Raw genomic sequence first — 144179 nt, forward strand, 5'->3', positions numbered from 1 at the left:
CATAATGGGCTTCACATTGCAGTGTTGTGTGTATAACCTACAGATAGAATGCATGTTTAGCAAATGTGCATGAGCACGGGAGGGTAGTGTGAGCCGTCTACATTGCTATACAGTGTGAAGTACAGACACTGTGCCATTGCATGGCAACATGAGGCATGTATGTTGCTGTAGAATGCATAATATGTACATATTGCATAGCCATAACTGCAACACAGTCGTAATGTTCGACAGATCGTATATGGTAGACTTCAGTGACACCTCCAGTAGCTGTGCACAGGCTTTTAGGTTGTCAACTGTACCACATCAACTGTATAATCGGTCAACTAAGGCTATAATTGGACCATGTGTGGACAATGTGCAACAGGGTGTATACACATCCCATGTACTGTGTGGCTACATGTCTCTGGCCATCCCCCATGGCCATGTGTGCACATGTGGTGGCCAATTGTGTGTGATGGGCATCTTCTCCACATGTCTGTGTGGTCCCATATGACATACACCCATACATGTCAGATATGTCACATTCCACAGGTCTATGCAGACAACGGGTTGTATGTTTGGTATGTGGGGTATAGGTCATGTGATAGTGTGAAAATATTGCAGACAGAACACTACATGTCTGGGACATGTCAGGTGGCACATCACAATGTGTGCACCCGATGCAGGGGCATATGACACAATGGTGACACTTGTGGGCTGCCCATATCACAGCTCACTGTGTGGTACTGTGTGCATACCACACATGTTGTTCCAATGCATACTACATATGCCTCCATTGTAGAACACCTCCATTGTTGTATGCACAGCTGACCACACATGTTGCAATGACAAGCACTGTGGTCTCAAGTCTGTGTATCATTACATTTGCATATATTGCACATGGGTGGTGTGTGTGAATGCATGGTGGTGCCACCTGCATATTGTGACTGGAACAAACAGCAGGTGTGCAAGTGTTAACTGGCCACATGGCAAATAGATCTACACTGTAACATGCCTGATACTGATGACAGTCTCACCTGCAATGGACCCATGTCTGTGCGGCACACCAGAGGTACCTGTATAGGGGTGACACACCAGTATGAACATTATCCATGACTGTATGACAGCCACAGGTTGCACTGTGCATGTGCATACATTCACCTGTGTAATAGCATATAGTATGCACATGTGTGCATACACAATGTAGCATACTGTACTATGCAGCATGTGTGTCCACATACCTGGCATATGTTGTTAGTTTGCATTATGTACAGTGACACATGCAACTACATGGGATATAATAGCCATATGTGCATTACTGACTTACTAGGCAACTCCAGGCTCATTGGTTGGGAGACACCCACCTCCACGATGGCAGCTAGTGTTTCTGGATGCTCTTCCCTGGGTGTCCCCAGACTGGCCAGTAGCTCCTCGATGTGTGTGAGTGGGGGCTGGGTTGGTGGCCCACCACCTGTTCCACCTTGTTCCCTGGCGATTGCAGTTGCACACTGTTTTGCATGTCATATCACGTCCATGCAGTGTCTGCGCACCTGCTGGTAGGTGCGGTTATGGCCACCCACATAGTTCACCCACCTGCGTAGATCCTGCCACAGGTCATCCCGCTGCTGGGCATGCTGTGGCACATGGCTGAACAACAAGTCGTAGTTGTCATGGAGCTGTGGGATGAGGACATCATCCTCCAGGCGGGTGTATGCTGGGAGGCGTGTAAGGGGCATTATCTGTAAAACATAATGATGGTGACAGGTCACAGTTTCAGAGATGTACAGAGATACTGCTGCACATACATTTCTATGACATCTACTGCATCTGCACAGTTATCTTTGCAAAGCACCATGACACTGACATGATTGACGTGTTTGTGTCACACATGTCACACCCATTATGCATTGGATATCATCACCATATATGTGTGTCACCTCATTACAGTGTTCATACTCCATGTAAATGCTGTCTTGCTGTGGGCATGTCTATTTGCCTGCACTTGTGTTCTTACCTATCTGCACATGCCTCGATGTGTCCACGGTACTACTGTTGACCTGGATGCTGTGTATATGTCACATATCAACACAGACACAGCTGGAATGGACTTGAGCAATGACAATGCACACATATGCATGGACACCTGTACATGCATGTGTTTTGCCATATACATCTACACAGCACTGTACAACTGTTCAACATCCTGACATGGCTCACCTGTATTACACATGTGATAGACATGGGACAATGGATAGTCAGACGACATTCGCAGGGATGGTCATCAACCATAGCATGTGCGTGCAAGGTTTCCACGCTGTTACAGATGGCCATTGTGCCACTGCAAGCTGCATCAGTGCCACATTACTGATCCAGTCAGTTGATAGTACATCTACCATGCGGCCATCACACCATGATGACTGGGATGACATCTGCAGCTTTGATGGACAGGATTGCATGGTATGGTGGGAGTATGTCACATATATGGCACAGGGATCTGTCCAGCCTGTGGCGATCCTAGTATTAGGACGGTGGCTACCCATGACATATGTCATATAGATCAGGATATGGACATGTAGCATGTCCATCATCATGGTGTAGCAACTGTCCTTCTGCAAGGTAGATGGCATGCTGCATAGTGGAGGTGTGGATTGTGAAGGCTGTTATCGCACATCCATGCATAGCCATTACCCCTTACAGGTGGTATGTGATCCAATATTGGTAACCACAGTGCTGTATATGCCTGGCCAGTGATCTCCTTGCTCATGGATGGCACCCTGACATGACATGGGTACCTCAGATGACTACCTAAGGGGCCTGGAGACTTCACCATGTTGGGGGAGCACTGCACAGCACCATCCCTTACACAGTGTCCATAATGTTGACCACAGCCTAGGTAGCAGTTTATGGGTACAGGGATGTTCACCTAGCGGTGACACTGCTGGTATCATCCATCAGACTGTGCACATATGTGACACACCTCACACACAGCCCATTCTGTATGTTGTTCACAACACTGACACAGCTAAACTGATAGGTCATGGCCATTCACAGCCTTACATACACAGATACCTAACATTTGTCTGTGTGGTATGGGCTACAATGAGGGTGGGGTACAACACATTAACCCTGTTCTACTGTATCTGGCACAGATGTGCTGTGCACATGTCACTCTTGCACCTTTTGTAGTTGTGGGTCTGTCAACAGGCCACTGGTGGAACACACCTGTGACATGCAAAGGTATTTGTAATCAAATATCCGTGCTATCTTGTACATCTGTACTGCTAACATTGCTAATGGTTCATGGACATGCACACCATACTCAGCAGGGTTATAGTGCGGTGCCACCCTAAATGACTGTCATCACCTCTTGTGGGTTGATATTATCCCAACACCCTATCTGTATTGTATGGTCATGCTAGGCACTTGTTCAGAACATGTGAGCATGTCATGAGCTACTGATTACTATAGCGCCCATTCCACATCATTTCCCACAGGTACACTGGCTGTCCTACACTTCCAAGCTTGCTTAAGGTACGACAGCTGTTGTACACACGTAACACACATATCCTGTGGGACATGGTTGTATATGCAGGCATGTCCAACTGTCACATACCAGTGCTACTGCCTGTCTATATGAGGGATATGTCGTACATGTGGCAATAGAACAATTGTCTCATGTACACATTCAATGCTCACTTCCCAACATACGGCACTACAGCCTGTGGGGGATGCACGTCTGCAGCCGTGCTGGGCCAATAGCTCTCAGGTGTACCTCATTATGGGGAACGTACCTCATTTGGGGTTCTAAAAGGTGCATGGTCCCCAAGGTTCCACGTTGGAAGGGTCTGTCGCACATTCATTGTTGTACATAGTTTACCTGCTAGCCATGGCTAGATAGATGAGAATCATATTCATTCATTGGAATATCTGTTTTATACGTAAGACCAGCCTATTTTAGCCATCATATGCCCTTGCTAGTTGACGCTGTTAGTAAGCCAGTTGTAAGTGTTCCATGTTTCGCCCATTTCTCACACTGTATGAGGGCTAATGTTCCTCATTTTGGGGACAGGAGGCTGACAGTTATGGCTGGGGGTAATGCTGTCGCCAACCCTGACTGTACCCGACAGTCATTTGGGGATGTGTAACATTCGCAACACACCCCAACCATCACATAGTCTCACATAATCTACACCACTGGCCACACCTACGAGGGCAACCTGTGCAGTACGTCTCCAAACTCACTGTAGGCACCAGAGGTAGCCCCCATCATGGAAGACAACATCACCAGCTTATAGCCCACAGACTCATGAGTGCCTACCACATACAGCCAATAGTGTGTTATAACATTCACAACACACCAGTCATAGCTGACTCTGTAGGGTGTCACACTGCAGTTACACACAGCAGGCTACACAAGGCGTTAGTCGCTTACATCTTGCTGTCGGGTAACTGCTTCTGCAACATAACCTATGCACCCATGCCACACCTCACCAGGTATGATATGTCTGTCATTTGCCATGTTAGTGTGACTGCCCTGTGATGCCACTTCACAGACTACGTGTGCAGGGACATGCAATAGCTCACCAGTCTTATAGCCCTGAGGGTGTGGGCCTAGCCCTGAGGAGCATTTTGCATTCGTCCAGACACGATACCACTGTACAGTGACCGACTGTGTCACTGCAACAGTTGCCTATGCTTCTATTGTCATTCCACAGGCATGTGGTATCTGTCCGCTATGACTGTCCTGGTCAAACACAATGCTGTGGCACAGATGACTTGCACCTGTCGGCCCTGGGAGTACAGCTCACATGCTAGGCTCTTGCTGCTTCTATACTGCCTGTCCTGCACAGTTTCCAATAACTGTCATCGGCAGGGCGGTAACTGGCATGCGCAACATGGGGTCATGTGACACATTGCTTGCATCTTCCCCTGTGACGCACACAGGCAAGGCACACCTTATAATGCACCACTCCAACATCTCTGCAGTGACTGGGACCTGCCTGTAGGCTCTGCAGAGCACACCTGCAATGACAGGTTATAGACGGACCATACCTTCCAGGCACATACCTGGACCGGCACACCCACAGCTGAGGGGTTTCCATATCCCACTATGTTTTGCACACATCCTGGCAAGTTGCTTAGCACAATGCATCAGAGGTGCTCCACGTGCAACTAACTGTGTCCGGGACCGCTATACACATTGTAACAAGCGACAGAGTCAACATGATACCCCACGGACTACTGGACAGTGTGCCTCAGCTACTACTGATGTGTGACTGACACTACCCCACACTTCACTGGGATAGCCACTCATGTACCGACACATCCATGAGTCATACCCTCCACTCTGCTGGATCAACACATACACACCACCTCCAAGACCTACATTACCCTTGGCATGAACACTACCACCATGTGACTGGTGTTACACACCTGAGGTTATCCCCTCATTGGTGGATTCCGAATATATGCTAATTTACCGTGTTAGCCACATCCCGGAAACACACCCATCACAGCATACGCAGTACATGTGTACTACTACACCTACTACAGATGTCTGCTGACAGCGGTTGTTAACATTATGACACCCGTGCAGATGGACAATGCACATACAAATGCTGACACATACCCCAGTGCAATTAATTAGCATGTACACAACTGCATGGATCATGCTATTCCACACAGAGCCATGATGGTACACACCAGATAACAGACGCCACTCATATGATGTACAACAACAGGTGTAGGCTGTTGCACAGTGGTGTACATTCCCATGTGTGGGGTGGCTCACTGGTCAGCCGTGGTGGGGCCACAGGGTCCCTCATCACATACTCCAAGACTAGCTACGTAAACATGACTGCCACACATTCCGGGGTGTACCACCAGGCATAATGGTGGTATGTTAGTATTCGATGGCAACACCCACATCTGCTGTCACATACAACAGTCACTCAGGAACATTGCAGACCCAGGTATTGTTGGCAACATGCTGGAGGATGGATTCAATGCTGACAGTACACCCTCTCACTCACTACAGGGCCGCAATCAATACATGAACATTGGGGTGTCCCTGTGGTCACACCTACACAGTACTGACCTACACTCTATGTGTCCTGGGACACTGGCCCCATGTCACCTTCCAATGTCCCAGGCTGTGATGTCCACCAAACTCCAAATTACATGACTCACCACTAGGCAACCATATTCAGTAATAGCCTTGTTTCAGACATTGTAGACCCTGAATGGCACACAGCAGCATTTATCACACTACACACAGGTGGCACCGCATTGCACGAGTGGGACTATAGTCCTACATACCTGACTGGACTGTTCTGTGTGGCTATGGGGCACATCATCAAGGACGTCATTCTCAGAGACATTGTTGGTCTCCCATCCTCTGCTGCCACCTGGGTTGGGCTTGTTAAGGCCAGAGCATGGCCCCTACACATGGTGGACTCCTTTCATACAGTTACCAGGGCAGTTGCTGATGGCACGGGAGTCCACACATCCTACATTGTCCTCTCATTGCCTTTCAGCACCATTCCCCATTCTGGTATTGACAACATACACATCCACCTGCACATCGTACCCTGTGTCTCAGGATGTTATGCTATGCGGCTCATGGACAGGACACACAGTGAGGCCAGCATACCATAGTACCTACTACATGTCAGGTACTTTGGCATACCACGGTCCTCAGTCATAGGGCCCCTCATGTTAAGTATATGCTTCCCTGCGGAACAAGCTGGCACAGGGGACTTTCCCTGCCTAGCTTTAGAACCCCTACATACCAAGCACCATGATTGCTCCACCAGCTGATACTGACTCCAACCATACGGATGTCGCTGTGACAGATACATAATATGACTATCATGGCATCAAGCTGCATGACACAAGGTGCATGCACATCATCTTTGCATTACACCATTCACCCACTGACTATCACATGGATGGTGGTCCCCTACATACATATCACATTGTACAAGTTTGCAGTACACACATGTCACATCCACTCCTGCGGTTACCGTATTGCCACTGTGGCGTGGATATCCTCCTATGTGGTCACACCTATCTGTACTGGGTGTGTAACTGGTATATAGGCACCCATTGTACCTCTGAACTCAAGACATCTACACACATTCAAGGGTACACCACCCCATTTAGGGTGTACCTTACACAACAGCTACAGCTTTACATGCCACAACATTAACACGCCATGACGTTTACCGAGCTCCGACAGTTTCAATATGTGGCTGCACTACAGACACCACATCTGTACACATTTGCATACTACATACTCAGGGGTGACCTCTGCTGATCAGACAGGGCCCATGTCCACAACATTATTGATGGATATACTCCTCATATGCAATATAAGCAGAGGCCACTGTGAGCAACATGCTCATGGATATGTGCACACACGCCACAATGAGTGGGATGTGCTTCTGGGTTACATTCCCAAACCGGACACTCACCATGCTGTGGAACATAAGTCCTCTGTACATCACGCAGGGACACTCAGCAGCACTGTTCATGTGATACCTCCCTTGGTGGTTGGGAGACACATGTAGGCCTGGGATCACTGCAGTGGCTGTACTGTGCAGTGGTGCAGGTGACAGCTGGCTCTGCTCTTCACAGGGCACTACCCTGGAGAGGTGCCACTAGTGTGAACACTGTAGTTGTGCTTACACATGGACTTGACAGACTGCATAGTACCCCACTATGCACCTGTGCAGCTATTACTTGTCCTTTGTGCATGGTTACTTGGTAGCCCTTCCATTTAGATTAGCTATCATGCTATTACTATGTCCCATACCTACAGGCCATATGTATCCTGTTATTGTACATACCAATAGACGATACCTGTGGTATGCATGATATGCCTGTTATGTTGTGTTGAATATCTGTCATATCTACCTATAATACTATACATTACACATATTTCACATAGTATCCCATAATGCAAAGCATACTTGCTCAGCGGGACCACTTTACATATGTCATTAACGTTATTTGCCCATACACATGCGAGCTGTGACAGTAGATCAACATATACTATCCTCTGCTATGGCACGTCCTTGTTGGACATACCCTACCACTGATGGTGGGTTGTATGGCATTGTTCTGTTTAATGGCCTCATGTAGCATCCCTTCTGGTGTCTGTGCTATGTACCTTGTGTCCCACTGCTGGGCGCACAGATTCTACAAGCGTTAGTATGCTCAGCAAGACATCACTTCATAAATACCTTTCCCCACTTTATGCATTGTGGACACGTTTAATTAATGCAAACCAGACTATACATACAGTAAAACTAATTAATACATATCATGCTATACATAACCTTACATATCGGGCGTTCTACATACCTTGTCGTCGTTACGGCATTTCGTTTCTATCTCTCTCACAGTGTTTCAACTGTTTTTCGGTATGAGCATACGGTTTGAATGTCTGGCAAGTCATCCTTATATACGTCGATACCTGAAACATGTGGATTCTTCCCACCAATTGGTGTTCCTGAGTGACTAATTACTTGCATATCAGTTGTGCAGCTACTCCATTCACCAATTACGCGGCGACAGTGGGGTATAATTGGATTCTCCACTTGGGCGTTGCCTATTTGCCCTACCTTCGGGGAGACGGTCTGTATTGTGTTTTGTTATGAGTAACTGCAACTGCTATGCACGGAGACAAGTATAGTTTGGATTCATGTCCCTCGTGGGTTGTGTGTGACAGGTAGAGTATTTGGTTCAACATGTGGGTGTACCTGTCATCCCGACGTCTGATAACGGAGTATTGCAATCAATACCTGTAACATGGCTGTTCCATTATACAACGCCTGCAATTTTGCATGTCGCCTATAATTGTGTCTCTCACACAGTCTGTTGAGGGTTCTGCAGATGTAATTGACTGACTGGATGTTTGTGCTGCTATTACAGTTTGTATTGCTTTAGTTTCTAGTGTGGGGGATGTCGGTGGTTGTACATAACATATACGGTTTGTGGGCCTTGCATAATCTGTATATATGTGTGTGGGCTCCGTCCCTGATTAGAGAGCTAACAGTTAGTAGACTTATGTTACGGGATTGTACGTTGGGCCATTGTTAATTGGTTTCTATATCGTCTGCAGGTGAGCTTGCTACTTGTATACCTCCGTAATTGCAGTGATATATCAGGGGATATGTGTAGGTGACAGCTATCCCTTGTATTTCTGTCCCAGATATTTGCAGTCATTGTGGTTGTGTTGCTAAAAGAGCCTGCTTGCCATGGGTTGCCACCTTATCATATGGTCATTGTTGGACACTTGCGGGACACAAAGCAGTGTTTACAGGCCAACACATAGCCACGGTCAGTACACAGGTAGCATACCTCTTGTTGTGTGACTTTGGATACTTATCATATTGCATGTAACATTTAAGTTTCTTACATACAGGCATAACTATTAAATACGACTGTTACATTATATATGGGACATATTTATGTCCTACCATCTCGGACATTTGCCCTTTGTACTGTTTTATGTCAGGACACACCTGCCCAGGGTGGGGATGCCCCTCCTACTGTGGTACAAGTAGTAACCTTATGCCTACGGCTAGCTATACCCACACCTACCATACTGGTCTGCCACTGACTTGGCACCAACATACACATGTTGCGGACACACACACACATTACAGTCACACAGAAACACACACGGCACCCTCGACGCACACTTACACAGACTACGGCACTTACAGACACAGTTGAACACAGTAACTATGTGGACCGTCCCTTCATATCATCATACTATTACTCGTGGATGTACTGTTCCGGTACTGTGTTCTATCGGTCTTTCAGCCTCGTGATTACGCATGTCGGTATGTTACACATTCCATGGTTGGCGGTATCCTATTTATTTGTACCTCCATGATGTTATGAATGTCGTTGGACTATCTATCATATTTGCAGATATCGCTGAATCCATCTATATCACCATATATCCCTCTATTGCCCTTTCTATCTGTATTATATATATGCATATGTGTACATATATATATATATATATATCTATATATGGTTTACTACTGAATTGTCGAACATCACTCGGTCGACTGTTGTATTGTCGAATGTATTAGGTCGGAAACTGAATTGTCGAAGACATTATAATCAATCGAGGAACGGCTTTACCATGGGCCGAGGTAGGTGTACAGTATTTTTCCTACTACAACCAACTTCCTACCTCGACCCATGGTAAAACCGCCTCGAATGATTATAATGTCTTCGACAATTCCGTTCGACCTATGCATCAATACAACAGCCTATCGACAGTGAGGTTCGATTCAATGAATAAGACAAAATCGGTACCAACTGCAGGCAAGATGTAGAACTTTTATTAAAATTGTTGGCGGGTAATCCTCGCACTTCTTCAGACCATTTGACAAACCAAGCACATCCAGCTTATATACCTGAGAGTGTCAATTATTCAATTAAATAATTAATTTAATTAATAAATCAATTATTCAACTTAACATGAAAACCTCATATTTAAAAAGGAACAAATATTCCAAAAACACGAACAACACCTTTTTAAATATGAGGTTTTCATGTTAAGTTGAATAATTGATTTATTAATTAAATTAATTATTTAATTGAATAGTTGACACTCTCAGGTATATAAGCTGGATGTGCTTGGTTTGTCAAATGGTCTGAAGAAGTGCGAGGATTACCCGCATGAAAGCGCTAACAATTTTAATAAAAGTTCTACATCTCGCCCTTGCCTGCAGTTGGTACCGGTTATTTTTGTCTTATTCGTTGGTTTTTCATTTTCGTGGTTTTATGGCGGAGGATTCCGGGAGCCAACCTTTGCAGTCACAGGAGATGTTTTCTACTAACACCGATTCAGTAAGGGCTAGCAACAATGATTTGAATTCTATGGGTAATTTGACAGCCCTTATCCAACGTTTAACGCAGCGTGTGGACGATTTAGCTACACAATTCAACAGCCGGTTTTCCGGCTCTACGCCTGCTGTTCGCCAAAGGACGGGGGTCACTTTCCAGCCTGTTTTATGCACCCCTAGGGCAGGCGTTGGTGATATCAATACCGAACAATTGGATTTTATTTCTAATTCTGGGGACAGTATTCCCCCAGCACAACCAGTCAGGTTAATTGCGGATACTGGCAATGGAAACTTACCATCAACAAGCACCATTTCCAATAATGATCACATTACACGCCAGGGGACTATTCATGAAGGGCATGCACATTCACGTTTATCAAGTGGTCCCCCTTTGTTACAAGATTTTATTAATACACCGGATAACATGTTTTCCTATGCAGGGTCTGCTACATCAAATCAACAGGTTTCGGCCAACAATATTAATATTGTTTCTAGGTTGAAACAATTCGATGCAGCCCTGCTGAAGTATAAGAAACTGCAAACGGAGGTTTCCTACTTCCATGAATGCATTAAACATGACATCGTGCCCAAAGGTTTAAGGCAATGGAAATATCCTTCGGGGGTAATTAAGAATTCTACATTTCATAAAGAATTAGTAATTTTTTTTAACCAACAAGGTTTGAAGTTTCTTGAACTTTTAATTAACGCCTATAACATCCAGATGGTGGATCTAAAATCGGAGCTTGAAATTTTGGATAAGGAGATCAAAGATGATATAGATTTCCATAGATATGAATATGATTACGGGCGTATTTTTCATAGCATAAATTCGTTATTAAATAAGATACATGAGACCAAGAAACGTAAATTTAATAGAGATAAAACTGCCTATGAAGAACATTCAGCGTATCCTGATCCACCTTTTTCTAACAACAGGTTGGTTCAGTCTCATGACAATGCACGTCCAATCATTAGTGGTAACCATGACAGTAGTCAAACGTCTGACGTAGATTTGGCATTAGAGGACTTTCCACCATTATCGGGCACACCATTGCCAATTAATGGAAATATACAGTCTGACGCTAGACGTAGCGAAAGGATTAAACAGAAAAATACAGCGAATAATCCAGCTTCGACATCGGCGGTGGGTTTTCAACAGCAAACTCGCAATTACTCCAGGACATATACGAACAGGAACAACAGGAGGAACCAGAACAAGAAGGGGTACAACCGTCGCAAGAAATAACAGATGATGGTTTGCATGTTATACCCACTGTGATTTCTAATTCCAAGAAAGACTTTAAAGTTTATAATTATACCTCGGTTGTACCTGCTGATGATTTTATAGATTTATTGTCTAAAGGTTTCAATTATGCATTACCTTATAAACCTAATATTGGTCGGGTACTTTGTGATTTTAAGTTATATATACGCAAACTTAACCTGAATATATTATTTAAGGGTTGCAATCACATCTTGAATGATGAACATGTTCCCAGTGTATATAACCCCCCCTTAATACTAATTTAGCAGTATTCGAAAAGATATCTGAGATACATCTTAGGAGCCTATTTAAAGAATTTGTTCATGGTTCCAACAGGTGTTCATATGTTATGGACTTGATTCAGTTTGTTAAAAACATGCAAATACGGGTTATGAAACCCGATAAAGGTGGGGGGGGCAGTACTTATGTACGAAGCAGATTATGAAAACAGGATGGTATCATTGTTGACTTCTGATAGTTATTTAAGAGTTTCTAGAAATGAACTTAATCAGGCATATTCTAGAATCAAAAACAGTTTAAGTGATTTGTTTATTGAGGGAAGTCTTACTTTGGACCTGTATCATTATTTAATTATGCCAGCTCCTCTAATTCCAGTAATATTTGGGGTCCCTAAGTTACACAAGGGGATCTATAATCTACAATTTCGTCCCATCATTGATGGTCGGCAGTCAATCACCTATGCTTGTGCCAAATGGATTGATAGAAAATTGAAAGAAATACTTAAAACTGAGTCACAAATTTGTGTAGATTCTTGGCACGTGTTAAAACATCTTAACACTATTCCATTTGATAAAAATTATATGTTTGTTACTGCTGATGTGAGTAATTTGTATACTGTTATCCCCCAAGATACTGGACTTTCATGGGTAAGGGAATTTCTTTTGCTCAAACATCATCCAGGTCAGGACATAGATTTACTTATTAGTCTTTTGGACTTAGTCTTGAATAACAATTACTTTATGTTCAAAGACAAAATATATTTGCAAAAATTGGAGTCGCGATGGGTTCCCCATGCGGGGGTTCCTTCGCAAACATAGTCATGGCATTTTGGGAACGTACTTATTTGTTTATGGATGCCTTATTTCAACAAATAGTAATATGGTACACGAGGTACCAAGATGACATTTTTATGATCATCAATGGTAGCGAGGCACAGATTTATGACCTAATGAAAACTATGAACGAGTTGACTTCTTTTCTTAAATTTACATTTACGTTGAATAATACATCTATCAATTTTTTGGACATCTTAATTAGTAAAGATGTTTCCAAGAATCGTTTTGTCACTAGCATCTTTAGAAAGCCTTTGTATAGCAATTCGTTCCTACATTTTACTAGTCATCACCCCTATTTTCAAAAACGTGGCATCGTAAAAGGACAATTGGTCCGTGCATCACGCATGTGTTCTGAAGACTTTCTTTTTGAGAAAGAATGTCAGTTCCTTAAACAAATGTTTTTGAATAGGGATTACCCTTACAGTATGGTCCTTAACCTTATAAAATAAATTGAATATAAGAGAAGAAATGGCATGTTAGCTCCATTGTTTAATCCACAGGTTCCTGAATTTGATGGTCCAAGTGTTGCCAGTAATAATAGGATCGATCCATCTGGTATTATTAATTATCGATCCAGTCTAATAACACCATATAATGAACTTATATTGGAGTTTAGGAACATTCTCAATATCAATTGGGAATTGATCTTACAGGATTCTCAATGTGGGGATATTTTAGGAACAAAACCCTTAATGGTGTTTAAGAGAGTACCTTCCTTGAAGACAATTTTTGAATGCCCATTGCAACAATACAAACCTAATAGTGGGATGTTCAAATGTGGTCACTGTAATTATTGTAAATATGTACAAACTGGGGCCACATTTTACATAAGAGGTGTTAAATATTATATTAACCATAGATATAATTGTTTGACTGAAGGAGTAGTGTACTTAGCAGCATGTCAAACATGTCATGCTTTTTACTTTGGCAAGACTGAACGTCATTTTAACCAACGTATTTATGAACATTTATATGCTATTTCTAAGAAAAATACTGCTAATGCTCTTGCCAAACATATAATTGATAACAGTAATCATAAATTTTTATTTATAATAGTTCAAAAAATTACCAAAGATCCCAGAGGAGGACCTTGGAATTTACTATTAGAGGAACAAGAGCTGCTTTGGCAGCTAAAAACTAATGCTTTTGCTCCCCCAGGTCTTAATGAGTCCTGTTCCATAAAATGTCTTTTGAAACTTAAAGCTCTCTCAAGGTAATTTTAGAGCTGTTCATTATTGTACAATATATATTACATATATACATATATATATATTTTTAGCTATTTTATGAATTGTGTAGCATTTATATGTTTGAGTATTTATTAATAATGTTAGAGTAAATATACATTCCATATAGGATGTAGGAATTATTTGTAGGTGTTGTTCGTGTTTTTGGAATATTTGTTCCTTTTTAAATATGAGGTTTTCATGTTAAGTTGAATAATTGATTTATTAATTAAATTAATTATTTAATTGAATAATTGACACTCTCAGGTATATAAGCTGGATGTGCTTGGTTTGTCAAATGGTCTGAAGAAGTGCGAGGGTTACCCGCATGAAAGCGCTAACAATTTTAATAAAAGTTCTACATCTCTACCTTGCCTGCAGTTGGTACCAGTTATTTTTGTCTTATTCTTTGGTTTTTCATTTTCGAGGTTCGACAATTCAATAGTAAACCATCTATATATATATATATATATATATATATATATATACATATATATATATATATATATATCTATATATATATATATATATATATATATATATATATATATATATATGTATATATGTATATATATATATATATATATATATGTATATATATATATATATATATATATATATATATATATATATATATATCTGGCAGGGAACATGACAGGCACACAGCACCACCATATGCTGTAAGACACATGTACTGTTCAGGTGTTGGCATTCCGTGTTGCACTGGCTGTTGTGTTTACAATGTTTGAGGGCTGCCAATGTAGGAGTCACACATTGGGCCACCTATACATTACAATTTACAGGTGGTCATGTTTCTGTGCCATCCATTTTACTGTGTGTGCAGGTGGAGAGGTGTCAGTCCATAGGGGCCTACACAGTCAGAGTATGTGCTATACATTCCCTCTTTGCCAAGGCGTAGGTATATTGGGCACGACTCTGTCTGCCTACTGGGGCTGGCACAGTGTGTTCATGGTCTGAATCCGTCTGTGCCTGTACTGGCCTTGGCAATTGCGGTGGGCTATGAGGGCCTTCACCATTTTGTCCCTGCTGCAGCTGCTTCCGCAGGATCATATTATGTAGCATGGCACATATGACGATGTGGGCACACGTGCCTGGAGAGTACTTCAAGGCTCCACCAGATGTATCCAAGCACCGGAACCGTGATTTCAGCATCCTGAACACACGCTCTATGATGATTCTGGTTTGTGCGTGTGCCTCATTATGGCGTTCTTGCATGGGTGTGTGTGCATTTCTGATGGGAGTCATCATCCACGGCTCCAGTGCATAGCCAGCATCTCCCCACGAGATGGCCATGTGGGATGTCCCCCCTGACAAATACCTGATACAGCTGTGAGGCATGCCAGATATGGGAGTCATGGTAGCTTCCAGGGCTGCCAGCACACACATCCATGATAATGCCCTGGGCATTGCACATGACCTGGTAGTTGATGGAGTGGAATCCCTTGCGGTTTATTTTTCGCATACCCTGCTCACTGGTTGGTGACTTGATTTGTATGTGCATGTAGTCTATCACACCCAGTACCTCCGGGTATTGCGCCACATGGTGGAAGTGACGCATATTGCTGGCCAACTCCTCCTAAGTTCTGGGGAAGTGTATCTGCTCATTAGCATGTGGTAACATGGCATCCAGGAGCTGGTGTAGTACCCTGGATGCTGATGCCTGTGAGATACCCATTATATCTCCAGTTGGCCTTTGAAAGGTACCTGTGGCCAGTATTCGCAGGCTTACACATACCTTCGTGTCCACTGGTATGGGTTCCCCTCTGTTGTTTCTGGTTCTCAGGCATGGCCGGCACAGCTCCACTATTTGCTGTAAGATGTCAGTGTCCACCCTGTAACGCTCTACTATCTCCAGGTCATGAAGCCCCTGGTAAGTTACCCTTGGTCTGAACACTCTCCTTCTCCTCTGAGGCCTGCGGTGGTTGTTGGCATCATCCTCCACAACACCGTCAGTCTCTAACACATGCTGATGAACCACAGCTATGGCAGCTCCCAACATGTACATTTTAAAAGTTCCCCGTATGTTTACACCTATGGTGCGGTGTTTGGGAATACACAGGTGTATGTTGGGTGCTTACACACTTTATACTATTGTGCTGTGAACACCGATGATGTCATAGGGTGTGTATGTACGTTCTTAGCTACAGGTTAAGTTATGTGTTTTACTGCCGGAACTACTATTGTGGTTCCTTTGGTGTTGAATTACATTTGCCCAACGTGAATTACCTCTTGACTTTACCTTTACATTTCTGTGTGTTGCACCTACCATTTTCTGGCGTGCATCCTGCAGCCTACTTTCATTTGTGCTTTCCTGGACCTGGCGTATCTTGCGTTATGTGTGCTACTGCCGGTCTGCTGTCGGTTTGCTTTGCTCTGCTGTGTCAGGTCTCCTATCTTTGCAATCCAATACCTCCCCTCCTTTCTTTGCATTCACATGCCTCCCCTATCCTGTTTTGCATGTTTCTGCAAGCGGACTTGTCAGCTGCCGTCGATTGGCCTTCGTGGGTTGATTGGTGTTGATTGCTCATTAGTACTCCATTTACCCTACTTCCGCATTTCCTTTTCTTCCCCTAACCTTCCTGTTTCTGCTATTGTTTGCGGCACGTTCATCCGATTACTGGGTTTCGGGCACCTTTTCATCCTCGTACACATGCGCTTTTGGCCACCATGTGTGCTCTCAGCTAAACGATTCCTCCCCACCCCTATCCTGCAGCTTTGCTTAGCAATGGACAGGTCAGATTAGCAATGCTCCAATGTGCTTAGTGCTACAGTGGCACACCCCTCTGCTGATGTCATGTATCTCCTCTGAGCCACTCCTCGGTGTTATAGGGCTGCGCCGTATGGTACAACCTTCCTCCGGTGGGACATTTGCGATTCAGTATTATCTGCCTCATTTGCATGGCATTGACTACTAATTCATAGTTACCGCGCCGAACACTATCGCAAGCCCTTAGCAACCCTTGCACCTTGGTTGTGGTGTTCCATGCCTACCATTGTGTGTTATGCTGTAAACCTGCTTTCTATTACATTGCGATTTTATGACATTTTTATATTATTTCTTTATGTTACAGCTTCCGCACACATGCCCTACGGTTCTGCTATGCATTACTGTGGACATGACATTAAATGTTATTTACGTGTTATGCATCTTTTCTAATGCCATTGGCTGTGTATTTCGCCATTGGCATATGTTCACATTGTGATACCTGGGTCTGGCCCTCTTCCATAGCTCCGATGTTATGTTTGGGAAAATGTAAACCGTGTTTTTTGGTTTACATTTCCGTGGGCTTACGCTACGCCTGCACCACTTCATGAATCGCTATATGCCTTCATTTGCATGGTGCAAAACTGCACATGGGGTGATTTGCATACCTACACCGGGGGCTGTGCAGATCTGGCATATGCCAGTAGTGCACGTGGAATTGGATCGTACCTGAATCGCTCGGCGGCCATATTTGGCATTATAACACCTACGCTATGCGTGCGCCTGGCGCAAGCTTCATGAATCCCGGGGAATGTTTTATCATATAGTTGTACAGAATAGTAACTACATGTGAAAGGCATTGTGAATGGGAATGAGGAATGCTTCTGCTACTGCTACTGATGATGGTGAAAATTAATCGAAGGATTGCATATTAGTACTGAGAGTGCAGTGCTTAGCACATTATCCATGATGGATATATAAACTATATTGACAGACAAATGCAGTAAATAATGTATAAACTCAAAAGTAGACCTGGTGGAAGAGCAAAGATGAGAAGAAAAATTCTTCTGATAGAAATTATTCTTCCAACACTGATCTGTTAATTAATAATAGTGTACTTTACCATGCAGCTTGTGTGACCAAATTTCTCTTTGAACTGTGAGTTACAAAAAGTTTTCCATATTGTATGTGCAAATGGAAATAATTTAGCCATGCAATATTCTCTGCATACTATAAAAAACTCCTCCACCAAACATGATACATGTAATAAATGTTCCATAATGTCTACTCTCATTTAAAATTGGGCACTTGTCAATATTCTGAGTACATGGTTATCAAAAGTAAAGCAAATGTCCTGTTTACTGCAATATGGGCCTGTAGAATAAATTCATACTCCAAACTACATGGTATTGAAATAGAGACATGACTCACAGTGTGTTTTGAATTGCCTTTGAACTGTTTGGTGAATAGAGTCTACCTTGTAATATAAGACAGAAAGCCCAGCCTGCACTAAGAAAATTGGGCTGGATAGACCTAGGCAACAGACTCACATGGCTTGCCTGCCTTAATAGTATAGCCCACTCAATAATCTCTATTGTGTCTTGTTGGACCTAAGAGACAGTCAGAATTCGTATTTATTTATCCTTTGTTGAACAGGGTAGTCCCACTAGGCTAGTGGCCTCTTTTCTGGGGAGACCCAAGGTGGCACTTATACTACTAGGGGAATTTTTCCAGGATATTGGGAAATGTCCACTAACTTGAGAGGCTTGTACAACCAGAGAGTGCATGCACACATCCTGTTCCTAGCACAGTGGCAGTTGAAAGGATGAAATGTGTGTGAACGTGGTGAAGGAGAAAGAGAAGTCACATTTTGTGAATGGAGATGAAAGCAGTGGAGTTAAGGATTTGTAAGAGTGTGTTTCAGCAAGAGTTATTTGTGGATACAGGATCAAAAAAAGAAGCAAAAGAAAATTGTCATGTTATAACCCTCTAGTTGGGAGGGTTACAAAACTATTTACTGAAAGAAATGATTGACCAAAGTGAGCTGGAGAAGGGTGGAGAGTGCCCTGTGATAATAATGGAAAATCTTCAAAACAATTTGCAGCAGAGCAAAAGAACAGTGAAAAAGGTATGTAAAAAAGGAAATATATAATCTGAAGCCAAGGGGAAGTGAGTAAGAATTAAATAGGTATGCTATTTGGGACAACATTATTGCACCATTAATAATTATAGCCCATGAGTTAAGTGCTTTCAATCTGATAAATAAAGAGGCATTTTGTGACATTATCTTTTTTAGAATAGACATGGTATGGAGAAATTTTTATATGAATATGAAAAATGTAAGGATGATAGCCCATGGAATTTGTATGTAATTTACAAATTCAGTTGAGAAACTAAAAAAGAAAATGTATGTGCAATTTTGCAGAGAAATTAAAAAATATGTTAAAAATACATTTAGAAGAAATGTGTAGTAAGATAATAGATATTGTGAAAGTTTATGATAACAGGGGATTATGGACAGGTGGTTGGGAATGTGTGGTGATACTAAAATTGATAAATGAAAATAATGAACATGTGCCAAGTATTATAAATGTTGAAGTGAGTATTTTTTTTTTTTTTTTTTTAATAATGGGGTTCAACGCCAAACATATTTTGTGGAAAAGAAGAACATTCGACTGACAAATGTGATAGAAGAAAATATTTTTGTGTGGAGAAATGGGGGATGATGCAAACCAATTTAAAGTAACATGTTATAGATGTAATCAATTGAGGCAGTTATGGATGGACTGTGAAAAAGCAAAATACTTTAATATGCAAGAAGGTAGAGAACAATAATGGAAGTGGGTATAGCATATCTGAAGAATTAAAGCTTGAGCAATTTTAAAAGAAAGAGAAAGGATGTAGAAATAGAAGAAAAAATGGAAGTAAGGTATTTAATGAAGGTTCCAAAGTAAGTGATGAAGAAGACTGGTTGGAAGGTAATAAAATTAAAAAGCTTCTATTAAAAACAGAGTGAAAGATAGGCAAATAAAATGTAAAGGAATAAGTATGAAAATAAAGAAAGTAAATGGGTGACTGCAGAGTGGTTAGCTTAAATGTAAACAGCATTATGAGTGATGTGAGAAGGTTAATGGTTTATCATTGGTGTGAACAAATGAAAACAGATACAATTGAACTGATTGATATAAGATTCATAGATAACTAAAAGAGGAGGCAGTTAGAAGTGTTTTGGAGTGGAAAAATAGAATAGAATTTTGATACAGAGATATGTGTGGGAATTGTGATTGTATTCAATAATGAAAATATTTTAATTTTAAGTAATATAATTAACAATGCAGCAAGAATATATGTTACTGATTTTTGATTAGAGGTGGAGTTTATTGGGTTGATTGTTATATAAGCAAATACAGACAGCAAAGAAAGCGAAGAATCATTTGATTTGTTAATATCAAATGTGATAGTTAAAATGAATATTATTTTGATTGGGAGGGTTAATTGTAATGTAACAAAAGATGTAGATAAAATTGGTAAGTATGTTAAAAATGAAGGAAATTATATGTTTGGATGGTTTAAATATAGGGAAAAAGTGAATTTATGTATAAGAGAGATAAATTAACAACCGAGATACAATGTTTTTAGAAGGGTTATTGGAAAGGGAAGATGAAATGCTAGAATTAGTTTTTTTTAGATCATATGTCAGCATGGGTGAGGATCAGTAAAGAAAGAGAAGATGCTAGGTATGGTAAAGCTGTAAACAACTAGAATAATGAAGAAGTCAAAAAGAGTGTAAAGAAATAATGAAAGAATTGTGGACATGTTGTTGTACTACTAGATTTATGTATGAGAATTGGTCAGCATGGTGGGTGACATATAGAAGGAAAGTTAAAATGGAGTATGAAAGAGTACAAAAAGAGATGTTGAGTAAAAAGAAGATGGAAAACTAAATAAAAATATGGAGGTTAATAGAAAATAGTGAGGATTTTTAGATAGAAAGAGAATTATATCAAGAAAATAAACAATGAATAAAAAAATTGTTGAGAGGACAGATACTTACTGTACAAGGTAAAATAGCAGACGTAAATCTTTTTCTTGTTAAAATGATTAAAGGGCAAATACAATAATAAAAATTATAAATGAAATAGACAAAATAATTTTGGAACAAAAGAAAATATCAGAAAAGGTTATTACATTTATTAAAAAAAATTATCAAAATAAGGATAAGAAATTTGATATAAAAGCATAGGGTTGTGAAATGCTTAAAGAAACAACAAATGGATTTTTAATAAGGGTTGTTAATATAGCAGAAATAAAATATTTATAAGGGTTATAAATAAATGGAAAAAAATGGTTTTGGGGTGATATGATTAATTTAGAAGAATGAAAAGAAAGAAAGAAAGAAAGAATGTTTAAAAATTGGAGACCAATAACACAGATGAATGTAAATTTTAAAGAAAATAATGCAAGTTAGGTTGGAAAATGTAACATAAAAAATGGAGAAATGGAATTTATGGGATAAATGAAAAGAAAGTAAGTGAAATGTTAATGCTGGTTAAAGAAGTAATGTAGTGTATAAAAAAAGAAGGAACGGAAGTCAGGTTGTTGGCTATGGATGTGGAAAAGGCTTATGACAACTTAAATAAAAGGCAGGTATGAAGAATTTTGGACAGTTATGGTATAAATAAAGAAATATTAAGATTAGTGAGATAGATGTATGGTGTAGAATGGGTTCCTATTACGTAGTTAAACTTTTACAAGTTTGAACGCTATATGGTCGAAACCATATGTTCGAACTTGTAAAAGTTCGAATATCTAAAAAAAATAACAGAAGAAAAAACAAAACTGTTGTAAGCAGGAGGCAAGACCCCCTGCACTCCCCACACCCTCAACTCTTTAAATATATCAACGCTGAGATAACACTACAGTGCAGAAAGGGAAGATTTCCCTTTACTGCACTGTAGTGCGATCTCGGAGTTTGTATATTTAAACAGTGGGGGGTGTGGAGGAATTCGGGGTGGCTTGCCCCCTACTTACAACAGTTAGTTTTGTTTTTTCTTTTTTTTTTTTATGTGTTCAAAGTTCTGAAATTTCGAACATAAGGGTGCGACTTTATTATAGTCGAAGTTTCAAAACTTCAAACACATAATACGGTGAGTTGTTGTTCTTGTGTCTTTCGGCTTTTCCCAGTTAGGGGTCGCCACAGCAGAACTCTGCTCCGCTAATGATTGGCAGTAGATAAGTCTTATTTCCAAGATCCATGTGTGCATATAAATACTAAGCACATTTTAGCTTCAGTGCCATTTTGAAGGTGCAGACAAAATGCTAACATCCATGTGCATAATAGCTCATTGTTTATAAGTTAAACACAGAAAAAATGGCACTCCAAGGCAAGTCCACACCAGTAATACAAAAAAATCCCATAACAGGTGATTCCAAAACAATTCAAATTTAAACTGATAGTTTTTCAGCTCGTCTCCCTATGGGGGCCAGGTCCGCTCTGCTCACTTTAATCCGGGAGTAGAGTGAGCATAGTGGGTCTGGCCCCCATAGGGAGAAAAGCTAAAAAACTATCAGTTTAAGTTTGAATTGTTTCAGAATCACCTGTCCTGGGTCTTTTTTGGTATATAAGTTAAAGTTACTTAACCTCATTTATGTTGTGTTTGCATACAATAAAGCTGCTTGAACAAGAACCCACAATGTTCACCTGTTTAATCCTGACCTGGCAAGCAAACAATTTACAGAACCTGGATGGCAAAGTCTATTCTTCAGAGCCACATGGTGCAGAGGTAATGGCGAAGGCAAACTAAAAGATTTGAGAGCTTAAAAGGCCCAGAAACAAGTTAAAGATAAAGAGAACACACACAAATGATTTATTTATTGAAAGAGGTTAAGCAGAGCCTTACAAGGACAAAAAAATGTAATGTTAAGCAAATGAATAGTACAGAAAAGTTTATTAAACAAATGAGAAGTAGAAAAGAGCTCATTAATCAGATGAAATGTTTGAAACCAAATTATTTGATAATCCGAGCATTAGAAAAGTACATAAAGGGTTCGGAATTGCCTCAGAATTGTGAAACTAGCATGTTTAAAGTAAAACAAGTATGTTTAGAGTTCAAACAAGTACAAGAAAGCATAATAGGCATGAAAAGAGATTAAATGAGTGAAACGAATGTAAACAAAAGGGAATAAAAGGTACATTAAGAGATTTAATGAACAAAATAACTATAATAGAAGGTGCAGAAAAGGGCACATTGAATATAAATAAAGCAAAGGAGACTGCATGTGTTTTGGGTGAAGTACTGTGTTTGGTACAGATTACCACTTCACATTGATTGAAGCCTTGAATAGCATAACTAGAGTTTTTCAAAATATCTCAAAGTGTGTGAAAATTCTTACAGTGAGTACTTCATTAATTCTGAAGAGTTTGTTGTGTGCAAAGTGCAACTATTTCATGAAGTGCAGTCAAGTGAAACCATTTCGATAAGTTTTTTGTGCCTGGGTGTGTCTGTTCACAGAGTGCCTCTCGCACTATACAGAGTTGTTTGGCAAAGTGCAGCCATATTGGGGAAATTTCAGTGTGCTGTGTATTGTTTATTCACAAAGTGCAGTTATTTTGAGGTGTTTCTCACTCTGAGCTTCTCCTGCCTAATGCATTTGCAAATTGCCATTACTTCAAAACTGTTTATTCACAAAGTGTCTTTACTTTGAAACTGTTTATTCATAAAGTGCCATTATTTGGAAACAGTTTATTCGCAAAGTGCCATTACTTCAAGATAGTTATTCACAAAGTACAGTTACCGCAAAGTGTTTCTTGCCCTCAGCTTCTATTGTTCAGTGTATTCACACTGTGCAGTTGTTCAAAATGTTTCTTAAAAGTGGTGAAAAATGACTTTGACAGTAAAATGCTGATAAATAGCTTTGGCATTAAAGCGATTACAAGACAAATGCTCGTACAGTGAAATAATGATGATAAATGACATCAGCATTATTGCCATTACAAGATAAATGGTGCATGTAGTAAAATAATCTCAATGCTAGTGGCTTTACAGTAAAGAGATTTCAAAGTATTGCAGTGCCCAGGAAACTTATTTAATGAAATTCAGTTATACAAAGGCTCATTGTGTTGTTATAAGTACTGGCATATATTTCAAGTACATGTATATTGCATATATACAAGTGTGTATGTTTGTGCAGATTTGCAAGAGTTTTCACTAAGATATGTCAGTATGGCAGATGGATTTTGCAAGCCACAACCACTTGTGTTTGATCAGAACATTGCAAAGAAATGGAGGATATTTGAACAAGAATACTATATATTTATACAAGCAGCTTATTCTGATAAAGATGCATGTACCAGGGCATTCATTTTGCTGAACCTATCAGAGTCAAAAGCCATTTAAAGGGAGCATTCATTTGTCTATGCACCAGCAGTGTATGAAGGTGAAGGAGAAACTCATTGTGTTGTTGTGCAGGCTGAATCAAGACCCTGAGTGTTTAAATCAAAATTCAGAGAAATGTGTAGCCCCCAGACTAATGCTGTACTAGAGAGGCATTTGTTTTACATGACAGATCAAAAGCAAGGGGAAACTTTCACAGCTTATATTACTGAGCTGAGAAACAAAGCTAAAATGTGTAGGTTTTGTGATTTAAAGGATGAGTTAATAAAGGACAGACTCATGTGCGGTATTAATAACGCTGCTATGAGAAAGATTTTGTTTTGTGACAGTGATTTAACACTGAGTAAAGCCATTGAGATTTGCCAGATTCATGAAGTTATAGAAAGGCACACAAATATGCTTGCTAGTGATAAGAGCACAGTTTCAATTGGCTGCAGAGCTCATGTAGACAGCATGCACCATGTGAAAGGCAAAAGCAGGTCAAAGCATGTGCAACAGCAGCCCCTGTAGGACTGCCAGATAAAACCCATAGTCTTTTAACACATTCCAAGAACAGTTCAGTTAAAGGAGCATGCACAGTGCAGAATGAAGGGTATCTAGTACAAAACAGACGTTGCTCAGTACAGCATAAGAGTGAATCAGCAAAACCCAAATCAAGCTTTATTGTTAAATGTCACAATTGTGGTGTCAACCATGAGTCAAGAAGAGGTATGTGCATGGCATTTGGTTATCAATGTCATAAGTGTAAGAAATGGAACAATTTCCATTTCTTACACTTATGACATTGATAACCAAATGCCATGCTGGATTTTTTTAATTATTTTCCTTTTGATTGTTAGTGCTGTACCTTTGATCAATACATGAGGGTGATATATATGTGAAATTAACCAATGGAAGCATTTTGTATATATTGTATATAATGTGTGAATTTGTAATTTGGTTGTGAAAAATAATAAAAAATGATTATTGAAAAAAAAAAAAAAAAAGAAATGGAACAATTTCCAAAGATTTTGTAACTCAAGTAAGTCTCACACAGTTGCAAAGAAGAGTCACTACAAAAAGCAAGTTAATCAAATAAACCTGCAACAGCTGGCTTTCTGTGTAGATGGTGTATCAGTAATTGGTGAAAAGATTGATGCAGTAGATTTATTGACAAGAAATGAAGTGTCTTGTACTGTCCAGATCAATGCCGAGCTTAAAGTAGACACTGGTTGAAAGTGTAATGTCATGTCTGCAGATACATTTGTAAGGGTCATATCTAATGAACAACTAAATGTGACTAGCTGTGTGAAACTTGTTGCTTATGGAAGTGAAGAAATTCAAACTGAAGGCTCAATAGTGCTTTCCTGTTATGTGACTATGAACTGTTATAGCCTATTATTCGATGTGGTTCGAAGTCCTATACTGTCATTATTGGGTCTCATAGACAGTTTGAAAATGAATCTGCTTTCTATTACCAAAAAAGTTCATCAGATAAGCACATGTCTTAGTTCCAGCTTCACAAATACTATTTTTTCAGAGTATGCTGATGTTTTTGATGACAGATTGGGCAAACTTCCAGTTGTGTATTCCATGAAATTAGAGCCAGAAATGAATCCAATGGTCAGATGAGCTAGAGGAGTTCTGATAGCTATGCAGCATAAGGTCAAAGCTCGGTTGAATAAAATGGTGCAACAAGGTGTAATTTGTCCAGCTACAGAACCTACCGAATGGGTGTCATCCATGGTAGCAGCTCATAAAAAAGGCTCAGATGAAATTAAAATATGCATTGACCCAAGAGATTAAAACAAAGCATTAAAGAAATTGCATCATCCCATGCATACAGTCAAAGAGGTTGCATCCCTGATACGGAATGCCACTGTTTTTTCTGTTTTAGATGCAAAGAGTTCATTTTGGCAAGTGATGCTTGATCGCAAATCTTCATTACTGACTACATTCAGTACTCCATTTGGAAGATATAGATTCCTTAGAATGCCATTTGGAATAAATTCTGCAAGTGAAATTTTTCAGCATGTGATAGAGCAAATTTTTTCAGGTTATCCAAGTGCCATAATAGTAGATGATATATGGATCAGAGGCAATGGTGAGGTAGAGCATGACAGAAATCTTAAGAAAGTTCTAGACAGAGCACATGAAGTGAATTTAAAGCTTAATTCTCTGAAGTGCAAATTCAGACTACAAAAATGTACATATGTAGGTCATTTGTTTACAAGTATGGGCTTGAGACCAGACCCATCCAAGCAAGCAGCCATTCTTGAAATGCCAACACCACATAATGTACAAGCTCTACAACATTTTTTGGTATGGTCAATTACTTAGGCAGGTTTATACCAAACATTAGTGAGCTGACAGCACCTTTGAGAGAGCTCACATGTAAAAAATGTTACTTGGTCATGGCTAGACCAACACCAGAGAGCATTTGAAGTTCTTAAGTAGAAAATTGCTACCCCTCCATCATTAAGACACTATTATGTCAACAAACCAGTAACTCTTTCCTGCGAGTCTTCAAAAATTGGTTTAGGTGCAGTTATTCTCCAAGAAGGCAAGCCAGTAGCCTACACATCTAGAACACTTACCCAGACTGAGATGCAATATGCCCAAATTTTGGCAATAACATTTGCATGTTCCAAGGTTCATGATTATATCTATGGCTGAGAAATCCAGATTGAAACTGATCATCAACATTTAGTTACTGTTTTAAAGAAGCCTATGCATTCAGCTCCATTGAGATTACAAAGAATGATGCTCACATTGCAAAAGTACAACTTCAAAATAGTCTATATGAAAGGCAAACTTCTTTATCTGGCTGATACTGTATCCAGAGTGCCTAGAAATACAACAGGACAGCTTCATGCAGAGGATTTTGACTTTGATGTCATGGAAGTGCATAATGTTTCTACCACAAGACTTGAGCTAAATGATCATACAATGACTGATCCAGTTTTGCAGAAACTCAATTACTATATCAGTGCTGGATGGCCATCAAATCAATCAAGTGTACCACCAGAAGTGCAGTCTTAGTTTCCTTACACAGAAGAGTTGTTGATGGAAGATGGCATTATTTTTAAAGGTCCTAAAATTATTGTTCTTACTTCCTTGCAACAAGAATATATTCAGATTTTGCATCGTGGTCACCTAGGTTCCAAATCTACTAAGAGAAGAGCAAGAGGGCTAGTATTTTGGACTTCTCTAGCGAAAGACTTTGATAGAGTACTTTCTTCTTGTTCAGTATGTAGTAATACTAAAATACAATTCCAAAGAGAGCCACTTAAGCTAATTCAAATTACTGATCTACCTTGGTCAATTGTAGCTAATGACATATTTGAGTGGAACAATCAACATTACTTAGTACTGGTAAACTCTGATTCAAATTGGTTTGAGATAGATCTACTACCTAATCAACTTCTACTACAGTCATTACAAAGTTGAAACACCATTTCTTCATCCATGGCAGTCCACAGAAATTAATCTCTGGCAATGGTACGCAATTCACCAGTCAATTGTTTCAGTATTTGGCAGAAAATGGGACTTTGTACATGTTACGAGTACTCCAGAGTATCCTCAATCGAATGGACTTGCTGAACGTGCAGTACAGAGTGCAAAGCAATTACTAGAAAAGTCAAAGTGTGATAATACCAATTTTTTTAATTTACTCAGTCTTCAAAATGTACCCCATGACAATATACATGGCTCACCTGCTCACAGACTTCTGTCTAGGCAAGCCAGAACAACATTGCCTATCAGTTCTAGTTTATTGAGGCTTAAAGCTAAGAACAACAAAGCAATCAAAGCCCAGTTATCTAGAAAGTATTCTTTCCAAAAGTCCAGCTGTAACAAGTTGAGCAGATTTTTTCATCCATTAAACAAAGGAGAGACAGTGAAGATACAAACAGTGAAAGGTTTCGACCAGATTGCTTACGTAACGTGTATTTGTGCAGAGCCGAGATCCTATTTTGTTAAATCTGAGGGTTAGGAGTACAGGAGAAATCGCAGACATCTTCTTCCTGTAGCAGAATCAATATTACAGTATTGTACGTGATAAAGACTAAGCAATCCAGATGATATTCCTGTTCCAGAATGTGTCTTAACTCCTGATATCGTTCCGGCAGAGGATTCCAGTGTTTCCAAGATTGAACAGTCAGCAGAGACAATCCCATTTACTAAACCAGATCCCAAATTTTATGTCACACGATATGGCCGCATTGCAAGGCCTAGTGTGAAATACACAGCAACTTGGACATAGTTGCATTTATGTAGAAACAAAAAGCCTCTAGGGGTAAGGTACCTGCTGAAAGCCAAAAACCAAAAATAAGTAGAAAAAAAAAAAGTAGAAAAAAGCTGCAGGTACTCCAACCAGTCAAGAAAAACACTGCTTTAATCAAACAAGTAAGCACTTTCACATCTATACAAGATGCTTCATCAGACTTCAAAAAGCAGAACAAACAACCAGTTTAAATCCATTACAGGTTGCCCATTGGACCAATAATACATCACGTACAATAATCCAATCTGTCACCATAGAAACAATTAAACAAGTTTAAATTGTTAAAATATTAGAATATTTGAATACTTTAATATATTCAAGGAACTCATTCGAAAAACAACATTACTAAAACACTGCTATAAAAAACTCATATAAAAACACATAGAAAACATGCAAATGCATTCTTATGCATGTTATCATATGAAATCAAATAAAATAAAATGAATGCATGAATAAAATATATATGAAAAAAGTTCTTTAGTGTGGTAATGGACGATCAGCAAGGAAAGGTTTCAGGCTGACCCTATCATTGAGACCATGTCCCAAGTCAGCTCGCAGCCTGATGATCCACTTCCCTTCTTCCCTCTCTGAGATATTCCGCCTGAGATATTCAATCTCTATTTATGAGCATACCGAATGATATAGGTGTTGAATTTTTGAGATTGTTTCTGTTAAATGAAGGGATGGCTACCAATAAGGTGATGAGAATCACCATGTTAATGGAAGTAGTCCTAGAGAACAATGTGTTTCTCTTTGACAACAAATATTATTTACAAACTATGGGAGTGACCATGGGCACACCATGCGCAAATTCCTATGCCAATTTAGTGCTGGCATACTGGGAATCAATGTACATATTGCAACATGATTTTTATTCCAGTTCTATTTTTTATTTGGAGTGGTGATTTGTCAACTCTAGAGGAGTTTATTGGTTACATGAATAACACAACCACATTTTTGAAACTAACAGGTGAGACTTCAGTTGAACATATAAATTTTCTGGATGTTACCCTCACTAAGAACAATGGTAGACTTGGCACAAACATATATAGGAAACCCTGCAGGCGGAATGCATATTTACACCGAGACAGCATGCATCCACCACACATACACAGAAATATTATTAAGAATCAAGCTACACGTTGTTCACGTTTAGTCAGCAAAGATTCTGATTTTGCAGTCACGCTAACACATCTATGTGAAGATTTCACAGCCAGAGGTTATCATAACATGGATCTGTCTACTTTACAAAATATAGAGCGTGAAGGCATGGCACTACCATATATTAGAAGGAGCTTGGCAGGATCAGTTATAAGTGAGAAACCTGCTAAGAAGAATAACAAGAGAATGGTTATTACTTATACCAACAAGAATAAAAGTATAACCGATGTTATTAGAAAGAACTGGGGGATATTGCAATTGGATGATAGATTGAAGAATATAGTAGGTTCTGTTCCCTCTTTCTGTTACAAAAATACTAAATCCATCAGGAATATGCTTTGCTATGAGAGGAATATAACTAACAAACCCTCATCAGTTAGGAAGGGTACCTTCCCCTGCCTTAATTGTAATCAATGCTCATTCATTAATAGTAGTGATATCTTTATACATCCAGACTCCCATGTAACACACAGGTTTAGTCACTATGCTGATTGTAAGACCAGGAATTTAGTTTATTTAGCTACCTGTAAGAAGTGCAACGTCTTTTATGTGGGGAAAACCAATAGGACCCTTAGGGAGAGGATAAGAGAGCATCTGTATGCCATCAATAGGGAAAATGAGAACAATGCCCTAGCGAGACACGTTTTGACTCATGGCACTACACATGGTTTTATGTTTATGGTTTTGGAGCTCATACATACCACCATGAGGTTGGGGAATGTTACTGGTTTCAGAGAGAGGGAAGAAGGGAAGTGGATCATCAGGCTGCGAGCTGACTTGGGACATGGTCTCAATGATAGGGTCAGCCTGAAACCTTTCCTTGCTGATCGTCCATTACCACACTAAAGAACTTTTTTCATATATATTTTATTCATGCATTAATTTTATTTTATTTGATTTTATATGATAACATGCATAAGAATGTATTTGCACATTTTCTATGTGTTTTTATATGAGTTTTTTATAGCAGTGTTTTAGTAGTGTTGTTTTTCGAATGAGTTCCTTGAATATATTAAAGTATTCAAATATTCTAATATTTTAACAATTTAAACTTGTTTAATTGTTTCTATGGTGACAGATTGGATTATTGTACATGATATATTATTGGTCCAATGGGCAACCAGTAATGGATTTAAACTGGTTGTTTGTTCTGCTTTTTGAAGTCTGATGAAGCATCTTGTATAGATGTGACTTGTTTGATTAAAGCAGTGTTTTTCTTAAGTGACTGGTTGGTTTCTACTTATAGTTGTATTTATGTATTTAGCTTTGTATAATTGCATGATGAAAATCATTTCTATGTAAATTGCACATTCATTAATTTCAGTGACAATGTCAAACTCGTTTTCTCAAAGAGGGAGTATGTATAATAACAGGTGTGTTAGACCTTTAAGAAGCATTTCCAAGCTCTGTGTATGTGCATATATAAATACCAAGCATGTGTTAGCTTCAGTGCCATTTTAAAGGTGCAGCCAGATTGCTAACATCCATGTGCATGATAGCTAGTTGTTTATAAGTTAAAGTTACTTAACCTCATTTATGATGTGTTTGCATACAATGGAGCTGCTCAAACAAGAACCCACGAAGCTTGCCTGTCTTATCCTGACCTGGCGAGACACAGATTGTAAAAATATAAACTGAGTTTTGATTATGAAAAAATAAGCATAGAGGTAATAATACAATAGGGGGGTTGAGAAGAATTCTCAATGAGCAGTTTTATTTTCGTGATGTATATACTATATTGTATAGTGATATTATAACTAAAACATAAAGAAATGAGCAGTGCTAAATTTTGGTATAAGGATAATACTGAAATACCAATAATAATGGCATATGGAGGTGGTCTAGTAATGGCTACAAAACTATGCTGTGGATGATCGAGGTTATTAAATTAGTTGAAAAAATATTACATGGTGTAGGTTTTAATTATTCATTCTGGAAGTAATAAAACTGAAATTTCAATAGTTAGTAATTGTGGAAAAAAATAAAAATGACAATTTTTTATTGAAATCTTTAATTAAAGTTTTAAAAAGAATGTGTATTTATTGAATGCATATGCTTTAGGGATATTTAGGTTCTGCAATGGTTTGTCCAGAAGAGATAGATAAAGAGATAGTAAAACTATTTTTTTTCTGTTTTATGGGTTTTAGGTTTGAATCCAGTGCCTTCAAAATGGCACTGAAAATGAAAATATCCTGGACCTGGTACTAACCAACATGAGTAGCTACTGTAGCACCCCTACAGTGTCATCCTTCTTGATAAGATCTGACATAAAGCAATCACTTTTGAAGACACCATCTCCCCTGGCCCCCCTCCCTGCCAGGGTCGAACAAAAAAAGTTTCCAAAGCTGACTGACTACAACTTCCTGAGAGCAGGTATAAGCAGCCTCAAAGCCACCATCCCTTCACTTGAATCAAGCACTAATGTCTAACCCTACACTAAAAAAACTATATGAGCAGATATATAGCTGCATTGACTCAGCAATACCTGAAAGGACCAAATCATCTTCCTCAAGGAAGAGCAAACCTGTCTGGTGGACAGCAGCAATAAACAGACAATAAAACAAAAGGGAAAATAAAATGCTGTCTAGGACCAAGAAGGAGCTGGTGCCAATTTGGAAACAATCTCTCCTTTGTCTGAATGAGGAAATAAGGTCACTTGTGGAATCCTCTAAGGCTAACTTTGAGTCCAAATTGGCCGCATCCACTAAGGGCAATCACAAGGCCTTCTTCACATACATCCACAATCTCAAAGGTAATTCCCAAATCTGCTCTGAATTTGTGGTTGAGAATACCACATACACAAGTGCCATAGATATAGCCAACCTGCTGGCAGACAAGTTCAGTGAAAACTTCATCCCACTCATCCCCCCATCAGTAAACCAAGATATCCCCAGCACCTGCACCCCTCCCCTCATCACCAGGGAGCAGATTATCAATGCCCTTTCAAAGGCAAAAAATACAGCATCCATGGGACCCGACAACATCCCTGGCTGTGTCCTACATGAACTCAGGCAAGAGCTCTCAGCACCATTAGGCACCCTATTCAACCAAAGCCTGTGCACCAGCTTCATCCCAGCAGAATGGAGGACAACCACTGTCATCCCTTTGCACAAAGGTGGAGTGTCCACTGACCCAGGCAATTATAGGCCCATCAGCCTAACTAGCCTAATCTGCAAAGCCATGGAATGCATTATAATGGACCTTAAAAACAAGGATATTGGCAACCTCCAGACACTTGATCCCACACAGTTTGGTTTAGTCAAAGGGAGATCATGCCTGTTAAACTTGGTCACCTTCTTCAAAACAGTCACCAAAGCCATGGATGAGAGCAAGACAGTGTACACCGCCTACCTTGACCTAGTCAAAGCCTTTGACACTATTCCCACCTCGGGCATAATAGATAAACTCTCCCAGCTAGGCATCAACCCATATGTTACCGGATGGGTAGCTAACTGGCTCAATGATAGAACCCACTCAGTCATAATAAGGGAAGACACCTCTAATAGTAGACCTGTAACAAGCAGCATACCCCAAGGATCAGTCTTGGGGCCTCTACTGTCTGTGATATACTTTTCTGAGGTGCAAGCCAAAACCAGTCTCTGTGGCTGACCATGTTAGCAGATGACTGCAAGCTGGGCACTCTCATAAATTCCCCTAGTGATGTGAACATCCTCCAAGAGGGCCTTAACCAAACTAATGACTGGTGCCAGAAGCATGGCCTCAAACTGAATGCCAAGAAATGCATCATTATCCCCTTTGGGGAAAATGGTATCCTTACTGATTATCACATTAACAACAATGTACTAAGCATGAAATAAGTCATGAGGGACTTGAGCACCCAGGTTGATAGCAACCTGACTTTTGACAACCATGTTGCCTCTGTTGTACAGAAGACTTTATATATAGACCTCCTCATAAGTAAAGGTATTTCATCCAGGAACAAGGAGGTCATAACATCCCTGTAATTCTCCCTTATCAGACCCATTATCGAGTACAATGCCCCCCTTTGGCATGTACCTTACCAAGCACATGCAGCAGTTGGACAGGTTCCTGACCAGGAAAATCCAGAGTCTCAAACACCTATCCTTTACCGATAGGCTAAATGACCAGTCGCTCTACTCAGTCTCATACGGACTGCTCAGAGGTGAACTGTGTTTGGCATACAAGGCTGTCTCAGACTCAGCCTTTATGGAGTTGCTGCACATCCGTAAGTCAAACTCCACTCATGCAACCCGCATACAAGGTCTCAACCTGGTTTCTGACATTAATAGAACTTGTTGGCGGGATAGATTTGTGTCCCAGCAACTCTCCCATCTATGCAATAGACTTCCTCTCCATATCAAGAAGAGTACCTCACTAGCCCTCTTTAAGAGGAACCTGAATGACTGGATGGGAAACAGAAAATATACCCCTGGGATCCCACCTGTGTTCCTGCTGGACAGGGAAAACAGGTGCTGACTTTGTAGGAACATGGGTGAAATTCTTGGCTAGGCTTATAAGGCCCTCTGGGCCAATACAATAGCCTAGTATCATCCTATGAAACAATATGTGTATATATATATATATATATATATATATATATATATATATACATATATATATATATATGGATTCACTTTATAATTTTGAAATACTGGAATCCCGAATTTCGGTATTTCGAAACCATAAAGTTGAACGGCCTAAATCCTGAACCTACACAATCACAAAACACACAATCCATGAAAAGAAACACACCATACACCACGCAACACATACATCATCCAAATCAAACCACAACAAATAAAAGACACACAAACACAAACAAACAAACACTACATATAAGCAGGAGGGCAAGACCCCATGCACCCCCACACCCCCCTACTTATATATACCAACTCCGAGATCACACATACACAGAAAGGAAACTCACACCCACACATTCTACAGCCCCTCACACACACACAAACAGCACACATATACAAACACCAATACATCCAACACTTACACACCCATACTTTCACCTGCCTACCCTAACCCACACGTACAACTAACAAATATATTCACACACACTCAAATGTCCACACAAAACCTTGACAAAACACTTACTTACCTTAAAGTACACGTAAATCCATGCACAACACGAAACACCATCCAGTCACAACACCGCACACAAAGCACCGTAAAGCCATAACCGCAAATTTGAGATATTTGGATTCGAGATTATGCACTTTCGCGGTTTTCAACATTTGACTTTATAAATTCGAGAAACTGAAATTTGGGATTTCAGTTTTTCAAACACGTAATGTGGAAGAGTGCAAATTGGGACTAAAAATTCCAAATATCTTCTTGGCCTCTTTAGCTTTGTACTAAATGTTGAGAGAAAGAATTAGGAAATAATTCCAGGGAGATTGGTATATGACAAGTATAAACATCTGTGGGAAGAATTAAAATGAAATAAGAAAAAAAAAGTGTATTAAAAGGGGAAAGAAAAGGAAAAGAGAAAAAGTACCCCGGGATTCATGAAGTCTGTGCCAGGCGCCAGAGTAATGTCGGCAATCTAGCGCTAAATATGGCCGCCAAGTGATTCAGGTACGAGCTCTTTCCACGTGCACTACCAGCGTACGCCAGAGCTGTGCAGCTCCCAGCGCATGTATGCTAATTACCCCATGCGCAGCAGTGTAGAATGCAAATGAAGGTATATAGCGATTCATGAAGTGGTGCAGGCGTAGCATAAGCATGTAGAAATGTAAATAAAAAAAAAAAACGGTTTACATTTTGTCAAACATAAAATCGGAGCCATGAATCTGGACTAAACTTGCATATTATAATGTTAATATATGCCAGTGGTTAAATATATAGCCAATGGCATAAAACAACATGTGCAACATATAAAAAATAACATTTAATGTCATGGCCACACTAATGCAAAGTAAAACCACAGTGCATCTGTGCGCAAACAGGATCACAAGGAAAATATATTTAGATGTCATAAAACTGCAATGTAACACAATTCATGATATCCCCATAATAGTCAATGGCACGTATGCTACACCACAACCATGACACAAGGGTTGCTAAGGGTCTGTGGCAGTGTTCCGTGTGGTAACTAGGAATTAGCAGTCAATGCCATGCAAATGAGTCAAGTAATACTGAATCGCAAATGCCCCGCTGGCGTAAGGGTGTACCACACGGCGTAGCGGTACAACACCGAGGAGTGGACTGGAGGTAAACATGACATCAAGAGAGGGGGCACACCACCGTAGCTGTAAGCACATTGGATCATTGCTAATCCGTGTTGCGTGTTGCTAAGCAAAGCTGCAGGATAGGGGTGTGGAAGAAGCCATAGCTTTGCTTAGCTGAGAGCACACAAGATAACCAAAAGTTCATGTAAATGTGGATGAAAACGTGCACGAAACCTGGTAAACGGCTGTGCACGGTGCACACCACAGCTGAAACAGGAAGGATACGGGAAGACAATAAGGAAATGATGCAGCATGGTAATTGGAGTACAAATGAGTAATTAACACCTAGAAACTCACAGTGGGCAATAGACAACAGCTAACAAGGCTGCTAGCAGCTACCTGCAGAATAGGAAAGGGGAGGTGCCGTAGAGCAAAGAAAACAGAACTGTCACTGCAGAACAAAGCAAACTTGCAGTAGATCAGCTACATAATACATTTCCCAACACAATCCTGGGTTGTGAAAGTACAAAACAAGAAAGGCGGCAGCTGGATGCATGCCTGACAATGGGAGGGGAATTGGGTTGAAAATTGAAGTAAAGGGCAATAGATGAATCATGGCAGTCAAGCGTAAGTCAACACCAAAGGTCCCACAATAGCAGTACCTGCTATAAAACCAATAATTAAGATATCCTGCAGCTGGAATAGCACAAACACACCCAATTACACCAGCATCATCCATTGCACAATAGTATAAGGTGGGAAAGCCCCACACACACACACTTCTGTATTCCCAGACACTCTGCACTATTGGTGTATACAGATGGGGAACTTTTAATATGTACGTGTTAGGGGCCGCCATAGCTTTGATTAACCAGCATGTGTTGGAGACTGATGGTGGTGTGGAGGATGATGCTGACAACCATCTCAGGCACTGGAGGAGGAGAAGAGTGTTCAGACCCAGGGTAACCTACCAGGGGCTACATGATCTGGAGATAGTAGAGCATTACAGGGTGGACAGGGACATCATACAGCAACTTGTTGAGCTGTGCCAGCCACGCCTCAGAGCCAGAAGTAACAGAGTGGAACCCATTCCAGTGGACATGAAGGTATGTGTAAGCTTGAGACTACTAGCCACAGGTACCTTCCAAAGGCCAACTGGGGATATCATGGGGATCTCACAGGAATCAGCATCCAGGGTACTCCACCAATTCCTGGATGCCATGTTACCACATGCCAATGAGCACATATACTTCCCCCAAACGTAGGAGGAGTTGGCCAGCAATATGCATCTCTTGCACCATGTGGCAGACTACCCAGAGGTACTGGGTGCAATAGACTGCACGCACATATACATCAGGTCACCACCCAGTGAGCAGGGTGGGTCCTACATAAACCGCAAGGGATTCCTCTCCATCAACTGTCAGGTTGTGTGCAATGCCCAGGGCATTATCATGGATGTCTGTGCTGGCAGCCCTGGAAGCTATCATGACTCCCACATCTGGCATGACTCACAGCTGTATCAGGTATTTGACAGGGGGGGACATCCCATATGGCCACCTGGTGGGGGATGCTGGCTATGCACTGGAACCGTGGATGATGACTCCCATCAGAAATGCACACGCAGCCACACAAGAATGCCATAATGAGGCACATGAAGAAATCAGAATCATCATAGAGCACTTATTTGGGATGCTGAAATCATGGTTCCGTTGCTTGAACATATCTGGTGGAGCCTTGCAGTACTCTCCAGGAATGTGTGCCCACATCTTCATAGCATGTGCCATGCTACACAATATGATCCTGCGGAAACAGCTGCAGCAGGGAAAGAATGGTGAAGGCCCTCACAGCCCACCACTATTGCCAAGGGACCCACAGGCACAGAGGGACTCAGACCATGAACACCCTGTGCTAGCCCCAGTAGGCAGATGAAGGCATGCCCAATATGCCCATGCCTTGGCAAAGAGGGAACATATAGCACACACACACTGACAGTGTAGGCACTCATGGACTGACAGCTTTCTCCACCTGCACACACAGCAAACATGGATGGCACACACACACAGGACCACCTGTAAATTGTCATGTATAGGTGGTCCACTGTGTGCATCCTACATAGGTAGCCCTCAACTATTGTACACACAACCGCCATTGGCACAAGGTAAGTCAATACCTGAACAGTAAATTAAGCTATCAGCATGTGTCCATACTGTATGTACAGGTTCAAAGATACATAGGTAGGTACATGCCCAGTTGCTGAGGCCACTCAAAAGCATAGGCAAAACATGTCTGCTGTCGCCAACCCATCCATTAACTAACTGTCCCTCTGTGGAGCAGAGCCAATTGCAGGATCCCTGGGGTGTAGCCACTGTTCACCACTCACTCTGCAAGGATTCCCTGGAGTGTTAGTGAGGGGTTTTGTATAATGTAATCAGGGATGTAGTTCCAAATAATGGGGAGTATCCCCCACAGGAATCATCACAGATGTTTACATGTTACATAGTAGACCTTAAACACAGCTTGCATATATAGATAGTTCTCCACAGAATAATAAACATGTGGAACACACAATTGCTGAAATGTGCATCAATCACCCTTGCACTTCCAGTGCCTGCTCTGAGAGGTAGGATATCACTGCCAGGATTAGAACACACAATCATGTGCACATTCATCACAATAACATACCACTAAGCTACCTGAGATGTACCAATGGCAGTCGTGTATACTGACAGGATAAAACACAAAAGGTAGGAATGTGTTGAAATAGGACAAACCGGCATGTACCCAATGAAAGGAGTATGTTTTATATATATATATATATATATATATATATATATATATATATATATATATAGAGAGAGAGAGAGAGGGAGAGAAAGAGATATATGTCGATATATGGGGATATTCATATATATGTAGATATATAGATAGGTTAACAACATCTACATAACCATAGAGGTACATATAAATGGGATACCTACCACATAACCGACTGCTTTACATACCGACGCACGTAATCCCGAGGCTTAAGGATTGAAAGAACACAGCACCAAAACACCAGATGCGCGAGGTGTAAAATCATGATGTTAAGGGACAGTTAGTCAGTGCTTCTGGTGTTGCGGTTCAGGTAGGTTACTGTGTGTAAGTGTGTTTCTTAGGGCTGTAGTGTGTATAAGTGTGTGTTCTGTGTGTGGTGTATGTTCTTGGGAGACTATAATGTGTGGGGGTGGGTTAGCTTTGTGCGTCTGTTTGCCCGACCTAGGAGGTAGAATATTAAAGTAGAGGGTGGTGTGGGGGGCACAGACACCTACATAGGGGGTGTAGGGGGGGGCTTGGCCACCTGCTCATATGTAGTGTAGGATGGTTTGTTTGGATGTGGTGGATAGCAGTGTGTCTGTGTGCGTGTGTGTGTTCCATGTTCGTATTACTTTCGCGAGTTACTGTCACTGTCAGTAATGTGGGGTATGGGAGTCTGGTCCCTGTACTGTGTGCATCAGAACTCTGTGGTTTCGGGATTCCATAGGTATCCCGTATACAGCAGTTGAAGTGTTCATATATGTGTATAACATGGACCATAGCAATCACACATTCCGCCACTACCAACCTTTATGAGCAAAGGATATGGAAAGTATATGCCTGTACACTATTACAAATATGTGCTATGGACATGAGCCAATGATAGTGTTACCACTTATCCCACTTTGCGAGGGACACTCCCTCTTTGGGAGGTTGTGTCCTGACCAAATATATTAAACGTGGCAAATGTCCTGGGATTGTAGGACATAATTATGTCCCATATGTACTGTAATAGTTGCTTACAATAGTTATTTCTGTATCTAAAATACCTATATATATGTTACAAGAAACAGGATAAGCAACTAAACTGCTATAAGAATAAGCTTATATTTAGGCAAAAAAGGAAATTTCTATCCCTTGTACTGACCGTGGGTTTGTGTTGTCCTGTAAATTCTGATGTGTGTCCCGAAAATGTCCCACTATGGCCATATGAAAAAGTGGCAACCCTAGCCAAAGAGGGTCAGTCACCAACACAACTATGATGACAGCAAATACCTATGACAGAAATACACAGCTTTCATGTAGCAACACTTTATGACATTTTGATGTATTACCAAAGGGATTTAAGGACTAACATCACCTGCATGCTATACAGGAACCACATAACAGTGCCTTAATGAATCAGCCTGCAATTACCATTGTATTAGTCCACAAAAGGATAGGTGTTCAAATAGAGAAGGAACCCTCACGCATATATTGATTGTGTATAAAAGCAGTTCCTACAAACCTGTATCTGCTATGCACACCCACCAACATCACCCCCACACCCAAACATATTACAATACAAACTGTAATAACATCACAAATCATTCACTCACTGTACAACATCTGCAGAAGCCTTAACATACCTTGTCAGAGACACGCTGACATGGCCCTATGTGAAATAGCTGCTGTTATACAATGGAACAGCTGCTGATGTTACAGGGTTTGTTTGCACTAATCCCGTTTCAGAGGGTTGTGTGTACTCCGGGATGTGTTAGCAATTACTGAGTAACAGCACAGTATGCTACACTTATACACCAAATCAAGGATGTTTGGTGAACACACTGTAAACCACATAACAGTTCATGCATAGCCATACAGCCTTGAGCTGCCCAAAAATCCTTGCCAGACTTAAACATCTGCAGATATATCAGGTACAAACAAACCCTGCATAAGTAGCAATGTTCTGAAATATAATAGCTGTACTCACATGTAGAACAAAATCGTCTAGCCATTACATACAGTCCACGGGAGTCATGAAGCTAATATATCTCTGTGTGTCTCCATATAGCTGTTGAAATATATCACAAACAACACATTCAGGCCATCTTCCGCAAAAGTAAGGCAAACAGACAATGTCCAAAAGGAGTACTCAGTTATACACCACTGTTGCCATAGTATCGGCTAATGGAGTAGCTGCACAGCTGATGTGCATCTAATTAACTACTTTGGAACAGCAATTGGTGGACAGGATACCACATGTTACCGATATATAACTAGAAAAGGATGTGTTATCACACATTCAAACTATCCGTATATACCAGTGGAACGTTGCAAAGAACACTGAAACACAAACTGAAAAGGATTGAATCAACAGTTAACGACACCTCAGGTTACTAATAACGTATGTAGAACAGTCATTATGTCTGTGTATGTAGTACCTTTCTGTAGTATTTAAAGTGCACGCAATCCATATAGTGGAAACAGTTATCTTGTAATGATGTATTGTTGAGTATTTGTGTCTACTGTTGTAGGTCACAAGGCAAACACCGCATATACCACAAGGGATGCTATATAAGGGCTTTGATCAGAAATACTACTCACCAGCCAATGTCAGTGGCAGGGCTGGTCCAACAAGTATGTGCTATAATAGGGGATAGTATATGTTGGTATATTGTAACTGTAGCCATATGTATGGGTGTATTACTGAGAATAACATGTTGAAGGTTGGGCCACTGCGCAATTATGATTTGCATTGTGGGATATTATGGCAATAACTGTGTAATGTACAGTATTGTAGGCAGATATGTATTACAAGCTACGTAGCATTACTGTAATGTTAGGCAAATATTAGTTATGTCTATTGGCATTTACAATACACATTAACAGGATACATATATCTTTTAGTCACCCGACAGTTTATCAGCATGATAGCAAAGTAAAATGGAAGAGCTAGTTAACTATCTATGCACATAAGACATGTAATATGTGCAAAGGTAGGTACTAGACTGTCTTACCAAGGGTATTTATAAGCCTAGCTAGAGTGTGTTGGCTTTTGCCACTCCCATAGGTTGGTTCCCTGTGCCTCTGAATGGCAGAGCCATTAGTTCCCTGTGCCTCTGTCCAGCAGAGCCACTGCAGTGATCCCCGGGGTACATGTCTGTCTCCCATCCACACGTAAAGGTTTCCCTTGAAGAGTTCTAGTGAGGGGCCCTGCCTAATGTACATTGGAATCATGTTCCAAAGCATGGGGAGTGTCCAGGTCAGGAATCTATCCGTCCAGCACATCCTAGTCATCGTTGTGGTTAGGTGTATATCTCTAGAGCATGTGGCTCTCAGGAGCCTCTGTTTAGGTGGAGCATATCCGGCAATACAGGGTTGGACATGGGCCTTGTATGTCAAGCAGAGATCACCTGTGAGTATGCGGTATGCAACAGAGTACAGTTGGAGTTTCTTAGGTTGGGCTGCATAGGTCATCTGTTTGAGGTCAGTAATCCTCTTGGTGTGGTACTGGTGTGGTCTTCCAAGCTGTTGCAGTTGTCTTGTAAGGTATATCCCAAATGGGGTGTTGTATCCTTTAATGGGTATAATAAGTCATGAGTAGAGAGTCACAATGGCCTCCTTTGATCTGGATCAAACCCATTAGAGATTAGGGGGGCCATGTAGAAGGATATTCTAACCACTTTGTCATTATGGGTATCGAAGGAGAGATTGCTATCTACTGGTGTTCCCAGATCCCTTATTACCTTTTCTGTATGTAGGGGACTAGCACCTATGTGGTAGTCTGCGGGTAATTAGTTATATCCAAAGGGGATGACTATGCACTTTTAGGCATTCAGCTTGATGCCATGATATTAACACCAGGTATCTATCTCAGTGCGACCCTTCCAGAGGGTGCCTGTAACAGCTGGGGAAACAATTATGTCCCCTAGTTTGCAGTCGTCTGCAAACCTTTTCAGCCAAAGCCCTCCTGTGCTTGTCTGTATGTCAGAGAAGTATATACCGAACATGAGGGGTCCTAGGGCTGAGCCCTGGGGGACACCACTTGTAACTGGTATACAATCAGACCTAGGATCTGCAACTCCCACTGTGTGGGTTCTCTCCGTGAGCCACTTTGCAAACCATCACATGACGTAGGGGTTAATGTTCAGGCGGATGGGTATGTTGATAATACCAGAAGGATGAATAGTGTTGAAAGCCTATGAGAGATCTAGGTAGGCTGTGTGGACCTCCTTACCCTCATCTAATGCATTGGTAACTATCAGTAAGAAGTCCACCAGGTTTGGGTGGCATGGTCTGCCCTTAACAATGCCAAACTGGGAGGGGTCAAAGGTTTGGAGGTACCCAATGCCTCTGTGACTGAGATCCATGATGGGCCCCATAGCCTTGCAGACCAGGCTAGTCAGGTCTATAGGGAAATAGGTCCCGTGGTCCATTGCCATGTGCCATTCAGGGGGCACTATGCCCGATGTGAGGCTATTATTGAACATGGTGCGTAGGTGGGGAGACAGTACATTCTGAAGTTCATGTAAAACGCAGCTTGGGATGTTGTCTGGTCCCATGGATGCTGTGATATTGGCTTTAGAGTGTGCAGCTTTGAGAAGGAGGGGGGGGGAAGATAGCACTGAACCTATCTGCCAAGATGTTGCCAATATCAGTTGGTTCTGTAATGTTCGTGCCTTTGTGCTGTAACTCAGAGCAGATCTGGCTGTTGACATCTAGATATGTGACATAGCTATAGAATGAATTAGTGGTGGTTTAGTTTTTGTAGCTAGCTTTGGAGGATCTTATAATGGATCTCACCTTCTTACTGAGGCTGGCCAGGGAGCTCCTCCATGCATGGGATTATACTCTCATTTGCAACAGTATATTCCTCCTGTAGTACAGTTTGTTTATGGCAGGGGACCACCACATTGGTTTCCTTAATTAGGAGTATAGCATCTTGGTTCTGCTTGGGATAGCACAAGCCATGCACTCATGTAAGTGCTTATAGAATGCATCTGTGTAGGATTCAGCAGTTGTAACAGTATTGCCCATCTGCATGGGTGTCATGACGTTCACCACATCTGTCTTAAGACGCATGTAGTTACCTTTGTAGACATATTATACTGTGGTTCCCTTAATGGGGGGTGGGGTGGGATGTGGATATCAATGGTGTTCAGCTCATGGTTGGATCGCACCATCGAGGAGTTGACTTCACGTGTGGAGCACCGGTCACTCATGTTGGTAATGCCTAGGTCTAGGATATTGTTGCCTCTGGTGGGTGTGTGGATATGTTGATTCAGGACATTGGTGTTTATGAATTCCAGAAAGCGTTGAGCTAATGTGTTGGTAGTTTTCCCAGTTAATGGTGGGGTACATTCAGTGAGACTATGTGATGAGTGTGGTGTGGTGCAAATGTTTACCTTCTCCACATGACTGTCAGGGTCAGGCTTGTTTGGAGAGAGCTTTACCTCCAGTTTGGCTAGATGAGTGCATCTCTCACAGGTTGTAGTGTTGGGTGGTAGGTGGAGATGCTTGTCTGTGTACATGAGGTAATGTGTACATTGCCTTAAGATGTCCAGATTCATCAGATAGACAGGTGAGAACACTGGCAGTTGACTCTTGGACATGCCTGAATATAGAACTACTTTCACCTAGATAAGTGAGGAAAGTGAGTACAAGAGCTACTTTACTCTAAGCAAGTGAGAAAAGTATGTACAAAACCTGTTTACCCTTACCTCTAGGTAATGAGGAAGATTGAGTGCTATGGTAATTATTAGCTTACGTAGTGCTTACAAGTTCTGAACAAGTGCTGAGCATGAATAAGCAATCCAGATAGGGCCTTGGATAACATAAACACATGGCCCCCTCCCCCCAACAGGTACACAATCATATATCTATGTGCACCACAGGGCCCCTGTACCCACAACTATGCAGGTACAAACTGCACTCAGGCTGCATGGGACCTGTCCACATCACAGGTTGTATCATACACATATAGCAAAACAAGATGCTCTCCACGTACACATCATGTAAAACATAGCTCTATGTCAGGTTGTGTACACATTGAATGGTACACACCAACAGGTATCACAACCCACAAAGGGGGAGACACCACTGATAATGGGAAATACTGCACTATTACCCTGCTGAGTCTGGTCTGGAAGGCCATGAACCTTGATCAAATAATTGATGTCAGCAGTACAGATGTAAATGACAGTAAGGTTGATGTCACACTGCATATCATAACCTTGCCAGGTCATAGGACATCATCACACATACTGTGTTCCACCTACACTCAGTATACGAGATGTACATTCCTATGTCACAGGAGTGTTTTGCAACAGGACTGCTGGCAGAACCAACACTACAGAATGTGTCTGAATAATACATGCTCATCACACCAGTGGCAGCTACAGTATGTTAGGGTTAATGAATTTTATTCCAACTCATTGTAGTCCATACCTCACAGACAAACAGAAGGCATCTGCATATTGACGTATGCGAATGACTATGACCTAGGAGCAATATCTGACTCTGGAGTGTTGTGGACAACATACAGAAGGGGCTTTGTGGGTGAGGTGTGTGTGACATATGGCCACAATCTGACAGCTACATATTGCTTTGTCACCCCTATGTTAATAAACCTGTACCCATGAACTATCACCGAGGCAGTGGCCAACATAATGGACACTTGTGTGTAAGGGATGCAGCTGGTCAGTTGTCTTTCCTGTGATAGCTACGTCACCACACCTGCCAGGTAGTCATATGTGGCAATCCTAATAATGATAGGGTGCCATCCATGAATTTAGAGATCATTGTCCAGCCATACACAACACTCAAGTGACCCATATCAGATCACATATTTCCTTTAAGGGGTATTAGCCATGTGCAGATGGCCTACACCAGCCTTCCCATTCACCATATCCACTATGTAGCGTGATGCATACCCTGAATAAATCCATGTCCAACCCAGTGATGTTGGACATGCTACACGTACTCATCCTGATCTCGAACACATACTTCATGGACATCCACCTTCCACATGCTGGACAGATCCTTGTCCCATACACTTTACATAGTCCTGCCATATTATGCATTCCTGTCCGTCAAAGCTGCACATCGCTCCCCTCTCAGACATGGTGTGATGACCGCATGGTAAATGTTTCATTAACCCTGTAGATCAGTAATGTGGCACTGCTCCACCTGGCCCCACACACCCGCCTGTCGGCTACTGCCAGCTAACCTTTCATCCCAGATTCATACATGGCCTATGGCATAGAGCCCGCTAGTTGGCTTTGACTGTACATGCTATAGTTGATATCCATCCCTGAAAATACCATCTGGCTAGCCAGTGTCCCATGTGTATCACATGTGCAACACAGGTGATACATGGCAGGATCTTGAATTGCTGTACAGTGCCATGTAGATATATATGGCAGAGCACATACATGTAAAACCTTATGTGAGCAAGTCTGCAGGGTCACAGGTCATGTCTGTTAAGGCAGTGTAAGTCCTTATATGTGACATATACACAGCATCAAGGTCAACTGCATTAATGTGGACACATCCAGCCATGTGCTGATAGGTAGGAACACCAGTACAGGCAAACAGACATGCCCACATCAAGACAGCATCCACATGGAGTATGAGCAATGTAATCAGGTGACACACACACATATATGGTGATAATATCCACTCAACATTGAGTGTCACATGTGTGCGGCACAAACACGTCAGTGTCATGTAGGTTTGCAAATACAACTATTTAAACTTAATAAATGTGATACACATGTATGTTCAGCTGTAGCTCTGAATGTCTCTGTTAGTTACTGTGACCTGTCTCCATCATTATGTCTTCCAGGTATGCCGCGTGCAAGGCTATCCCCTTTTACCCGCTTGGAGGATGAGGCCCTCATCCCATACCTACTCGACAATCACGATATCCTGTTCAACCATGTGCCACAGGATGCACATCAGTGGGATGCCCTGTGGATGGAATTTCACAGGAGGGTTAATGATGTTGCTGGCCACAACCGCACATACCAACTGGTGCACAGACACTGTACAGACCTCATTAGATGGGAAAAACAGCATGCGAATGCAATAACCAGGGAACAAGGTGAAACAGGTGGTGGACCACCAACCCAGCCCCCACTCACACGTACCGAGGAGCTACTGGGCAACCTGGGAACACCTGCAGAACCACATCCACAAGCCTTAGCCGATATTGTGGAGATGGGAGTCTCTCAACCACTGAGCCTGGAGTTGCCTGGTAAGTCAGTACTGCATTTATAACAACTATATTCCATATAGTTGCATGTGTCACTGTGCAATATGTAATGTATCATCATATGCAAGGTATATATACACACATGCCGCATACTATAGTATGCTACTCTGTGTATGCACGCATGTGCATACACCATAGTATAGTCTAATGTACTGGTGTATGTGTTATGTACATTGCACCCTGTAGCCATTATACAGGCATGGATTATGCTCATACTGCTGTGTTACTCCTATTTAGGTACCTCTGGCGTTCCGCTGTGACAGCAGCCTGTTGCAGGTGAGAGTATTATTATTTATCAGGAATCGTAATGCACAAATCTATCTGCCATGTGGCCATTTACAACATGTACACATAATGTATGGTCCTGTCACAATATACAGGTCAGACCTGCAATGCATCACAATGACTACCCATGTGCAACACTTGCAAACTATGTGAATCATCTCACCGACATGAATCCTCACAAACTGTCATTGCCAGATGTGTGAACAGCTGTGCATACTATGGTGGAGGTGCTGTTCACTTTAGGGATGTACTACAGATCAGAACTACACATGTGGTGAATACAAACAGTACTACACAGTGGGCTGGAGTATGGCCAGCACACAGGATTCACTGGTGTGGATCATAGCCCTGCTATGAATGTCACACAATGTGATATGCTATCTTGACATGTCCATGACATCTTTTGGCCTGGCTGCAACACTGCCAACCTAACCTGAAAACATATCCTACATACCCCCCTTTATCTGCATAACCCTGTCGTAAGTGGAGCATATATGTCATATGGAACAACACAGACATGTGAAATGGATGCCCATCACAATAATTTGGACAACACATGTAAACACATGGCCATGGAGGATGGCCAGAGACATGGAGCAACACACACAGTAGATGTGATGTGCTTGTGTGTACACCCTGTCATACAATGGCTACACATGGTCCAACTATAGCCTTTGTATAATCGTCATATTATAGATGTGGAACACTAGACATCCTACAGGCCTGTGCACATCTTGTGTAGACGTAACATCACTCCACTACATAAGAAGTGATGAACATCTTGAGGGTGTCACAACATGACAGCAGTCACCTGTACAGTATCCACATCAGCCCACAGATACAGTACATTCCCCTTGCTGGTGTTGGACATCAATGTCATACTTGCTCCTTGTGTGTGTGTGTGTGTGTGTGTGTGTGTGTGTGTGTGTGTGTGTGTGTGTGTGTGTGTGTGTGTGTCTGTGTGTGTAGTACACAGATGTCATGTGGGACATGGTGTACTGACGTGTTCGCCATGTCTGGCCATAGTTGCCAGGCAGCAGCAATATGGTTGCAGATGTGCAGGGGTGTCATCCGTATACCCATCAGTGAACTGTGTCACAACTTCCACATCATGGTTTAGTGTGTATGCACCTCAGTGACGTGGGTCACAATCCACAGTATATATGTATTGTATCTGAACAGAGTCATGGCTATGAACTCTGTCTGTAACTCACACTGTATAGCACTAGAGATGCCTCATGATTCCCTGCAATGGCCATGCACATCAGCTAAATGTGCAGTATATCTGTAGGGGGGACAGACAACACTGCATTGGGACACCATTGCCCCACTGCATATTTGACAGGACACCATTGTGTTAAACATGTATGCATGTCATTGCACACATCAGCAGATCACATGTCATACTACATGTGATTGTCAAGGTCATATGCCACACATCAGGCAGGTGTACTGTTAACCTGTGCTGGTCTACATGGTATAACATAGGGATGTATGCTAACTACTACTATGATTGTGTAATTTGCATGTCATCTGCTATGACACATGCATGCTGTTGTGTGCAACCCAGGGATGTATGATAACTACCACTATTATTGTCTGCGCTGCATGCCATCTGCCGTATCACATGCATGTTGCATGCCTTCTGTAATATCACACATGTGTGTGTCTGTGTGTGTGTCTATTGTATATATTGTAATGTACAGTTCAAGTCTGCCCTCACAGGTGATGTAGGTGCATTGCCCTCCTGTAGTACATCTGATGTTAGTGTCTCCACAGACTCTAGCAGTGATGATAAATGTATGATTGAGTCACAGGCAGAGTTTTTAGGGGCTGAAACTGTGTCATTGGTTGCCATTCCATCTATTTCCCCTCATCCCCGGACACAGATCCCATGCCTTCACATACCCTATCTCCAGTGGCCATAAAGGAAGGACAGTTGGCGAGCAGTAGCTTGGAACAGGAAAGTGCGGGGGCTATGGAAGGTGTGCCTGCACACCATGGTTTCAGCCAAATGACTGGTGGTGCCCCACACAGGCATGTGGCCAGTGTTGCTTGTAGGAGGACCTCTGGCCAACATGCTCCTGCAAGACAGAGTGCAGCAGCTGGTGTTACCAAACACATGCTTTAGGCTGTAATGGAGGCACAGGCATATGCTGAATGGTGCAAAGGAGAAGATCAGAGGCTACAGAGGGCTGCTGTCCATTCTTTAAACAACAACATCCAGGCAATGGTAAATGCTCAACAGCAGATTGCTGAAGGTTTGGGTAGATGGTTGGGTGACATGGTTGGAGTCCTTGACCTTGGCGTGACAATCCGCGAGCATGAGCTGTCTGTGTTGGAACATTTTGTAGGAGTGAGGTGTCAGGCACGTGGATGTAAGCCTGCTACATCACCTATGTCAGGTCTACGTGTACGAGCTACTTCACATGTCCGCTCCCATAGTGACGGTAGCAGCAGCAGTGCATCTGGTGCTGTGCTGTCCACACCACGACACAGCAGGCCACGTGCACGTGGTCTGGGATGGTCCCAACAGGGACACGGTTCCAGTGGACAAGTGACATCAGACAGTACCCAATCTTCACCTCTGCCTGGTAGTGCCTGTGCAACCACTGGCAGGCACAGGACACATGTCCATGGCCGGACATTGTGAACTGTAAAACCTCACCTGTACAGTTTGCAGCTGGCAATAATACCCCCGTGTAGGCCAGACACATGGCAGAACTGTGTGCATACATACACGCGCACACTGGAAACATATGTAGGGCACCGCAACACACACATGCATAACATCCACACATGTCCAATTAGATCAAAGGCCCAAACCCACACACATGATGTCATCCAATCGTGCAGCCTAGGCCTTTGGCAAACATTAACACCCTGTGCATATCATGATGCCTGTGCCGCATCCCTGACATTCACAACATCGGTGCAGGGACATGCTCGTATGGTCTGATGCACAGGGTGAACAGACTAGGAAGATAACTGTAGTTTACAATTGTTGAGGACTGTTGACAGGCAGCAGATATACCATGTACTACAGGTGTACAATACTGTTAACAGTAAGTGTCTTGTGTAGCAATAGTAACTGCATGTTGGTCATGATGTTCTGCTATCCTCCTTCAGGTCTAATTGCACGTGCTGGTGGATGTCAGTGTTTACAGTTAGTGTTCCATATGTCAATGTGGACTAGTCACAGGTATGTATGAATATACCAGCATGCACCGTGTAGCTGCCACATACCAGTGAGAATGTCCCATGTTACAAACACGTCTACTGATCCAAGAGCATGATAGCTGTGTATTAAGCTACTGTGGCCACAGACGTGACATCCATAAAGGGTGACATCACAGGTACAGTTACATGGAGTGGTGAGGTAAGAGAGTGGTCTAGCGGATTACAAGGGTAGAGGCCAGTGGGAAGTGTGATGCCTCATTGGGAATCAGTAATGCATGTTCCCATGACAGGATGCCAACACACAACTGCACCCACACACTCAGGTATTGACACACATGTATTCAGTGACACAGTAACACACCCACACACTCACAGATTCACCGACCCAGTAACACACACTCACACACAGTTGCTACTGGTGAGGTGAGGACCCCTGCCTATGTGCAAATTATCATTACAGAACTGTGCACCTACATGACGCGCCACAGAGAATACACATGTACAGGTAGTCAGTACAGCCTAATATCGGGGACATCAACACAGATAGTAGAATGCATCACCTGGATGGGGGGAGGGGTCTTATCAGTTCAGTATGGTAACATACATCCTCACCCCAAGGACCAGTCAGCCCTACATACACACACTGTGGCATTCATTATTTAATACACCTATGTCACACACATACAGATACCTCACATGTGTGAGATACATGCCCCTGCCTATGTCCTGCTTTCTACATTGCAGTCTGTACAGATGTGTACACTAGTGTACAGGAGAGCGAGTAACAACTGAGATGTATTCCCCACAATATATGACATATATGGACACACACGCAACCACACATGCCAGTACTGTGAATCTCAGACCTGCCTAGCTCATGTTATGTATGACAGACGTACAGCAGTATTGCATGCATTACAAACTGTACTGATGCTTCCTGTGGCAACAGTGCTGATATATGCACACAGGATGTCTTAACTATTAACAGGTGTCAAGTGATTATCCTTCTGTCTAAGTTGTGTGTTATGTCCTTCAATTAATGAAACCATTGCTTACCGGTTACACAGGTTATCGTAGCACCACTTGTGACACACCTGTGAGCTGTCCACAGCAAACATCCATCTGCAAAGATTATTTCCACACATCTGTCCATACCTGAGGTACATCTTTCTGTACATTCAGCACATCAACATATACAGTTGGCAATGTTGAGGCTGCATTGCAACTGCATGATGTACTAGGATACACGTCACCTGCATACATCAGCAACTGCACACACGTTATCTGAACACACAACACTACATGTACAGGTGTGTAGATCCTACAGTCCTGACATTTGGGCATGTTTGTAGGCATTGCAATTGGTGAACATGTGTAATTACATACAAGACACATGGACTGTTGTATGATATGATGGGTGTAATGGGTGACCAGTACAGAGGGAATGTTACCTCTGTCAACATTGATATCACACTTTATGTACTGTTAGCATTCAGCAGCCATGGACCTACATTCCATGTGCATGTGTGTAATGGCTGTAGCCACCTGTTTGCACAAAGGACAACAACAGCTATGCTATTTACATGTATGTTGTGTGTGCGTGTGTGGCATGTACATACCCAGGGCAGGTACAGGTATGTCATATCCATACATGAGGGTGTATACTAGTGTACAGCAACAGTCATCTGCTAATGGTGGAATGTACCGAGGGCCCTTGGTACGTGTACAGCTGACCTGGTCACAGACAGTGGTATTCTTACATTGCATAACACATGATGTAACTGTGTCAGTACATGTGTACTCTCTTCAGTTGATGTAGAGCTTAGTACAGTACACAGGTCAAGGGTCACATGGTGGTGTACTCTTCTATGTCATACAACATGTATGCATGCATGTTGGTGGTCCGAGGGCTTGGTGGTGTCTGAGGTTTACATCCTAGAATGCAGCATGTGACACTGTGTCCTGCACATGACTCATCTGTGATGCCTTTCGTGGGGGGACAGGTCAGTACATGTGAGTGGCCTTTATGTATGTGGGTACACCACCTGGAGCGGTCCGTACCTGTATTATGACCCACATGTCTGGTTCTGAGGTATATGGTGGTAGTACTAGGTTCTGAGGTACATGGTGGTAGTGCTATTGTGCACTACAAAGCCATCAACCAGGTGTTCCTCACTGCACAGATGTCAGTACTCCCCATAGTTGGATCTACAGTGACCAGCTGTGAATATTGACGCTACACATCTAGCACTGGTTAGCATAAGAAAACAATGTGGTTGTCCTGTAAGTGTATGGGAGTTAACCTGTGTTTAGGACATTTGCATTGGAATGGCACTGTGTGGGTAGATGCGACTTGGGTAATATCCCCACTCCCTTGAATCATTGATGCATGTGATATGTGATAAAGGCCTGCCTACTGTTAGCCATGTCATCCCAGAATGACAGCAGATGTTGTGTAAAAGACCGGTGTCAAATATATGTAGAGCAGCGTTCCTGCTAACAATGACAACTACAAACACCAGAGCCCATTACAATGTGTTCTTTACTTTTATCTGCAATAGCATGGTCACTGTGGCCTTCCGTGTTTAGCATCAGAGTACATCCCAGCCAGCCCTGTGCTACTAAGAGTATGAGCATGCCCAGTACATCCTTGTGTAGATGGACACATAGTAGTGCATTCCGACCAGCCCTGTGCTACTGTGTGAGCATGCCCCCTGTGCTACTAAGTGTATGAGCATGCCCAGTATATCCTTATGTAGATGGACACATAGTGCATTCCAAACAGCCAGGTGCTACTGTGTGAGCATACCCAGTGACACCTCGTGTTGGTTATGTGCCTCTGTCTATGGGCATGACCATTGTAACCCTGTATAGTGGTAGTAGTCGTCCATTCCAAAGATGGGCATACTCCAGGTCAGGATGGATTCCTACTTTAAACATACAGATTCACAGGTATGTACATCTTAACTGCCAGCATCCCTGTTGATGTCCGCATTCCCAGAAGGTCATAATGACAGCCTTGAAATGTGTAGTCTGTGTGGCGCGATTTGTAAATATGTAGTACTGTAATAGTAATCTGTAAATAGCCAGGTGTTCCATTCCTGCCACTGGCGTGTGTGTGTGTATGTCTGTCCCCATTTGCCAGAGGACTGTAAATTGCTTTTAGACTGCCCACACTCCATACATTTCTTATACCCACTGTTAGCAAGGCTGATGATGTCACCCATCTACAAATACACCACTGGGAATGGGTGCTGTGTACCAGTAATCTCGGTAGCGCATTCTGTAACTAGGTAATGCTGTAGTATAATAAAGTAGTTAGGTCAGTGTTCTAGTCCCACATGTGCCATGTGTGTGTGTGTGTGTGAGTGTGTGTGTGTGTGTGTGTGTGTGTGTGTGTGTGTGTGTGTGTGTGTGTGTGTGTGTGTGTCCGTTTGCCTGAAGACTGAGTAATGCTTTTATACTGCTCCCACTCCATACATTTGTTATACCCACTGTTAGCAAGGCCGATGATGTCACTCATCTACAAATACACCTCTGGGAGTGCTGTGTCCCAGTAATCATGGTAGTGCATTCTATAACTGCGTAATGCTGTAGTGTAATAAAGAAGTTAGGTCCATGTTCTAGTCCCACACTTGCCATGTGTGTGTGTGTGTGTGTGTGTGTGTGTGTGTGTGTGTGTGTGTGTGTGTGGGTCCCCGTTTGCCTGTGGACTGAGTAATGCTTTTATACTGCTCACACTCCATACATTTTTTATACCCACCATTAGCAAGGCTGATGATGTCACCCATCTACAAATACACCTCTGGGAGTGCTGTGCCCAAGTAATCCCAGTGGCCCGTTCTGTAACTGCTTAATGCTGTAGTGTAGTAAAGTAGTTAGGTCAGTGATCTAATCCCAGACATGCCAAGTGTGGTATCCGTCTTATGACACATTGGCCACCTCACAAGGAGTACAGCTATCAGTCAGCTACGGTGCTGTGTTGGCAAGCCATACCCATACATCTGTCAAAAGGCCTGGTGAACTAAGTATTCAACCCTACTAGTACCCGGTATATGTCCCGCACCCATGTGCCATGCACATACAACCTTGCCTAGGATATTCCACTATGTTGCTAGTAACATGCACATTGAGGACAGATAGTAGGCATGGTGTGAATGCTGTGGCCTGCAGAGGACATGGCACCCTGTACTGCGGTACAATAGGCACACATATGCAGACATTGTGCCTTCACTATGTTCCACACAGAATGCCTGCAACATATGTGGTGCCATCAAATGTGATGCACTAAGGCCAGACAATGCTGTACACATGTGCCCTGTATGGACCCATGCCACTGACACCACGGAATATCTGTATCATACTATCCATGCAGGTGCATGGCCGACCTGCTCACTATAAGCAGGTTTTGCCACACTAGGCCAGTATTGGCATATCGGGGTATAACAGGCTGTGTACACTGCATGTGTCTGCCAAACCAGGTACACCTGTACATATCACTGTACAGTATTGTGGGACATGCACATCCCAGGCAATGTCCATGTGAAGGACTATCAAACACGGACATGGCATGCATTGCAAAGCTATGGCCCTACACATTGGTAACCAGGATGTCAAGCCAGATAATGCAGTACCCATCTGTGTGGGACATTGCAGACACTACACCCCTGCACTGCACACCATTGTAGGGTGATGCAATGGCAAGGATTACCCCTCACCCAGCCTTGTACAGCCATCTTGTACAGCCAAACACTACACACCCATGGAGCAATGCATACCTGCATGCCAGTACTGGCACCCTGTGTCTGCATGTGGGTTGTGATGCTCCCAACCACAGTCACTCCCAGTATAAACCTCATTGGCATACCAACAGTTGTCAAGCACTTTCACATGCCCTAGCCCATAGAACCTCCAGATATCCCCTGTGGTGCATGTGGTCCTGTGCATTACTGCAGTGTGGCAAACTAAGTAGTTACATTGTGTATTTGTGGCCCTGGAAAAAGTGTCAATGCATGTCCATTAGAGAGTGTGGTTGTGGTGACAATGGCATCCATTTACGTGGACTGACATGTGTGCCACACCTAATGTATGTCTACTATATCTGTTGCAGATGGCACTCACTCACCAACACACTTGTTCTTACAGCACAGCAACATGCCGCCTTTGTGACACACGTAGTAACGTCATGCACATGTAAGAGTAATGAGTAGTCAGGAGTTTGTCCCTGTAGTATTCGGCATGTGGCAGATAATGCTTATGGTTAAATCTCCAAGCCCTTCCCTGGTGTACACTGCCTGTCCCACCCCCACACACACTCTCTGGTGGATGTGAAGGTGTACACCTGCACAGCAGCAGCATGTGTATTGTAAGAGACGGAAATGGTCAGGTGATGGCCTGTGCACCTACTGCAGTCCTCCTCTAGCTGATTGCATGTGGTACAGCTGTGATGGTGTTCCCATAGCCATCCACATGATAAACACAGTACACTATCTAGGGAAATATGTTATTATCTGGCCATGACTGTCACTGTGAGTGGTACCTGGATGTGGTGTTCTGACACGGCATCACAGATGATATCTGGATGTACCTCAATCATTTTCCACAGTGGGAAATAGCCTAAAGACAGGGGGGCAATATGCCACACATAACTACAGCATGTAAGTGTAGCTATGTTGCATTGAGACTACTTTCTGTTTAACATGTGTGTGGTAATGGCTATTTTGCATGTTATAAAACAGACATGACAGTACACTGTTCATGAAAGATCCCCATCTGTAGGGCCATCTGTGAACTGGTCAGTGTGTGCAACCATTTGTTTCCTGTGTTACACACTGAACATACATCTGTGCACAGCAGAAGCATGGTGTGAGGATTGCAGACAGTGCATGATGATAGGGATGTTCGCCTCACAGTAAGACGTTGTCCCATTCAATTCTCAGCTAAAGCATCTTCTGTGTGGAGAGGTTGTGCATCAGAGCTGGCAACTCGGCATGTAAAAATCTACTGCCAATCATTAGTGGACTGGAGTTACGCTGTGGCGACCCCTAACCAGGAAAAGCCGAAAGACACAACAACAACATGATGATAGGGATGTGTTACTGCCATCGCATCCCTGACTGGAAATGTGTCACATGAGACAGTGGTTTGGCTGACATTGTGTGGGATTTCCAATGATGGGCAACTGTTCATAGCTGCAGTCACACGTCTACTACACATTGTACAGTTGGCATGCGGTATATATGCATGTGTTGTGCTCCCTCTACAAATGTATACCATCTGTTGTGTTGGGTTGCTGGTGATATCTATGCATACTGTTGTAGGTAATACTGTATGCTGTTGTCTATCACTAAGCCATATGTGGGTTTTAAACACAACACCATAGGCTGAATGGGTTGGGAGGTCCCGGCAGAACCTCATGTCCCTCTTCAGCTGACCATGGCACCAGGCACTAGCACATCTGGGGCCCTGCCATAGAAATCAACCTCTGTTAGCTCTGCACCACCTTCTGGTGGTACCACCACTGAGGATGGAGCTTGTCCCCCTTGGAAGCAGGACCAGACAGGTACATATCTGCTGTCGTGCGGTCCCGGTTGTGTTGCATTGGTGGCTACCTAAGGGGTTACGAAGCCAGATATGCCAGTTCAAGTGTGAAGTTTCACATTTACGGGGTGATGCTGCCCCTCCTGGACAGCCACCAGCACTGCCACCTTTGCAGCTGTGTAGGTGCAGTGGCAGTTGTCCATAGCTGGGGACTTCGTACCACTGTTCCCATGGGCTTTTGAATGCCGAAGACCCATCCCCATCCAGGGTGTATCCCCCCACATGTGTCATATAACAACCCTGTATGCTGTCTTTTCTGTGCTCCTTCCTATCCTCCACGGCCATACCTACACTACTTCCCCAACATCTGACCCTCACCTATGGACACATAAGGCCATTAGGCTCCTAGGACACCATCTGCCCTATACATAGCTGTCCATTACACACACGTGCCCACTGGACACATGAAACCCTTGTAATATGCATCATAACATACTACTGTTATCCTCAACCCTGTCCCTCAGGTGCACGATCCTGGTATGCACATCACTCCTACGTGGTCCAGGTACACGTGAGGAGGACGACCCCACTGTACACAAAACACTACCTGTCCCTCTATGATTACCCGATTTACCTTTATCATGATGATGATGTTGCACACAGCACCTTGCAAGAGTACTGTTCACATATAATGATTGGACAGGTACTGTTGTGTTAATGTACATTACATGCACAGAGTGATGTATACGGCCAATGTACAACTATTTGCGTGTATGACTGACACATGTCTGTCTGAGGCAGTCTTGTGATCACATAGAGCAATACCACTACATAATACATGGCATCGCTGGTGTTTCCCATTTCATTCGTTTGTAATGCTTTGTTGCCACATGGTATGTTCCTGATACATCTCTATATATGTATGTACCTATATGCTGGACATAAATACTCACATGTACATCTACATGATGGGATACATTCCTATACTGTTGAATGACTGTGCTGTATGATATGTTTGTGGTACTGTCCGTTGTCTGTATATCTGCCATAGCGTATTGGTAATACACATTAGCTGTGTGCGCAGGGTCCTGGTACTGACCCTTGCAAAGGACATTTAGTTGGTTGCAGGGCAGAACAAGCCCATTGGATACGGAGGGAGTAAGGCACATTAAAGCACTTGGGAGCGGGTGTGCGTGGGTTTGCACGGTGTTAGGCACTGTTGACCTCTGATTACAGCCTCTTATGCTCGGTTAGCCTCTACATTGCTTAACCAGTGCAATACTCGCATACTGGTAGCCAAACACGCTTACACCCGCTCGCTCCTGCACTTGCTAATGCACTGACATTGATGCTTGTATCTGTCACTCACACTCCTGGGTGTGATTGAGGACCACAATATTACCTTGTGATATCTATTACATCGGACTACATGACTACAGTATCGGGACTGGCTGCGCATTAGGCGACGGCATCACATTTGACTGTATGGAATCAGTGGCCTGTCCAGTGACACAATCACATTTGTGTGTACCTCATACAATGTGCTCCCACCTTGTGATGCCTATTACATTGGAATACATGAAGATAGTATCGGGAATGGTTGCGTATTAGGCGACGGCATGGTTTTCGACTGTATGGAATCAGCAGACTGTCCGGTGAATCATTCATATTTGTGAGTTCCTCTTACAATCTGCTCCCACCTTGTGATGCCTATCACATCAGACTACATGGCTACAGTCATAGCCGGATAAAGGCATAGGCCAACTAAGCAGCCACCTAGGGTACCGCTTTAGTGGGGACACTTTACCAATATTTATTTGGTGTAGGTAGACCAGGATGAGGGCACTGGGTGGTATGGTGGGGGGTGCCATTGTGCCCTCTGCCTAGGGCACCAGTTGACCTAAGGCCACTCCTGACTACAGTATCGGGAATGGCTGCCCATTATGTGATGGCATGGCGTTCGATTGTAGGGAATCAGTGGCCTGTCCAGTGAATTAATCATATTTAAGTGTTCTGCATACACTCTGCTCCCATCTGGCTGATACATGGGAACCGAGACTCTGCAATACAGAGAAGTACTTGGGATGTGGGAGCCACATCCATCGGATGAGTCATGCTACCGCATACCTACTATAGGTTTGCCACCTTTTCAATTGGCCAAGGTGGGACTTTAGGGTTATCACCTGTCCCACTTTGCGAGGGACACTGTGAAAATAATCAAGACATAGCAAATGTCCCGATTACAGGACATTATTATATTGTACATTTCATTAATAATTGCATAAAAAAGTTATTTTATATATGACACTTCTATATGTTATGTGAAGTAGCATAAGCAATTCAAATGCAACTAGATTAAGCTTCTATTTGTGAAAATAAGTATAATCCGGTACTATGCATGGCTGTAGGTATGTTTTGTCCTGGAATGTCTGACATTTCTACAGAACATGTCCCACTCTGGCCATTTGGAAAGGTGGCAACCCTATAGGACCTGTATGTAGAGACATTAGACTTTGCAGGGCAACACACCCACAGCCAGTAGAAAGGGGAGTGCTTCACTGTTTTACCTAAATAAAAGGTTACTCTTGTAGCATTATAGTTGCTTATACTGTTACCTATAACATTTAGGTGTTTCAGGTGAACATAATTGTTTTATGCAACTACTACAGACAATATAGGTAATCTTTGCCCTAAATCACAGGACATTTGCCATAATTACAGTTATTTTGCAGGACACAACTGCCCAAAGGGGAGTGTCCCTTGCAAAGGTGGACAGGTGGTAACCCCGACCGTATTATTCTATCAACTTTCTAAGGTAGTCGGCAGAACATGCGCTTTTTCTCACTATCAGACCTCTTATATGAATGGGGAAGAATGAACACTGAATCAGGGAAACTGCATAATGACCTCAGAGACACATTTGGAAGGTTGGTGCTATTAACTTGACACATTGACGGACACAGAGCACATATATATTCATACACATTGTCTGAGGTACATGCTGTTTATGACTCTTACATGTCATTATTCATTACGTGTATTCCGCCACCTTTTCCCCTAATATCACTAGTTCTAGGAGGGTTTAGTTGGGATTGTGTTAGATTCTGATTCGTAATCACAGATGTCCCTGGTAATTGGGGACAGTTCAATGATATGGTCCCTATGTGTTCCCCCCAATGGTTTACGGACTGTCCAGTAGATGTACTCTTAAGGTTTGTGAGGTATGGGCATCTGCTATACCCACATCGGAATATTACTTACACCTATGGGGCGGTCCTAATACATGTCTGCCAGCCAACACCTGCACGCCTAGCCCCATAATCGTATATCCATAGTTCCCCCACCTGCCACTACTCTACAGCACTCATCCTTACTGTGGGCACAGGTGGACGCAGGTGGGATATGAACACACCCCTACACACTGTCCACTCTCCCCATGTCAGGACACATGTCGTACATTGTGTTAACCCATGTGTTATCAGGCTTGCACAACCTACTGTTCTGTGTACAGCTACATCCTGGTCGTAATGGTGTTCCCCCATTGGTTGAAGGTATCAAATGTTTGGTGTCCTGCAAGGGACGTCGCTGTCCATGTTTAAAGTGTAGACCTTGTAGATATCTCCCACTGGTAGTTTTCTGCCGGTGGTCTGGGAAGCAGTGTTTTATTTACCTTTATTGCATGTCTGTATGTCTCACTGGCCTAGCTGGGGGGTGGGAGGTAGACGTTTGTTGACTGGATCACCTACCAACATATGCCCGGTCTAAACATATGTTACCCGTAACTGCTGTAACATAACCTAGGTATATACATGTGTATATTTACTGTAACATATATATATATCTATTTACATTAATATATAAAGATATATCTGCAGATGTATTCACATCTTGCTGTTTTATTTATATATATATATATATATATATATATATATATATATATATATATATATATTTGTGTGTGTATATATATATATATATATATATATATATATATATATATATATATATACATATATATATATATATATATATATATATATATATATATATGTATAAAGAAGTTATGTACTCACCATAACATTCCATCTGAGTAGGTAACTTCATTTGTCAGCAACCTGTGGGTATCTGAGCTGGCAGCTTTCCTAGCCAAAGATCTGAGCTCCAAGCTCCTCCCCTACCCATAATGCCCTGCCACCTCTCTCTAACCCTCAGATCGAGTTTGCCATAGTATCATAGAACATTACTATAACACAAGGAAAAACTACTTGAACGTTCCACCTGATGTCATCTGGAAAGTGACATATCCTGATCCTTCAAGAACGAACTAAAGGTCTGGGGAATGGAGGGAGGGTTGCTTGCTGACAAATGAAGTTACCTACTCAGATGGAACATTATGGTGAGTACATAACTTCTTTATCTGAAGTAGTTAACTTCATTTGATCAGCAGCCTGTGGGACAGAGTACCCAGCTACTAACAACTTGGGAGGTCCTCATGGAAGGATATTCCAGAGCACTGCAGAGCCAAAAGATGCGTGTCGTCTGGATATTAGATCCAATTTATAATGTGTAATAAAAGTATGAGAGGAAGCCCAAGTAACTGCTGAACAAATGTCATCCAAAGAAACCCTCGACCAGTAGGCTGCAGAAGTAGCCACAGAACGGGTTGAATGAGCTTGAACCCTCAGGGGCTCAGGTCGACCAGAGCTTCTGTATGCGAGAAGGATGCATTGGGAAAGTCATCTAGCTAAGGTTACTTTAGTCACTGGCTTACCCAGACAGGACTTAGCAAATGAAACAAAGAGTTGATCTGATTTTCAATGTTCTGTTTAAGTAAAATCGCAACTGTCTATGTACATCCAGACAATGAAGTCTATACTCTCCTTTGTTCTGATAATTAGGAAAGAAGACAGGTAGATTGATGGACTGGTTGATGTAGGCTTCTGAAACCACTTTAGGCAGAAAGGAGGGATTAGTCCTGAGGGAAACCCTGTCTTTATGAAAGATGATGTATGGAGGCTTACTGCAAAGAGCGTGAAGCTCTGACATCCTCCTAGCTGAGGTAATGGCAATCAGGAAGGCAGTTTTCCAAGATACATACTTTAAGTCAACTGAAGCTGCAGGCTCAAAGGGGGGACCAGTCAGAGCCTGAAGAACTAGGGTTAAATCCCATGTGGGAACTGCATCTTTAACAGGGGGTCTTAACAGGAAAGTTCCTTTCAGGAATGTCTTGCAAATCTTAGAGGAAGCTAGGGGGCCAAAACTGTTTCCAACATGGAAGTGGGAAATAGCTGCCAACTGAACTTTAGCAGTAGAAGAAATAGCAACTTGATGAAAAATATGAGATAGAAAGTCGAGGACCGCTGGGATAGGAGCCGTAAAAGGATCCAAATTCCTATGCTCTGCCCAGATAGAGAAATGCTTCCATTTACTCTTGTAGATTCTCCTGGTAGAAGGCTTATGAGCGGCCACCAGGATGGCCTTAACTGAGGATGAGATACCGGGAGTCCTAGCCATTAATGGAACTGGATCAACCAAGCCGAGAGCTTGAGGTTGTGCAGGTCGGGGGTCTTCAATCCAAAGGGAGGAGAAATCAGATCCAGAATGGGATCTAAGATCCAGGGAGGATGTACTAGATGAGACCGTAAGCATGGGAATCAGGTTTGGCGAGGCCAGAATGGGGCTATGAGGATAATTCTGCTCCCCAACCGATGAGCTTTCTGTAAGAATTTTGTCATCAACGGAAGAGGAGGATAAGCATAAAGAAGACTGGATGGCCAAGTATGAACCAGAGCATCTCTGGGGACTTCCACTGGTGGGGCAATTAGAGCGAAGAACTTGCTGCACTTAGTGTTTGAAGGCGACGCGAACAGATTGCAGCAAGGTTGACCCCATCTGAGGAAGATCTGTTCTGCTACTACTGGGTTCAGAGACCACTCATAAGGTGAGAGGACAGTTCGACTCAACCTGTCCGCTAGAATGTTTGACCGACCCAGTATGTGCATTGCTATGAGAAAGCGGTTGGTGGATATTGCCCATTCCCACACTTTCATGGCCTCTCAGCAAAGTGGGCAAGATCTGGTTCCCCCCTGTTTGTTGATGTACCAGACTACTGACATGTTGTCTGTTTGAATTGCAATAGTCTCTGGAGGAAGAAGGGAAGGGAGAGCCTGCAGTGCTAGAAGCACCGCTCTCATCTCCAAGGCATTGATATGCAAAGAGGTCTCTGTGTGAGTCCACATGCCTTGGACGGATCTGCCCATGCAATGCCCCCCCACCCGAGGAGAAATGCGTCCGTGGTCACTGTAACTTGGGGAGGGGACATGGAGAAGGGGCACCCTTCCTGGAGGTCCCTGGAATGGAGCCACCAAAGTAGAGATTCCCTGCAAACCCTGCTGAGAGGAATATGTGTAGACAGGGGTGACGTAGGAAGGACCACTGGACCTGTAAGGTCCATTGAAGGATTCTCATCTTCAGACGTGCGATAGATGACAGACTGATGGCCGCTGCCAAGAACCCCAGGGCCCCCAGGGCTAATTCCACTGGAGGGGCTGATGATTGTAGAAGAGCCAAAATGTGAAGTTTTGGATTGCGGAGTCTGTCCGCCATCAGAAAGACTTTGGATTGTATAGTGTCTATCCTGGCCCCTATGAAATCCAAGATCTGAGTAGGCTGAAGGGAGGATTTCTTGTGGTTGATCGTGATCCCTAGATGGCGGGCTAGATGTAAGAAGTAGTCCCTGCCTGAACACAGTATATGCTTGGTGGTGGCGGTTAGGAGCCAGTCATCCAGGTAAGCAAAGACCTGTAATCCCTGAATCCTCAGGTGGGCCCCTACAACTGCCATGACCTTGGTGAACACCCTGGGGGCTGCGGTGAGACTGAAGGGTAGGACCCTGAACTGATAATGGCTGGCTCCCAGCCGAAAGCGGAGAAACCTCCTGGATCGCCTGTCCATTAGAATGTGGTAGTACGCATCCTTGAGGTCTATCGACCACATCCAGTTGTTCTCCTGTAAAAGTGGGGGAATGGATTGAATAGTGACCATCCAGAACATCTCCTTGGTGACTGACAGGTTCAGTGTGGACAGGTCGAGAATCGGCCATAAGTCCCCCGTCTTTTTTGACACCAAAAAGAACCCGGAGTAAAAGCCATATCCGGATTGCCCGAGGGGGATGTGCTGGATGGCTCTTTTTCTTAGCAGCTCTCTTATTCCGAAGGCTGCTACCTCACTCTGATTGGGTGGGACATCAGGGAGGCTGCCTGACCAGGGAGGAGACATTAGGAATGGAATTGAATAGCCTCTGGATATGATTTGGAGCACCCAGCAATCTGTCGTAATGGACTCCCAATGTGCTAGGTGCTCCGAGAAGCGCCCCCCCCGACTGCCTCCAGAGTGGAGCAGTCAGGCAACCCCTCAGGGTTGCTGCGCGGGTCGATTGGAAAAGGGTTCCCTTGACATGAAATTCTTCGGCCCCCCTCTGCCTCTGGGCCGGCGTCCACCCTGTCTTCCTCTGCCTCTGAAGGATGAAGGATCTGGAGCAAAATGGGATTGTTGAGCTTTCCGGAACCACATCTTCTTTTGTCCTCTTTGGTTCCTGGAGAAGGACTTCTGAGGAGCTGAGAAGTGGATCCCGACGGCAGACAACATCTTCCTGTCTTTCTCGCCCTGGAGAAGCGTATCGCGGATGGTTTTGCTGAAAAGCATCGAACCGTCAAAAGGGGCATTTGTGAAGGATGGCTTGAAGGGTTCCACAAAGTTGCAGAGATGGAACCAGGCCTGTCGACGTAAGACAATGCCTGTTCCGCAGGCTCTAGCCACTCCCTCCGTGGCATGGGAGAGAAGCTGCATAGATGTGTTAGTAATCGATTTAAGAGTGGCCATTTGAGCCGAGAAGGTCAGTTTGTCCTCAGCAGACATGGACTCTAGGGGTGATCCAGCATACTCTTTGATTAGGTCCTGCTGGATCCGAATTACATATGCTATATAGTTCCGTGACCTTACAGAGAAGGTCGCTGAAGTGAACATCTGATTTCTGAGGTGGTCCATCATCCTAGATTCCTTGTCTGGAGGATGTACCGAGGAACTCTCCTGTGCTAATTCCTTTTTAGTGGCAGCCACCACCACCACCATGGCATCCACTGGGGCACCCTTGCTCCAAACTGTCCTTTCCATGGGAGGGCTGAGGATCCTGTCCAGTCTCTTGGGTATTGGCTCGACAGTGTCCGGCTCCTTCCATGCCCTGGTAATTATGAGGTCCGCCAGGGGATCGGCAGGAGGGGACACCCAAGAGGTAAATGGGCCTGATGATTAAAGAAAGGCCTTTCTGAGAGGGAATGGTGGGTGGATCCGTAGCAAGAGCCTGGGGCCTCGAATCCCTCGAAAGGTCCCTCTCCATGATGTCGAATGCCAAGGGTGAACTGCTCACCCTAGGATCCAAAAGCAGTCCCCTCAGATCCGGTGTACGGATCGGAGCCGTAGATGAGCCGATCGGATCCGAAAGAGTAGTGTGCTCTGACCTCAACGGAACCGAAAGCCCAAAGACCCCTCTGGATCCGATGCTCAACTCATGGCCCCGAGAGCTCGGATCTGAAAATGGATCCGACAGACTCGAGGGTACAGTTGACATCGAAGTAGGAAACACTGCCGGCGCTGACACCACCCCAGCTCCAAAGCTAGTCGAATCCGACTGCTCCGAACCCTGATAGCGGGTCAGAGAAGGAGAAATGGGGGCAAAAAAGGGGGTCGAGCTCCCCCCGGAGGGGGGGGAGGCAAGAGCATTCCCATCTGCAGCTGGGCCTGAAGAAATCGACGCATCATCTGGTCCATGTCTGCATCGGATAGACTCCTGGTTGACCTGGATGTGGCCACCGAGGCTGGCCAGGAAGGCCGCCTAGATGGCCTCGAAGGTGATCGGAAAGAACAGGCCCACACGCACATGCCTTCACACACAGACAGGGGGAGGGGAATTAACTTTAACTAAACTAAGAAGCTTTAAACTACCCAAAAATACTAAGAGAGAGAAGGGAACTACACACACAAAGTTTTAGAAATTTTTTGACAGAAAAAAAGCTTTAAACTCACAACACCCATGCGAGGAGCTCGTTCTAAGATGCTTAAAGAAGCCACAGCAAACAAGATATGGGGGTTAAAGGGAGGTGGCAGGGCATTATGGGTAGTGGGGAGGAGCTTGGAGCTCGGATCTTTGGCTAGGAAAGCTGCCAGCTCGGATCCGAATCGGATCCGATACCCACAGGTTGCTGATCAAATGAAGTTAACTACTTCAGATATTATATATATATATATATCTATATATATATATATATATATATATATATATATATATATATGTATATATATATGTATATATATATATATATATATATGTGTATATATATATATATATATATATATATATATATATATATATATATATATAATTATATATATGTACATCAGTGTGTTAATACATTCCCCGCTCATACGCATTTACACATGTGTAATGGTGTTTATATGCTTCACCAGCATACTAGTGCCTTATTCATTATAACATCGACACTTCACTGCAGTTATCTTGTAATCGGTATGTAGCACATTATACAGCAGACAGATGTCGCTATATGTTCATGTATGGATTACCGATGGTAGTTGGAATGTGATAGTGTGATTCGACCCGTCCTACTTCTGCACAGCCTATTATTCCATCTACTGTCGATGTTTGTATGGGCACATTCCTATTATTTATGTCAACAAATGGAATGCATGTGTTACAAAATTTGTACTTCAACATATATTGTTGTCTGCATGTGAGTATGCATATATACCTATTACGACCTAGCTGACCTCCATGGGGTGTTCCATTAGAACCGGCCCATCCAACCCTGGCACGCCTGGATCCATAATTGCATACCCATAGTTCCTCCACCCCACCCATGTTAAATTTACATGCGTAACATCCACTATCCACTTGTTATCGCAGTCATGACACATCTTTACACAATGCCCTCTCCAGAGCTTTTGGGGCCCTACACACATTTTGGCCCACCTCGTGTATTCACAGGGTCTCCCGCCATGTATATTTGCACATACGTGCGTTTTCTGGGATTATGGACTCCGGCCATTTGCGCTTCCCAATTTGTGGAGGTCCCAACATGGGACTACATTCAGTCTGTGTGTAAAGTGGATGTAGCATTTCAATGATGTTACTCCCACTGGTAAAACCCTGCCTGTGGTGTGAGTAGCTGTGCTCTGCTCACTCCTGGGCAGCTTTTTATGGCATACGCTGAAAGCATTATATAATACCAACATTGCTCTTGATTCCCTTCTCATCCCTTGTGTATGCTTTAATGTTACAACATCCATTCTTTATATATATATATATATATATTTTTCATGTATGTAGATCTATATCTATACACACATGTATGTATGTGTGTGTGTGTGTGTGTGTGTGTGTGTGTGTGTGTGTGTGTGTGTGTGTGTGTGTATATATATATATATATATATATATATATATATATATATATATATATATAGATATATTACATCTGTACATACAAACATACATTTCCTATGCTGGGAGCTGCTTACACCCGCGCAGGCGCACTCGCCTATGCTTACTGTGCGTTACATATGTTTACTGCCACTTATTTGTGCTTATTTGTGCCTTATTCATTATGACAATACCACTTTCATTGAAAGGATCTGGTTAATAGTGCCATGGGATACACACATTCACCTTTACATGCTTAATTGTCGGCTTTAAAGCAGAGCAACATTCATTCCACAAGGAAAATGATATGTGCTATTGCCGACTTTGAACCGTGAATGCCTTTTCGTTAGGTGGATGCTCTATCCACTACACTATTAGTGTTCTGATTCATTTATATGTATACCCATGGTTCATAGTTACCTGAACACATGCCTCATCACTTCACTTACACAGCAGGCATCTATTTTCCTGTTGGGAAAACTGCACTACTACACATGCACCATTCCCTATTCCCTACTTCTCTGGACCCGTGCCGCATGTTGACTCACTCCGAGGATATTCAGACCTCCAAAGCCTATAGTCCTGGCACATATGTGTGTTCAATTGTCAGGGTGTTCATATGGTCATCCGGGTTTAGGCTTGTCTGACTGGGGACCAAGACTGCCCTGTACCTAGTTGAAAGCAGGGGGAGATCGTTCGTTCCACTTTTAGTGTCCTACTTGTGGTTGGGGATGCAGAGGCGTGCTCACCTATGGCCATCCTGACATATAACAGCACTATTACGGGGATTTCCGCTGCTGTTTCCTTTCACATTCGTTATGACTGCTATATTGTGACCATGTTCATTCTTCATATCTATACATATCTATATATATATATATATATATATATATATATATATATATATATATCGGTCTGTACATACACATGCAAATACAACTACAAGCTCATTTACATTTCCCATACCGTTGAATCACTGCCAATTACCGTCATGCATACACGCTTGCATACCTGCGTACGTCTAGGATTGCCACCTTTTCATATGATCAAAGTGGGGCATTTTTGGGACACACATCAGATTTTGCAGGCCGACACATACACGGTCAGTACAAAAGTTAGAACTTTACTTATTTGCCTAAATGAAAGCTTATTCTTGCAGCAGTTTAGTTACTTAATCTGTTTCTTGTAACTTTAAGTATTTTACATACAGAAATAACTGTTTTATATAACTGTTACAAGAAATATGAGACATAAGTATTTCCTACAATCACAGAACATTTGCCATTGTATTATATTTGATCTGGACACAACTGCTCAAAAAGGGACTGTCCCTTGCAAGGTGGAGCAGGTGGTAACCCTACTTACGTCTGCTTTAAAGTGCCTTAAGCACCTATATCTGACTGTCACTATGCGAATGTGTAAGGTATATATTCCTGATAATGCACGTGGGGAGACATGCATCATGGTCAGGTGATTAATCCCAGGTTGTAGGTTCTGCAGGACCGGCTGGAGGCTGAGCAGTCTTGTGGGCAACTACTGCTCATACAACTTGTGTCCAGATGTATACAGGACTGGACATCGTGTCGTGACACCAAGTCTAATGTTTAGAACAGATACTTATCCCATGAGGGATATCCAAAAATTGTGGGGACCGATGACCTTCTTTGCTTTACGGCAATAAGGTAGGGTTATACATGCAAGGGATACATAGCTTGCAATCCTGAGACTGCCTAGGGTGAGACTGCCTACTAGATATGGGTAGGGGTCACTATGTGCAGATATGGCTGCGCCTATCTTGCAGCCTGAATATGGGTGGTTTTGGTGGATGTTCAGGAGGGGGGGTGTGCTGTGAAGGGGATGATGGGTATTCAAATATGTATCCAGGTGTGTTGGGGTTGGATGGCTCAGTTCAGTCCAGACCATTATGTGAGTATGTGCCAGTAACGTTTCTGTACATGTGTATTGCACTATTCTAATGTTCACATGTTTGTTTGATTGTATTGTGGATGTGTATATTTGTTCTTTGGTTATCTTCCTGATTCACCCACTGCTCCCTCGTAGACCTCCAGTTCACCTATTGTGCATCCAACCCAGTCTCCCCTTGGTGAATTATTACATTACCCGTCACTCCCCACCCCCATATTCCACAGACACCATTCATCCCTTCTCTAGTTGATGGCCCATTGCACAGTCAACAGAACACATTGCGTACACTACATATCTCTGGGACCAATATGGTTGTGAGGACTACCCTAGCATTTCTGATCATCCACATGCTGTACTTCATGCACATAGGTACATGCAAATACTTATCTTTCATGACATGGTAGGCAGACCCGGGTAATACCCGTTCATCTATGGGCCGTCCTGACAAGGACGACTTGGACCGCGAATGGGCAGATATTGGGCGAATGCTCTGACCATTGGTAGGGATGCCACCTTTTCATATGACCTGGATGGGACATTTTTTGAGACACACATCAGAGTTTACAGGCCAACACATACCCATGGTCATTACAAAGGATAGTACTTTAGTTTTATGCCTACATATAAGCTTTTATTGTTGTAGCGGTGTAGTTGCTTATTCTGTTTCGTTTACTTGCCTATTCTGTTTCTTGTAACATTTAGGTATTTTATATATGGACATAAGTATTGTATGGGACTATTACATAAAATATGGGACATAATTATGTCCTACTATTGCAGGACATTTCACATTTATAATGGTTTTGGTATGGACACACCTGCCTAGAGGGGGACTGTCCCTCACAATGTAGGACAGGTGGTAACCCTAACCATTGGGCTAGGCTTAGCAATTGGCGGTGCGCTAACACGATACGTTTTGGTTCCACTTGGTATAACTAGCGAATCAACAATGGAATACGGGCACAGGATTTTAAATATCTTTGTTCGAGGGACGGGGACTCAATATTCAGCTACGTGCCTTTGTGTTTACTTCTTATTGTGGTGTCTGCAAAAATGTCTTGTATGCTTTGCATACATTTCACTATCCACGGACACTGACAGGAGTGATTACTATTAGAAGCAGGCTGTACTAGTCAACATTTTAGGTTGTGCATATGCAGTCGATACGTTCATGCCTCTGTGCAGCGCTTGGACACACCCCCTGCACTCGTACACGTTTTCTATGCACATGGCCTTTACGGCAGTGTGCCTTCATTAATATGCATGTGGTGCTGCTGCGCCATCTCTATGCCACACGATTGACGCAAGGCTAACACCATCCTTGCACCGAGCTTCATGAATCCCGGGGGTAGTGTGTTGGGAAATTATATAACAGAGAGCACAGAGTAGTGGTATAAGAATATTATGAGGCAAACTGCACGTGTATCCTTGAGAAAATTTAAAGAAGGAAGTGAAATGAGTGATTAATCAAAAGAAAACATTAAAGAGTAGGAAGGAGGGTATTTTTATGGGGGTTAATGATTAAAAGGTTACCAGTGAAAGCAGAAATTAAATAAAAGCAATGGAATATAGAAAGTGGTTATACTATGGGGGTTAGAATTTATAGAACATGTTTTTAGACTATAGGAGGGATAAGAAACTATGGTGGAAAATGTAAAGTGTGAAGAATGGAAGTAGATAAAAAAAATATGATAGAAAATTTTGATATGGATGTTTTGGGAAGACGTTACATTAAATCATGAAAGAGGTAAAAAGTGATGGCATTTATGTATCAAATATGGCTGGCAAGAATAAGAAAACTGTTATTTAATAAAAAATGGAATGACAAGGAAATTTTAATTAAGATCAAATTGATTTTAAGATATAAGGATTAGATTTTTTAAATGTTGTTTGCTTTAATACAGGCATTTATGTATTTGTGTGTATCAAATTATTTATTGATATGTAGCAAAAACACAAGACTGCCACCAAAGCTTTAGAACTCAATTGTCCTGCACAAAACAGATCCAGAATAAAAAGCAAAACATCAGAACTTGGAGATGGCTGTAAAATCCAGTATAAAAATCTGGATTTTACAGCCGTCTCAAGTCCTGATGTTTTGCTATTTATTGATACGTGTTGTGAGTCTATGCTGGAAAATCTTTTATATGTTTTAATATTGTATATATTAAATAGTATGTGGATATGACTATTTATGGCTAGGTCAACAATAGCACCTACATTTTTCAATAGGTGCCATAGGCTCATTTACATCATCCTGAGTTATCACCAACACAAGAAGATGGGAGTTTGGTTTAACATCTCATCTGAAGGATGACACACGTAAGAATGCAGCATCCCCTTACGATTCACAGGAGTGTTAGCAATTCATTTATACATAGTATGGGAATAGAACCCACAACTTGCTTCACCAAAGGCAAATGTGCTATATGTTGTGCTACTGATATGTAGCAGCCTTCCTGCTTGGGTACTCCTTTTTCATTCAAATGACTTGCCTTATAAAATTAGACAACATATGCCACAAAACTCATTTACAAAGGTTTCCAGGGATTTTTTGTATAAGTGCATCTCTTCTCCTCAGCTGTAGTACTACCTAAGAGTACTTCTTGCCTTCTTTGTACAATACATCTAACAATCTCAACTATAATCATTTGAATGCCTTTAAGGCATGTTATTTATAGTAGGCGTCCACCCTGGGCCTACAGCTTCAGAGGGGATCCATGGTCAGCAAAAGGGACAAATCAGTTTAAACTTATTTATACCTATAGCACGATCTGCAGAATAAAAATTACAAACAAAAAAACTCTCACATTTATATAGACACCCAGTACAGGAGGTAGCAGCCAGTTCAAAAAGCAGCAGAAACACATGGTCCCTATTACAGGAAGAAATGCCAGTATAGGAAAAGAAAGCACAAAGTACAGCCCCAGGACAGGGTTGTAGGAACAAGTCCCTGCATTGTGGGTATGCTGCTTACAAAGCAACTGTTGCAGAGCACAGTAGTGCAGCAATAAGCACTGTAGGTGGCTTTGAATGAGCGCTGCTTGCAGGGCTGTAAATTTGGCTACTGTAAATCAGATCCTGTCTGAAAAGTGCTGTAGATGAAAGCCTGTGATCCCCTTTAAGTAAGAGTGAGTTTGTGCATGTGTATGAATGTGTGTGTGTGTGTGTGTGTGTGTGTGTGTGTGTGTGTGTGTGTGTGTGTGTGTGTGTGTGTGTGTGTTTGCGTGTGTGCATGTGTGCGTGTGTGTGTGTGTGTGTGTGTGTCTATGAATATGTGATACAGTGAAATTATGTCAGTCATTAGACTTGTTAAACAGATTTAGTTTTATTTCACCTTAGGTTGCAGGAGCACTTAGTGGTTAAGTGATTTGCACAGACTCACACAGTATACAGACGTAGGTGAAAAGAATAGAAAGAATCAAACCATGCATCCTTCATGGGTCTATGTTAGTTCATTGAAACTCCAGTTCTGAAAATACCTATTCATCGACCCCTATTCAAGGAACATCCTTTTATCAAACATTCAGATCAGCAAACTTTTTTCCAAGGGCACTGAGTTAGTTGGCCAACATGTGGAAATTTGCCTTTTTCCCCACTGTAGTGCAATCTTGGAGTTGGTATACATAAGAAGGGTGGTATGGGGGGGTGTAGCCCCCCCACTTTGTTGTGTTTGTTATACTGCAGTGTGTATCGATCAGTATGTTGGCCTACTAAATTAGTCACCTGGAAAAATGTTCAATGATTTGTCATTCAATAAAGGGGTAGTTCGCTGAATAGGGGTCGATGAACAAGTATTCGCAGAACTGGAGTATTGATGAAATAATATAGACCCATCCTTTGCTATAGGAAGCAGCTAATAAAGAGCTTAGAGCCTTAATCCTCTGCACTACTTGCCAGACATTCACATGCATTTCCTGAAGGTAAGAAAAACATTGAGGTTTACAGCTGGTTAACAATACCAATCATTAGAGCTTCATACTTTTTCTGGTTCACAGAATACATGTTTATGCAGAAACTGTGATTTTGTTAATTTTTTTAAGTGAATTAGATTAGACTACCTCTCATATGCCTTCAGTTTTGTGGAACACCTCAGATTTACCTCATGTTTATGCCCCGTATCTCCTTTTTTCTGATAGATCACTGAGGATTGCACTTATCAATTAATCCCAGCCAATACAGTTTCTAAGTTTTTATTGCTCAAAACATCCATGTCAGTGGCACACTTACTATTCTGTTAATGCAAACAGCCAAAAGTACAAAGTCTGAGCAAGTCATTTATCGAGATAATGCCTTAGTCCAAATGGAAAATTAAGCTATGATCCTCAATTGCCTTCTACCTATGAGCTGGAGTAGCTATAGTGTAAAGAAAGAAAATTGATTGTAGTAGACAAGAGTAGCGTCATATAAGCCATGTTCTTTGGGTATGATTTTGGTTTTGTTGAATGTTGACTGTGTTTACTATTTAGCTGTGAATAAATTCGACAACATGAAGTCTATGAGTTTAACATTAATATTTTAACAATTAATTAATTTTAATTTAGCTTGTTTTTTGCAGACTGCATGTGTAAAATGCGTTTGGTTTGGGTTAGAATAGCACGTTATGTAGTTGAATAAAATCTACAAGATGTTAAAATGCTGCTTCCTGTACTACAGGGTTTGCTTTTCTCTGCATCTTTATGATACTGCCAATTTACTTCTTCAGGAAGTACTCTTGGGCTGTTTCTGGGAAGGAAATTTGTGGTCAGCGGGCTGTCCCAAGCTGTTAACAAATGTATTGCACATTCATTTTTTGAATTCATGAACCCTTCACATAGCTGCTGATTAGTACCATATTCTATTTGATTTTGAATCTTAGCACATATCTTGTAGTTTAATGGCTCGTTATCTGCAGTTTCAAAAATGTGAGTTTCAAGAGCAGAGAAGTTTATTCTTTCCATGCCAAGTCTGAGTGCAAAAGTGTTTTGGTTAGAAAATGGCTGCCAGTTTTTTTTGCTGTAAAATTAGACAAAAAAAGTTTCAAATGAAATCCAAAATCTGTGATAATTGTTACAGTAAAGAAGAAAATAGCATGCACCGTAACAGGTCTGAACAGTATTTTATGGTAATGGTGGAGAGACAGCCAAGTAATGGGATACCGGTGTGGCTTGCATAGTCCTTGTTCATTACCTTGCATAGGGTTGCATTTGACCACGATCAGACTCTGTTAATTCTGGAGTTATATGCTGCAACAATACAGCATTATAAGCCTTGCAGATGATGTTGGAGGGGATAGCAGTTCTTGATATCCAGGAAGATATAGGAAGGTCAAAAATTAATTGTGTTAATCTTACAAAACAGGATGCTGTATGCAGTAATATTTTGATTTTTGTATGACTGGTGGGTTCTTGAACAAAAGCTGCTCTAGCATTTATACTGTCTTTAATTAATTTGTTTTTTCTTCACATTAAAGGATGACTGAATTCATTGCTATATCTGGATTGTTTAAAATATAGTGTAAACACTGCACTTTAGTAAACGATTTTTGCAATACCTTCTACAGAGCCTCCAGAAGTCATTGACATTTGTCAAACTGGAATAACTGGAAAAGGAGTGCCAGCAATACAGAGCTATACCAAACTTTTCTGAGTTTAAGTAAAGGAACAATTAGGAAAAAATATTGCAAAGCCCTGTACCTTAGGCAGAAACAGGAATTAAACAGGTCTAGACCCATTTAGTTTTGGAAAGAAATGAAATGCTTAGCAGAAACATTAAGTAACTCTTCAGCTACCATGAATGAACCATTAACATTCAACCAATCCAACTTTGCTAGAGATTATGTTCACTTTTTGGAGTCCAGCCTAAACTATGTAAAAAAAAGCCTTTTTAATAATTTACTCTCCGACTCATGAACAAGAACTTTCATCCCATGATCTACTCCCTCTAGCCTTTTATTCAGCAACCTTTCACTTTTCTGAAATTTCAATAAAACAGACCAATTCCCTACTTTGTGAACTTAACAATTCAGGATCTCAATTAAGCAGTGTTCATCCCATCTTCCTAAGGCTTGTAGTTGAAAAAAAAAAACAACCCCCCCCCTTACTCATATATTTAAACTCTTTCTCACTGTAGGCATTGTCCCACCAGTATTTAAGCATGCAGTTATGATCCCTCTACCTAAAGTCACTTCTCCTAATATTGTAGAAGATTATAGGCCTACTGCTACCCTGTGCCTTATTACTACAATTTTTGAAAAACAATTTTACAAGCAACTACTTATGCACAGCTATGCCCTGTTATGTGATGCACAACATGGCTTTAAGAATGTCTTCAGTACCTTTGTGACCCTGGTAATGGCCACCAATACTATGTATTGTAATGTAAATAAGGGACTTATTACAGTAGGTCTTTTTGTTGACATGACTAGGGCTTTTGAAACTGGCAGCCATACTCTTTTTCAAAACAAAGTCAAAAGACTCATTTTTTTGAAATAACACAATTTGCTGGTTTTGTCACTATCTAAAAGACAAAACCTTGGAAGTCCTTAGCAATGTTGCTTTCTCTCTTGCTGGTAAAATTTATACAGGTTTACTTCAAGGGCCTGCGTTACATCCACTCCTCTTCTCTTTCTCTTTTGTTTGTTAATGATTTCCCCATAGACTTGTTAGACCTTAAATTAATAATGCGTACAGAAGATATGCTGCTCCTGCAATCCAGTCCTAGTCATTCTGACATTGAAACCAAGTTACAGGACAATTTCATTCAATTATCCACCTGGTTCACGACTAATAAATTACTAATTAACCCCCAGAAAACCAAAGCCGGGATATTTGCCTCAGCTAAGAATTTATCCACTGTTCCTCCTATTAACTTGTCAGATCTTAACAGGAACATAATTCCTAATGTCACTGAACAGAAGTACCTAGGCTTAGTACTGGATCCAACCCTTTCCTTTACTACACACACACACACACACACACACACACACACACACACACACACACACACACACACACACATAGATTTTGTGACTGATAAAGGTCTTGCACAGGTAAAACTGTATTACAAAATCAGTCACCTGCTTTTACCTGCTCCTTGCAGGGCCATTGCTAAAAATATTTTAATACCCACACATGAATATGGCTTTATTTTCTTTTTATGAACTCAGACCACAATGCTAACAGAATACAGGCTGTTGAGAATAAAATCTGCAAATTCATTTTATTAGTAGACCCTAGATACACCACTGCAATTTGATAAAACATTCCAAATGGCTTTCAGTGCCTCACACTTTTTTTTTCTATCTGCTTTAATTTGCAAGGTGCTTAAACATGCCAACTGTACACTAGGAAAAGTCTAACTACCTGTACAATACAACCGTTATGTATTTGAAGTGCACAAGACAGTAGTTTCTCTAGTAATACCTCCCTTTAACACTGCTGTAGGTAAGATAACCTTCAATAAACTGCAACCTTCTACATCGAAACACCTGCCTACAGATGTCAAAAGTCTAGAAACCATTAAAAGCTTCAAAGATGCACTTAAAGAACATTTCTTTAGTGAGTCTACCTGCAACTGCTGCAGTGACAATGGTTAGGTAAGTTAAAATCCCATATCATGACTAATAGAATACATTTAATAAAGTTTATCAGCCTCTTGTCATGCCATTTTATATGGAAATATTTCACTCGTATATAGGAATTTATGTATTATATGTATAATTGCAATGTATTTTATAGACACACACACACACACACACCGATATATATATATATTTATATATATATATATATATATATATATATATATATATATATATATATATATATATATATATATATATATATATATATACATATATATATATATATATATATATATATATATATATATATTTGTTCTAAATGCACTCTGACTAGATCTTTAGTGTTACCTTATATTCTGTCAATCTTACTTTGTTCTGAATTTTGATATGAACTCATTTTGTGTACAATATTCTCGATTAAACACCATGACAAATTTTCTGCTCTTTCAACTTGTACTGTGGCTGAAAAGGGTCTATAAACCAGTCCACTTACCTGGTTAACAAACACTAAATAAATAAGTCACATTATCTGTTTTACTTGAAGAGGTGATCAGAAACATCTGATGCTCTGTAACCTTTATCCAGTTATTGCTGCATATAACTGATACCATCTTCTTTACAGGATCAGATTATAAAGGATTTCTTTACTTAGTTAAAAATTGTTTGTCTGGTAGTTAGTGCAGATAACTAAATCTTCAAATTATTAATGAACTGTTTGTGGTGCAAGGTTGCAAGGTTTGACTCTATCTACCTTATTTTAGTTAATGTATGATCTTGGGCAAGTCACTTATCCAGGCAGTGTTTTGGAACAATTGGCAATTTGGGCTAGGCTCCTGAATGGTATCCTGGACTGCATACCTAGTAACTAGCTATACATCTGTAGTTGCTTTCTACCAGCCATTCCCTATTGCATAGCTGATTTTGTTCTGGAGCTGTTATGGCAATATTATCAGAACACCATTTTTGTAATGAAACATATGTCATTTACTCTTCAAGGGTAGCAGGTTTATGTAGATGTGGCACTAAAGTGCAAAGTTCTTTGCCAAAAGCAATATCTGCATTTGTATAGCTCTTTCTAATGTGGACTTATTCAGATGACTTTCCCTTCTGTAGAGATTGTGCTTATTGACTTACCCCATGATTCAATAACACCTACACTAAGTCTACACTGTTCTGAGTGAACAGACAAGTCAGACATAAATCTTGCCTTCTTCCTCTCACTATTAGTTTTCCTACTGATATTCTTGCAGCTTTAAATATTGACAGGGATTCATAAAGGTTACCACAAAGTGTAGTCTACATGTACACTTAATGTAATCTTTCTGAGTGGCTAGAAAGCAGAAAACATGATACGAATGTTAGACTTTATTGAATCAGACCTTATGCTATCAGTTGATTAATATTTCTTATGATCTCATCTTAAATGCTCTTCTGTTTAAACTGTGCTTCACACGGCTGGGTCTTATATTGAGATGCTAGTGAAATTTGTACAATTTATTTAGCTCATCCAATGCTTCCAATAACTTTCATGCAATTTATTTTTTCATAACAATAATGGGTTGACACAGTCAATGAAGTGTATATAGCTGCTGGTATGGGCGTGGGCTATTTGAAGATGAAAATACTTTATGCTTTTCTATTTATCTTTAAACAGTTTTTAATCTGGTTTTAAAGGAATAGTATGCATGCGCATGTGTATTCTGTTGGAATATTATATTACAGCCTTTATACTCTTCTATTTATTTTTAAACAGTCTTTAATCTGGCTTTGCAGGACTATTATGCATGCATGTGTTAATTATGTTGGAATACTTTATTATGGCTTCTCTGTCTTTGTGCAAAATAAATTTTAAATATATTACTTTGGCCATTATTGGAACTGTTGTTATTTTTGACACAGACATCTATGATGGATGTAGGCAATAATGCAACTATAATTGCTGAGTGTGTGGGATCTCTTTGAGTAAAATAATGACTGACCAAGCTGAACTGATAAAGTTAAAAAGTCATTAGTCTCTCTTTGCAAGACTACTGTGTGTTTGTATGGTTCAAATGGAATTCCTTACAGTGGCCATTTTTATCACAATGGAACATTTGATGTCTATGCAATCAATAAAGTGACAATAATTGCTGTATTATAATGACAGCAGTTTGGGTGACATTCTATGGCTAAAATGTTCTGAAATGGGAACTTTTGCCATTATTAGTTAATACATTTTGTTTCACTGCTTAATGTAAAATGTGTTCAAAATTTCACATTTAAAATATATGTTGCTGTATTAAACAACAGATATCATTTAATACAATCAGGAAGGTGAATTCAGATGAATAAATGCTTTTATACATGGTCCAAAAAATGAATGTGGGAGTTTCATGCTTTGAAAACAGCTGGCAGCACAAGGTACACTTAATCTGCTGTCAGTCCCCCTGACCATTTGTTGCAGCCTTTCCTTGTTAGATTATGGGTGTGTAGAAGTATGACAGCCATCTCAGCTCCCACCAGAGGCACACATACTCACACATGCAAAAACTACCCCCTTGCTAACCATTACTGAGACCTCCCAGGCAGACAAAATTTTCAGCATAGGAGGAAAAACGTAGAAGATATGCAGATAAATATAAAGGAAAAGTACAAAATAGGCAATTTATTGATGACCCAAAAAGGTTTTATAGAAAATTGGGATACAAGGTAAAATGAATTAAAAGACCATCAAAAAAAGAAGAAATTGATACATTTTTGAGAAGTATCTGTGAAGATCCTGTGGAACATAACAGTGAAACAAATGGATAGAAGAAATAATAGAAAGAATAAGAAGTTTAAAGGTACAGGATATGAAATGGGATGAAGTAACAGCCAAAGAGATTGAAACAAAGTTCAGAAAGCCTCTAATCGGAAAACCCCAGACCCAGATGTAGTACCCAACTTTTGATTAAAAGCATTAACATTATTGCACAAAGATTTAGCCATGAGTAAGAACTATTTATATGTGCACCCAAACAGACACCAACCTAACAACAGGAAAAACAATGCTCCTACTTAAGAAGGAACCTGCAAGCTACACTAAAAATTATAGACCAATAATTTGCCTTCCGACAACATATAAACTATACATGGGAACTGATGCTGTTAGACTTTATAGTCATTTAGAAGAAAACTCAATTATGACAGTAGAAAAAAGGGGCAATAAAAGAAAGTCATATAGTGCAAAGGATCATTTGCTGTTAAATAAAGTCATAGTAGAGAATTGTAAAAAGGGGAAGAATCTAAGTATGGCAGGGACTGACTACAAAAAAGCATTTGATAGTATCCCACATTCATGGATAAAAGAGTGCTTAAAAATGCATAAGATACAGCCTATAAGGATTGATTACATTACAGTGACCATGAAACAGTGGCAGTCCACTTTGCAATTAAGCCATGATAAAAGACAAATTATTATCTGAGGGATAAAAATTCAAAGATGGATATTCCAGGATGGGTCTCTGTCACTGTTGCTATTCTGCATTGCCCGTAACCCCTTCAGATGTTTCTTTAACAGCTTAGACCATGGCTATAATTTGGCTCCTACAAAACAACAAAGTCTAATGACTTCTCATCTTCTCTTTGCTGATGATTTAAAACCATATAGCTCATCAGATGAGGAATTCAAAGCACAGCTGCAGGTTGTCAAAACTTTTTCAGATGATATAAGTATGTAATTTGGCCTTGATAAATGTGCAAAATAAACCTAAAAAGCAGAAAATTGCAGCTCCAAGATAACAGTTTGAGACAAGAATGTGATATAAAAGAACTTGAGCAAGAGGGAGTGTATACATATTTGAGAATTGATGAAGAATCAACAATAAAACATGAACAAAGGCAAATAAAACTTAGAAAGGAATACTTTAGAATACTTAAATTAATCCTGAAAACAGCATTAACATCAAGGAACAAAATTTGAGCTATAAACCAATTTCCTCTTCCTGTCCTAACTTACAGTCTTGGAGTGACAGACAGGCCCCAAAATGTTTTGGATAGATTAGACAGGAAAACAAGAAGGATGTTTCATGCTCACCAAATAATTTATAAAAATTGTATACCAAAATTATATATTCCCCATTCTGAATGAGGTATGTGTCTCCTTGAAATTGATCTGCAATCATGGGACTCCACACACTGACCTTGGAAGACCCAAACATAGTAAAAGTTTTGAAACAAGAGGCGATTAAATCTAAAATGACTTTTCTGTTTAACCTAGCAGAAGCATAGCGATGTCAAGCAGGAATGGAAATCAAACCAGAAGTAGTTAAAAATCAGGCAGCAACTGAATGTGCCAAAAAACAAAAGAAAGAATATAAGGTGAAGGACCAGATGAGAAGGCAAGAAATGTGGAAAATGCATAAATACAGTTGCAAGTATAGAAAACTTCTGGAAGTGCCTCATGTTGATCAGGAATGAATGCAGGAATGGTTAAAGAAAGGCAAATTCTAACCAAGAGATGAAAGGTTAATATTGGAGGCCCAAGATAGTTTACAAAGTCCATTAAGTATGTGGGAGAAACAGACAAATGTAGGTTCTGTAAAACCAAATTGGAAACAGTCGCACACCTCATTGCTAGTTGTGACAAACCAGTGGCAGAAGGACTGTATACTGAAAGGCATAATAATGTAGCAAGACTGTTGCACTGGGGATTGTGCAAACATTATAACATTGAAGTAGCTGAAAAACACTGGAAACATGAACCACAAAGCATCATAGAAAATAATGAAATTTACATCATATGACATCATCCATTACCAACAGTTCAAAAGACAGATGCTAGAAAACCGGTTATAGTGGTCCAAGAAAAGAAGACAAAAGTAGCATTGACCACTGAAATTGCCACATCCAGTGACTATAGTACTTTCCTTACAGAGAGACACAAAGTCATAAAACATCAGGATCTGCAGGCAGAAATGAGAGCAATGTGGAAGAAAGATACTCAGACAGTTCCAATAGTAGTAGGAGCAGAGGGTCTTATAAAAAACAATCTACAGTTGTATTTAGATATGTTATCAATCCATGTAACCTCGTATGAATTGCAGGAGTCATTACTGGGCACATTGCAGGTGTTGCAAAGAGCACTTTTGGGTGACATTAAAGACTGAAACAATACTGATTTCATGTACTTTAATCATACTTTGACTTGGGAATGGGGTCCATTCCTATCATGGTATTAGAAACTCAAAAGATTTGGAGAAATTAAAAAAGCAGACAAACACACACATACTCACATATGCATTCCCTCACATGCAGACATTCACACCCCCAAATGCTACCTGACCACTAAACTACACAACATATACCCGAAACTTGATGGATGAGTGTGTTCATTACCACAAGCAGCTAGGAATGTTACCCAGAAGTGCAATTCTCTGAATCTCTTGGCTGCACAATTGCCTTACTACAATTCTTGGAGAAAGAACATGGACAATTAACATATGGCTCTACCCCCTGAATTCCTTATTAGTATATAACATGGCTGCAATTCAGACCACAGTGGTGCTGCAAAAGCACTACAGTAGGGTTGTGTATGAATTTCAAAACATTCCCACAAGGACTATACATTGTGTACTTAAAGCAATAGCATTTCTGAATTGAGGCATTGCTATATATATATAAAATATGCTGTTAGTGCACATGTGCACTATGTAAATATATTCTAATGCTTTGTTTTTTATCTACAGTGGAATATTTTTCTTTCATTTCTTTCTGAAAAAAACATTTCTTACTAGTAGGGATAACTCAGTAATAAATACATGTTGATACTGCATGAATATCCTCTTTGTCTTGTATCTTGTGTCTCCTGTGCCATTTAATAGCTAGATAGATAAGCAGATGGACAGACATGATGGCTGGGCTGTTGCAAAGACCCGTTTCAACAAGAAGAACAAAAATACACATTTGATGTCTTATCCTAGAAGAGGTGGTTGGAATATATGCAACACATACCAATATGAACCTACAAAAATGTGAATATGTGTGTTAAATAACTGGTATATTTCGAAGATTTTTGAGTAAAATAATTTTATTTTTATACAGACATTTGGCAGCATTTTTGCATAGATATGAAGCAGGCATTGTACATAATGTTTCTTTTGTTTCTTTGTTTTAAAAGTAGGAATTATAAAACTTTATAAGCATACAGATAATAAGCATGCAAGTTATATAATGACTTTTGAAAGCAGTAAATATAAATATTTTTAAGCATACAATTAAAGACAACCTATTATAGTTATCTACATTATGTGCAAATATAGGACAAAAGATGGCCCGGCAGTTTTTGCCATGTGGTTATTTTAAAACCAAACAGGTGAAGTTGCACTGCATAGCCTAACCAAAGTGGTCCATTTCATGCACATTGTACATTTAAACAAATCATTCATCAGTGTCAGTATAAACTACACCTTCATGACTTTTTCTAATGCATCTGATTTAGATTCAGAATATGCTAAGCAGGACAAGTATTATATACTTATTCTGTGTCATGCTGTCTTATAATTACAGTTAAAAAAACACACATCTTAAAAACATGAATGCATATAATATTCTCATGTTCAGGTGAAGAGTATGTTAAACTGAAAACATAGATACGTTTTAAAGTAGCATGAGTTTTATAAGAAGCTTATTGTAGAAATATATCTTAGGGCAGCTTAACTAATCATTACGTATGCACTGGTGAGGATAATGCTGAATTTAACCATGTTAGGCATGGCTTTATCATTCAAGTGAAGCCTGTAAAGACAACAATAGAAAAATTCAGCATTCCCCATCATCAGCCAAGGATTTTCCTCTTAATACAATCATTTAAGAAAAAAAAATCTTATTTTTATTAATGGCGTTGTTGAAGGGATTTTAATCTATTTCAGTTTCTTTTATGATGTGTCAGATTTTTGAAGGTGATGTACTTTGCATGCCTAAGGAATGTAGGTGCTGATGCTTTCACAGAACATAACTGTACCATGGCTTTCTTTTCTGCTGTTTTTGTTGATTTTTTGTGAAGTCTGTAGATCCAAAAAAGGTAACTGTGGTCATTTTAGACAACAGCAGCCAGTCAGTGTGAACCCCAATTATTATACACCTAAATATCCAGTAGTTATGTAAGCAGTTTTAGTGTAATTTTTTTTTGTTCCACAAACATGCCAAATGCAGCTTACACAATCAAGACTGGGTATTAAGGTGTATATTATGAGTTATAATAAAATAAATAAATAGGGCAAAAGATGCACCTTGAGGAACTGCAGGTGCTCCTGATAACTGAATATAACTACTTCTGCCTGGTGGGCATTGTGCTTTGCATTTTATAAAAATTAGCAAATGTTGAAAATCTAGTTATATTCTGCATCAATAAGTACACGCTTCTTTCCTGGAGTGGTGATATGGCCTTTAGGTAGTTAGTATGCATGCAGTCCCAGAGACCATTAAGGAGACTTTCCCCAAATCATTTTCTGATTAAGTAACTTGCTCAAGGCCATACAGCAGATAAATGAAGGCTGAGAGAGTCAATTCCTGTATCACAGGAAGCAACTTCTTAGCAGACTTAATCTTGTTCCCTAACTGCTGGATAAAATAAGGTGGGGTCCTAGTTTAGTTGTGATAATTTCCATTGCATGTTGTAGCAATGTGGATATAAGACATGTAAAAGAAAAAAAGAGTTTTATTTATGCATTGCCTGGCAACACTGAAACTGTAGAATAATGATTTTTTTTTAACTTCAAACTTTTGTAGTTAGGTTATATATTTACAGGTGTCAAAAGAGCTGTCAAGCCACTTTACCCAGCAACTACTTTGATAGAAGGTAGTAAAGCTGTCAAACTGTGCATTTAGCAGCTGCTGTCAAAATAACTATCAAACGGAGACAGTTTTGTTGATAGTTTGCTGACAGGATTATGAATGCTGATAATGAAGCTTCACAGCAGGATGTGTTCAATGTTTATGGAGCCTGCATATTTTATTTACTATTTATTAATTTATTTATTTATTTATTTATTTAAGGGGGAGTTATGCAGAATTAGTGGCCAAGTGTTTATGAGATCTGACTAATCATTTGCAGTATTCTGAAGGCAATATGCTGTTTAGTATTACTGTCTTTATGTCGTATAATATGCTATTAATAGGTACTTTAGATCCTGCATGTTTTCTTCAACTCCAAATCTTTATTATTGTTGTAATCTGTTTTATGTGCTAATCTGAAGAATATGGGGGTTTGCATGCCAGACCTTGGCCAAGTGGCATATTAATAATTTGGCTTTTTGAGTCAACTGATAGCCTAAGATTTTTTCATGATGTTTTTCATTCTGCTTGTAGTTCTTTCTAAGTCCTTTGAATTTTTTTTTCACATTTAGAAAAGTTTGCAGGATTTTGCTTATTGGTAAGATGTCATTTATGAATATTTATAAATCTGTGGTATGAGTGTGATCATTGTTTTCTCATAAGGGTATCTTTCTATCTTTTTTTGCATTTTGTTCTATTGCTTTAGTGCATTCAGTTTTTCTTTCATTTGTTTTTCAATTATTCTTATCAGATATTTTGGAAAAGGTATTGTTTAGGATTTTTGATTTTCATATATATCCTGATATGTTCACTGACATTGTTTTATCTATTTTTAAGTTACATCTTTAATTCTGTGTTAATTTCCTATCTGAAGTTGTCTTGTGTGTATATGTATGTGTGTGCGTGTGTGTGTGTGTGTGTGTGTGTGTGTGTGTGTGTGTGTGTGTGTGTGTGTGTGTGCGCACGCGTGTGTGTGTGTGTGTGTGTGTGTGTGTGTGTGTGTGTGTGTGTGTGTGTGTGTGTGTGTGTGTGTGTGTGTGTGTGTGAGCTTTTTTTACTTGGTTTGTTCAGGTCGCTGTCATATTTGCTGATGGAAGTAGTTAACTGTACATGTGTACAAGGTAAAATTCTTTGAGTGTTAGTTGTCCAAGGTAGAACACAGAGGAGGACAATATGAATCTCTACTTTCTATAGAGAATCATTACCAGTGTAATTTTTAAGTGAATACCAGCAACGATGCCATTTTTTGGATATTTCTCCCTTTTTTTGAGTTGATGCAACAGAGAATTTGGTATGGGTTGCAGGGGAGCTTGCCTTCTGCAATAAGCACATGGAGTCAACTTTTTCACCCTACTGAGTTTCAGGCATTTGTGTTAGAAGCATTGATGTTCATAGATTTGCCACACAGTGATCCATAGCGGATAAATGGCAGTATACTGACATTGGGTTGATGTAATTAGAGACTAGCTGTTTTCTATAGCATGCAAAACTTTTATAATATTAATATTCTTTTAGACTCCAGTAGGTGAGTGTCACTTTTAGCTATAGAGTTAATTAGTTTCCATGCAGGAATTATCTTGGCTCTTGTATCTTCCTCAGTTATTCTCTGAGTGTTCAAAAAATTATTCTGCATCATGTGAATGACTTGTAGCAACTGTTTTACTGTTGAGCTGAAATCTATTTCCATTTTCGTATTTATTTGTAACCAGGTGAGAGGAATGCTCTTCCACAGGCAACTCTTTCAACCTTGTCACAGCTCAGTAGTAAACTATAATAAAATACACCAATAAACTGTATTTCAGAGATGGCTACTTCAATTATATAACATTCAAAACTTATGCCAACATTCATAGTTAGTTACACAAATGCACTGAGGCTGACCACGATGTTGGTGGATGAGCACAGCTGAGCAATGTATGATAATCTCAGATGTACTTATGCAAATTTGCAAATAATGAGATGTAAATGAGGAGTGGAATAAAATCTTCACAGTCTGATGAGGTATGTTTTACACCATTCGTGATTCATAGTCAGATTTTCTGACTTCTCAGTGCTGGTCACAGAAGAGCTATATAAAGTGAAGCCTCGCCAAATCTATCAGATTTGCAATCGGTTAAAATACTGTCTGGTATACTGGTAGAAATCATCATGCACAGCCTGTACCCTGAAGTACTCTCACCATTTCCAGTTGACTCTATGTGGCAGTGTTCTGAGCCCTAGCAATGTCACAGCACATTTCCTGTTGGGTAGCCAATGCTTTATGTGTGTCCTGTGGTAGCTGTAAGAATTTTCTGCACCTGGATCCCTATTCTAAAAATGTCATTTTGTGCACTGTTACCACTGAATGCCTGCCATCATCCTCAAAGTGCTCATCTAGGTTTGAAAATATTGATGTAGAGGTGCAGGTGTGTTGCTCCTTTACAAGCATGAGTGGCATGTCAGCTTGTACATGACTTTGTGTTGCACTGTCACTTTCTGAAGCATTATTCTTTTGGGGTAAGGGATCCTGCCAATGAACATTAAGTCAACTTGCATACCACTGTCAAAAATGTATTGATCTCAAAAAATCAACAAGGAAGTGCACATGCTCTGGTAGAAACCAAAACCTCACAACTTTGCAGAGAAAAAGCTCCAGTGCACCCTTTCGAGGGAGGAGGGCTGAACTCTCCAAAACCCCCTGCTAATTATATATACCGACTCCAAGACTACACAATTGGGAGGAAATGGCATGATGCCTTTCCCACTGTTCAAATGATCTGTCACTGCATTTTCAATATATATAGGTGTGCATTATGATTTGCTGAAAGGCAACTTGTCCAAAGTTTATTATAACTGGAAAGAAAAAAGAAGAAAAAGAGCAGTTTAAGTGTTTGCAAGGGTTAACCTAAATATACCAATCCAAGATCACATAATACTGAGGAAATGGGAAAGAACTTCATCTCTCTCTCTGGTATTGAGCAATCTCAGAAAAATACATATTAGCACTAACTCTGTTCGAAATGTATTTTGTTTAATGAGTTTATTCATCGTGAAATACATTTGAACAATCTGTCATTCAACAAACTAGTATGAAACCATCTATAGCTATATCTTTTTTTTTTATTCATTTTTTTCTCTCTTATAGTGTAAAGCATTACACTATGTGTATTTTCCTTTCTCACTGTAGCACCGGAGACATAGTTTAAGTTCCGTGAAGCTACACGTGGGGTTTAACAACCTTTGTTACTATCGACCCTAGCCCTCAGCCCCCCTACAGTGATTCCAGTGCTAACTGTTGAAGTTCTACAACTCTCAACGTGCTTGCTGCCACTTTTATCCTGTTACTCCTTTATTGGTGGTGATTTTTGTGTTTGGATAGCTGAGTTATGCTAATTTTAGATAAAAGGGTTTAATTTCTCCCTGGCGACTTCCCTAACCGGCATCCAGGATGGCTATTTAATTGTAAATTACTGATCTGGTAACCCAGACAAGCTGATCTTACTACTTCTACTTTCCACTTACTACTGTGGAGGTGTAAACCAGCCTTATCCCTCTTTTGGCTATAGTTTTTATAACTGCTAGAGGTTGGCTAGAATTTGTTATAACTATTATAGTCCTTGTGAGCTTACCGCAGCAAAAAGGAACCACTCAACCATAGCACTGCACAATTGGAAGTGTAAACCAGCCTCATTCCTCTTTTGGCTATAAGTTTTATAACTATTACAGTCCTTGTGAGCTTTTTGCAGCAAAAAAAGAACCCCTTACCATAGCGCTGCATATTTCCTTTTAGCCTATTTAATCTTGGGACCAGGCCCTGAGCCGTACACTCGTATGTCCCAAGTGCTATTTATGAATTATCAATGAGCTATTTGTGCTGCTGGCAATATGGATTCCTATACTGAACATTCTGTTATGATAAGACTGTAACAGGATGTATTACTGTTCTATGGTTTGGTTTATTTCTTGTTTTGTTTAATAGGCTAAACTAATTAGTTAGTTTTTTAGCTTCATTAGTTAATGCTGTTTTGTAGTTAGTTGCTTCACATTGTCTTCTGTTGTAGATATATATGTATTGCTTTTCTGAGCCTTACATTTAAATGTATTTGATCTTAATAGCTGTATACTTGTGCTAATTACTTTACTGTATTTTACACTCTGTGCTAATACCTCACTGCATCCTACACTCCACTCAACTACTGACCAGCACTCCACCTCTACACTTTCCATTCCACTCCTGCATAGAACTTACCCTAGTTAGATAACAATTATTTAATATTTCTTTCTGTCTCATTTTTCAGCTTTTAAGTCCTGTGTTGAGACACAGCCGGTCCCGCTACTTGAAACCCTGTAAGGCTAATAATATCCTACTGAACATTAGGGAAACTCAACTTAGAAGCCCCTCAGGATCTACCTGGACCCACTACATTCAGCCTCACAGTGTAGGTGTTATCCTACAGTATATGTATGTTTCAAATATAACCTTGTGAGTGTGATAACTTTAAATTACTGGTGTCTGCAATAAATTGTTAACTATTTTGTAAGGACCAGCACACCCGTGGACCTACCCCTCCTACCATCTCTCTGTTAACTTATCCCCCCTTCTCCTACTATCCTAGTTGAGTTAGTGCTTTCCCCACTCTATCCACTAGAGGGCAGCAGATCTCAGGCTTTGGAATACCATCTCTCACTGGTTGTAGAATCCAACTAGCTCTGTTGACCAGCCAGACTCTGCTATCTGTGCTTGTACTTTCTATTCATGTACTTACCCCCCGATCCCATGATTGCTTGAAAAGGGAATTATCCTAGGTAAGTCTGGGAGCTTTAATAATTAGACACATCAGACTATCACTACTTTTGTTACTGGTCCCCTCAGTTATCCCTCTGTATTAACCTCCTTTCCTGCCTTTGGCAATTTCTCTAAATATCTCTCTCTCTTTTCCTAAACTGTTTTACATAACTGTCTCCCCAGCACAGCTATACCTTTGATCACCCTGTTTTCTCTGCTACTTAGTAACAATATATGTCTCTTACCTTTCCTATGCCTGCAGAACTCAGTCTCTCTCCATAACTGATTGCCTCTCAGCCTCTCTCAGCTGTAACCCGCTCCGTTTGCCCTACGGGCTCACTCCGCTCCCCTACCCTACCCCCAATTTCCACCCACCCCCAGGGGTCCTGCACTTATACTTCCCTTACCACACCCTCTCTCTCTTCCAACCTGTCCCATACATCACCCCACCCCACAAAACCTAGCCACACCCCTACCTCCTTAACAATCACTTACAATAAGCCACTCCTTAGAGTACCTCTCCCATATCCTCCTACTCTTAATTCATCCATATACTATACCCCTCTCTTCTCTTCCTGTACTCTTATTATCTTCCTCTCCTCTACATCTCACTCCCTATTATATCCCTACACTTGAGTTCTTATTTTACAATCTCCTCCAAGATGCCTCTCCCTAATCTAACCAAGCTAACACTTACAATCTTACTCTCAACTACTATCATCTCAACCTACCTTCATACCTCCTTTGAAAAACTGCACAATTTCCATCTTAACCATTCCCACAAACAAACTGCAATCTACACACACATATGCTTCAACAGACATTCTAACATAACTTCCAATCCCAGTTACCTACTACCTAAATACCACAGGCTCTCCCACATCAAACTTAAACTACCCTCAGAAAAAAACTGAAACTGTTAACCTACCTTATATACAATTCAGGAACAAAACTAAATAATCCCTCCTTAAAAGATGGTGACGTCCACCCCAACCCTAGCCCTACCAACCCTACAATCCAAACAACTCACCCTAAACGCAATAGCTCTCTCCTAATAGGGCATCTTAATATCCAAAGCATCAATAATAAAGTAGCTCACCTTCATGCCCTCCTAGTATTCACTCCTTTGATATCCTCTGCCTCACTGAGACTTCATTGAAACCAGAAACTAAGGACAATGAAATTATTCCCCAAGGCTATAATATAGTGAGACAAGACCAAACAAAACATAAAGGTGGTGGAGTAGCAATTCTATTTAAAAATGGACTTCATATCTCTACCCTACCATCTAATCCAACCCAGGATAGCAACGCAGAAATCCTCATTACTAAGCTTTAAATCAACGTAAATAAATCTTTATACATTATCTGCATTTACATACCACCCGGAAATAATATCACTACAATTGAGTCTTTTCTTAGCTGGCTGTCTTCTACTTACCCCAAGAAACAATAATACTAGGTGACTTTAACATTGACTGGAAAAGTGTTAGTGCTGAAAATCCTACCTCTCATATTAAACTCCATGGCTTTACCCAAACCATAACCTCTACAACCAGAATTAACAAACCTAATAAGAAAGAGAGTACCTTAGACTGGATTCTCATAAACAAAGTGAAACAATCTTACAAAGTAGGTACCCTGCCAGATGATGTAAGTGATCATTTCTTGACCTACATCACTAGAGAAAAGAAGAATTTTCCAAACCTCCCCATCTTTAGGACAGCACACTCTACCAAACACTTTAAGGCAGAATTATTTCAAACTGAGCTTAAAGCATGCAATTGGAACCCATTAAAATCCCTTCCACTTGAAGAGGCTGTACAGTATTTTAACATTGCATTCTTATCTATCCTGGATAAGCATGCTCCCAAACGTTCCATTAGAATGAAGTCTAACCCAGCCCCATGGCTTTCAAATGAAACTAGGAATCAAATTCTACTTAGGAACAAAGTCTGGGCTAAATGGAGAACCTATAGAAATAGCTCTGATCATCTACATTTTAGGCAACTTAGAAACAGCATAAAAAAGGCAATACTTACAGATAAAAAAAACTACTATTGTAAACTTCAGCAAACTCATCAAAATAATCCCCAACAGTTCTGGTCTTGCATTAATAAGCTCCTTTCCCCAGGCAACTCCCGAACACCCACCCCACTTGATGCAGATCCATATACTCCCCATCAAACTGCCAATACCTTTAACTCTTTCTTCACTGACACTATACAATCTCTAGCTATGTCAACTTATCTCAGAAAACTCTGACCTTCCCATCAACTTACCACATTCTTTCTCTAAATTCAAACTACAACCCATCTCTACTTCTCTCATCTATAAATTTATTCAAAAACTTAAGCCATGTACTCCATCTGCTGACCAACTTCCTTCCCAATTTCTCCAAAAAGCAGCCAAAGTAATTGCCTACCCTATATCTATCCTTATAAATAGGACAATCCAAGAAGTAACCATCTGAGATATTTGGAAAATCTCCCACATTATCCCCTTACATAAAGGTGGGAACTCTAATGAGTACTCTATTGACCAATTGCTCTGTTATCTCCCTTAGCAAAAATTATGGAAAAATGCATTCACCAACAACTTTTACACCATCTCTCTCAATATAACTTAATAGCAAACTGTCAGCATGGCTTTAGGCCATCACATAGTACCACTGCTGACCTTCTATCCTTCACAGATACCATCAATAGAAACCGTAACAAAAACATCCTTTCATCTGCACTCTTTATTGACCTCTCTAAAGCTTTTGACATGGTTAACCATACCCTCTTAATCAATATTCTTGAATCTCTTTCCTTTGATTCTCTGGCCATTAAATGGTTCAAATCATACCTCAGCAACAGGCAACAAGCAGTCCTGTGGGAAAATCAAGTCTCATTCTTTTTACCTGTTACCATCAGGGTCCCTCAGGGCTCTATTCTTGGACCACTTCTCTTCTCATTATTTATTAATGATCTCAATGTAGCAATTCTTCAAGCCACTTGTATTCAATATGCAGATGACTCCACACTAATATGCTCATCAACCTCTCCATCTGAACTATATTCTCTTACTCAAGATGTTTTCAACACTGTAGAAACATGGTTTACCAAACATTGTCTCCTTCTTAATGTCAAAAAAACAAAACTCCTTCTCTTTACACCCACTACTAGGTCCTTCCCCTTAGACTTCTCAATCTCTTCAAATAATGGTACTGTTATTCTCCCTGACTCTACCACTAAACTTCTAGGAATAACCATTGACAATAATCTCTCATTTGATTACCATATAAACAACTCCATTAAAATAATAAACAGAAAAATAGGCTCCTTATACAGAATAAAACCTTTTCTAACCTCAGCAGCCAGAGCCAAGATCGCTCACTCCCGCCTAATCTCAACCCTTCTGTATGCTTCACCTATATTTACCAACCTTAAGAAAACCAATCTTAACAAATTAGCAACTTCCTATAATAACATTGCCAGATTCGCTACTGGCAGTCCCTTCAGAACCCATCACTGTTCTAAACTTAGACAACTAGATTGGCTGGAATTCCAAAACCAGCTGATAATCCCCCAACTCACTATTGTCCACAAGATATTTTACCAACCCAATAATACCCCTATACTCTCAAAACTCTTAGTCCCATATAATAATCTGAACTCCCTATGTTCTTCTAGCAAACTCTTTGCTAGCTTAACAAAGTCAAATAATACAGCTGGTGACTCTCTGTTTACTAACACAGCAGGAAAAAAATGGAACCTATTACCCACTGAACTAACTCTAATTACATCCTTGCCACTCTTTAAACAAAAACTTAGAAAACACCTCCAAATGCACTGGCTATGCCCTTGTAGTAACCCTGACTAACCATCCTCTTCACCCCTGTTTCTTCCTCTTCTTACCAAACTTCCAAACATTTACATGCTTTGTCTTGTAAATAAGACTGACATTATTTAAACTCTAATCAACTTATTATTTAAATCCTTCTACCTGATATGAACTATTGTATATAACTCTTACTATCTGTTTTAGCTGTCTTAAGCAATAATCTGTTCACTGTTACTGTTTCTCAAGTTTTTTTTATATCTATTGTACATAACTCTTACTGTATTATATCTATTTTAGCTTTCTTAAGTATTATTCTGATTACTGTAACTTTTCTCAAATGTTTTTATATCTAGAATGTAATAACTACCTGTTTCTATTTTGTTTATTAATCCTTATTTTACCATGTAACAATATTTTATACTTTTGTATATCTGTGTGGAGCTTTTCTCCCCGGGCCTCTACTGAAAATGGAAATATATCCAGCTAGACTAGCCCGGTCAACAAATGTAAAATAAATAAAATGAAAATAAATAAATAAATCTTTTTTGTGTGTGTGTGTGTGTGTGTGTGTGTGTGTGTGTGTGTGTGTGTGTGTGTGTGTATGTATACACACACACACACATATGTATGTATATATATATATATATATATATATATATATATATATATATATATATATATATATGGGTCTACTTTACTTAACCGAAAAATCACATCGCCGAAATTCATTTCACCGAGATGAATACACCAACAAACCAGAAGACTGACATCCAGAACACCGACATTCTAACCCGAGATAAGTAACAACTTGACTGTCCCAAAAAAATAAATAAATAAATAAACTAAACCCCCCCATATAGGGGCCTTCACACCCCACACCACCCTAACTAAATATACCAACTCCAAGATCGCACTACCATGGGGTAAGGGGCAAAGTTTAACAGGATGGCCAAGCAGTTACTTACCTCAGGTCAGAATGTCGATGTTCTGGATGTCAGTCTTATATATATATAAAAAAAAAATATATATACATATATATATATATATATATATATATATATATATATATATATAGCATTCTGCCCCATCGCCCAGAATGATACTGCAGTGCAAGGACAAAATGATTGACTTCAACAATTGGCTAAGCTTCTGGTGTCATTCTAATGGGATCCAGTATCTGTATGCCTTGGACCACATGGTCGACAGACCAAAATGCTTTGCCAGAGATGGGCTGCACCTGTTGCCCACGGGATTCGGGATACTGGCTAAGGCTTTTGCCGCACCTATAGTGCCTTTTTTAGTCAAGGTTCAAATGAAAAATTCACCACTGTTAAAGGAACAGGCAAGCAAAAACTGAGGGTAATGCTACTCAATGCTAGAAGTCTAGATCTCAAAATGCACTCACTTGAGGCACTCCTTAAAATGGAGAACATTGATATCTGTGCAGTGACTGAGACCTGGTTTAAGGCTCCAGAGATCACCCCTGCACTACCAGGCTATAACTCATACCACACTTTTTGGCCATATAACCTGGACCGGAACACCAAAGGCAGAGGTGTGCCCTTATTCATTAAGGATATCCACACCTCCAGGCTAGTTGCTCAGTATAATGCATCCGAGGTTATCCAAGTGCAACTAACTCTGGGCAAAACTGCAATCCAAATTGTAGCTTGCAACAGATCCCCCACCATGCCCCCAGATTCCCACTCCTCTTTTCTTGATATGCTGGAAAATATTAGGGTTCAACCAATCACCCTAATAATGGGTGATTTCAACTATCCCACCATTAATTGGGAAAACTACTCATGCACCAACTCCTTCACTCAACACCTTCTGGAATTCACAAAATCCAATGCCCTGGATCAACTTATCCATATCCCCACCAGGGGCACCAGTTTCCTAGACCTAGTCATTAACAACATGAGTGACCAGTGTTCCAAACCTGAAGTCAACTCCTCTTTGGTCCGATCCAACCATAAGTTATTCAACCTAGATATCCACATCCTGCCGCCACCCCTTATTAAGGAAACCATGGTAAAATATTTCTCCAAAGCCAACTTCATGCTTCTTAAGAGAGAAGTGGTGAACTTCATGACACCCATGCAGATGGACAATACAGTTACAACTGCTGAATCCTACACAGATGCACTCTATAACACTTACACAAGTGCATGGATCATGCTATCCCAAACAGAACGAGGATGCTATCCTCCAAAAACAGGAAGCCAATCTGGTGGTCCCCTGCCATAAACAAACTGTACAACAGAAGATAGAAACTGTTACAACAGAAGATAGAAACTGTTGCAAAAGAGAGTAAAATCCCATGAATGGAGGAGCTCCCTGGTCAGCCTCAGTAAGAAGTTGAGATCCCTTATAAGATCCTCTAAAGCTAGCTATGAAAACAAAATCACCACTGATTCTAAGGACAACCACAAAGCATTCTATAGCTATGTCAAGAATCTCAATGGCATCACCCAGATCTGCTCTGAGTTACAGCACAACTGCACGAAAATTACAGAACCAACTGATATTGCCAACATCCTGGCAGATAGGTGCAGTGCTAACTTTACCACCCTCTCACCCCCTAAAGGGCCCATATCTGTACAGGAAGAATGCAGCGTCCCTGTAATCACAACTATGCAGGTAAAAGCTGCACTCTCTAAAGCCAAAAACACAGCATCCATGGGACAGTACAACATCCCAGGCTGCATTTTACATGAACGGCAGAATGAACTGGCTCCCCACCTAAACACCATGTTCAATCAGGTCTATGTGAAATGAATGAATGCTTGAAATGTCGAATGTCATATGGTCGAGACCGTATGACTGACATTTCAAGTGTTCGAAGGTTGACTTTAATGGTGCCTTACAATGCAGAACGGGAGAATTCCCTTTTCTGCACAGAAGTCTGGTCTCGGAGTTGGTATATTTAAGTAGGGGAGTTGTGGGGGGTGCAGGGGAGCTTGCCCCCCTGCTCATACCATTAAGGTATGTTTTTCTTTTTTCTTTTTATTATATATTCGAACTTCCAAATATCGACCATATGTTATCGAACATATGGTATTCGACATTTTGGAAGTTCGAATATATAACATAGACACATTCAATCATAGCCTCACATCAGGCTTTGTGCCCACTGAATGGTGCATAGCAATAGTTACCTCCATCCACAAAGGGGGAGCCACCACTGATCCCAGGAACTATCACCCTATTAACCTGACGAGTCTGGTCTGCAAAGCCATGGAACGTATCATCATGGAACTCATAAACAAAGACATTGGTAACCTTCAAACCCTGGACCCCACCCAGTTCAGGTTGGTGAAAGGCAGATCATGCCTCCTGAACCTGATCGACTTCTTTGAGGCAGTCAACAATGCCGTAGACAAGGGTAAGGTGGTTCACACAGCCAATCTTGACCTCGCCAAGGCTTTCGGCACCATCTCCCATTCAGGAATTATACCTAAACTCACTAAACTAGGTATAAATCCCTACGTTACAAGATGGGTTGCAAACTGGCTCACTGACAGAACCCACACTGTAAAAGTTGCAGACTCCAAATCTGACTTCAAGCCAGTGACAAGTGGAGTACTACAGGGTTCAGTCCTGGGACCTCTCCTTTTAGGTATCTACTTCTCTGAAGTACAGGCTAACACAGAAGGCCTCTGGCCAATGAGGTTTGCAGGTGACTGCAAACTTGGAGACATAGTCGAGTCCCCAAATGATGTGGACATCCAAATGATGTGGGCCTCACTGAGACAGATGCCTGGTGTCAGAGCCATGGCCTCAAGCTCAATTCCAAAAAGTGCATTGTCATCCCCTTTGGTAAAAACTCTGTACCCATGAACTATCACATAGGCAGCAGTCTACTTAACACTGAATGTGTGATAAGACACCTTGGGACTCAGGTGGACAGTAGTCTCTCCTTTGATAATCACATCACCACAGTAGTCAGGAAGTCTTTCTACATGTCACACCTCATCACAAAAGGGTTCTCATCCAGTAAAAAAGAGGTCATTGTTCTCCTCTACTTGACACTCATTAGACCCATTATAATGCACAATGTCCCTTTTGGAATGTATCTCACAAGACATCTGCAGCAGCTGGAAAGGCCACAGAAGTACCTTACAAAGAGGATTACTGGCCTCAAACAGATGCCTTATACTGACTGTCTCAAAAAAACTCTAGCTTTACTCCATAGCATATTGCCTAGTCTGAGTTGATCTCTGCCTAACATATAAAGCTATGTCAATCCCAGAGCTGTTGGTCATGCTACACCTGAAGAAATCCCATTCCCTCCGAGCTACATGCTCTAGGGACCTAAACCTTGTCACCACAATAAACAGGACATGCTGGAAGGATAGATTCCTGTCCCAGAGACTTCCCATACTCTGGAACAAGCTAACTTATCTATACCAAGCAAAGCTCCTCATTAGCACTCTTCAAGAATAATCTTGATGAGTGGATGGGAAATAGGAAATACACCCCGGGGATCACTTCTGTGGCTCTGCTCAACAGTGGCACAGGAAAATAACTTTCTTGGGTGGCATAAGCCACGGAACCTTTTTGGCTAGGCTTACTTAGGCCCTTGGGCCGATAGCCTAGTACCTACCTATGAAGCTCTATGAACCTATATATATATATATATATATATATATATATATATATATATATATATAAAATCATAGAGAGAGATTGAGAGAGAAAACAAAGGATATATAGAGTTTGTGAAAAACTTACCTATGCATTTTGTCACATTTGTAGTCTTTTTTCACATTTTCCACATACACACACACACACACACACACACACACACACACACACACACACACACACACACACACACACACACACACACACACACACACACACACACACACACACACACACACACACACACACACATGCACACAAACTCATACCCCAGAACAAAATGCAGAAATTCTTTAGTCGTCACTTAAATCTTAAATCCTGTTTCTGATCTCCACTGAATAAAAATCCCTACTCCTCTTTCCTTTCTCTCATTTGATTTTTTTTCTTATTATGGCTTTTTATCTCTCTTCTGGTAATATTATATTATTGAATTTAGCATTGCCTGTGTCAACAGAACCTGCATTCCATAGACCGCCACCTCTGCACAGCTTATTGTGCCTTACTGATTTTCACATTTACTGAAGTGGACTGTACAATAAGGATTCTCTTTCTGTTTTCAGAAATAAACAAAAAAGAATAAAATATAACATAATACAGAGACACCCATCCTACATCTCCCACACAGTTTGAAATTACTTTTCAGAATAATTCCTTATGTTATTAGATTTATTTGTCTCCCTGTTTATGTATTTATCTGTCTGTTGTTTTTTTTTTTTGCTTATTTTTGTTGACCGTGAAAGTCTGACTGGGCAGAGCCCATTTTTTGTAAGTGATCCAAGCAGAGAAATACCTGCAAAACTGGATTATATACATTAATATATAGGATAGAAAACAGATCAGAATATGATTTAGTATGTGCATATTAAAGTAACATATACAGTAGAGATTAGGACTGTGTTATATATACTGGAAAATACATTATTTGGGGCATGAGATAAGTAGGAAGTGTATAAGATCAAATATAACTGAAGAAAATGTCAGAGATTACGTTGCTGATGGATATTTAAGCAATAATTCAGACCTGTGCATGGGTATCCTAGGATTCACCCACAAATAGTGTGGTTTGATCATGAGGCTTACACCCGAGTTATTAAACAAAGCCAGCTAGGGGTAAATCTTGATACACTCACAAACAGGAATATATTATTGCTATTATGGAATTGCATCATTTAAGAAACAAACTGCTTACCTTTGTTAAATAATTTATTCATATAAACTCACTTCAGTCTTCTTCTACATTATCTTCTATATGCCGATGTACTGCACATGCATATGAGGCTTACATTTCCATGCTTTCACAGTACATTAGTGCAGGAGAAGTGATGGAGAAAACAGAATCTCCATTGCTGTTTTTTTCCTATTAAAAAAATAAATAAAAATTTATGAGACAGAGAGAGAGCACACACATATTAGGAGAATCAGATAGGTTTCTGTTTGTTTAGCTTTGCTTAGTTTTGCAAAACATACTTGATTTTTCTTATATTTTGCTCTGTGCCTTAGCAGAAAGAAAAGGTCTAGCTGCTCAATAGTACTTCAGAGGCCAGACTTTTTCCATTAGTACATCCTTGATTTACAATAGGCAACTGCTTGGGCTGTCCATTCAGCATGTTCATTTCTAAATCATAACGAGCAATTATTCTAATATACCTTTTCGCTGAATTGTATTTACATTTCATAGTTTGTACATTTATGAAACTAGCTGAGTTGATAGTTACTGAGAAGGATTAAAATTGCTCTAACATTACAGAAAAAAAATATTTTCTCCAGAAGAGGTGGGACATCATGGGAAAAAAATGCAAACAGCACTATAACATTGACAGTGAATGCAAAGATTTTTAGGAGACAGTAATTAATGATGAGGGTTTTGGGTTGCAGTATTTATGCTATTAAGTATGTTTAATCAGCAGAGTGGGTAATTTTACTGAAGATCTTTTCACTTTTACCAGCAGTTCCTTTGAATATGATGGTGTGGTGGCTACCAAGAACATAGCTACATCTTCTGTATGTGTACATTAAGTTCTGTTTTGAAATGGGTGAGATGCTCTGCCTGTTTCAAGTGTTCAGGAATGGTATTCCAGAGTTTAGGATGTAATGGATGTAGATCAATTCCCAAGCCTTGTTATATAATTAAGCAATAAACAATGACTGGGTGTGGGTATATTGAAGCTTTACCTATGGTTGGTATGGATACATCATGAGGGCGAAACTCAAGTGATTAAACAAAACCAACCATGGGTAAATCTTCAGATTACCCATACCCACAAGTAAGTTAATGCTATTATAAAATGACATTATTTAGGAAATAAATTATAAAAATTACATTATTTGAGAAAAATTACCCACTTTTCTTAAGTAATATCTTTGTATAATGGTGCTGTGATGTTCCTCCATGCTGTTTCCACATTCTTCTGCATTTGTTGATGTGTTGCCCATGCGTACATGGCTTACATTCCCAGTACATCAGTACTGTGGAAAACAAACAAAGGAGGAAGGAAGATCTCCATTGTTTTTTTTTTTTTTGCAATTATAACATCTGGATGGTTGAGATATACAAGAGAGACAGAGCAGAAATACAAGAAAAATCAGGTATATTTCTTTAGTTCTGCAGAATGTACCTGATTTTCCCTGTACTTACTCTGCCCTTCATACATACCTCTCAATCACTTAGCTCAAGAAATGTGGACAAAGCCATAAAGAAAGGAACAGAGGCTCCCAATGGGGACTGATTATACTGTTGCTCTTATAAACTTAGAAAGCTGAGAGAATAATATTTGTGTTATTGTGAATTGTCTGAAAGACAGAAAATCTGAAACTGAAATATGTGTCATTATGTAGTGACTTTCTTCCTTATTGATTTGTCAGATAGCCACAAATTTTATAAGGAACGGCTAAAAAATATATGGCAAAAGTCTGCATAGTTGAGACTAATCCCTCTGTACCGTATATCAATAGAAAAAAAGTCTGGCCACTCAATTATCCTTCAGTGACCGGACCTTTTTCTATTGCTATATGCTCGATTTACAATGGGCATGCTGGTTGGGCTGAACAATCATTGTACAAGTTTTTCAATATTAACAAGCTATCACTTTATAATTTACTAATAGATAGGATTCTGTATTTGGGAGCAGGTCCCAAGCAGAAATGTAAAATCCTAGGGATTTATGCAATGCAGAGCATCTGTTAGGTATACAAAGGCGATAGTGAGCTGCAAGTAATTGTATATAAGCAAGGTAGTTTGGAAGTTCAATCCAACTTAGCTTGTTTAGTTGAAAGCAGTGATGAGTCTTGTAAGGAGCACTGATGACAAGATTTACTGTCTGGCTGTGGCATGTGTCCAGTTTTATTTTTAAGGTTGGCATTCAGGTTTCGTAGCACAGGGGATGCATAAAGGACAGTGTGCTGCAGGTAGCTTTATAGTATAATTGTCCTAGCAGTATCTGCATGGTGGTGCTTAATTCTGTAGAGTGAGCAAAGCCTCTTTTTTATATATGAAGGTGAAATCTTAGGTTGTCATTGAGTATTACTTCCATGAGTTTTGTATGAACTGCTGTTTTCACTTTATCAGTGTTTGTTGTTGTATTTATTGCCTTTTTCTCATTAAATCATTGTTTTGGGATGAAGACCATTAGTTTTATTTATGGAGGAATTTAAAAGTAGTTGAGCACTGGCAAGCAAGGACTCTGTGAAAGCATCCCTATCCTTTTAATATGGTATAACCTGCAGTGTGGTTTAAAGGATGAGTTCACCTATATCAGGGGGCATAAGTAACCATTTTCTCATTCTAGTTAAACTGGATTTTTAAAGCAATGCAAGCAGCTTCCATGTCATAGCCAAGCAAGGATTTTCAGAAGGGGTTCATTGTCATCATTAAATGCACATGCTTTTGTCTGAGATTGTACAAACCCTAAATACTTTCCAGATAAACTAGCTAACCATATGTCAATAGGTATAATATTTCTAAAGCCAGGCAGTCAGCTAAATTTTCACAAACCATTGCATACAAGTGTTTTCCATGAGTATACATCAAAGAATATTATCTTCTCCCCCATGTTATGTACAGGTCTGAAGTAAATGTTATGCCACATACCGTGGGTATGCAGCTGAAAATTATTTTGTTGTCACTTATAGAAATATGAGGAAAAGATGGAAGGATTTATATTTTTTCACATTGGTTTAGGTTCCAAACTCTATATGAAACAAATTGAAAAGAGCTTCAGAAATATTTTAAGTATTTTTCCTTTAGGCTTGTTTTCTTAACTTACTACAAACTAAGGGAACTTTTGTTGTAATATTGTAATGCTATGTAGAAATTACTATACTCTTTTCATTATTTTTACATTATGGTATGCCCCATATATGAATATGTGTGTGTGTGTGTGTGTGTGTGTGTGTGTGTGTGTGTGTGTGTGTGTGTGTGTGTGTATGTGTGTGTGTGTCTGTGCACGCGTGTGTCTGTGTGCATGCATGTATGTCTCACTCTATATATATATATATATATATATATATATATATATATATATATAAAGAGAGAGAGAGCATACAGTGTCATGTACATAAAAATGTAAAGATAAATATATATATATATATATATATATATATATATATATATATATATATAGTTGCTGTTATAGATATATAAATATAGTTACTGATATACAGCCATTTTATCAATATATATATATATATATATATATATATATATATATATATATATATATATATATATATATATTTATACACACACACATATACAGATATACACATACATATACTTATATTAGCAATTTCATAATGGGGATATGGTTGATACTGGCAATTTTGACCAAATCTCTCTGAATATCAATTCACTGAATCTCTGAGATGGCTTTCAACATAGGTCTTTTAAGAGGTAGCTCCAAGTTTATATACAGACAAAGAGGAAAAGGAGTGTCCATGATGCCCAAATGTACCATGTTGTGTACACCTCTGTGTACTTGTTTTGGTATGATTTTGCTGTTCAGCAACTACCCTAACTCAGTGCTCCATGCTGCTTTAGCATGAAGACGCGCAGCACTGTGTAGGTCTGGCCATACAGGCATGCTGAATTCTTATGAGGCATTCTGGGAGAGAAGCATATGCTAATTAGTAATCAGTATGTAGATAGGGAAATTAACTAAACACTGGGGATTACTCTTAATTATAAGTGCCTTAATGGCACTGACTGTATTACAGGGATCAAGGATAGGCATTTTATAAGACATCAGGGAATACTCTACATTGTAAGTGCCTTATCATTACCAATAGCAGTAAAGGGATTGAGGTACGGAGATTCACTAGACACAGGAAAGTATATTTAAGTGCAGTAATGGCACCAACATCACAAGGGATCAGGGTATGTGGATTCACTAGACACCAGGGAAGTATATTTAAGTGCAGTAAGGCACTAACATCACTAAGGGGATCGAGGGTGGGGAGATTCGATAACCGCCAAGGCAATGCCATAATAGCACATACAGTATTATGGTGATGAGGGGCTGCAGGGACACACTAGCCACCAGAGCAAACTAGATATATGAGCAATAATGGCACTTCAGCTATTACAGGGATGGGGAGAACCGCAGAACGGAGGCTGGCAGGTCAGTAACAGGTATGGAGATGTGGTGTGTGTGTGTGTGTGTGTGTGTGTGTGTGTGTGTGTGTGTGTGTGTGTGTGTGTGTGTGTGTGCATGTGTGTGTGTGTGTGTGCTCATGCATGTGAGTGTGTGTTCATGTTGTATGCACTTCTGTGCGAGTGTGAGTGTGTGTGTGTGTGTGTGTGTGTGTGTGTGTGTGTGTGTGTGTGTGTGTGTGTGTGTGTGTGTGTGTGTGTGTGTGTGTGTGTGTGTGTGTGTGCATTCATGTTTTGTATACATGTGTGTGTGTGTGTGTGTGTGTGTGTGTGTATGTTTGTGTGTCTGAGACTGACTGGGGTGGGGTGCCACTACTACATGAGCATCAGTTTACTAATGTGTTGTGCAGATCAGCAATGATCTACACATTGTGGAGGTAAATGCAATTTAGAAACAATCCAACTAGATGATAAAGAGTTCTTACTTTGTCAACCCTAATGTATCTGTAAATCAGAAATTAGCACATCATGGAGCTGGGCCTTTTCAGCACATGCCTTCTGGCTTGTGCTGGTCCCTTTATTGAATTCCTGGGAGTAGTATTTCCTTTTTCTTTGATTTCTTCTTTTTTTTTTCTTACCACAGAATCTAAATTAAATAACCAATCAATATTAGTCTTTCAATGTGGATTCATATTTTAAGAAGAAAAACATACCTGTATTTCTAAAATGTCACATCTCTTACATCTGTGTAGGACCGACTTTTTCATACTTATTGAGAACAGGTAATCTCCGCTGTCTCTTTCAGGTTTTGCAATTTGCATGCAGAGAACAAAACCTGACTAGAGACAATCCTGTAAAATTCAAGTTAATTGCAGTCAGAGAGTTTGTACATTTCACAGTATATCAAGCAAACAATGTTGTTGTTGTGTCTTTCGGCTTATCCCGGTTAGGGGTCGCCACAGCGGAACTCCGGTCCGCTAATGTTTGGTAGAGGATTTTTACGTGCCGAGTTACCAGCCCTGATACACAATCTTCAACGAAGGCACGCCCATTCACGTATGCCTCCACACAGAACACGCTCTAGCTATCAAGCAAATAATAATAAATCATTATATAAAGAGGCAGAACGTTGATTTCCCTTATTTCTTTTATCATTTGAATTGAATGAAATAAAGAACACTTCCCTATAAAACTGTTTCCTAATTACACTGTATCTGCTAAATACTTTCTTCTTCTTCTGTAGTAAACAGATTATAATCATCAACAATATCTTGTATGTTTGAAAGTGTGCAGCTGCTATACAAGGGCATTTTGTATCATATGAAGAAAGAAACTGAAAAATCCAATTTACAAGCATACTACGTAAATAACATTTGGTGACTTTATTTATTTATTTTATTTTACATTTGTTAACCGGGCTAGTCTAGCTGGATATATTTCCATTTTCAGTAGAGGCCCGGGGAGAAAAGCTCCACATAGACATAAGCAAGGAGACATAAACAATGAGACATATTATTAATAAACACATTGATTAAAAAAATAAAAGATAAATCAAGTACTGATAAAAATATTAATTAAGATAAAACAAGTTGATAAAGTTACAAACTAAGGATTATCATCTAAATGTCGTGTCTAGAGTTAGGTCAGTTTTAAAGTTTCTAACATAATTCAAACAAGCTTAGCCATAAGGCTCCTACTAAAAAAGGAAAAAAAAAGAAAAGTAACAAGTGGTAGGAGAAGACAGAGAAAAAAAGTGTGTGATAAAGAGAGAGAGGAGAGGCAGTGGTCTAGAAATGAGAGAAGAAAATAAAAAGATAGACAAGATGCTATAGGAGAGGTAAGAGAGAAAGGGTTAGAGCATAGAAGGAATAGAAGGGAAAAGAGAGGTAGTTATTAGGTCTTGAGTACAAGATAGGTTAAAGGTCAGGAGAGGGGGGGAGAGAAGTAAGTCAGGTTTATTACATGAGCAAAGCCAATGATTTTGGAAGTACAGTTTGATTTGTTGTTTGAAGAGAGGTAAGGATGTGATTAGAGTTATATCCCTAGGTAGCAAATTCCATACTCGGCTTACAGTATTAGTGAATAATGAGTCACCAGCTAAGTTGTGGGCCTTTATAGATTTGGTCAAGAGTTTAGAAGAGGAGAGAAGGGAAGTAAGATTGTTATATGGGAGTAAGAGCTGTGATAGAATAGGGGTGTTATCAGGTTGGTACAGAATTTTATGGGCAATAGTGAGTTGTGAGATTATAAGATGATTTTCTAGTTCTAGCCAGCCTAGCAGTTTTAAATTAAGGCAGTGATGGGTTTTGAAAGGGTTACCAGTGGCAAAGCGGACAATATTATTATAGCAGGTTGCAAGTTTGTTTAGGTTAGTTTTCTTGAGGTTGTTAGTTTATGTTTCCCTTAATCACCGTTTACAGAAGGACAGTCTTTGAAAGGCTCAGAATTCAGAAGTATTGCAGGAGACATTTGGCTGTTTAGTATTATTTACATTTATAAGAATTTCCACATTATGTTTACATTTTTGATCTTTCATATTTGCAGAATGCATTCAAAGAGTCCTGTGCTAGATTCAGGACAGCCATTTAGACAAATATTAGTGACATTACTTTTTTGTCAATTCAAGTCATTACATCAAATTAACAAATACTGTGTTCACCGGCAATAAAAAATATAATAATACTCTTCCTTGTTTGACAGGAAACACAAACAGCAAACGTTTTTCCATGAGCCAGTCCCCTATATTGCATACCCACAGTTACATTGGTCCACACATCTCTTAACTGAAATATACTATAGCTGTATTGCTGCGTGAAATTTTTAGGTACCCTAAAAGGGATAATGTTAACCTGTACAGCTTATGCTTAGTTACTTCACAATGCTTCTCCAATTCCAAATGCATATTTTACTAAGCAATCTTTAGCAAATGCTTTTCAGCTCAATGAAACTACAACGCTTTTCCTCTTCACTCATAAGGCATATACATAGACAGACAATGTTCATTCCAACAACTTCAGCAAAATGTCCAAACTCTTATTCCACAGAGTAGATAGATGACTGACAACTTCTAATTAATATTAGAACTTTATTAACAGATAGATTAAAGTAGGCTAGCGCTTTCACCCGTAGGCTTCCTCAGGCCAATAACATTAAACAAAAGCTTGGTCTTTATATACATATTATATCCCCCTTCCTCTGATGTCATATCCTGTATAAATTATCCTGTATAAATTAATACAGTTAACGCTATAATTTCTATTTAATTATTGTCTGTTTATATATAAAATTATAACTTCTCTACAAACATGTATTAAGACTTCAAACCTATAAAATGTATAAAATAATGAATAAAAAATAAGTAAGAAATGATAAAACCATTAAAATGCATAAATACTTATACCAATTTAAACTTATATTTATAAGTAAATTAATGCATGTGCATATTCTGCACTGAACAATTCATTGTGTCTCATTTTCATTCTACATAAAATACTGTGTGTATATGAACTATATACAAAAGGTACCAGACTCAGTGAGGCTGCAACAAAGGACAATATCCATATTTGGATGTATATTATGTATTTTATATTATTTTATATTATTTTATAACTTCCTCGCTTTTAACACTGGTTTGATAGGAATCCTATCATTTAACCCTGGTGTATGGTCCACTCTGGGCCTAATTATCCACTTCATCTCATTTTGTTCTGTTTTATTAGATATATCCCCATGTCTAATAGTAGCTTTATTTACCTGGATAACCATAAATCTAAAAGCATGTTCCTTTGATGTTTCTTGTACATGTTTTGATAATTGCGTGCGGATTCTATCATTATAATATATAAATGTTCTCTTATCCGGTCCCCTTAACCTCGATCTGTCTTGCCACGTAAAATGCAGGACCAGCATATACATGTGGCAAGATAGACCACATGGTTTGTATTACGCAGTAAACGTACTTGGAATGCATAGCTTTCACGTTGTGTAGTAGGATGTATAAATATATCTGTTTCATTAATATATGAACAATACCTACATTTTATGGCATGGTTTCGTTGTACCAGTCTTCGTATGTTGACTAACTTCTCCTACTCTGTTTGGGCCACATAACATCCTATATAGATTGAGTTTATTTTTATACAAAAACTTAGGATGGCTACCTACTATTTCAAAAATCCTAGGATCTGTCATTAATATATCCCAGTGCTTCCTATATATATCTTTGATGTTTTTTGCATCTTGTGTATAATATATAGATACTTTAATATCATTCACCATTTGTTTTTCACCATCAAGTAGAATTTATAACTCCAGTATTTCCATTCCTGTCTGCAAAATGGATATGCCCCTAGCTCTCATAACTATCCATATCCATTAAACCCTGCATCTATTTCTTCGGTTTGTATGACCCGATCTAAGAATTTCTGTTTTAATTACTTATTTCATCCCTATATCCAGAACTGTTTGATTCAAGTCGTGAAACTCTCAGCCAACTTGACCTTTAACTATATTATTAAGCTATGAATTCGGATGCATGCTGGTTCTATGCGAATGTATTCCTATAACAGTTCTTTCTATAGGCCTTGATATTAAGAAGCCCGTTTGGTAGCCACTTTCCACATATACATCTAAATGAATGTGATTTCTCTTGATGTTACCATCGTAGAATTTTAGATAATTGGCCGCCAACTGAGTTTACGCCTTTTTCTAAGAAGTCAGAAAGCTCTACTTCTTCAGCTCCCCAAATGAGAAAGAGATCATCTACAAAACGTGTGTAGAATTGAACTTTCTCTTTAAATTCTATAATTTCAAACAAACACATATCTTCCCAATCTGCCATTATCAAGTTGGCGTAGCTATTAGCACAAGAAGTGCCCATAGCTACACCATCCTGTTGTATATACACTTGGCCATTAAATGTAAATACATTATTGGACAGGACTATTTCCATTAAGTCACAAATAACTTCAGTATGGTCTTGTGTATAAGTCTCGTCCCTCTGTAGACATCTATAAATGCATGCTATTGGTATATATGGTTGGTTTGAGTTTGGCTAGGAGTATTTGGATAGTATTGGTAGGAACAGACTTAAGTGTGAAAGGTATGGTATTGATTTGGGCCTGAGGTGGTTGTGGGGTGTTGCAGGAAGTGATGTTGTTTAAGAGTTTGAGTATTGAGGAGGTGAAATAGTTATTAAAGCTGGAGGCTATGTCCAGGTCTGTACCTGGCATATTGGGGGTGGGAGTGGTGTTTTTTTCCTGGCTGTAAGATGTTATTTATTGTTGACCAAAATTTTTGCTGTTTGGTACTGTATTTGTTTTGCTGAGTGATACAGTAATTTTATCGCGCTTAACCTGCTTTTTTGCTTTGTTCCTGAGCTTGTGAAAGGTTTGCCTAGCTGTGGGTGATCTGGTGTGGTACCAGGTTTTCCAGGTTTTATCACTGGCTCTAAGTAGGGCTTTTGTGGCTTTCTGGACACAAGGGGTTGGGTTGGTATGTATCCTGACAGTAGTTTTTAAGGGGCTAGTTGATTTTGGATATTTAGAAATGTGGAGTTGAAGTAATCAGCTGCTTTGTCTAATGAAAGGGTTTTTATGGGAGACGAGTTGCAAAGTTGCAAGGCTCTTATGAAGTGGTCTCTAGGAAAAGTTTTGTTAGAGCAGGTTTGTAGAAGGGAGGGAGAGTTAATTATTTTAAGTTTGTGGCTGAGGATAAAAGTGGGGCTGTGGTCGCTCAGAAAGTTTGGTAGGGTGCCACAGTGATGGGCAATATTTGGATGATTTGTGAGGATCCAATCAAGCATAGATTCTGTCTTTGTGGCCTTACCAATGTGTGTAGGAGTAACTATAAGTAGGGTGAAGTTATATAGGTTAATGTGGTGGGTGGGGGTGGGAGAATGGATGGAGTTCCAGTCAATGTTTACATCACCTAGACATTGTTTCTTAGGGAGGGAGTATAGGCCCAGAAGTATAGATTCTAGGAAACCAATATTATTATAGCAGGTTTACCAAGTTTGTTTAGGATTAGTTTTCTTGAAGGTTGTTAGTTTATGTTTCCTGTCACCGTTCCCTGAAGGACAGTCTTTGAAAGGCTCAGAGAATTCTGTTAGAAGTATTGCAGGAGACATTTGGCTGTTTCTAGTATTATTTCTACATTTATAAATTTCCACATTAATTTGTTTACATTTTGATCTTTCATATTTGCAGAAATGCATTCAAAGAGTCCTGTGCTAGATTCAGGACAGCCATTTAGACAAATATTAGTGACATTACTTTTTGTCAATTCAAGTCATTACATCAAATTAACAAATACACAACCTGTGTTACCGACAATAAAAAATATAATAATACTCTTCCTTGTTTGACAGGAAACACAAACAGCAAACGTTTTTCCATGAGCCAGTCCCCTATATTGCATACCCACAGTTACATTGGTCCACACATCTCTTAACTGAAATATACTATAGCTGTTGAAAGTTTTAGGTACCCTAAAAGGGATAATGTTAACCTGTACAGCTTATGCTTAGTTACTTCACAATGCTTCTCCAATTCCAAATGCATATTTTACTAAGCAATCTTTAGCATCAAGCAGAAAGACCACAATTACTCAGCCTCAACTTAGCATGCACATTAATCCAAGATCAGCTGGAGTCAAATATTATTACATCAGAATATAACAGTAAAGAAATAATAACTAACAGAAACGAATAGTGCAACAGTCACAGTAGATTTTATTAACATGTAACAAGTCTTCAGTGTTAATGAATGTGCTATCAAAAAATACAGTGGTAGCATCACTGAGTTTGCACACATGGAAAACAAGATGGTTAAGAAGTGGATAGGCTGCAGCATTTCAAACACCTGACATATTTTATTTAACATTTATTTAACATTTCTTTGCCAGGATAGTCAGACTAGAGTCCTGTGGAGAAAAACTCCATAAGTTTACAGAGAGAAGAAAATTTTACAGAAGAGACATTGCAGAGTAGTAGCATACATATTGTAGACTTTACAGCTGTTAGTATACAATAAGAAGAGATTCCCCCTTTTGGTTGAAAATATAAATGTACAAAATATACAATGAGAGTAGATAAGAACCTGGTAGAGCACTGCAAGATGTTTCACAAATGAATAAGAGTTTATAAATGTTTAAGTTTCCATATATGCATTCAAGCAAATATACATGTAAGAGCATATACACATATATACACATACACACACACACACACACACACACACACACACACACACACACACACACACACACACACAAACACACACACACTCACATATAGGTTATTGCTCACACATGGATAGGTATAGTTAGATGGTAGTGTCTGTGTTGTCCAGGACAGATTGGGTGTAGAAATAATGAGTGGATGAGGCTTCAGGGGGGTCAATTACAGTTGCATAGATGATTGGTGAAGAGATATGTTTTAAGTAGACTTATGAAGGAGGGTGTGGAGTTTTTTAGTCTGAGGTCAGGAGAAAGATTGTTCCAAATTTTTGCTATTTCATGTGGAAATAGTGATTCACTGGAGTTGTTTTTGCATGTGATAGTTTCAATTAAGGCTTTGTTGGAGGACTGAAGTTGTCTATTTGAATTGTAGAAGTTCAGCATGCCAATCAGGTTGGGGTTTTTCTCGGGATAGTACAGAATTTGATGAGCTAGGCTGAGCTGATGGTACCTTAATGGGTTTGGAAATTCAAGCCAGTGCACTGCTTGTAGGGAAAGGCAGTGGTGGGATCGTGATTTGGGATTGGTAGTGAATCTAGCAATTTTGTTGTAACAGATGGAAAGTTTATTAAGGTCAGTTTTGTAAAGCTTAGTTAGAATTGGGAATGCATGAAGTAGAGTAGATAGGAGGTGGGTCCTGGCTATTGTAATTCGAGATTCGGTGGTTAGATAACTTTTACAGTGATAGAGGGAACCTAGCTTTTTGTGGACTTTAGTGATGGTTGTTGATATGTGCTTTGTGAATTTGAGTTGCTGGTCAATGGTAACTCCTAGAAGTTTAGCCTCAGTGACAGGGGTGATTTGGATTTTGCTGGCAGAGAGTATAGAGAAGGTAAGGTTGTATGTTTTAGTAGAGTAGAATAATATTAATTGTGTTTCTTGGGATTTAGTATGAGTTGTGAGTTGCTAAGCCAGTTCTCTATTACAGAGAAGGCTTCTTGGGCTTTTTGTTGCAGAAGTTGAATGTTGGGTGCAGAACATATGAGAGTTGCGTCGTCAGCATATTGGACTATGTCGGCTTTAGAGGTAGCTGATTGGAGTTGGTTTGTGAAGATATTAAAAATAAGTGGTCCTAGGATTGATCCTTGTGGCATGCCAAAGGAGGTTGGGAGTGGGGGGATAGAGAGTGATGTCATTTGATGGATTGTTGGCAGTTATCTAAATAGGTTTTAAACCAGAGGAGGGTGGGGTTGTTAAGGTTGAGGTCAGACAGACAAGACAGTAGTTTATTATGTGAAACTGTGTCAAATGCCTTGGATAAATCTAGGAAGGTAGTTGAGACAAATTTACTTAGATTCCTGTGGGAGTGTTTAGTATTGGTGAATTTGAGTAGGGCAGTAGTGGTGCTGTGGAATGGGCAAAATCCATGTTGGGTTGAGGAGAGAAGGTTATTGGTGAGGAGATGGGAGATGAACTGGTAATGAATGCATCTTTCTAGGATTGTGGAGAGAGAATTACAATTGGTCGATAGTTGAAAAGGTCTAGGGAGGGGCCATCTCTGTGGAGTGGTATGATATATGAGGCTTCCCACAGTGATGGAATGGTGTGTTCGGTGATGGATCTATTTATTAGAAGTGAAATGGGATAAGCTATAGTTGTGGATGCAATTTGGAGGTATTCGGCAGGAAGGTTATTGGCTGCAAGGGTGGTTGGCTTGAGTTTGGCTAGGAGTATTTGTATAGTATTGGTAGGAACAGACTTAAGTGTGAAAGGTATGGTATTGATTTAGGCCTGAGGTGGTTGTGGGGTGTTGCAGGAAGTGATGTTGTTTAATAGTTTGAGTAATGAGGAGGTGAAATAGTTATTAAAGCTGGAGGCTATGTCCAGGTCTGTACCTGGTATATTGGGGGTGGGAGTGGTGTTTTTTCTGGGCTGTAAGATGTTATTTATCGTTGACCAGAATTTTTGCTGTTTGGTACTGTATTTGTTTTGCAGAGTGATACAGTAATTTTATCGAGCTTAACCTGCTTTGTTGCTTTGTTCCTGGGCTTGTGAAAGGTTTGCCTAGCTGTGGGTGATCTGGTGTGGTACCAGATTTTCCAGGTTTTATCACTGGCTCTAAGTAGAGCTTTTGTGGCTTTCTGGATGCAAAGGGTGGGGTTGGTATATATCCTGACAGTACTTTTTAAGGGGGCTAGTTGGTTTTGGATATTTAGAAATGTGGAGTTGAAGTAATCAGCTGCTTTGTCTAATGGAAGGGTTTTGATGGGAGACGAGTTGCAATGTTGCAAGGCTCTTATGAAGTGGTCTCTAGGAAAATTTTTGTTAGAGCAGGTTTGTAGAAGGGAGGGAGAGTTAATTATTTTAAGTTTGTGCCTGAGGATAAAAGTGGGGCTGTGGTCGCTCAGAAAGTTTGCTAGGGTGCCACATTGATGGGCAGTATTTGGATGATTTGTGAGGATCCAATCAAGTATAGATTCTGTCTTTGTGGCCTTATCATTGTGTGTAGGATTAACTATAAGTAGGGTGAAGTTATATAGGTTAATGTGGTGGGTGGGGGTGGGAGAATGGATGGAGTTCCAGTCAATGTTTACATCACCTAGCACAATTGTTTCTTGAGGGAGGGAGTATGAGGCCCAGAAGTATAGATTCTAGGGTGGTTAGGTTGTCACCTGGGGGTATATAGATATCCAGTAGGTTTAGGTGCTTATGTTGGTTAAGGGAGATTTTGCAAATATAATCTCTACATTGTTGAAGTTGGGGGAATCTTTTTGAAGGATCTGGAGTTGTATGTTGGTTCTGTGAAGTAAAGCTAAGCCTCCGCCTCTTTTATGTAGCAGGCCTGCCTGTGAATGTTATACACAGGTGGGTGATGGAATTATCTTTAATATGTGGTTTGAGCCATGTCTCTGTGATAAGAATAGTATCAGGGTTATACAAGGAGATGGCAGCATGAAGGTCTTTTATTTTATTCATGATACTGTGGGTATTCATATTTAGTATCAGTAAGTCGGTGGGTTTGTGCTTAGCTGGATAGTCATGGGTTCATGGCTTATTAACAGTAGTTGCTAGCCCAGGGTTGGAGTGAATATCTCCTCCTAGCAGTAGCTGGGAAGTTATACAGGTGATAGCTTTTAGGTATTGTATGATTAGGTAGTGAAATTGTAGACTTGTTTGCTTTCTAGATGGATAGAAGTGGTACATGGGAGGGGCATGGTATATGGGGGATAGGGTGTATATGGTGGGGTATATGCTTGCGTGGGTGGGGGTGATAGTAATGTTGTGGGCTAGGGTGGGGAATATGGAGTGGATACAGTGAGTGATTGTGATAAGATAAGAGGTGCTGATGGTGGCCATGGAGAGACAGGTGAATAGGGAGGTTAATCACAGGAGGGTATAGTGGAGATGAGACTGGGGATAATGAAACATACTGGGAGTGAGGTTGTGGAGTTAGAGGAGGTGTTTATATTTGGTGAGGGTGTGCACTGTGTGAGTAGGAGATATGGGTGTGGATATTGAACTGGTAGATGGGCTAGAGTGGTGGGAAGTGAAAGGGCGTGTGTAGATGGTACTGATGGATGTAATTATTGGATAATGGGAGGATGAAGGGAGGGTCTTAGTAAAGGAGGTTGTCTATAAATTCAGATTATGCAGGGGTGGGTGGGAATTTGGGACAGGGATGGGAGAGGAGTGAGCCCTTAGGGCGAACAGAGCGGGATGAACCAATCAAGGTATGTGCAACAACATCAATAATGTTAGTCCTTCTTTTGTTACCAATGCCTTTTTTTTTAAAGGAGTGAAAGGCATTTTTAATTTTACCAGTACGTTTAGCTGTAACAGCAACAAAGAAGTGGAGAAGGCAGAGCCGAAAACAGGCACTATGTAATTGGAAAAAAGTGAGCATGAAGATTTTTTTTTTGGTAGCAATAACAGATGCTAAAATTCAGAGCTGGTCTTAAGCACAGACAAACTAGGTAGTTGCCTGGGAAGCTGTTTTATTTTGATACAAATGGGAATATTTTCCTTTGTTGGTTATTTATTTTTTTCTGCATTTCATTTATGTATAGGCAAAGTGCAGGAAGTAATCATGTTTCATGACAAAAAAAAAATAGCTCATTCAGTCATTAAGCACAACAGTTTATTGAGATGAATAGAGTTGAATTTCATTAATATATTGTAAGACATTTGTCTGTTGAGTGTACCAGTTAGCTATGTTTTTTTTTAAATTATAGGTTCATAGGTAAGTACTAGGCTATCTGCCTGAGGGCATCTATAAGCCTAGCCAGAATGTGTTGGCTTTCGCCACCCCCTTAGATTAGTTCCCTGTGCGTCTGTCCAGCAGAGCCATTAGTTCCCTGTGCTTCTATCCAGCAGAGCCACTGCAGTGATCCCCGTGGTAAAAATTCTGTTTCCCATCCACTCATCAAGGTTTCTCTTGAAGAGTGTTAGTGAGGGGCTCTGCCTAATGTAGATTGGAATCCTGTTCCAAAGCATGGAGAGTCTCTGGGACTGGAATATATCCCTCCAGCATATCCTATTTATCATTGTGGTGAGGTTTAGATCCCTAGAGTGTGTGGCTCTTGGGGATTTGTTTTTTTTTTTTAGGTGGAGCATGTCCATCAATTCTGGGTTTGACATGGCCTTGTATGTCAGGCAGAGATCACCTCTGAGTAAGTGGTATGCAACTGAGTACAGCTGGAGTTTCTTCAGTCAGGCTGCATAGGGCATCTGTTTGAGTCCAGTAATCCTCTTGGTGACATACTTCTGTGGTCTTCCAGCTGTTGCAGGTGTCTTGTAAGGTACATCCCAAATGGGGCATTGTACTCTATGAACCCTTTTGTGATTAGGTGGGCCACATAGAAGGATTTTCTAACCACCTTGGCAATATGATTATCAAAGGCGAGATTACTGTCTACTTGGGTCCCCAGATCCCTTATTACATTTTCTATATTTAGAGGGCTACCACGTATGTGGTAGTTCATGGGTACTTTATTTTTTCCAAAGGGGATGGCTATGCACTTTGTGGCATTTAGCTTGAGGCCATGATTTTGACACCAGGTATCCGTCTCAGTGAGACCCACCTGGAGTATGTCTGTATCAGCCAGAGAGTCAATTATGGCCCTCAGTTTGCAGCTGTCTGTGAACTTGGTCAGCCGTAGTCCTCCTGTGCTTGCCTGTAACTCTGAGAAGTATATACCGATCAGGAAGGGTCCCAGGACTGATCCCTGGTGAACGCCACTTATAACCGGTTTAGAGTCAGACCTAGAGCCTGCAACTCTCACCATGTGGGTTCTATCTATGAGCCAATTGGCAACCCATCCTGTGATGTAGGGGTTTATGTTTAGGCTAGTGTGCTTGTCTATAATACCAGAATGGGGAAATGATGTCAAAAGTCTTTACGAGGTCTAGGTGGGCTGTGTGGACCTCCTTTCCCTTGTCTAAAGCCTTGGCAACTGTCTCAAAGAAGTCCACCAGGTTTAGGAGGCATGATCTGCTCTTAACAAAGCCAAACTGGGTATGATCCAATGTTTGGAGGTTCCCAATGTCTCTGTTAATGAGTTGCATGATGATGCACTCCATTGCCTTGCAGACCAGGCTAGTCAGGCTTATAGGGTGATAGTTCCTGGGGTCTGTTGTGGCTCCACCTTTGTGGTACCACTCTATGAGTATGTAGCCTGTAGAGAGGCTAAGTTTGAACAGTGTGTTTAGGTGAGGGGTTCGTTCATTTTGGAGCTCGTGTAAGACACAGCCTGGGACACCTTCCAGTCCCATTGAAGCTGTGTTTTTGGCTTTGGATAGGGCTGTTTTAACCTGTGTGTCAGTGATTGCTGGGGCTCTACATTCTTCTGGTATGGTTATGGTCCCTTTAAGGGGTGAAGTCTGCACTAAGCCTGTCTGCCAAAATGTTGACAATATCAGTCGGTTCAGTGTATTTTGTGCCATTCTGCACTAACTCAGAGCAGATCTGAGAGTTTCCACTTTGGGTCTTGATACAGCTAAAGAATGCTTTGTGGTTATCTTTGGAGTCCTTGGCAATTTTTCTTTCGAAGCTAGCCTTTGATGATTTTATGAGGGATCATAGTTTCTTTCTGATACTGATCAGGGATGTCTTTCCTTCTTGGGATTTTACTCTTTTCTGTACTAGTTTCCTCCTTCTGTTGTATAGCTTATTTATGGCAGGAGTCCACCAGACTGGTTTCCTTTTCTTGGAGGAGTGAGTCTTGGTTTTGCTTAGACCCATTATAGAGTACAACGCCACTTTTGAAATGTACCTCACAAGACATCTGCAGCAGCTGGAAAGGCCACAGAAGTACCTCACAAAGAGGATTACTGGCCTCAAACAAATGCCCTACACTGACCGCCTCAAAAAACTCCAGCTTTACTCAGTAGCATATTGCCTACTCCGAGGTGATCTTTGCCTAACATATAAAGCTATGTCAATCCCAGAGCTGTTGGACATGCTACACCTAAATAAATCCCATTCCCTCCGAGCTACACATTCTAGGGACCTAAACCTTGTCACCACAATAAACAGGACAAGCTGGAGGGATAGATTCCTGTCCCAGAGTCTTCCTATACTCTGGAAGAAGCTACCCATCTATGTCAAGCAAAGTTCTTCATTAGCACTCTTCAAGAAAAATCTTGATGAGTGGATGGAAAATAGGAAATACACCCCAGGGATCACTTCTGTGTCTCTGCTCGAGAGTGGCACAGGAAAATAACTTTCTTGGGTGGCGTAAGCTAGTGAACCTTGCTGGCTAGGCTTATGTAGGCCCTTGGGCCAATAGCCTAGTACCTACCTTTGAACCTACCTATGAACCTATGGATACCATGAGCCATGCATTCTTGCAGGTGCTCATAGAGTGCCTTTGTAAGAGATTCAGCAGCTTGCACAGTGTTGTCCTTTAGCATGGGGGCTGTGAAGCTTTCCATCTCAGTCTTAAGTAAAGTGAAGTTTGCTTTTGAAACGTTTTTTACGGCGGTTTCCTTGATTGGGGGTGGGGGCAGAATGTGGATATACAGAATGATTAGTCTATGGTCTGATCTAACCAGCGAGGGGTTGACCTCCGGTGTAGAACACCAGTCACCCATGGTGGTGATGACCAGGTCCAATATGTTGTCATCTCTGGTGGGGGTGTTGACCAGTTGATCCAGAATGTTCGAGTTTATAAATTCTAGGAAGCATTGGGCAAGGGAGTTAGTACTTGAGTAGTTCTCCCAGTTAATGTTTGGGTAATTGAAATCACCCAATATTAGGGCATTTGGTAGGACCTTCATATTTTCCAGTGTCTCCAGAAATGCGGAATGTGGGTCCTGGGTCATGGTGGGTGATCTGTAGCAAGCTACAATTTGAATTGCAGTTTTACCCATTGTTAGTTGCACATGGATGATCTCTGAGGCATTGTGCTGTGCCACTAACCTGGAGGTGTAGTTATCCTTGATGAATATGGATATACCCCCGCCTTTTGTGTTTCGGTCCGGGTTCTGTTGCCGAAAAGTATGGTATGAGTTATAGCCTGGTAGTGCTGGGGTGCTCTCTGGAGCCTTAAACCAGATTTCTGTTACTGCACAGATATCGTTTTCTCCATACTGAGGAGTGCCAAGTGCATGCATTTTGAGGTTTAGACTTCTGGCATTGAGTAGCATTACCCTCAGTTTTTGGTTACTTGTGCTATTTATGGTGGTGGGTTTATCTTTTGAGCCTTGCCTAAAAAAGGCACTATGGGGACAGCAAAAGCCTTGGCCAGTATTTGAAAGCCTAAGGGTGACAGGTGCAAGCCATCTCTTGGGAAGCAACGTGGCTTGTCAAGCATGTCATCACAGGAGGACAGATACTGGATCCCCTTTGAATGACACCAGAAATGTAGCCAATTGTTGAAATTGATCATGTTTTCTTTATACTGTGGCTTCATTCTTGGTGAGGGCAGGATGCTACTCAGGGTCAGGGTCATACTGGCCTGGGCTACGTGATCAGAGAGCTCTTCCATGTCTCTTTTCATGTAGTCCAGGGAGGTACATCTCAGGTCATTCACACCAACATGGACAATAACAGAGTCGTATTTGTACTTGTTCTGGAGCAACCTGAGTGCTTGTGTTATGAGGCAGATCCTGGTGCCCACCAGGCAGCTAACTGTATAAACTCCAGCTGGCCTGCAACTCCTACCAGCAATGGCTAATTGGAGTAACCTAATTTCCTAATGAATCATTCCATATAGTGCAGCAACTTATCACTCGGACAGCATGTAACATGTGTCAGTGACTGTCTGAAATAAGAAGATGACATCAACATGAAAACAGGAAAACATAGCCTCCCCAAGTAGCATGCCATGAAACCTCTCCAATAACAAACTCCATGAGTAGCAAACACATACACTAACAAACTAAATAAATAAATCATTAAACCACATACTCCATCCACCAACTAAAAAACGTAGTGCAACTTCCAACTAAAATAAATCAATGGTGAATGGTGGTGATGATGATAATGAACATGAAGAAGGGGCCGCAATTAAAAGCAAAGACAAAAACACTCCTCTGTATAGGCATGAATTGACACCACTGCTAATCATGGTTCAGTACTACTACTCTCACAACCAACTGGCAAACCTTTGCTGTATTTCTCAACTTATACTGAACTATTGTTGCCAGAAAATGGCGCAGCCTTATGCTTTCAATTCCTAAGGTGATGTTATCTTTTTATTATTACAGAATGTCAACAATACAGAGGTTCAACACTGACTGAGAGATTAATTGCGTCTGCAATTACTCTGATTCGACAGGAAGTTAGAAAGCCAACTAATAGATGTTTATCATTGTTACAGTTTGTAAACAGCATAATTGTTAATCAACAGACATAGCATATTATAAATTTGTTGCCACTGCTGATGCTTAGATGCTGAGCAAAACAGCAGTTGGAGTCACTGGTCATGAATGCTTTCAAGCTGGAGTCTGTGTCAGTCTCAGTAGCTGGCATATATATAGTGACAATTTGTGTGTGTGTGTGTGCATGTGTGTGTGTGTGTGTGTGTGTGTGTGTGTGTGTGCATGTGTATACACAGGTATGCAATAAAAATAGATTACCTTCAAATGCAGTACTCCAACAATTGTCTATGCATCCTTGTGGTTAGGAGACTGTTTATTATGTTTGCTGGTGTTACTGGCAAATCATATAAGTTCACACTTTTAAAAGTATATTTTCATGTCTATTATAAATGTTGCATACTTTTTTGGAATTGCAGAACTGCTTAATGACTTTACATTTAGGAAATGTTTTGAATATTTATTTTCTGTGTTTTGCTTTAGAAAGTGGTGTAGCATACATTGGGTCTTGATTGAAGCAGAACTGTCACATGACATTTCACTGTTTTGGGTGGGTGTGTTTAACTTTTATTTGCAGAAAACAGGCAGACATAGCAGTGCTTGTGAAATGATCCCCTGCAATGTTCAATGTTTGACTCAGTTGTACCATAACTAGTTTGTTTATTAAATGCCTTTAGCCTTGAAAGTGTATCTACTTTTACTTTCAGCTTCAAAGTTTTCATTACTTTTATAATTAGGATGGGGTTTATAGAGGACAACAGTCCCAATTAAGATTAAAGTGGATGCCTTGTCTTGTCTATCCTTATTTGTAAATGTAGTGACTTATTTAATACTGTATTTGCTATTTATAGTTGAGGTTAATGGGTATGGCAGCCCCCCCCCCCCCCGAAGACTGCAGTTGGCCTTTTTAAGACTGCATTTGGTAAACTGAGATATTAAGAATGGATGATGGGTTACTGCAGCTTGCTGAATAACACTGCTGCCTCATTTACTCCCCCACCCATAGACAACACATTTTGTATCATAGGAGCTTCGAGAGGTACAAAAAAAAATAATAAACAGCTGAGACAGTTCAACCACTGCAATCATAAGAGGGACTGCTACACCATAACTGCCTGCTAGTAAAAATAACTGAAGCATCACAGAGAAACTTGAGCGACTATAATAACATGTTTCATAAAAGCTGGGGAAAAGGAGCAGTACATCAGCCATCAACTGTGTGTGTCATTCAAGCAAAGGATTTTGCAATATTTAAAAAATGGATATTTTTTAACTATTTTACTATAAGCTGGCTAGGCTTATGTAGGCCCTTGGGCCAGTTTTGCACATAGAGTACCTTTGTAAGAGATTCAGCAGCTTGCACAGTGTTGTCCTTTAGCATGGGGGCTGTGAAGCTTTCCATCTCAGTCTTAAGTAACGTGAAGTTTGCTTTTGAAATGTTTTTTATGGTGGTTTCCTTGATTGGGGGTGGGGGCAGAATGTGGATATACAGAGTGATTAGTCTATGGTCTGATCTAACCAGCAAGGGGTTGTCCTCCGGTGTAGAACACCGGTCACCCATGTTGGTGATGACCAGCTCCAATATGTTGTCACCTCTGGTGGGGGTGTTGACCAGTTGATCCAGAGTGTTCGAGTTTATAAATTCTAGGAAGCGTTGGGCAAGGGAGTTAGTACTTGAGTAGTTCTCCCAGTTAATGTTTGGGTAATTGAAATCACCCAATATTAGGGCATTTGGTAGGACCTTCATATTTTCCAGTGTCTCCAGAAACGCGGAATGTGGGTCCTGGGTCATGATGGGTGATCTGTAGCAAGCTACAATTTGAATTGCAGTTTTACCCATTGTTAGTTGTACATGGATGATCTCTGAGGCATTGTGCTGTGCCACTAACCTGGAGGGGTGGTTATCCTTGATGAATATGGATATAACCCGCATTTTGTGTTTCAGTCTGGGTTCTGTGGCCGAAAAGTATGGTATGAGTTATAGCCTGGTAGTGCTGGGTTGCTCTCTGGAGCCTTAAACCAGGTTTCTGTTACTGCACAGATATCGATGTTCTCCATACTAAGAAGTGCCTCGAGTGCATGCATTTTGAGGTCTAGACTTCTGGCATTAAGTAGCATTGCCCTCAGTTTTTGGTTACTTGTGCTATTTACAGTGGTGGGTTTATCTTTTGAGCCTTGCCTAAAAAAGGCACTATGGGGACAGCAAAAGCCTTGGCCAGTATTTGAAAGCCTAAGGGTGACAGGTGCAAGCCATCTCTTGGGAAGCAACGTGGCTTGTCGAGCATGTCATCACAGGAGGACAGATACTGGATCCCCTTTGAATGACACCAGAAATTTAGCCAGTTGTTGAAATTGATCATTTTTCTTTATACTGTGGCTTCATTCTTGGTGAGGGCAGGATGCTACTCAGGGTCAGGGTCATACCGGCCTAGGCTACATGATCAGAGAGCTCTTCCATGACTTTTTTCATGTAATCCAGGGAGGTACATCTCAGGTCATTCACACCAACATGGACAATGACAGATTCATATTTGTACTTGTTCTGGAGCAACCTGAGTGCTTGTGTTATGAGGCAGATCCTGGTGCCCACCGGGCAGCTAACTGTATAAATTCCAGCTGGCCTGCAACTCCTACCAGCAATGACTAATTGGAGTAACCTAAGTTCCGAATGAATCATTCCATATAGCACAGCAACTTATCACTCGGACAGCATGTAACATGTGTCAGTGATTGTCTGAAATAAGAAGATGACATCAACATGAAAACAGGAAAACATAGCCGCTCCAAGTAGCATGCCATGAAACCTCTCCAATAACAAACTCCATGAATAGCAAACACATACACTGACAAACTAAATAAATAAATCATTAAACCACATACTCCATCCACCAACTAAAAAACATAGTGCAACTTCCAACTAAAAGAAATCAATGGTGAATGGTGGTGACGATGATAATGAACATAAAGAAGGGGCCACAACTAAAAGCAAAGACAAAAACACTCCTCCATATAGGCATGAACTGACACCACTGCTAATCATGGTTCAGTACTACTACTCTCACAATCAACTGGCAAACCTTTGCCATATTTCTCAACTTATACTGAACTATTGTTGCCAGAAAATGGTGCAGCCTTATGCTTTCTATTCCTAAGGTGATGTTATCTTTTTATTATTACAGAATGTCAACAATACAGAGGTTCAACACTGACTGTGAGATTAATTGCGTCTGCAATTACTCTGATTCGACAGGAAGTTAGAAAGCCAACTAATAGATGTTTATCATTGTTACAGTTAGTAAACAACATAATTGCTAATCAACAGACATAGCGTATTATAAATTTGTTGCCACTGATGATGCTTAGATGCTGAGCAAAACAGCAGTTGGAGTCACTGGTCATGAATGCTTTCAAGTTGGAATCTGTGTCAGTCTCAGTAGCTGGCATATATATAGTGACAGTTTGTGTGTGTGTGTGTGTGTGTGTGTGTGTGTGTGTGTGTGTGTGTGCGTGTGTGTGCGTGTGTGTGTGTGTGTGTGTGTGTGTGTGTGTGTGTGTGTGTATGTGTGTGTGTGTGTGCGTGTGTGTGCGTATACACAGGAATGCGATAAAAATAGATTACCTTCAAATGCAGTACTCCAACAATTGTCTATGCATCTTTGTGATTAGGAGACAATTTATTATGTTTGCTGGTGTTACTGGCAAATCATATAAGTTCACACTTTTAAAAGTATATTTTTATGTCTATTATAAATGTTGCATACTTTTTTGGAATTGCAGAACTGCTTAATGACTTTACATTTAGGAAATGTTTTGAATATTTATTTTCTGTGTTTTGCTTTAGAAAGTGTTGTAGCATACATTGGGTCTTGATTGAAGCAGAACTGTCACATGACATTTCACTGTTTTGGTGGGTGTGTTTAACTTTTATTTGTAGAAAACAGGCAGACATAATAGTGCTTGTGAAATGATCCCCTGCAATGTTCAATGTTTGACTCAGTTGTACCATAACTAGTTTGTTTCTTAAATGCCTTTAGCCTTGAAAGTGTATCGACTCTTACTTTCAGCTTCAAAGTTTTCATTACTTTTATAATTAGGATGGGGTTTATAGGAGACAACAGTCCCAATTAAGATTAAAGTGGATGCCTTGTCTTGTCTATCCTTATTTGTAAATGTAGTGACTTATTTAATACTGTATTTGCTATTTATAGTTGGGGTTAATGGGTACAGCAGCCCCCCCCCCCCCGAAGACTGCAGTTGGCCTTTTTAAGACTGTATTCGGTAAACTGAGATATTAAGAATGGATGATGGGTTACTGCAGCTTGCTGAATAACACTGCTGCCTCATTTACCCCCCCCCCATAGACAACACATTTTGTATCATAGGAGCTTTGAGAGGTACAAAAAAATAATAAACAGCTGAGACAGTTCAACCACTGCAATCATAAGAGAGACTGCTACACCATAACCACCTGCTAGTAAAAATAACTGAAGCATCACAGAGAAACTTGAGCGACTATAATAACATGTTTCACAAAAGCTGGGGAAAAGGGGCAGTACACCAGCCATCAACTGTGTGTGTCATTCAAGCAAAAGATGTTGCATTATTCTAAAAATGGATATTTTACTGTTAATTATTCATTAAGCTAATAAAAACAATGGCATTTAAGTTCTTACTCTGACACAAATTTTTGTGTTTAACTATGTTTTTGCTGTACGTCAGTTATAGCCTGAGGTGGCTCAGGTGGGCATATGGGTTAGCAGTCAGGCTAAGGCTATGAGCTGCACTTCCTGTTGGCTGTCCTGTAATGTAAAATGCCGAAAGACATCTTAAAACCATCAGTCTCCCTACTTTCCCAGTCACCCCATAACTGTAGCTCAGCATAACATAATTGAATGTTATTTTGTATTGTTTTAAGGAGATTGTAGTAATAAGAACAGAGACTGCAAATGATCCATCTGCCAATGAGACCATTAACTGGCTATAATACCACTTGATTAAAAGAGTTCGTGCTGCAGTTTCTATGCTATTGCCATCGAAGAGAGTTGACGGAATCTCAGTAAAGAGCAAGAACGTTTCTTGGGAAAATGTGGTTACTTTTACTTTCTGAGTAAAACTGCATCGGTGCTCAGTGTTATTTTTTTTTTCTTTTAACTCTGCACCCCTCAACCTCCTAAATTAATGTGATAAAGATCTGTGTAATGTTGAAGGCTAGAGCAGAAATATAAGCATTCAACCTCAAGATAACGATGTTGCGCACAGAATTAATAGATATATTGTCTTTAACATATGTCGTCAACACCAGCCAAAGATGTGCTGTAGTTTTGAACAGTTTTTTGTCGATTAGTTATTGTATTTCCTTGAACATTTGCTTAACCCACAAGGCAAAGACATTTTAAGTTGTATGTCAGGAAGTAATGCCATTACATCCTTTCCCCTAGAATAATTTTTGGCATCATTAGCTTCAAGAACATCATTCTTCACTGGTACTTAAACGTTTGTGGAATGTTATATAAAACATGAAATCAGTTTTGTAAAATGTGATGACCTATACAAAATTTGCATTAACTTTTTTAACAAAGATGCAATACAACAGTAAAATGTGAATGTCTGTGGCAATCTGTAAAACTGAGCATTTTGTGCCAAAAAGGCAGTTGGCAAGGAGACTGTTCAGCATCTGACATACTGTTGTGTTAGTCGAGTGGAATAATACTCCTCTAGTTTACTTCAAACCATCAATTTGGTTATCAGCTGTTGAGGATTGTATTTACTAGTGCTTTTGATGAGTTACAGCAGAACTCACTGGTTAACTGTCACCAACAGTAGAGATTGAAGTAAAATGTCAGTCAAGCCAATCAATAATGACTGCCAAGGTAAATAAAAAAATATATTTATGTATATAATTAGTGAGCTTTATGACTAATATTTACATGTTGTTCATGTGTCAGTGCATTTAATAATCGCAGTTAAAAATGTGCAAAACACATGAAGTCAATGTACTAATCAGCAAGAAGTTTACACAAGCGATATATTTTAAGAAAGAAAATAATGACAATTATTCAACCGCATTGTCTCATATGTATGTCGTGAGGTTTGGATATAACAAAATAATAGACAAAAACAAATAAAGGTACATGTCAAGAAATGGCAACAGTTAAAATGACACATACAACATGAGAGACAGATGTTATTGTTGCTAATTTATCTCAGAGCAGACTCTCTGTAATGCTAAAGTAATAAATGGACTTGTAAAGACAGAGGACAAAGCCACAGTTATGGATGTAATAGTGACACCTTAGAGTTTACAATTAGTCCTTTAACCAAATATTGAATTACCAGCAGGACAAGAAGTGAAAAAAAATGAGGAAAAAAATAATAATAGCAGGCAGATTAATAACTGCACTCAACAACTGACAGGTTCTTAGGAATCTGTAAAAGTGTGCAGCTGAAAGCACTGTGTTGTTTTCCTGTCAAGAATGTAGCAGCTATAGTAGGGTGATACCAAAACAGAGAGGCAAATCACCAGTCATTCAGTAAGACTTTAGTCCAATACATGAGGATAGCCAGCATTACTAAAGCCTACTAAGTATACATAAAAAAGTTTTAACATGATATATATATAAACATATTCAAACTTTTAATCATATGTATATATGTATATATAGAGAGGGAGATACTGGGAGGGGGTCACTATCAGGATCACGCATTATATTAAGCATATATACCGCAAAATAAGGTTCAAGCACAAAAGTTAGCAAAATGTACCTCTGATTTAAGTTACCCCAGTACAAGTTAGTCATACAACACAAATCAATGAAGGAATTAAAAAAAACAATATTGCATTGTTATCCTGAACTTGGTACTAACAAACAGGAACCACTAGGTACTTCATGGGCATCAGGAGCAGAAATCAGAAGCAATATAGCCACTTAACCATAAATTAAAGTATTACTAATTGAAAATCAGCAAGGTGTAATAGTAATTAACAAGATTAGAATCAGCAATTAAAACCAATACACCTGCTCTAGATAGAACTTGTTTTTTCTTTTTCTCTTCTTTTGAGAACCATGATCATTGCAAGAATCACTGCCTGTGGTTCCTAACTGTGGTTCCTAATTTCATTATTTTACTTAAAGGACAGTGCAACTATATTTGAGTGGGTATAGATGGTATTAGTCATTACTGAATGCCAATGTATCAGTATTGTCAATACAAGTGCAGTATCTCTTCAGTATTTTAAGCCATGATGGGCAAGAAGAACTACAGAGGACGAATAGCTTATTCAGACTTGGGAAACTGATGGAATTAACATCCCATCAGGTTCCAAATGGGGACAGACAGTAGCCAAGCTTGACTTATCTAAATTAATGGAAACACCAAGCAGGAAGAGCAGAGAGAAAATTGCAGAAAGCTTTAGAAAGTTTGGTTAATTTAGACAACATTGTAAACACTGTTACTGTTGCCGCATAAAGGAAGAAAGAGGTAACAAAGCACTAGGTGGGGAAATTTGATTAAATGAGATACAAAAAGAGTACTTGTAAGAATTTTTAGAATCGTTGACTGATACTACCAGAGTCAGGTTATTTAATTTAGTTTTAGAGAAAATATGTAGTTTGACATTGCCACCTAGGGGAGAGGGATCAGAAGTAACACTCCAAGCTGCTTCCACAGATTGCTCAGGTAATTCAGGACAAGAAAGCACTAGTCAGCCACTAGTAGAGACAGTTAGAGAAAGGATAGAATAGCCTAAGTCCCCAGTGTGGTGGTCTTCCATACCTATAACAGGTAACCTTCCTCCTAACATTATTCTAGAAGATAATGCCCCAGGCATACATATAATTGCCTGCATCCCTAAAGCTAGTTAAAGATAAAATTAACAAGGGTAAATACATCAACATATTAAATTAATGGATGCTGATGGCACACAAAGACTACTGGCAGTAAGGAAATTTGGTTCCAAAGATTTAATGGCTGAACATGTAGCTTTAGGTAAGATGGCAAGCAATAAACAGACATCCAAAACATGATGCTCTTGGTTTACAGGCTTCTTTTTATACTTGTCTGTTCTAATAGAAATAATCCATTTTTCTTGCTTTTGCCCCTCATTTCTTCCTTGTCAACAATCAGGGAATCTCAACGTGTTCAGGGAGGAATAACTTGGCTAGCATACAAATAAAGGTTCAGGAAATTAAAAGCCATCAATAAAGATTTTAGATGGGATCAAAGACACCTAAACACCTGACTGAGCCAAGTGTTAGGAAGATCCAGTTTGAATGATTCAGGCTCTATTTGATGATCACAAGATATCAAAACCTGCTGAGCCTTCAATACTAACAGATGTCTGTGGTCTGTCTGCTGCTTTGTTAATTTATGTTCACACTACAGAGAAGCTCATCTAGCTTACAATCACTGGCAGAAGCTGAGCCAGACCACGTCAGCTACAGCAGTGCTCAGCTGTGACAAAATGACCCCAGGAAAATATACAACCCCTCCAAATGTTTAGCAAAATGGCTTTTATCAAGGTCTTAGAGGCTTCTCTTACCATAGATGCATGCAGCACCATGACATGTCATTCCCTATTAAGTGTACACATTAGATTAATTATTAGAAACTTACCTGGATTGTAAAGTAGCCTGAATGTTATTGCAAGGTTTTGTCTGCAGGTTTTCTTTGAAATCAACTGACCCTTTTAATAATAAAATAGTCAAGAAATTGAAATCCTTGCTAGGGAGGGATGATATCATAGTAAATATTATCTATGAAGAAGTGCAGACAGGCAGAATACTAGGTCCGTTTTCTATTCCTCCTTGGGAACTGTTCATTACATTCCTGATAGGCTTAATCCCTAAGAAAAAACCAGGAGAATTTCAGCTAATCCATCACCTTTCATTTCTAGATGAGTCTTAAATCAATGATTTTATTTCTAAGGAGGACACAAGGGTTAAATATGTTATGCTAGATGAAGGTGCTGATCACATTAGATCTTTCAATGAACCCTGGCTACGCAAGCTAGACATCAAGTTGGTGTTTTGCTTATTACCCACTCAAAAAAAAAAAGATTGGCCAAGACTGGGATTCTTCCAAGAAAATGGCTAAAGTACTCAAAAATGACTGATAACCTCTTGCTAGAGTACAAAGAAACAGCGCGAGTAATTTGAACTTATGATGAAAGAACTTGAATAAGATGGATTTTTATATATCTAAAATGGAAAGGCATTGAGAAAAAGGATATATGTACATAATTATGATATTAGTAGGATGAATCTTAACAACACCCTTGCTAGACATGTTGGAACATGTAATAAAAATAAAAATTCCATGTTTGGCATTATAGATGTAATTGAGAAAAATCTCAGGGGTGTAACTGGGAAGGTTTCTTGGAATATAAAGCATTGATTTGGCAAATGAGTGTGGCTACAGCACCTGGGTTAAATGATGGTATAGCTTTAATACCTGCACTTAAGTTAAGATATATGAAATTTTAAAGGAGTTTTATTAATATTTATATTTTTTGATATTATAAGCAACAGATTTAATTAACTTACAACATTTTAATATTTACAAGATTCATACATTATTTTTTGTCCACTCTTCACAGCATTTTAGAAAATATTTAGGTGAATATTTGTTCACATATAATTGTATTTGTATTGTATGCTTGGACCTTGAGAAGTGTATATGCCAACTCTGTCTCTTTAAATAACTTGAATAGATTTTTAATGAGCTTTTTGATGTTTTTAATTAGGGTACAATGGGTATTTAAGGAAGTGATGTTCCCTTTTTCAGTATTATGATGAAGTCCCCCAAGAAGGGCGGAAGTGCTAAATCTTTTATTGCTGAGACTGGGATTCTCGTTCAGAAATCAACTGCATTTTGACACAGCCATGCCAATGGACTGCTCTGCAGCATGTGCAATCTTTAAAATATTCAGCACACCTTTACAATGATGCTGGGAGCAGAGGATCATGAATCAAACGAAATTCCCATACACTACCTTGATATACTTTTTTATCACAGGTGAGGGTTAACAGATTACTGGGCTAGGGATGACATTTTCATGGAGCTTTGCAATGATTTGGGGGTTCTGATAGTGAAAGACAAGAGAGCAGGCCCATCTCAATGCATCACATTTCTAGGGTTAGAAACTGATGTAAGTAATCAATCTCTTATACTCCCAGGGTTAAAATAAAGAAGCTCATGTCTAACCTAGAAGTATTTTTGTCTGGACCAAAAGGTAGATTCAGCTAGATCACAACACTTTTAGGCACCCTTAACTTTGCTTTCAGAGTAAAACAGCCAGGTAGGACTTTCAACAGGTCTTTAGCCAATTTATTAACAGGAAGTTGGAAATAAATGTTGGATATATACACCAAAAAGGGTTACGGATGTTTGAGATTATGGAAGACATTCTATAGCCAGTTTAATGAGATCTCATTATGATAAACAGATTGGGTTTTGTCAGACTCACTATAACTCTTCACAGATGTAAAACAACACAGCAACTCCAAAAACAGTGTAAAACAGAAAAAATAGCAGCAAGTCACAGACCAGGAAGGAACTGGGAAGGAACTGTACCACAATTCTTTGACAGGTGTCATGGCCTGAGGCAGTTAAGAAAGGCATCATATTCTTAGATACTCTAGCTATATGGGTGACAGTCCATATTTAGCAAGTGGATCTTATGATTAAAACAAATCATATTGAGTTCAGATATTCAGGCAGTTGTCCAAATTCTTAGATGCAGGTGTTACTGACACCTCAGAGTACTATCATTACTGGGACAGCTCGTGTTAGTCTGTTAAAGAATCAGTTTGACTTTTATTATTAAAAACATATCTCATAGCGAGAACAACATTGTTTACATGGATGTACACCCGGGACTTCAGGGTTAATTAATTATTGCAATCACTTTGGTGATCAGATATAGTGTTGGCTAAAGAAATCTAAAATGGACCAAATAGATTATGGCCAGTTCAGTTATTTGCATAAAGAAAAATAATTGGCCTTATGGCCAGTACTTTGGGCTCTTGACTATCCAGAAATTATCAGGAAATGTACAAAATCATCAACTGATATTTCAGCACCCTGGAGGCCGGTCACTGTCTCTTACTGAGTTTAACAATATGTTTAGAAAAGCCCTTATCAAGTCAGTGTATTGTGACAGAAGGTTATACCTCCAAATCTTTTAGAGTAGGTAAAACATCAGATCTGGCCAGGGAAGGGCATTCCCTTGGGATATTTAAGTGCAGAGATATATAGAAATCAAATCCTTTTTTAAGCTATATAATATAACAAAACCTTATCTATTCTATATAGGTTCATGCTTACTCGTGGTCATTGGTTACTCTTTAATCCTCAGATCATCCCTCAGAGTGTCCATAAGAGTTAATGGAAAGAACATTGGTCTTGACCCCACACACTGGGCAGTGCAATGGATAGCCTTTACAGGATTATCTTGACTGCAGCTGCTGATTTAGTTGCAGAATTCATGCAACATGAATAGAACCCCCAATGCATTAATCATTCCCTTGGGAGGTAAGGATCTAGCTTATATCCCCAAATGCATCCTACTCAACAAAATGTTGGCAGATTTAAGCATTCTGCTTCAGACATTTCCTGACATGATAATAGCATGGTCATCCATGTTACCACGAGTATTTAGGGTTATTGCTTGGAAATCGGCAGTGACTGAATCACCTGCAAGTTTTTAAATCGCAGAATGTCAAGAGTTTTCAAGAACATTTTCTTTTTTTGTGAAAAATACTCTGACTTGAACAAATTTGTCCCAGATTTTTACAATTTGGATTGTAGCCACTTGAATAAAATGTTTTATGAGCTACTTAATTTGCATGTTACAGTTTTCACTTTATTTGAATGTTAACTTTTAAGAATCCAACAATGAGTTAATGGCTGCATTAATAATAAAATACACAGTTGCAATAGCAAAAAATGACTTCTGGGGTTTTATTGTGGGTGCTGGCAGATCTTCTTGATAATCTATATTTTGTCATAGATGCAGGTGAGATGCAACATGTATGAACTTGCACAATGAAATTATTGTTATTTATTGTCTCCAGAAATACTGTAGTGCATAGAAAAGTAAAACTGTTCCTTAACAAACTAACACATACTCCCTTTGTTACTATACATTTCATTATATACAGCTGGATCATTCTGGCTAATTAATCAGATTTAGTTTGAGGTAGAGAGCTAAGTCATTTATTTTTAAAATTTGATCCAGTAAAGCAAATAAATGGTTTGGAGTTCCTTCCTTTATGCAAAATGAGAAATTTAGCTAAAGAGTGACATATCTGAATCTCTTTCAGTGCTGTCTTAGTCTGGGACACACCTCCAGAACTCAAATTGGTAGAACTTGTCTTTCTATGTTTAGAGCTCTGTTTAGTGAGTCATTCAGTTGGAGTTTGTGATTTCATGTGAAAGCTTTCTGTGAACCACAGATGAGGTGAAAGATTATCTGCCTTGTTCATCAGTGAGTTCATTTTTATGGACTTTGTCTCTGAGTCATTTACAGCTTAGTAATCGATACAATACTGTCACCTTGTATTGGTATAGTGTTTCATCCAACTACCTGATGGCCACTGTTTTTTCTAATATTATCTGCCAAACAGGCAGGGACCATTTTCATTCCAAGAAGAAAAGGATCATAAAATTCCATGAAAACATAATTAGTCAATTTGTATAGTAGAATTTAAAACCATGTTCATACAAAATGCTCATTTATATTTAGACAATTATATAGCATTAAGTAACAAGTAAAAAATCAATAAAAAAATAAGCAAACATGCTTGTGTATTGAATTTTTAGACTACATTTCCTAAAAAAACTGTCTTTCGGCTTTTCCCAGTTAGGGGTCGCCACAGCAGAACTCCGGTCTAATGTTAATGTTGTCAGATTTTTTTTTTGCTTGGCTTTGCCGGGCCATTGCACAACCTTCAATGAACACCTTTAATTTCTTTAAATAAAGAACTTTATTACTGCATTTGAAAAGTTTGTGGCTGGCAACTTATTAATGCATATTAGAGTAATTGCATAAAAGTGGTGAATTGTAACTGTTGGCATCTGCCTTTATGAGAGAGAGAGAGACAGAAAGTATTGATCTATATCTATCAGAATGTGAATGCAGGTTTATTTAGATTATGAGAATTCGGTGACAATGGTCTTGAGTGCTAGACTGGTACAACTGTTTGTAATGTGTTTCTGTATAACTAGGAAGACAGTGTGACACTGAAAGAGATAATTAGCTTCTCCTGGAAATTAGTGTGTGTGTGTGTGTGTGTGTGTGTGTGTGTGTGTGTGTGTGTGTGTGTGTGTGTGTGTGTGTGTGTGTGTGTGTGTGCCTGTACAAATTCAGTAGATGTAGCCAAGATACATTTACTGTTGGTAAGACAACACTTTAAGGCACTGTGCTGAGGGCGAAATGGCTGAAGCTCTGGGAAACTTCTGTTTGCAACTGTACTTTCAGTTTTATGTCATAGAGTTTATTTCCCTTGAGAGGGCACCATAGATTCTTTTATGTAAAGCTCCATTTTGCTTAAGTCCAGCCCTGCTAACAATGTACACATTTTTGCTGTCATAGTATTTTATGTTCCCTTTTTGAGATTGATGTTTTTTCATCTATGTGTACTTATAAGTTTTTAACATATATTGAAAGAGCAAGTATATAAAGCATGATTTGTACTAACCCCATAACACTATCTTAAGGACTGTTTTAGGCTTTAATTAAGCCTCCCCTGATTAGTTGGTAGTGGCCTAAAATAGATTTAGTGTCTCTAGATGAATAACCTTGTTTTTTATGATAGTGATCCTACTGATGATCACACACTGAATGCATTTTATTATTTTTTTTGTGTGTGCTAGCCATTCAATTGATACAAAATAATTCTCTATGTTTAATATGGTGATTTATTAACCAAATTGCATAACTTTTTAATTTTATAATTGCAAAACTTTTTTACCAAATTGCATAACTGCACAGCTTTTTGTTTTATACTAGGTGTTCTAAACTGTGATGGTCCCTAATACCAGTTATTGAAAGTGCTATGTTAGTGTCATTGATATATCTGGAGCACCACACAGAATGATGCTGTCATCTGCTAATCACTTGGTAACTCGAGAAATTACAATTCTTGGTAAAGATGCACCTTTTCCAACTTTAACTAATAGTGTATGATAAGTCAGCCAATTTTTATTCCACCAAATAATTTAACAATATCCATTCAATCTACTAAGATGAGTAATACTTTTATGGTGTGGGATTGTATCACATTCCTTCCTGTTTGGCATATACTTCTCAGAAGTACAGGCAAGCACGGAAGGGGGCTTTGTCTAAGTTTCAGAGATGCAGATGACTGTGCTATAATAGAGTCTCCGTCGACATGGAGATCCTCCAGAAGAAGAAAAATGAGACCTAAATGACATGGTAAAGCCATGGTCTCAAGTCAATGCAAAAATGCATAGTAATCCCTGGAAAAAAAACAGAGTACCTACAAACTACAACATAGGAGGTAATCCCCTGAAATGAAAGAAGAAAATAATGGATAGGGGACCCAAGTAAAGTATATAGTTTTCTTGATAACCACATAAGCAAAGTGGTTAGAAAATTTTTTCTATGATCGATCAGGATCATGAAAAGGGTCATAGATCAAGATCTAAGGGATGCCCCTCTGCCCCTGTCTACTTCCCCCTCTTGAGACACAATGCCCATTGCAATGCTGAAAATGGGCATCTTCTCTGAACTGGACATCTCCAGCAGGAGAGCCACCAAGAGACCAAATCCAAACCAAACCAAGGCCTGCACCTTGCTCTCTAACAGTTGCCCTACAATTCGAGCTGAAAAAATACCACTGTTTGCATACCACTTTCTCAGAGGCGACCTTCTGTCTACTCCAAGAGCCATGTCCAACCCAGAATTGTTGAACATACTCCATCTTAGAAAACAAAACAAATCTACTATGCTCTAGGCCTCAAAACAACAATAGATAGAAATACAACAATAGGATTAGATCTACAGAGGATATTCCCTTCACAGAGTTCTCCCTTACTCCTACACACTTATAAGACCATAAGACAGAGTCACTCTTCAAGAGGAGTTCAGGGAACCTTGATGAGTGGAATGGGTACAGAAAGTTCACACCGGGACAGCACCCAACAGCAGGGGTAGATACTAACAAGGGTACTAGCTGCTAGTACAAAGCATGGCAGATAGCTAAGCTACAACCTATGAACCTATAACCTGGCATAACAGATAGCCCAGTACCATAATTCCAAATAAACAGCTACAACAGAAGGGACCAGATCAGTGGCATCTAATGTGCTCTCATTATATCTGACAAAATACAAGACCCATCAATAATAAACTCATTCTGACTTCTTTCAACTGAGTCTTTCTTTTAGCCAGGTTGTCTGGAAGCAGTTTTCTCAATGCATTATCAAACTTACCAAACAACATTAGTGAGGTTTATCGGTTTCTATATACTGGTATCTGCTGTCTTTGCAAACTGGAAACACTTTTGCTGATACCCAGTCGGGAGCAAAACCAAACTATAATTTAAGTTAAAACAGAAAAAATAAGGATAGGAGATAGAGCTTGTATTGAGTTCTTGACAAAATATCAGTTATGTCATGTGACTCTATGACAGTATTAGATTTTAATTCAGTGAAACTCTCTACTGCTACCTAGTTTAACATGATATGATGGCATGTACCTCCTTTCTAGGTTTGTGGTACTGAGCTGACATGATAAATGGATTAATTTTCCAATAGTGACAATACAGTGCATCATAAGAGCGGTGCTAGACTTCTGAGTGAGATGTCGTTCACACAAGACATTAAAGCAGGGACTTATGTGCCTGAGTTGGTGGTAGCTCAGGTGTGTGTAAAAGATCCTACAGCACCTACAAGAACAAGAGTAGAAGAAGTTGTCTTGTGCCCAGGCCAAACTTCCCATAGGCTGTATGAATACAACATCAGATCTGCCACCCCCCCCAAAAAAAAAAGAAACACTCGCCTTATAGGTCTAGCCCAGTCAATAAACAGCAAATAAATAAAAATATAAATTATAGAAATAAGGTTTAGCTATCCCTAGGTCTTGTAGAGTGTAAGTGCAGACAATGTGATGGTTCTATGTGTTTCCAGCTTTAGACATAATGGTAAGAATGAACTATAAGGAGGTTCGTGAGAAGTTGCTTAAGCTGCTAGACAGCTGGTTAGGAAAGGTATAGTTCAGGAAGGGTAGGGCTAATAATGATAATGGTAATAATATTTCTGCATATTAGATACATGGCATGTCATCATCCCATCATTTACAATGATTAAAGTTATAACTGAGAAATACTCTAGTGGAGAAGCGGGGTTCAGTCCTGCATAGCAAGAAATCCTTTCCAGGGGCCTTTAGAAAGATCAAGCTCAAGAGATTAGTGACCTGGTTCAGTCCTGTGCCAACAATATTCCTTTTTAAGGGGTCTTTAAAAAGGCAGTACTGTACAAAATCCTATGCAAGTACGGTATGGTGCAAGGCTCAAAAAAGTCAAATCCCAAACAAAAGAAGCCAGCACTCCTTATAGCCACTATTGAGAAATTATTTAATTATTACTTAGAAATTATTTAATAAGACAAAAGTTCCATTAACAAAAGGCACAAAATAAAAATTCAGGCACAACTTAGGGTGAAAACAGCATACCAGTTTCAGCTTATAGCCTTCACCAGTGCTAACTTAATTGTGCCTGCTAAGAGACTGCCTTTATACAAAAGCAAATCAGATCTCATTGGTTCTTTATAACAATTCATTAAGACCAGGTGGAAACAAGGCACCTAATTTAACTATCCACATACGTTCCTTAAAATTTAAAAGTGGATGTAATCCCTCATGTGGTCTCGTATTCTTATAAATTCTATCTATGATGGTAAATGCGTATCTAGCCATGGGTTGTTTAATACTGTGTTTGTATAAGGCATTACTGCTTCTCCTACACTTAATATCACTTAGATGTTCTGATATTCTTAGTCTGAGTGGGCATGAAGTCTGTCCTACATAAAAAGCTGGACAAGTGCATTTAGCTAAATACACCACCCAATCACTACTACAATTACCAAAATCAGTATATCATATACTGTGGAACAATTTTGTGAAGTAAAGACATTCTGTTTTGGAACCAGCTTACAAAAGCTACAATTCCCACAAGATTGGCTACCTATTAATGGACTCCCATCCAATCTCCTCTGTATATCCAACCTACCCCACTTCTGCCCTTTCTTGCAGTGAATGAACTACCCACTCAAACTTTTACCTTTCCTTAAGAAAACCTGCACCTATCTGATAGCAACCCCGATATCCTATCAATCATTTGTAAGATCACCCAATGTCGATATATAATACTTTTCAAAAAAACGGTATTATACCCAAAGTTTATAATAAATCTGATAGGTATATTTTGTATATGGGTTTTATCCCGATAGCTTAAGGCCTGCTGTCTATCAATACATTGCACAAGTTGTTGCTTTTTGTATAACTTGATTAGAATATCCTCGCATTTGAAACCTATGTACCATATCCTTAGCAAGTGTATCATAATCAGCCGCCTTGTAGCAAATTCTTTTAACACTTAAAAATTGTGATTTAGGAATATTGTTTATTACATTTTGTGGATAGCAGCTGGTTACATGAAGCAACTTGTTAAAATGTGGGTATTTTCTATATACGGTGCCACTTAATGTGCCATCATCCAGCACATTAACTTGCACATCCAAAAAAGTGTTGGTCTGAGGTTTGTAATTCACCATAAACCTAATCCCATACTTATTTTCATTTAAATACTCCACAAATTCTCATAAATACATTTCATCCACATGCCAAACCAGACAACAATCATCCAAATAGTGGCGCCAGATGTATGGCTTCTAGATAAATGTTATGACTAGCATCATATATCAATTGATGTTCTTTATATCTCATAAAAAGTGACAGCATTGCTGTCACTTTTAGCTGTAGGCAACACGAATTGTCAAAATAAAAACATTTTTATTCAACATATGCTCAGTAAGACACAGGAAGAAGGTGTTAAACCCAGGATCATATAAAGAAGTCTGTGTAAGCCAAAACTTTAAGGCAGTCAAACCTGCCCAATGTGGGATATTAGTGTATAATGCACTAACATCCAGGGTGCAAAGTAGCCACCCTTTCTCAATCTGCATATCTGCAATAATATCAAGGAATTGGGTGATATCCTGTATATGAGCCCATACATGTTCCAATAAAGGTTTCAAATATTTAGTCAAAAAAAAACTGAGAGGAGTTCCATCAAAGAACGCCTCCCTGACATTATAGGTCTACCAGGAGGTATACTATAGTTTTTATGAATCTTTGGTAACATGTAGAAGCTTTGTCTTGTGGGGCTTAACACTGTTAAATGATATTTGATTTGTTTAGAAATGATCCCTTCTTCAAAGGCCAATACCAAAAAAACTACCAATCTCCTGTTTGAAGACTGAAGTTGGATCCAAGACCATCAACTGGTAATATTGATGGTCAGACAACTGACTGATGGCTTCATTGTGATAACTATCACAATCCCAAATTACTACTGCACCTTCCCCTTATCTGCCCGATTGATAACAATATTATAGGTTCATAGGTTCATAGGTTCATACTAGGCTATCTGCCCTAGGGCATTTATAAGCCTAGCCAGAATGTGTTTGGCTTTCACCACCCATTTTAAATTTATTTTGCTATGCCCTTTTTCGAGGTTAGTATACTGTGCCTCTGTCGAACAGTGACACAGAAGTGATACCCGGGGTAAACCTACGATCTCCCATCCACTCATCAAGATTCCTCTTGAAGAGAGTCAATGAGGGACTCTGCCTAACCTGGACTGGGATTTTATTCCAGAGTGAAGGGAGCCTCTGGGTTATGAATCTGTCCCTCCAGCATGTCCTATTTATTTCAGTGCTGAGGTTCAAGTCTCTCGAGCGCGTAGCTCGATGGGATATGGATTTTCTGAGGTGCAGCATGTCCATTAATTCCGGGTTGGAAATGATTGGTCTTGAGTCTACACAGATCTTGGCGTTCATCCCTTGTGATAGTATCCAGCTCCCCATGGCTATAAACCTGTTTATGAAAATGTAAATCCTTCAAAACTAAATTCTGGAATATTCCAACATGTTTATTCATGGGGGTTACAAAGGAAGAAGTCCAAAAATGAAAACTGTTAACATCTTCACCCTGTCAACCACCACCTGATCAAACTAGAGTTTCAAATTAAGATTTCAACAAAAATTGACAACATCTTGTGCAAAAGAATATTCTGACACAAAGAAATTAGGAACAAACCCACACCTAAAAGATGAAATGTTATGAACATTAGGATAAGTTTTTACTTCCATGTCAATAGGGCCAACATAGTTTCCAAATTTGTTCCTGTGCCTGCTATGTTTCCTCTGTCCCCTCCTGGTTCTCCTAAAGGGAACTGTAAGCTCCCTCTCCTATTGGGTGGTGAGTTGCCAGGAGTCAATCCCTCATTGTCGGTTGTAGATGAAAATTCATGTGCTGACATATCTGAGGAACCTTTTGATTTTTTTTTTAATTGAGTATTTCCTTTTCCTCTTGAAGTTGACCTTAATGGGACCTCTTTTGTCACTAAACTGTACTGTTTTTTTGGCAACAAACAGTTTTCCCCCAGAATAATCCCAAATATTCTGCTGATATTTCTTGATCATCCTTGTCTTAAGATCTTTTTCTAATTGTATCAAACTATCAGACAATAGGGAGACCTGTTCCTTATATAGGCCTATCTTTGAAGCCCTGTACCTTATCACACAGGTCATTAATATTTTGGGAAAGAATACCAACCCTACATTTATAAAAGTCAATCAACACCTTTACAAAAGACAGAGGCAGATTGCTGGGCTTCTTCCCACTGGGTCAATAAAATCTGATCCCCACTATTCACAAAGGGTTGTATTCTTACTCTAAGACCTTGTGGACTAACATTCTTGTATAAATAGCCCTTAAATAGCCTAAGATGCCAATTTGTTGTTCTAATTTCCTTCATCTCATTAAGCAAAGCCCCAAAGATACCCTTACAGGAACTAAACTCCGAGGACTCAGTATCCCCCTTGATGTTGGTCTGAATACATGAATCAAATATTTGCAAGTCATCTCTGTCAACAGAGAGATCCCAGATGATTTGTGTAAGATCCATTGAAAGGTCTAAAGCTCAACAAAACAAAAAGGAAAATTGTAAAGTAAATACTACATTTTCCCAAGCTGTCAGTATTATAAAGGGTAGAATTAAAGGCAATATTTCTATGTATTCTACCCTAAAAATAAGGGAATGAGTAGGAAAATATGTTCTACATCAATAAGCTACACTGACATTTCACAATTTACCTAGGCATTATAATGTAACATATGAAATATTAAGCAATCCCCTTCCTTACACAAAAAACAACATACTAACTCTTAGAAGGTCTCCTTAAAATATATTTATCCATATAAAATAATAGAGGGTGAAACCTTCACCAGAGACCATACAATATATCCCTGGAGTTGTATTTATACTAAATAAAAGGGGAGTGTCTTGCTGTCTCACTAAAATGGGTGTAAACTTTATTGTGATTGGTAAAGTGGAAAAGCCCAGGAATTAGAAGTGACACACCCCCTGGTTTCATAAATACATCTGCTAACTCTGTATCCAATTTACTCTGGACTATGCTTTGGATAGCTTCAGCAATAAAGATATACACTCCAAGATTGAACTTGTTTGTATTTTTTCTTCTCTACAAGGGGCTGGTCTTCTCTACATGAGATTGTTTATTTCAAACTCCTTTGAACTTGGATAACTGAACATTTTCCAGCCTATATGGAACCATTTACTCTGTGTTGTTTTACCACAGCATTTTGTTTTTATTTTATTTTTTTGTTTTTTTTATATTTGTTTTTTTTTTTTTTGTCTGTTTATACTTTCTTTATTTCTGTCCTTTCCCACCAAAGAGTGCCATTCCCTCTATACTGGTCAATTTAAAGACCCCTCAAAATGAATTTTGGTGGCACAGGACTTCACTGGTCACACCTCTTAAAAAGAATATTGTTGGCACTGGACTGAACCAGGTCACTAATCCCTTGAACTTTGGCTTTTTTAAAAGCCCCTCAACAGGATTTCTTGCTATGCGGGACTGAACCACGCCACTCCACTAGCGTATTTCTCAATTATTCTTCCACCTCCCCATGCAGGAGGCAATATTCAAAGAGGGTCCATACTTCCAGTGATTACAGTTATGGAAACTGATGTGTCTTTCTTATGGTAACACAGAAGAGTGAAAGAAAGAAGGATTGTCAAATATGCACGAGGGGGTGATCTTGCTGCAGGTAGTTGGGTTTTGTTGTTCCAGGACAGAAAGTAAAAAGGCCACACTGGAAAACCAACTGGTTAAAAAACACAAAAAGAAAAATCTAGCAAAGCTAGTCTTTCCACTGTGTGATACCTTAAACCTCTTGTATCAGAGACAACATGAGATATGTGCAAATTAGCACTTACTTTGTCCATAAATAGACTTAAAGGTAAAAGTAAAAGAAAAAGTCATGGACATTCAGAATTGCCATTTAGATGAAACACCTGATATCCTTAAGGGGTAATTGCTGGCTGCTTGGTTGATTATAAGTGGCTGATGGTAATAATAGAAAATAGAAGAGACGATATGGGCTGTGTGAAAGAAACTCCTGAAGCATAGTCATATATTCATTCCCGTTCCCTTTATGAAAGACTAGAGAAAGGGTTGCTAGGTACCTTGTATACAGAGAAATGGGCTAAAGAGGGGTAGTCATCAAAGGAATAATGTAATAGAATTGGTGCCTTCTTTGTGGAGTCTGCATGTCCTCATGTGTTTGTGTGGGTTTCCGCTGGGTGATCTGTTTTCCTCCCACATTCCAAAGACTTGCAGTAAGTGGATTAGACACTCTAAATTGGCCAATTGTAAGTGTGAGAGTGTAGTGTGGATGGACTACCACAACAGGTTTAGCCACCTGGCAGTGTAAACTTTGGCTGTAGATGATTGTCACAGTTGAAGTGGCACCTTAACCCCATGTGAAAAAGGGGTTATGGAAGTGTGTGTGTGTGTGTGTGTGTGTGTGTGTGTGTGTGTGTGTGTGTGTGTGTGTGTGTGTGTGTGTGCATAATATATATATATATATATATATATATATATATATATATATATATATATGTATATGCACACACATATCTGTTTTTAAATATCTGCTCAAAAAAAAACTCTGAAATTTTTAAACTTCAGTGAAGAACACATCCTTTAACAACTGAGTCAAGGCGGTGTAAATTACAATATTGTAATCATTTTCAGACTTTACAACAAACATGCATTTTACAATTTTAATATAAATAAAAACAAATACAATCTTATCAGTTGTTTTAACATATTCTACTGTCCCACACATCCATAGCACTGAGCCAAGTATAACATATACAGTGAATTGTAACACCTTACAATAAAATGCAAATTGAAATAAAGGTCAAATTGACAGCAACATGAAACATCACCATGTTTCAAAATTTTTAGCATGTTTGTAAGAAACATTCATTCAGAGTTTCATTTCTTGATAACTGCGCTATTATTTTCACAATCACTGGAGGTCAGAACTCTATCCCAGCACATAACAAGTGTAAAGTAGAAGTACAGTGCTGAAGAGGATGTCAGCCCATTGCAAAAGACATTACAGTACTTATTAATTTCTCTCATGCATACTCCTATGGGCAATTAGAGAATGCCCAATTCACCAAATACTATACCTTTGGGATGTGGAACAAAACTGAAAGACCAAGTATAAATCTGCATGACCATAGTTTGGGCATGTAGGCTCTTCACAGAAGACTTCCAGCCAGGAGAAAAAACACAGAACCAAGAACAGTAGCTTCTATGAAATATAAATTTTGTGTGACACTAATCCAGTTGAACTCTCATCAAAATAATTAAACCCCATATGGATGTAATAGTTTTGTATACTACATCAGTGTTTAGCTGTTTTAACTTTTCAGTGCTGCACTGTACTGTATGAGGACTAAGACTGAAGCTTCTGCTGGCTAGACAGCAAAATGATTTTCCTGAAGCCTGAAAAGATATGCCATGTAAGTGCAGTTTATATGTGCCATTACGTTTTAGTGTTATATGAGAAGGAACATAGTTTTCTATTATTTCTTTACATACATAGTCTATAGTAAGCCCATGCAGTCATTGATTAGCTGTGCATTTACACTATATATAAGGAGCAAATGAGGTATTCTGCAGGCCAAAAGTTCTGGTTATTACTAATGACTCAGAATGAAAAAGTTCTGAAGAAAAGGGACAATCACAAATCCCTATTTTTTGTTAATTAGCATGCCTTCCCTGAAACAGTCTCCAAATGCAATACCCTACACACTTATTAAGATTTTAGTTTCTTTCTTTCTTTCTTATGTGATATCTAGGATCTTCTCATTCAAAGCGGAATTAACCCATTCAGTGTATGTAGTACCAATCCAGGCACTGGTGCAGATGATATCAATAAATGAATGTAAGGAATGTCAGTTTCCTTCTTAGTCTTAGCTGATTGACCAATACATCCTAATCTTATTGAATATTGCATCTTTTTTAAACATCACTAAATAGTATTCCAAAGGTTGTATAACATCAAGTAAAGCAGAAATATACTGTAGGCCTTAAATAAACAAGATTCTGCATAAACCACACATCTGGTCAACATCTTAGCCTCTGAATATACATCAGGAGCTGAAATAGATGGATTCTGCTATGTGTAACTCAAAAATAAGCTTAAGCACATACTTTTTAACATTTTTCTGTAAGGAGTTAATATTACCACTAACTAGGCAGAAATTCTAGAAAGTACAGTTGTGTAAGTTGAACTTACCATAACAGTAGATGTTTGAATGATCACTGTTGCAGTAGCCTTAGCTATATGGATTATATCCTGAAAAGGATATAACAGCCACACAGCTACCAAAGCTTCAGGGTACCTTCCACGCATCCAAATTTTCAAGAGGCTTGAGCTGTGCTGACTAAAAGACAAGTTTGGACACAAAGCACTTCAGAGCTTTCCTGCCAGCATAGAAAGGGAAGCTGCAACCTGAAAGGACAAGTCTAGAAAAAAAAAAATAAATAAATACATACATACATAAATAAATAAATAAATAAATAAATAAATAAATACAAGTCCACACCTTGGCATAAAATTATACCAAAAAAATAAAGGGAGATAGAGGGAGAGAATGGCTACTGTAGCAGTGATCACTCACACGTACTGCAATGTTAAGTTTAGCTTATACAACTCTACTATGTCCTTCATATTGATCACTGTTACAGTAGTCTTAGCTGTATGGGTAGATT

This window comes from Protopterus annectens, chromosome 4.part1 (genome assembly GCF_019279795.1).
Source record: "Protopterus annectens isolate FY-2018-M chromosome 4.part1, PAN1.0, whole genome shotgun sequence".
Taxonomy (NCBI): domain Eukaryota; kingdom Metazoa; phylum Chordata; order Ceratodontiformes; family Protopteridae; genus Protopterus; species Protopterus annectens.